Source organism: Leptosomus discolor, chromosome 21 (assembly GCF_034619465.1).
Source record: "Leptosomus discolor isolate bLepDis1 chromosome 21, bLepDis1.hap2, whole genome shotgun sequence".
Classification (NCBI taxonomy): Eukaryota; Metazoa; Chordata; class Aves; order Leptosomiformes; family Leptosomidae; genus Leptosomus; species Leptosomus discolor.
In genome coordinates, this window is record NC_141411.1 from 3,908,919 (window position 1) to 4,048,703 (window position 139,785).

General features: G+C 57.4%; 2 protein-coding genes across 8 annotated transcripts; both read right to left on the bottom strand.

Moving 5' to 3' along the window:
* Positions 1 to 4,643: 4,643 nt before the first annotated feature.
* On the bottom strand, positions 4,644 to 21,469 carry MDFI (MyoD family inhibitor). The gene is made up of 4 exons (XM_086476681.1): positions 21,400 to 21,469; positions 9,590 to 9,784; positions 5,294 to 5,548; positions 4,644 to 4,900 (listed from the first exon to the last, which is right to left on the bottom strand). Exons 1-4 carry the CDS (start codon positions 21,467 to 21,469, stop codon positions 4,644 to 4,646), a joined length of 777 nt encoding a protein of 258 aa, XP_086332807.1.
* A 14,289-nt stretch (positions 21,470 to 35,758) lies between these two features.
* Positions 35,759 to 74,146, bottom strand: FOXP4 (forkhead box P4). 7 transcript variants are annotated; one of them, XM_086476616.1, is made up of 17 exons: positions 73,946 to 74,146; positions 64,861 to 64,950; positions 56,288 to 56,410; positions 54,182 to 54,268; positions 52,012 to 52,014; positions 48,094 to 48,241; positions 47,357 to 47,561; positions 46,985 to 47,089; positions 44,395 to 44,482; positions 42,254 to 42,337; positions 41,500 to 41,701; positions 41,319 to 41,395; positions 41,009 to 41,110; positions 36,594 to 36,715; positions 36,411 to 36,477; positions 36,116 to 36,282; positions 35,759 to 35,903 (listed from the first exon to the last, which is right to left on the bottom strand). In XM_086476616.1, exons 1-17 carry the CDS (start codon positions 74,144 to 74,146, stop codon positions 35,759 to 35,761), a joined length of 2,016 nt encoding a protein of 671 aa, XP_086332742.1. The 7 variants fall into 7 exon arrangements, with proteins under 7 accessions (XP_086332742.1, XP_086332744.1, XP_086332743.1 ...); XM_086476618.1 differs by lacking the exon at positions 52,012 to 52,014 and having other exon boundaries at positions 54,182 to 54,262; XM_086476617.1 differs by lacking the exon at positions 52,012 to 52,014.
* Positions 74,147 to 139,785: the final 65,639 nt, after the last annotated feature.

Below are 139,785 nucleotides of genomic sequence, written 5' to 3' on the forward strand. Positions count from 1 at the left end.
AGCGCTCTCTCTTGTGCAGGAGGCTGAGAGGTGCGAGATGGCTTGAAGCCACCTTGCAGTAGACACCCCACCTCGGTCCCAAATCTCTAGGACACAATGGACCCAAACTGGGTGCTCGTGCTGGCACAGACACCGGGCTTTTTCATTCCGCAGATGCTCACGCTTCTGGCACGTTCAGGATCAAAGGAGAAATCAGCTCGGACCAGATACTGTCGGACGCCAAGGAGTGGGGAAAAAGTGATGCTGCTGGGCCTGCGGCCTCGAGCTGGTTTTTGGGGAAGGGTGAAAGCGAGGAGAGGAGCTGGTGGACCTGAAATGTTAATTCCTTCCAGCTGTTGTCAGTCTGGCAGGTTCTCAAAGGAAGTTTAATAGACTGCAGTTGTCTCCCCTCAGCCCGTCCCCCCGCATCGCCGCGCTGTGCGGAGGCAGCCCAGCAGAACCTGGGATTACATGAGCCGCTGTGTCTTCCAAAGACCTAGTTTCATTTTTTTTCCCTTTGGCTCTGAAAGTGTTTTCTTGTGTCTGTGTGTGTGAGTGTGTGTGAGTGTGTGTGTGCACGCACACACACGTGCAATGCCTCTCTCACACACACTGCCAGCCCCCCCCCCCCCCCCGCCCCAGCCAAACCTGCGATTGCAGTGAATTAGGGGGGACCATTGGGGTTGCCACGGGGCTGGGGCAGCAGCAGGAGTGGGGGACTGCGCTGGCAGCGAGGAGGAGGAGGAGATGGCTTCGTGGGCCCCCTTGCTGGAGCGCACCCCAGTCCGCCGTGTGAACTGGGAGGAAACAGGATGAAGAAAGTATTTGGAGTGGAAAAATAAAAATCCTCTCTCTTGCTTTATTGATTGTGATTGTGGACAGAAATAGCTCGGCCTGTTGAAAGCAGTCCCCCACCGTAGGAGCAGAGGTGCATCCAAGCTGCTTGAATTCAAGGCTCATCCCATACAGCATCCTCCAGCCGCCCAGCAGCACGCAGAGAAAGAGAGGGGGGCCAGAAACCTCGCGGCAATGGGGGGAGCCAGCCCTGAAGCAGAAGGGTTTCTCACCTGCCTGCCACGGCTCCTGCCATAGTTTCCAAGCCTCGTGCTGTAGAGCTCCCTATGCGCTGCCTGCATCTCCAGACACACTCGGCCTGGGAGCCCGGCAGCACGGGTGCAGCCCTGGGAACGTGCAGCCCTGGCTATTAGCAATTAGGCAACAAGCTCTCATCAGTAATACACCAAATACCCTGTCCATAATAAACTGCCAGCGGACAAGCAGCACCGACATTCAGCTGGGATCATGCACTGCCCATCCCAGGAGCTCCTGAGGGGACCCTGCCACTAAGCTGTTATAACCCAGCAACGATAGAGCAATGCTAGTTTAGGTCACTGGACCATTTCATGAATTTTAGCCCATTTTATTGAATTGTTTCACTTGAGACACCAAACGAGGGGCCAGGGAAGGAGGGCAGGAGAGCCCAGGGTGCCCAGCACAGCCCAGGCTGCGGGGCCAGCATCCATGCAGGCACGGCGTGATGGCTCCCAGCTCTGAGAGGCTTCCGAGGGAACAGTAAAAACCAAGTGCTGGCAGGAGAGTAATTAGTTAAAACTGAGCACATCTGTTGTTAATTAATTCCCAGGCAGGAGGGTTTAACTCTTGCCTTCCCCAGTGGGTTGCAAGGTGGATGGCCAGCATCAGCTTGCATCTAGAGGAAGGCTTGAACTTCGCTTTTCAAGCCCTTTCCAGAGTCTTGAGTTGCTCTGCTCCATCATTCCCTGCTCTGGTCCATCGTTCCCTGATCTGGTCCATCGTTCCTGCATCCCAGATGTCCCTGTGGTTTTCAGGAGCACCTAAGACGTGAGCAGAGCAGCCAGCTCTGCTCAGGGCAGTGAATGTGCCCCAGGCTTGGGGCAGGGGCGAAAAAAATCTGGCTTTGTCCCTTCCAATGTTCAGCCCCGAACATCCAGTGAAGAAGGTGGGACCTCTCTGAGGGCGGGTTTGCAGAGCATCACTCTGCAGGGCCAGGCTGCACTTTTGCGTAGCCCTGCACCAGCAACTGCTATTTTATTTGCATTTTTCGAAGGCAGCCGTCACTAAAGTACATTTGTAGGCGTGAGTATCACGTACATCCAGCAGTACATCGTGCTCCACGAAGAGCCCAGCTCTGCTCCCCACCTCCCCGCTCCACCTTGCCCACGAGTTTTGAGCCGCGCTGGGTGGACAGAGCTGCTGTGCAGGGACCTTGTCCCTCGGGAGCAGCATTAAAAGGGCATTTAATACTGGAGCAAAGTCGGGGGGGGGGGGAGACTAAGGGGGGCAGCCGTGTGCTTGGGGCATGTGAGGTGCGTGTGACCCCCTTCCCATGGTGGGACACAAGCACGCACGGCACGGCCAGCCCGCAGGGCCCTCCCGCACTGGGGGAATCTGTTCCCCATTAAGCGATTCTGGCAGCGCCGCTCGTTACTGCGGCTGGTGGGGAGAGCAGCCCTGCCAGCTCCAACCTCCCTAATTAGCACCATAAGTGAGGCCAGGCTGGGGAAGGCCAGCGCTTCTGTCCCTCCTTGCCAAGGATGCAAACAGTTTGGAGCAGAGCCTCGGCCAGAGCCCGGGGAGAAGCTCCCACCAAATGCCCGATGGGGCCCCCTGTCCCGTCCATCCCAGGGTGGGCAGCAACGGGCATCATCTCCCCCAGCCCCCTGCTCTGGGGCTCAGCCCAAAAAGCTGTGCCAGGGCAAGAGCTAAAAGCCTTGATCCACTCCCCCCAAGTCCTCCCCACTGTGCGTGGGATGGAGGAAGGCTGCCTGTACCATCCTCTTCCCCTTCACACACTTGCACTGCGCCGGGCTCCGACCGCCTTTAGCTCACCACTAAAAATAGGTTTCATGGCTGAGCGGCAGCGCCGGAGGGCAGGCAGCCCAGATCCCAAACCAGCCTGTGTCGCCGTGACCAACTGACCCATTTGGCCTTGATTTTTAAGTATTTTTCCCTCCTCATTCAACTTCAGCCCAGGCAGCAGCCTGGCCGGGATGGCCGAAACCCCCGAGGGGCACCGAGGCTCCGGTGGGGGGGCTGTGGTTCTTCACCTGCGTGGCACGGCACGGCATGGCACAGCATGGCATGGCACAGTTGGTGGTGCCACAGCGCTACTGGGAGGTGGTGGGTGGCAGCATGAGCGCCCAGGCCACCCGAATTCGGAGGGCTGCCAGCCCTCACAGCCTTATGCCAACCTTGGGCAGCCAGTGCCCATGCCAGCCCTGGAGCCGGGAATCTGCGGTTATTTTCTCCTTTTGGGAATTCGTGTCCCTGGGGCAGATGAAACAGCTTCCCCCCCCCAGGAAGAGCAGGGGGGAAGAGGCCAGAGTTTGTCCCACGGAGCTGGTGCCAGGCTGCGGCACATCGGGACCTTGATTTGTTCCCCGGAGCGAGGGATAGTGAGTCCTCTTACATTTCCCCTCCTGCCACAGGGACCAAAGCAGGAGCACCCCGGGGCTGTCACTGAGCTGTCCCAAGGCCAAAGGAGCCCTGCAGCCTCTGTGCCAGCTTCCCTGCCTGGTGCCTGCAGCTGGGGGGCACAGGGATGGGGGACGTGGCGTGGCTGCGAGCATCTGTCCCCTGGGAGAGCCCTGCAGAGCATGTGATGGGGCAGCCATGGGTCAGAAACGAAGACAGACCTTTATTTACAGTAACAAACGAAAGGGACAAAAAAAAAAAATTAAAATACCATGACACTTCCCTCCCCATCTCCCCAGCCCTTCAACGGGGCATTTCCCACCCTCACCCAGCCATGAGCCCTGTCCCTGGGCCGGTGGGATGGGGCCAACAACTGCTGGGGGTCATTTGGCACCAACCAAGCCACCCTGCCCCACCGCCCCATGGGACGCACGGGGCTCAGTGACAGCTTGGCACGGCTCTGGGCTCTCCCCAGCCCTGGCTGCCCTGGTCCCCAGCTGCAACCCTGCTGCAGGGACCAGCGAAGGAAAAGCTTCTTTCCAGCTGATGAAAACAGGGAAGGAAGCGGGCTGTGAGTATTGCACTTGGCTGCTGATCTCAGCACCGAGGAGGGGAAGGGGCTGGCAGGATGAGTCCCGCAGCACGGGACCCCGCAGCCTGGCTAAAGGCTTCGGCACTTCCCAGTACCCGGTGGGGAGCGAGGCTCTATGCTGGGCCCAGCCTTGGAGGTGTCCTTGGCAGGAGGGGAGGATGCTCCGTGCCACCCCCATGTAAACCAGAGCACTGTCCTGGGGCAGCCCCGGGTGGTGGCAGCAGGACAGGCTGTCCCCAACGCCAGGACCCTGGGGTGGCACCCGCAGGCTCTGCGGTGTGGGGGGCAGGTGCTCCTGCTCTCGGCTCAGGTGGCAGGAGGCTCCCGCGATCCTCGGTGAACTGGCCCAGTGCGGGGAAGAGGTAGAGCGTGATGGGATGCTGGCCGTCCCCGGAGCGCCCCCACGGCCCTATGGATTCACCCTTCCCCAGGCAGGATCTGAGCCTGGCTCGCCAGCTCCAAGGATGAGGTTTAGCAACGGGGGATATCGCCCTCCTCCTTCGCCAGGCTCCGTCTTTTGGCGTCTCACACCGGCTCAGGGACCAACGGGACCCTCGGCTGCTGCGGGAGAGCCTGGGGAGGACCCTCTCCCGGTCCTCCCCCTGCCGAGTGCGGCCGCTCAGGAGGAGAAGCAGAGCCCGCAGCACTCCATGCAGATCTCCAGGCAGTCGGCCGACTCGCAGCAGGCGTCGATGATGCCGCAGTCCATGTCGCAGGGCAGGTCGCAGTCCGCGCACTCGCCCGAGTTGCAGCAGCAGCAGCAGATGCAGGAGTCCTCGGAGGTGCAGGAGCCGCAGGTGGCACAGTCCAGCACGATGTTGCAGAGGGTCAGGAACTCGCAGAAGAGGCAGGAGAGGATGCAGTGGACGCAGCAGTCTGCAGAGGAAAGGCCAGAGGGTGGGCAAGGGGGACAGCACCCATCGGATGGATGCTCAGCCCCGTAAGGGTGGAAATCCTCCCTTGGGAATTAATGGAAGAGGGGCTGGGAGCCAGGCACTGCTCCAGGGGCCGCCATCAACACCCTGGGACATGCCCAGCTGCCCAGGACATGCCCAGACCCCCAAGACAGACCAATTTGGGAGGACACAAGATGACCCTGCTCAGCACCCACCCTGCAGAAGGCTGCTGGGAAGGGAGCTTGGCTGATGCCCCAGGTCCAGGGGTCCTGATGGGCTGGAAGGATGCTACACGAGAGACCCCAAGGGATGTGGAGGGGCTGGGGGAGAATGGCTGGAAAGGGACCCCTGACCCCTCGGGGAGAGCTGGTACCTTCTTGCGCCTCAATAGGGATGTGGGAAGAGGCTGACTTGGAGCTGCCTTTGCTCTTCTTGCTGCTCTGGCTGTTGATGGAGTGGTGTGACTGCAGCTTTCGGTGAGGCTTCTGGGTGCTGGGGAGGGGGCGGAAGACCCCGTTCGCTGCCTCCCCGTTGGCACCGCCTGGATCCAGCCCCTTCCCGGCACCGTTCTGCAGCAGGTGGGTGCAGGGGCTGGGGGGCTGCGGGGCTGCTCGCACCTGGGGCTGGCCTGGGGGGAGCAAGAACAGCATGTTACCCCCCCTGAGCCCTCCCTGCAGCACTCCCCCAGGGGACAAACACGTGCCTGATCCCCTGCCACCACACGGGAACCTGGTCCCCAGCCGGACCTGGGGTGGCCTCGTGTCTGGGAAGAAGCAATGCTAAAACAGATGCATGGTCCAGGAGGATGGAGACGGAAAATGAGATGTTGATAAGAAGAGATGGCTGGAGGGAAGGAGACAGAGGATGAAAAAAGAGCAAGAAATAGACTCGTTGTGAAGGACACGCTGCAGCTGCCAAAACTCAGCAGAGGACATGGAGGAGGAGGTCTCACGGGGTCCCAGCGCTGCCGGAACAGGCACGAGGGATGAAACCACCGCGGCCAACTGGAGTGGGCACAGAGGCACGGCGGGGCATGCTCGCCTTGTGCCAAGCAGGGCAGAAAGAGCCTGTGACTGAGAGCCAACCCCATGGCCAAGCCACCGTCCTGTGAGCCCTGGGCACAGCGCTGCCGGACAGAGCTCCTGCCCGTCCCCATCGCCCTCCATAAAGCCCGAGAAGATGAAGTGCCACCGGCGAACCGGGCTGCTCATCTCCCCGGGACGGTGTGAATTGGCCACTTAATTAAAGGTCTCCCCAGCCTCTGGCTGAACTCTGCAGGAGGAGGAAAATAACTATCTGCTCTGTCTGCGCCTCCCTCCAGCCCTCGCACGCTGCAGCCGTGAGAGAGGCCGGTGGCCCCGCGCCCTGCCGGGATGCTGCCGGAGCCAGCGGCACGGCTCAGCCCTTCGCTCCTGCCTGGTACCGTGTCCCCACGCTGCCATCCTTCTGCGGTGGGGGAGAGGACTGGGAAGCCAGGACAAGGGAGGGAGGGTTCGAGCATCCATCCCCCCGACTGCAACGCTGATCGAAGCCACAAATAAAATCCCGCCCGACGGTGCTTTGGCCAAACTTTGATTTTCCTCTCTCGTGGCAGTAAACAAGGGATGATTCAGCCGAGAGGCTCGAGGGCAAAGGCACCTCTGGCTGCTGGGGAACAGGAGCTGCTTTCTGTGTGGTGTGGCCATGGGGCACGGGGAGACCGACAGGGTGGAGGGGGCACAGACAGTCTCTGTCCTGCACCCGCCCTCACCGGTGAAAATAAAATAGATGGAGGTTAAAAAAACACGAGTGCACGGACCCAGCGCCCGGCTCTGCCAGACTGAGCTGGGCTCAGACCGCGGAGGAAGGTTTAACCGGGCGCTTGGGTGAAGCGCTGCGTCTTCGACTCGCGCTGGGAAGGGAACTTAAAATAACCGGAGCTGAGCGGGAAGAACGGGCTGGAAGCAGGAGGGGTGGGAGAAGGGTAGAAAGGAGAAATGGAAAACAGGTCTTGGACAAAATGGGATGTGTCTCCCCCCCAGAAAATCCTCCTGAGTTCCTGGCTTCCCATGCACGCTTCTCCAGCACCCTCGAAGTGCCTGTGCCTGAGTGTAGGCACCGAGCCAGCACTGAACTGGGGGGCGACCACGGTGGCCCAGGGGCTGCCCAGAGCTGCAGTGGGCAGGGGCTGAGCCCGCAGGGACCCGTGCAGCCGCCCAGCCTGGCAGTGTCCGATGGCAGCAAATACTCTGCAGCTTCGAGCACGGGGTTTCTCCGGGGGTTTGCAGCAGCATGCAACGCGCTCGCCTTGGCTTTCTCTGTTTCGCCGCATTCCTCAGATTAAACTGTTTGTAAATCAAAATCACGCTCTGGCTCCAGCGAGTGGCAGCGGAAGGCAGCCAGTAATCCCCCCCTCTAAGTCAGGAAAAATAGCTTCCATTTTTTAGGAGAGCCTTCAACTCACAGGAGCCCAAAGCTCTTCTAAAAGGGACATCTTCAACCCAAGGCTTAGGTGGGAGCAGTGCATAACGCTCCCTAAAAACATGGGTGTCAGCACAAAAGCAGGGGGGACCAGCCCACCTGACAGCCCCCACCACACCCACCCACCAGCACCAGGGTGGGAAACCAGGGCTTTGGGGGAAAAGTGCCTGCCTTCGGCTTTTCAGTGACCAAAACCCTCCTGGATGTTCACTTTGTGTTTCACACCCAAGATGATGCTCCCTGGCACCGCCACGGTGCTGGCTCAGCTTAGGTGTCCCCACGGCAGCATCACTAGGGCTCAGTGGACAGACGCCCAGACCACAGCGGTCCTCGCCGTGCTGTGACCACCCCGGCCATCAGCTCTGCCAAAGGTTTTCTTCCTGAGCCGCTAACAGGGCTCGGACAAAACCAGCACGTCGTGGGCTCCTGAGCAGAGCCTGCTGCTCTCACCCGAAATTCAACACCCAGAGCCCCAAACCCACAACTCCCACTTTCCTTGCTCCTCAATGGCCAGAAGACTGGTTTATTTAAGATCTGTGGCAGGATTTGACCAGCAGCGCTGAGCCTATGGGGAGCTGATCCTGGCACCAGTGGCGAAGGACATGACCCCACACCCAACAGCCCCTGGCTGCTTGGTCCCTCCTGACCTTGCATGTCGCGGACTGGCACGAAAATGCCACCATCACCCCCTTTACTTTCTCATGGGGGAGCTTAACTGTGCTCTGCTGAAGGGGTGAAATCTGCCCCCCCCAAGCAATGGTGACCCCCCCCCCCATAACAGCAGCAGGAGGATGCGCTGTCAGGAGTGGGCTGCGAAGCAAGGGATGCTGGAGGCGATGCTCCGCAGGGAGCTGAACCTCATTTCCCAGGGAGGAGAGGGGAAGGACGGGGGGTTTCCCTGCACCCAGCGCCCAGAAAAGCCCAGATGCAGGTGGCCACGTTCCTCCCAGCCTTGAGTCCGTGGGGTGGCTGTCCCCGGGGGGTGGGCTGGGAAGGGGGCTGCGCTGGGGCCGCGCCATGCAGGGTGCAGCAAGCTGCAGCGTGACTCAGAGGTGCAGAATGTCTGTGGGCAGCCGGCCCAGCTCCCAGATGCTTTGCAAGGGCTTGAGCTCTGGTTGAGGAAACGTGCGCTCCCCTCGCTCCATGTACGCCGTCAGGAGCGCCCGGATTTCGCCGTCCCCTCCCCTTCCCACCCTGCCTGCCCGCTCTTCGAAGGTTGCAACCTCGTTCCCACCCTCCCTCTCCCCGTTGGGAAGCATCCATCCACTTTACGCCCCTTGGAAGGGAAAGCTGCACGCTCACATCCAACAAAAAGGGGAATGGCTGTGTGCGTAAGGGGCAGCCTGGGAGCAAAACCCTCGGATCCAGGCCGGGGGCCAAGGAAAGGATGGACGGCGTGAGTCCAGGAGAGCCTGGCCCCCGGTCTCCCACGTCTGCCAGCTCTGCTCTCCCAGCCCTGCAATGGGAACTAGAGCAAGGGCACCCCAGCCCCCACCTCTGCTCCTATCTCACCCCGCTATTTCTCACAGAGAGGGGGACACCGGCAGGTCTGCGGCAGCAGAAACGGGGACGTGCTGCTTGACTTCACCACCGCCTCCAGCAAAACCAGATCCTCAGCGCAGACAGCCCGTCCCGTTCCCTGCTCGTTCAGGCTTTGCACCAGCCTCACCCTTGCCCTGGATACGCCAAGGCAAGAGCTGTCCCAACGGGAGGCATCTCCCTTTGCTCCAGCAAACGGCTGCTGCGCTCCCCTCCTGGGGCTGTGACCACGGAGCCCGTTCTGCCGAGGCTCTCCTCTCTCCCGCTGCGGCTTTGGGAGATGCTCCATACAGCAGCCGGCTCCTTCCCCCAGGGGCTCGTCCCTCTTCCCACCGTGGCACCCCAGCAGGACCCCAACACCCCAAGAGCTCCTCCAGCCACCCGCCCTCCTCCTCCTCTGCTTCCCGCTGGTCCCAAGGACAAGGGCAGGGAGAGGCATCACGGCACTGCCAGATGCTGCCCTTCACTTTCCCCAGCTCCCAGTGACTCACGCCCAGTTAAAGCCTTTTGCTTTGATGTGGGGAAGAGCAGAGCGAGGAGGAGACAGCTTCCCACCACGGCTGCCCACCTTTTTAACGAGCCCTGTTACTGATTAGACGGCAGAAGCCCAAAGCACCGGCACCCGGAGGTGTCCGGAGCTGCACGCGCCACGGCAGAGGGAAACACTCACATGTCACAGCTTCGGGAGCACCTGCAAGCTCAGCCCGGGGGCCTTTCGTCAGGACTTTTCGGGACTCATCATCTTCAGGGGGTTTCTCCTTCTTCGGCACTGCGGGGCCAGCAGCGGGGCGGGCAGGGGGACGGGGCTCTGCCGACGGGGCTGCTGGCGTCTGCCTCGGCGAAGGGTGCGAGGTCTCGCCCGCCTCTGCAAGAGAAATGAGGTTGGAGCTGAGCACCCCAGGGCGCACCGTGCTGCGGGCAGACACCCCGGTCACCCAAAGCCACCGCAACCCCAGCCGCTGCGAACGGCACCCGTCGGTGCTTCGGGACTCTGATTTTGGGCATGAGCCAAATCCAGCCGCCCCTGTGGCTTCTGCAGCCCAGTGGGGGGAAGAGCTGGAGCACTGTGAGGGATTTTCGGGCTGCTCGGGGTGGACATCAGGGCTGCATCACTCTGCAGCTGCTCACCCCGCTGCAACGCCAGCGGTTCGGCAGCACCCTCCCAAAAACCCTCCTGAGGTCCCACATTCCTTCGCTAAAATCCAGGGGATCTGGTTACACTCAGTGGTTCAAGCTGGATTTTTCATCCCCCCTTCCCATGAAAGGGCCACTGTCTTCCCTGCAGGAGCCAGCTGCCACCTCCCCTCGTGTTCCCGCTTGCTCTGGGACAGGAGCAGCCCCTGCAGGACCCCCTCGACGGGGCAAGCAAAACCCGAAACAAGAGATGCGTGATTCCCCGCGGGGCTAAACCCCAACGCCATGCACCCCCTTGCACAAACCCAGCGAGAAGAAGGCACAACCACCTCCCGCAGAGCCAGCACCAGGGGCTGGGGGCCGGCTGCCCCCCAACAGTGGGGTGTCCAGGGGGGGCTGCATGACGCTCAGTGCGATGCTACGCTCCCCCCCCCCCCACCGCGAGCCCCCTCCTCGCCGCCCCATCCCTCTCCCCAGCACCCGGAATAGCAACCGCTTGCACAACAGGGGCTGGACCGCACTTTATATAAAACTAAATTATAGCTTGGGCGAAGGGAGGGAGACCAGAGACCCATAATTTCCCTGGCTATAACAAGAGGTCCTACACGCAGGCAGGCAAGGGTGGGTGGGGGGAAAGAGAGACCTCGGACACTTCATTATACTCAATATAACAAGAGGTCCTACAAGCAGGAGCTGGGGAGGAAGGCGGGCAGACTGCACACGTATAATTATAGAGACTATAACAAGAGGCCCTACAAGGGAGGCGGAGGGCCCCATCCGCACCCCGGGGTCGGCAGAAGCCTGGACATGCTGCAGAGGGGCTGCGACCAGCCTGGAGCGATGCTTGCTCGGCTCCCAGCTCCTCTACAGGCTCATCCACCTGCCTCAGTTTCCCCACGGGACCATCCTCTCTGCCCTCCCCAGGACACTGAGTCAGTCGGAGGTACCGGAGCTCCTGCGACAGGGGGTTTGCTGGGAAGGAACGCTCATCCCAATGCAGAGCCCTGCTGGCGGCTCTCGCAGGTGAGGTGATTTTGGGGCTCAACCAAGGGAGATTCAGCAGCTCCAGCTGATTTTGCACAGCAACGTTGGCTCCAAATCCCAAGCAGAGTGAGAGCACATAAGTCCCAGAAAGGAGAAAACTCATTCCCACGCTCCTGGAAAGCCCAGGACAAGAAAGGGAGGAGGAGAGAGCAGGCTGTCATCTACCTAGAAGTGTTTGCACATAGGCGTGGTGTATAGGTGAATAATAACCACATGGTGCTGCATCCACGTCCTCTGTCATGTCCCAACCTGGACCGGCTTCAATCAGACCTGTAGAGTTTAGTCAGCACCAGATCTAAAGCCTGTTAAAGCCAGATATGAAAACCCCGATGGCTGAGGAGCTCTGGATGAAGTCCTGAGTCAGAGGCGTCCGATGCAGAGCACGGAGGGGGCAGCTCCCACCTGGGCCCCGGGAAGGGATACGAGCCACCAGGCATCGGCATAGCTGTCGAGCTGCTCCTCTTTCTGCCACGAGATGCCCGGAGGTGCTCAGGGCTTAAAAACCAACAGCCAAGACTCTGGGGTCGCCCAGAGCAGCCCCATCACCACCAGATCCCCTGCCTTGCTCCTAACCCCCCCCCCCCCGAGGTCAGCGCTCCTCTCCACAGCAAGTGATTTACCCTGGGGGGAAAAAAGAGCTGGAAAATCAGGTGCTGCAGCAGGAGGAGGGCTGGCAGCTGCCCTGTGCGTGGGGAGAGCTCCAGCTGATCCCTGCCACGACCGCCCTGCACTGCCTCCGTCGCATCCCTCGCCCAACTCGGTGCCTGTTCCCGAGGGGCTGAGGACAAGGATGGCCTGTTTAGCCCCCGAGCTCCGCGAGAAAGCAGCGGCACTGGGCCGTGTGGATGGTGGCCGGTCCGCCGACTATTGAGACAAGGCTCGTTTTTGCCATGTCCACTTCACACATATAATTACCCTGCACAACAAGAGGTCTCACACTCAACCACAGCGATGCAGGGAGGAAGATGGCAATTAAATTAACTCCCACTGGAACAAGCTGGCCAGAAGAGAGACAAAAATAGACAGGAAAGAAATTTGGGGAAGCTGGCCCTTCCCCGCCTTACGCAGCCTCGCTTCCCTGTTGTTGCACGTCCGTGGGGACCGTACGGACAGCGCTGACCCCCAAGTGCCTGTCACCCCCTGGGAGTGAGATGGAGAAGGGCTGTGTCTGCCCTCGTGGTCGCAGCCTGAGCCTGGGGCAGGTCTGGGGGCAGCTGGACACGTGTGGGCTCAGCACAAACCCTGCAAGCTCCTGCCCCACAGCTCCCTGCCTGCACTGCTGGTTTGCTGGGTCTGGGCACTGCCCAGGAACCTTCCGACCCAGAAGGAAAGGCAGTGGGAAGGCACAGGGAAACACTCGTGCACTGGGAAGGCACCCAAGGAAGAGGCATCACCCCTGATGGCACAGGGAGAGACGGACAGACAGACCCCTGGTGCTGGCACAGCCGCTGGGGCACTGGCTCGTCCCGCAGCTGCCCAGCTCTCCCCCCTCCTTTAAATACCCCCTGCCCCTGCTCGCAGGGGTGCTCACGCTGCTCTGCTTGGCACTGCCAGGCACCCCTTACAGACCAGGTAATCCCCCGCCCCCTTGGCTGCGTGCCCTCGTCGCTCCCCTAAACACTCGCTTCGGGGCACCAAGTCCCCACGAGAGGGGTTCCTGCTCCCCAAACCACACTAAGCTGAGCAGAGAGGGTGCATGGGGGAGGAGCAGCTCCATCCCCCCATCACTGGGGTCTGGCAGGGTTCCCCCAGCAAGGTGAGACCCCCCCTTGGGGTCCCCTCTCCCTGCTACCACCAGGGCAGGGACTGGCTTCTTCCCTTCCCTGCTATTACCCCGCTGCCACCAGAACAAGACCAGGCTTGACCTAAATCTGTCAGGTTTAAAACCAACCACAAGCCCGGGCAAAACACAGACAAAGCCCAAAGGAGAGCTGGCCCTGGGGATGGGACAACCCTCCCTTTCCCCACCTGCACCCCCAGCCCCTTCCCGGCCGAGGCAAACGCTCATCACATCACAGAAACAGCCTGGGACGAGAGTCCAGGTCTCCGCTCCCTGATTCTGCACCACCTTTTGTAAAGCACAAGGGAGAAATGAAGGTAACATGGCACAGGGAGAGCGACCCACATGTTTTGTTTAAGAGAACTGAGATAATAAGGCACTTAAAAACAGTAAGTCAGGCTTCAACAAAGCACAGGGCTGCCGTAAGGTACAAAAGATCAGGAAAGTCGATAGACATGGAACTACTTTCTTTGCCTCCTGGTTGCCAAGCCCAGGAGATGCACGCGGGTCAGGTTTTCTGACTGTTCCCCCCATTTCCAAAGTCCAAATCCACCCGTCGTAAAAGGCCCAAGACATCGGCGAGCTCCAAAGTCCACCAAGCATCGCAGGAGTCGAGAAAAAAAAGGAAGGAGGAGAGGTGGGAGGCACGCTTAATTCCCGATGAGCTTGCAGGACTGAGCTAACCCATCCCCAAAAAGCTGGACAAACAAAAGGCAACAGCAGCATGTCAGCAGCTGGTGAGAGCGCTTGGCCGCGCCGAGCCAAGACGGGGCAGAGCTTCTCCGGCAGCACAAACAAAAGCCACGCCGCAGGCAGCAGCATCTTTCGGCTCGCAGGGACCTGCGGGTTTCCTTCTCTGCAGCCAGCTGCGGTGGCCAGACCCCCGGCTGGGAAGGCACAGAGGATGTGGGAAGATGCGAAGCTGGAGCCGTGCTTTTGGGCCAAACCCACCCAGGTTGTCCCATGGTTCCTGCTCAGCTTTGCTGAGCTGTAGCTTCATGCGACAGATGATGTGCCTGGCTGCTTGGGATCTCCGATTTATCTGCTCCCCTTCGATCCAAGCACCTTTGGCTCGAGAGGGAGAAATCTGGTGGCAGGAGACAGGCTGACACCTCACCAGCGTGGCACGTACCCACCACCACTGCCCCGCACGTGGCGGCATGCCAGCAACGGGCACCACGGGGGAGAAAAAGGCCTCCAACACACGGCAGTTAAAGACAGGCTTGGACAGGTGAGCTCAGCAGCAGATCCCACCTCCTTAGCAGGCAGTGTGTTTGCATTAGGTGCCGTCAATCCATTGGAAAAGGGAGGGAGAAGGATCTCGACATGTTTGGATCCATGTCTGGAGCTCTTCTGGACCCAAAGATCACCCAAACCTAACGCCATGGGTCACAACTCCTGCCAATGCGGAGATGCTCAGGGGAGTCTCCTGTCCATCCTTCCCTCTCCCTTTAATCCCTCAGGAATGGCTGGTCAGGGACGAGATAATGTTGGATGGAGACACAAACAGAGACAGCCTAGCGAGGCATTTGCCATTAACAACATGCTACCTTGCAGCAATATTTAGTTTGGGAGCTTTCTAATCTGCTTTATGCAGATAAAATGAGCATGTAATCTCTCTTGGTTTTCCTGTACACGCTGCCTGGCCCAATCAGGTGCCTGTCTGACCTATTCAAGGGATATTTTAGAGCTTGATTAAGTAGTTTCAAGTGCAGAAGAGACGGCACAAGCAAATCCTTCCAATCCCACGAGCCAGGCTGGAGCAGTAGAAAGCAAAATTCTGGGTTGAAAGTTTGCTCAACTGGGAAAAATCCAAATGGCTTATTTACATTCAGTCTGAAATTAATGCACTAAAGCATTTTCAGATTCTGTGATATTCAGGGAAAGGAAAAGGAAGGTAGAAGGGGAAGGAGAAGAAATGCCCAGAGCTCCTGAGCGCACCTGGGGTGGATCCCCCTCAGCTTTGCTTCCCTCCCAGAAAACATTTGCCCCAGTGTCTCTCTGCTCACCTGGGCAATGCTTTGGATAAACAGTTCAGTCCTGGGACAATGAGGAATCCGGTCAAAAAAAATATTGGTTTCTATGAAAAGTTACTTCCTAAATGCAAAAAAGCAAAACAAAGCAAAAAACACCCACAAAACCCCAAATAGCTTGCCAGCCTGGGAGTTGTTATTATTTGTTATTTATAGCCATCGGGTGGGTAGGAAGAGAGGAATTTCAGGCTGGCCAGACAGGCCAGGACCAGTGTCTATCCAGTCCGTCCACGTTCAGCACTGGACCTTGGCCGAAAGCTCCTCCGGTGACCAAACCCTGACGCCAGGTTTGGGGCACAGACCCCATGCCAAGGTGTCCCTACAAATCCCCTCACCCAAAGGTCCTCGTTGACCCAAGCAGCTCCTGCAAAGGAGGCACAAACCAACCCTCATGGAAGAATTGCTCCTACTCGAGAGCAAGGACATTGGGGTGGTGGGGGTAACCCTCGAGAAGGGGGTTCAGGGAAGGTAAGAAATCAGGCCCCTGCAAGAAGCACACACCTCTGTCATTGCAGCACTGGTGAGGAACTGGTCCTTACGCAGTAAGAACATAATTAACATATATATTAAGGCAGCATTCAGGACTGCAGCTGCAGGTACAAGGGAAGAAGCAACCTCTAAGCCTAAACCAGAGACAAGGGACAACGCAACTTGCCCCAGGACACAAACCAGACCCAGCAGGACCAGGTTGCTGTCTCCAGCTGCCAGACCAGCCCATCTCCTGGCGTCAGGCCTGGGCTCTGCCTAAACCAAAGAGCAACATGAAACATCCCAAAGACACTGCGGGGCCACGGAGTGGAGAAAAATGATGGGGAAAAACAAAGGGCCAACGACTCAGCTTGGAGTTGAGTCAACTTTCATTGACTTTGAGGAGCACCGTGCCGGTTCGGCACCCCCCCCGGTGCAACCTAACCCCCCGTGCTGGCCAGAAGGATGTAAACCCCCCGTGCCATGGGAGCCCAGCATGGAGGAAGGATGAAGGAGGAGATCCTGCGACACCCTGGGTGTCCTTAAGGGCAAGCAATTATCCTCGAAGCCTGGAAAGCAGCTAACGCGGTGCCTATCAGATCCAAGGAGATTCTGGGAATTACAGAGCAAGGAGCCACACCGCTGTGCTGGGGAAAATTATGGAGAGTCTAATTAAGGACCATGCCAGTACAGTAATTGCGTAACCTTACGGGGTCAAACCAGCACAGGTTCTGCCCGGGAAAATTTGTGTCTTTCTAACCTGCTAAGGGTCCTCAAAAAAAGTTAATTGAAGAGCAGATAAATGTGAGCTGGTGGACATCATTATTAACAAGAGTAATAATTTGCACTTATGCAGCACCTTTCATCCTGAGATCTACCCAGCGCACAGTTTGAAGCCAGCGCCCATCACACGTGACCCCATCTCCAGGTATTTCACACCAGCACAGCTGCAGCTCTAAGCTGCTGTGAAACGGAACCTTATCACCGCTCAGCCCGGTGGGGAAACTGAGGCCCATAAAAGGGATTTGCCCAAAGCAACATCCTATGGCGACGGAGCCCAAAACTTCACAGTCCTGGTGCTCAACCTCCCGCTGGTGCGGGCGCTCGCTGGGATGGGGTTTCTTCTAAGCACAGACCCCAAAAGGGTTTCAGAGGAGCTGCAGCGTGGCCCGAACGGGGCTGGGGCGAGGTGGAAACGAACTCTTCCGCAAAGGTCAGGGCATGGCTGGCGGGGCAGCAGCGTGCCTGCTCGCTGAGGGCCGGCGGCGAGGCCGGCCAGCGACGAAGGCATTCGGGTGGAGCGAGTAATTGCTCCTGGAGCCAGCCGGTCGACCCGCTTCCTCGCGGGGAACACGCCGCGCCGGCAGCCCAGCCCTGGCACCGAAAGCAGCCGAACCGGGTGAGCACCGGCCTGCCCCAGGCACAGCCGCCTGCTCCAGGGGGGTGAAGGAGCTGGTGCACCCATGGGGAGCACCCCAAAAGAAGATGGGACTGGGGTGAAAGCGCTTCCCGAAAGTACTGCTCATTCCCTGATCCGCCCCATCATAGAGCTGGGGATGCACTGGTGGAAAGACAGTGGGATGGTACTGGAGCGAGGGGGGAACCTTCCCCCCCCAAGTCAAACAAGGCTGCCAAAGCCCGGCTGAAGATCAAGTGGAGACGGGCGAACGCACATGCACGCAGTTCCAGTGGGCAAAGACAAAAAAAGATTGGGATTTGGGGCAAAAAAAAAATCCCAATTACTCCATCCCTGCTGCTATGCAATAGCTCATTTCCACCAGTACAGCCCGAGCATGGAACGCTGCGGGGGGACATGGGAAGGGGCTGCGGGGGGACATGGGAAGGGGCTGCCAACACCAGGAGGGACCGACGTGGCTCCATTCCACACCAAACTCCGCAGATCCAGGAGGCTGCTGGTGCCCGTCCCGCAGGAGGCTGCGCAGGGCACGGCCTGAGCAAGGTGGAGCTCTGGGAAAAAATCAGAAAAAACTACAGAAAATGCCCAGAGGACAGCTTGGGTTTCTGCAACTAATAGACTCCAGCAGGCACTTTCCAAGGAAATTCAATAAGGAGCTGGAGCGGGACCGGGACGCTGGGGCGGCAAGAGGCACAGCCCCGAAGGGCCTGCTTTGTTTTGCTCAAAACCAGAAACATTTGAAAACAGCCAGAAATCTGCGCTTTTTTGGGGGGTTTCTTGGAGTTTTGTTGTTGTTCAAAGAAAAGGAAAAAAAATGAAGCATTTTCATGAGCAGATGAGAAACTTTGAAAGAAAACCAGAAATGAATCTTTCGGTGCAACAAGTCTTTATCTGGGGTAATAAAATAGTCATTCTGTTTCTTTTAGGGCTTTTTTTTTTTGGTTCCTTTGCACTGACAGGATGCCTGCACACAAATCTGCGCCCAGCTGCATTTCCATCAGAGCTAAGACAAGCAAAGACCCTTTTATTTTGACCTTGGAAGGGGTCGCCTTCGTTTCTGCCCCTCTCCCAGGGCAGGACAGAGTCCCAGCAATGGGCCCCTGAGTGATGGTGGCACCGACTCGTGCCCAGCCTGCCCTGCCCGCAGCCCCAGGGGTGCTCAGGACCCTGAGCGGGGTGGCAGCACCCTCATGCAGGCAGCTGGACCCCAGTATTTTGGGCGAGCGGGGCAGAGCCGCTCGCCGTTCTGCAGGCTGCGTTGTTGGGGTGCAGCACACCACAGCTTTCCGCCTTCTGTTACACCTCGGGGCAAACTCCTTGGGAACAGGCAGAAAGAATTAAAGGGGAAAAATACAAAGTGCGTGTGTGCATGAGTGTCCCGTCCCTGCCCAGCTCCAAGTGAAAAGACGCTGAGCTGCCAGTGCCTGCGGCCAAGCGGGGACACAGACACAGAGGGGGGACGCGGTGGTGGCCCCACCGTAGCAGACGTCCTGCTGGGAAGGGAAAGAAGGGAGGTGGGAGTGAGCGGAGTCAAAAACTTGAGGGGAAGGGTTTTCTTCTGGAGATGGATTTGCCTCGAGCATCTTCACATGGGTTTTGCTTCCCATAAGGAAAGCCCCTCTCCTGCTGTCCCTGTTCCCGCTCCTCTTCCTCCCCGTGAAGGGAAGTCAAAAGTAATCTCATCGGCCAAAAGGCTGTTTTTCTCCTGTTTTCTGCTGATCCCCCCTCCAAAATAATTACACCCATGTACTGCACACAGGCAGACAATCGCCTCTTCTCTCTGAGGCTCCTCCGCAAACTACCTGTGGCTATTTCAAGGATTTGGTTCGCAACGTGCCCGTCCCTCCCGGGCAGGAGGAGGCTGCGATGGCAGCAGGCCCATCTCCAGAGATGCCAAGGAACAAACTTCAGGCAACGGGCTTCGTCTCAGCCTGGGAAATAGGACCGAGTACGGCAATGCCAACCCAAACCTGCCCACGACATGCTAACTTGGGCCAAACCACTCTGGCACCTCAGTTTCCCCGTTTCTTTCACCGGCTCGGCATTACCAAATTAGCTGGTCTAATTTGCAAAGCATCGGAAAGGGAGGCGAGCAAAAATTCCCAGGCTCCGCGGTGCGTGACAGAGCCCCTGGCCGCTGCCCAAGCGATAATGGCTCTGCACCGAAACGTCACGAGGCCGAACAAGCTCGAAAGACAAACCGGACCCTGTCCATTCATTGCTCACCAAAAAAACAAGAAGAAAGAAAGAAAGAAGTGACGTGAGCAAGAATTCAAAGCTCAGGACGTGCAACCAGACGGCTGCTCTTGGAGACAGGACAGGGACATTCTCTTGGCATGAGTTTGGCGCCCAGAGCTGGGGCAGATGGAAATCAAGGGTGTCCTGGAGACCCTCCTGCACCCCCCAGCTTTGCACGTTGTGTAAAGGTGGTCTAAAAGCGGCAAATTTGGCCCAGCTCTGGCTTGGGTTTGCACCCTCCCCTCCGAGCGGAGCTGGGGAAGAGAAGGGTGGGTTGGGGCTGGTTTGGGAGGGAGGTGACACCCCTCCACCACGGGCACACCACATGGGGCACTCACGGATGCTCCCAGACGTCGCACGCCTCGGCCAGGTCCCATCGCTTCTGCTCAGGACACCAGCACAAGCGGGAGGCTGAGCCACGCTCTACCTCCACACCGCTCCTGTGCAGCCAGCGGCTGGGAACGCAGAAAAGCTGCAAAGTCTTTTTTTTTTTTTTTTTCCCCCCAACACATTTCACAGGTTTCTAAACTACTTTTTTCTAAACTACTTTTTAAAACAACCCACACACGATCTCACAGCACCTAGCGCACAGCGCTCCTCCTAACCCAGGCTGGTGGCAAGTTCTCGTGCAAAAGCTTTTTTTGCACTAGGTCCGTGCACTAACGGTTCACCATTTCCCTACCTGGAGAGGAAAGCGAATGGAAAGAAATCCAGAGAAATAAGCTCCGCACAGCCCATGCTGCTGCCTCAGCCCCGGGACACGGCTGCAGCACAAAGCAGCGTAAGAGTTCAGCCGGGAAGCAGACCCTGCAGCATCCAGCTGGAAAAGCAGGGGGAAGAGAACAAGAGGATGTATTCTCCGAAACTTCGGCCCAGCCACGCTCCGGGCCAAAGCCAACAAGGGGAGAGATCCAGCTGTGCTAAGCTGGGTTTCTGCGCCTCGCCGTGCCCGCTGCTCCCGTCGCACAGCTCCTGCCCGCTCAGCCCGCTGCCGCTTTCGGAACACGCGGGGAGCTGGTCCCGGGGTGGATTTGGCCCCTTTTGTGTCCAGTCTGATGCTCGCACAATGGGGTGTTTCACCTCTCGCCATCAGCTTCCAGCTCCGGCATTTTTTATTTTTTATTTTTTTCCCCTCGCATCGGGACATTTAACGCTGTTTCCACACATGAAACTTGAAGGGGGAGCGACCACCATGGCACACCACCCCAGCGCAGGTCCTCACGACCCTGGCAGAGCCACCACACTGCCCAGAAAACTGAGGGGCTCAGCTTTGCCCCAAGGAAAAAAGCAAGGATTCCCAAAAGTTTTCCATCCACTTCTCCATGGACCGATCCTGGCCCCCCCCGCCCCCCTCCCCCTCCATCCCACCGGGAGTCGCTGTGGGGGTGGGGAAAGGGCCCCCCCCCCCCCCGTGCACAACAGCCCCCAGCCCCTCGCAGCCGTCCCTCGGGGGTGGTTTTTAACCCCTTCAGCCCGCGCTGGCCCCGCACCCCGCTGCGCTCGGCCGAGTCGCAGAAGCTGCTGCGAAGTTTGGGCTGCGAAAGTCCCCCGGGGCTGCGCCCGCACCGGGCACACGCCCCCCCCCCCCCCCCCATCCGCACTGCCAGGGGCACAAACATACACTCAGCTGTACACAACCCTGCACACACACACACACACTCAGGCCTTCCTGGACACGCACTCAGGCGCACCCCCACCCCCCCCAGCCCTGAACCCCCCCCCCGCAAACACCCCCCTCAGCCACGCACACACTCCACCATCCATCCCCCCTCCCCAAGCCGTGCTTACACGCACCCCCTCCAGCCACGCACCCCATTGCTGTCCACCCTCACCCCCCCCCAGCCACGCACACCCCCCACACACACCCCGCGCACACGCACCATCTCCAGCAATGCACCCCCCAGCCCTCTGCACCCCCCCCCCCGCCCCAGCCGTGCACTCACAGCCCCCCCAGGCGCGCGCAACCCCTCCAGCCGTGCACACCCCCCCCAAACCGTGCACATCCCCCCCACCACCAGCCGCGCACCCACCCCTCCTAGCCGTGCACCCCCAAGCCGTGCACCTCCACCCCCCCGAGCCGCGCACTCACATCCCCCCTAGCCACGCACCCCCAACCCCCCCCCCAGCCGGGCACCCCCCAGCCGGGCACCCCCAAGCAGTGCACCCCCCAGCCAGGCACCCCCGACCCCCCAGCCGGGCACCCCCAAGCCGTGCACACTCCAGCCGGGCACCCCCGACTCCCCAGCCGGGCACTCTCAAGCCGTGCACCCCCCAGCCGGGCACCCCCAAACAGTACACCCACCCCCCACCCCAGCCCCAGCCGCGCAGCCCCCCCCAAGGCAGCACCCCCCCCCCCCCCCAAATACCTGGCGGCGGGGCCGGCTCGGCTCGGCGGGGCTCCGGGCGGCTCGGCCGGTGGTTGCTGAGCTGGGACATGGGGGAGGCGGTGCGGGGGGGGGGAGGGGGGGGTGCGGGGTGCACGGCGGGCAGAGAGGGCTCAGTCCGGCCCCGCCGCCCCGGGCCCCGCGCTCACCTGGGGCCCCGCGGGCCGCCGCGCCTCGGCTCAGCCCCGCGCCCGCCCCCGCCGCGCATCCCCCGGCCCCGCCGCCCGCCGGCAGCGCTCACCGCCCCGCCGCCTCCCGGCCCCGCCGCTCCGGCGACCTATAACGAGCCGGTCCGGGGCGCGGGGTTGGGTTTGGGGTTGGTTTTTTGTTGTTGGGTTTTTTTTTTTCCCTTCCCCCTTTAAAAAAAAAATTTTTTTTTAAAAAAAAAGGAAAAAAAATAGAAAAAAAAAAATCCTGCGAGAACAAACAAACAACCACCCGCGTCCGCCGCGCTCCGCGGAGCTGGAGGGGGAGGAAAAGTTTCTTTTGGGGGATGGAGCAGAGCCGGGGAGGGGAGAAGCGCAGGGCAGGCAGAGGTTGCTTGGCTCCCAGGGCCAGCCTCGAAATTGGGATTTCTCAGCTTTGCTGTGCTTTCGGCTCGGTGTTGGGTTTCCCCCCTCCCAAAAACTGGAGGAAGTGTGTGTGGGGGGGGAGTGGTGGGGATTAGTGGGTCAGGGAAACCCCCACTATGGAGCCCTGCTCGGGACCCTCGGGTGGGTGCTCCAGCAGGTCCACTCTGTGCCCAGGCAGGGAAGCAAAGAGGGTGCTTTTGTTCCTGACTCTGCTGGCATGTCCTGGGGAAAGCCTCTGCCTCCCCCACCCATCCCTGCCTCAGTTTCCCCAACTGGTAAATGAGGTTCGGCTTCTTGGGGCGATGCCTGGAGGTGCTGGGATCAGAGGTGACAGCGTCATTGCCGTCATCAGCCCCGAAAGTGACGGTGTGAAAGTGAGGTTTCAATGAGTATTAACACTTCCCAAGTGGGCCAACCCTTGGTTTGCTACGTTTGCTCCCGCGCTGTGTCCCTGCAGGGTCCCCATGAGGATTCGTCCTCGTGCAGAGCGTCATGTAGGACCCGGTGGGACATTTTCAAAGCTGTTTTTTTAATAACACTGCTGTGTTTTCCTGCATTTAAAAAGCCCAGCGTTGCAAAGCGTACAAAAAGAGGCTGAAATTGCTCTGGAGCTCGGCTGGAGCCACGCTGCTGCCAGCGTGAGCCTGGAGCTGAACCCGCCGGCAGCACGGGGGGCTGCCCTCCCTGCCCTCCCCACAGCATGGGGCCAGGGGGTCACCACGAGCCAGCACTTGCCTTGGTCACCACTTCCCGGACATGTCGGGGGGCTGGGCAACAGCTCGATTTTACAATCCAAAGCCACGGCTCTGGGTTCCCAGAGCGGGGCTGAACCCACGGGACAGCCCCGGGCACCTCCCCACGTCCCACTTCTTTCCTGCCTGGTGGTGCCGTAACCCTGGTGCCATCAGGGCTGTCTCCTACACTGGGTGTGCAGTGTTTAGCGTGGCCAGGGATAAGGGGAATGTGCTGAGATGTCACCACCGTGGCCACATGTAAAAGAAATGGGTCAGGAAGGGGAAATGAGGCAGGCTGGGGCACGAAGCGGGACCAGAGGGACCTGATGTACTCAGGATCCTTCTGAAAGCTCCAGCCTGAAACAAGGGAGGTGGAGAAGGTCGTGCAAGACCTCCAGAACTGGTCTGTTTTAAAGCCGACCTGCCACTATGGTTTGTGCCTTTTAAATAATCCTCCCAGGAGGAGCACTCCTGCCTGCACCCTCCAGCGGCCCTAAAATCCTGCTGCTGGAGCCACGTCCTCCCGAGAGCCAACCAGCACCATCCTGCCCACCCTGCTGTGCCGGGTGCTCCGTGTCACAGAAAACAGGGACCCTGACATGGACAGAGCCCCAAGTGCTCCCTGCCCGGGCAGTGGTGGGTGCATGGGGAGGAGCACAAGGTGCAGGATGGGGAGCAGCGTGGGGTGCAGTGTGGGATGCAGCACCACGCAGGGCCACGCACCCTCCTTCCCGGCCGCAGCGCTCCTGCCTCCGCCAGCCTTTCTCTGCGCATCGTTGTCACGGAGGGTGAAGCGTCGATTGACATCGCGACGCCGCATCGGTGGCGGGGGCCATCCCGGCACAGGTCACCCCACCGTGAGCCAGCGGCTGGATCATTTCCTTCACCTGACCCCGCTCCGCTGGCCGCAGCCCCAGCAGCAGAACCCAGCCAGCTTTCCACAAGGGTTTCATTAAAAGCAGCGTCCGAGCGCGGAGCCGGCCGTGCCGGTGACGGCGAGCGAGGCGGCGGGGTGTGCCGGCATCGCCGGCCTCTGAGGCAGCGTCTGTGAGTCACGCCGGGAACACGCCAGCCCCACGCGCTGCCGCCGCACATTCCTCCCTGTTTACCTGCTCCGGCACCCGTGAGCCAGGCCTCGCCGGGGCGGATGCACCCTCACTCCTCCCGGAGAGCCTCGAGGGACGTGGCCACAAAGGTGCTGGATGCGAGAAGGACCCAGAAGCCCTGGGATTGCCTTGAACCTGGGGCAGGAGGAGGGCGGTTGCCCAGGCGGGTGATGCTCTGCTTGGGGGAGGATGGAGTTGGGAACCTGGGTGCCATGTGCTCGGCTCAGGCCGTGAGGCTGCACAGCCGGGTGGGGGGGTTTGCAGCACTTTTCCTCTGTGCTGACAGCTTGGCCTGATAATCTCCCCACACACAAAAAAATAAAATTAAAGAGTGCTTGTGAAGCTGAGTCACAACGTTGGTGGCCCAGGATCTCCCTCCTGCGCATCCCTGGGTTTGGAGGGGGAAAGGGACTCCCCAGGGTGGCTGCACGGGCTGGCAGACACCCGGTCCCGGTGGGAGCTGTGCCACGCAGGGAAGTGCTTTTGCAGAGAGCAGCAGGGCTTTACCCACGGCAACACCGTGGGTCACCCACGGAGCCTCCCGCACCCTGAGTGGGGACAGTCCCGGCCTCAGAGGCGCAGCACTGCTCCCCCTCCAAATGAAAGGGATCCCACCAGAGCCAAAAGCAGGATCCAGCCTTGCAAAACAACTCTGCGCCCTCCTTGCTTGCACCACTTGCACCACCGTAAGGCGAAACGCCGCCCCTGTACCTGGTCCCGGTGTCCCGGTGCTCTGCCCCCCACCCCGCGAGCCTGGGCAGGATACATCCCATCTCGGCACACAGCGTGACGATGGCTGACGGTGGGCCTGCTTTCTGCCGCCTTAACCCAAAGCTCAGCCTTCCTCCGCTTTCCCCCCCCCCTCACCTCCTCGCTGCCTCCTCCCCCTGGGGTTTCTCTCCTGCAGCGTCCCACGTTCATTCAGAAGCAGGAGGAGAAATTTGGCAAGGGCAAGCCGAGGGCAGCCAGGGCCCAGCCTTTCCTGACCTCTCCTTAGCACGTTGCATTGCAGGGATGCTTCCAGCACGTCACCAGCAGCATCCGTCACGGGCAGCACCCGGCACGACGAGTGGCTCACGCCGCTCTCCCATGAAGGGCCCCGGAAAAAACCAAAAGTGCTGCTGCTTTGCCCCACAGTGAGGGATCAGCCTCCAACACCCTCCCTCCTTGCAGGGCTGCTGGACCCTGGGTGTGATAGTCCTGTGGGGGCTCCAGCCCTGTCCCCGTACCAGAAAGCTCCAGGGATGGAAGTGAGCAGGAAAGTGTGAACGAGTGCGGCGAGGTCTGTCGTGGGGGTTACAAGTTGCTCAGTGGGGCTGAGCACCCAGCACCCTGACAGGAGCATTTTCTGCAAAAACAAGTCAATTTTTTTTCCCCCAAGTGTTGTCCCTGCTAGAGAAACCCCCTCCCAAGTGGTTTCGGCAGGGTGCTGGGGTGGGCAGGAGAGGGGCCGGGGGCACCCTGCAGCGTACAAGCGAGTCCTGCAGTGATTACACCCCGATTAATCCCACGACACACCCGGGAGTGCTGCACCCAGAGGGACGCTGTGGGAGCTGGCTGTATTTTGGAAAACAAGGCCATTTCTGTAGGTGTGTGGCTGCACTGACCCACATTCACAAACCCTGGCATCAGCCACCGCTCCGAGCTCCTCTGCCGCCAAAGTAAATCCACCCAAGTCCTCCCAGCTCCCGGCTGCGTCTCAGGTTCCTCGGGGAGGAGCAGGGTCTGCGCCCCATCACCCCCAGGTCTGCAGCTCCCCCTTTACCCCATAGCTCCCCATCGCCCAGGCTGGGAGCAGCATGGAAGAGAAGACGGGAGCGGGGGCAGAGATTTAAACCTCCCTGACCTTCCCGACTCCGGCGAGGATTTAGCTCTAAAGCCTTGACTTTGCAGTTCAAAGAAGGTTTTGCAACATTCCCGGCATCTATCCCTCGGCGAACCCTTTGCAGTTTCGAAAGAAAAAATAAATAAATAAGAGAAAAGGCGTGCAAATCCGAAAACAACACCCCCACCCCCACCCCCCCAAAAAACCCCAACCCTCAAGCCGCAGCGTGTGGTTAACCTGCCATGAATGGGACTGTAGATTTCGGCTGTGTCTCAGCACAGAGCCGGGCTGTGCAGACTGAGCCGTGTTTGCTTAGGGTCCAAGCCATAACCCCCTGATCTGTCTAGCATAATTACCAGTCGCTGGGCGCACACAAAATCTCTAAACAAAATAACCTCCTCAAACCCTTCTGTGCGAAGCGGGCGGTGGGGAGGGGGGGGGAAGCAGGAGAGGCACTGGGTTCGCAGTGAATGACCCCACTGTTTTAGATTTTCTGCTAAAAGATTTTGATGAGTCACGAGCTATTTCTGTAAATAATAAAAAAATTAAAAAAAAAAAAAAAAAAAGGAGGAGGAAATGGACATTTAAAAAAATAAATTAAAAAAAAAGGGGCCCCACAAACATTCATCTTTTGAAGATGGAAAAATTAAAGATTTCCCCCCCCTCCCCTCTGCGCCACGCTCTGTCCCCGGGGGGGTTGTGCGCAGCGGCTGTTATCGAGGGGGAGGCAGAGGCGTGTGAGCAGCCACGGAGCGTCGTGTTGTGCGCGTTGGAGCAGCCCCACCACTGCCACCCACCTGGGTGACCACTGAGGATCACGGCTTGCGGGGCTTGCTGGTCCCCGCCGGGGCTGGGGGGTGTCCAGCCAGGCAGGGGACTGAGCATCACCGCAGCCTTTTGCAAGGAGGGAAACTGAGGCACGAAGAAGTGCGTCGCTGAGCAGGATGCGGGTGCACTGGGGCTGGGGAGGTGACACTCGGTAGCACCAGCCCCGCACAGGGCCAGGGCCAACATTTCTCGCTGCTGCTGCGCTGGGGCTCACGCTGGGCGTGTTTCTGGGCAGGGGCAGCGAAGCAGATTTGGCTTCGGGGTGGGGGCAGTGCCTGCTTTGGGTGCCCTGCACCGGGGCTCCCCGCCACCCCCCCCAGCGATGCAGCGCGCTCCAATTTGGACAAGGTCCCCTTTGTCCTCCCTCCTCGTCCTGTGCTGGGGGGAGACCTGCAGGCCTGGGGTTGATGTTGCAGATTTCTGCATAGATGGGTACGGACCGAGGGTTTTGGAGAGGTTGGGGTGGCAAAAGTGGGTGCTTACACCCAGCCAGCACCCACTCTCCCCATTCCTGGTCTCTTAATTCCCAGCTACTGAAGCCACAGTTATTCCCACCACTTTTTGACACCCCCTGGTGCAGGGGGCTCGCAGCCCCCGGCTGTAACATCACAGCTTGTGCCTTGCTCCGGCCACGATGCAACGCTGGTGTGAAATCGGCCGCGGTCTCTCTGCAGGGAACACGTCGCTTGTCTGAGTGGTAAGAGAAAAAATAAATCAGCTGCACGCTGTGGAAGTCTGTTCAAGGCCTATTATTGCAGGAACTCATCTCTACCCGCCCAGCAGCCCCCAGGCAGAGGGTGGGCTGGGACCCCCAGGCGCTGCCCCTCCTGCAGCAGCCTCCAGCCCCACGAACAAAGCAGAATGGGCACAAAAGGGAGACTAAAGCAGGGAGCAAACCCACAGCGGGCCTGTGGGTAGGTGGCCATGGCAGAGCCGAGGGCTCTGTGTGTGCCCTCTGCCTGCTCGGGCTGTTTTGGGACCCCCTGTCAGCCCTGGTCCTTGGGAGGAAGGGGGGATACAGCCACATGGACCAGAGAACCCCCGAGACATCAGCGGCTCAGGGAGGGGAACAGATGTCAGAGCAAGAACGCTTTCGCCACATCCCTTCCTGGCCCCAGTTGTTGCAGTTCCTTAATGCTCATCTAAAAAAAAAAAAAAACCAAACCAAAACAATCAAAAGCACTCCCTCTGTTGGTTTTTTTTTCTTTCTTTCTTTCTTTCTTTTTCTTTCTTTCTTTCTTTCTCTCTTTCTCTCTTTCTCTCTTTCTTTCTCTCTCTCTTTCTCTCTTTTTATCTCTCTTTTTATCTCTCTTTTTATCTCTCTTTCTCTCTTTTTCTCTTTCTTTCTTTTTCTCTTTTTTTCTTTCTTTTTCTCTTTCTTTCTTTTTCTCTTTCTTTCTTTTTCTCTTTCTTTCTTTTTCTCTTTCTTTTTCTCTTTCTTTCTTTTTCTCTTTCTTTTTCTCTTTCTTTTTCTCTTTCTTTTTCTCTTTCTTTTTCTCTTTCTTTCTTTCTTTCTTTCTTTCTTTCTTTCTTTCTTTCTTTCTTTCTTTCTTTCTTTCTTTCTTTCTTTCTTTCTTTCTTTCTTTCTTTTTCTTTCTTTCTTTTTCTTACTTTCTTTTTCTTACTTTTTCTTTCTCTCTCTCTCTTTCTTTCTCTCTTTCTTTCTCTCTCTCTCTCTCTCTCCCCTTCTTTCTTTCTTTCTTTCTTACCATTTGAAAGCTGTGCCAGCCCTGTGCATCCAGGGCAGCGACTTGCTCCCAGCAGCAGACCCCATGCTGTGCTTCAGGGGTGTGTGAAAGTCCCACCAATTCGAGGCAAAGCACCGAGCTAGCTGCAGAGAAGGGTGGTATCCTTGTGGATGCAAGCTCTGGAGCACCCAGGAGGGAAGAGGAGGAGAGGGGTGGGTACCTCCTGCCGCTGGGTACATGGAATTGCTCTGCACCCAGGAGCCGAGGGAAGGGGGTGGCTGGTCCCAGTCTCTTCCCCCCATCCACGTACTGGTTTAGCAATCAAAAAAGCTTTCATGTCCACAGCAGAAAAAAAAAAAAAAAACAACCCAAAAGGAAAAAAAAGTTTCTAGTTTAAAAGTTAAAAGCTCTTTCTCCAAGTGTTAAATCAATCAAAGCCACATGCTCCCCCAAGTGATCGACAGCCTGCGCCCAGCCGTGAGCCCCCGCGCCCTCCCCGTGGGAGCTGGTGGAGGATGGGGACACTGTCCCCTCCGCACGCCCCGTGCACCCATGGGTGCTGGCTCAGGCCCCCGGGGTGGGCAGCGAGGGGCTGGCGGAGGCACGTTCAGCGCACCCCGGGAAGCCACCGGCGAGCTGGCCGTGGTTCAAAGCGCCCTGGAAAAGGGCCACTGGAAAAAAGATTAAGCGAGTTTGGCTGAGACGGAGCAGCGGAGGGAAAGGGGATATAACAGTCTATTAATATTGGCAGGGTCTAGACACAGATGGGAGCCAGCCATTCCGCTGGGCTGCGAACCGCGGGGCTGCGAGGCGGCTGGGGGCCGCAGCGGTGGCCAAAATCTGCGCTCTGCTCCGTCCCGTCCTCATCCCCGTCCCCTTTGCTGCTGCAGCTCTGGCAGAGCAAGGATAGTTAGGAAAAAAGATAACGCAGTGGCCAAAAGTTCCTGGTGGCGAAGCCCTGACGCCCCTGGAAGTCAGTTCCCCGAGGGGAGTGCCAAAACCGCGCTTTTTTTGGTTTTAAGGGGCAGATATTGAGGCTGCAAACCTGGCCCTGCTCTCGGAGCTGCGATGAGAACCGAGCGCTTCTGAATAAACCTCCAGTCCTCGGGCTGTGGGTGCTGAGCTGCCGGGAAGCTGCCTCCTCGCTCGCCATCGGGCTGGGGAGAAGCGGGCTGCCCCCGGGGCCGAGCCACCGGCTGGGTGGCACCGTGTGTCCGGCTGCCCCGGGGGGCTCTGCGGTGTGAGGGAGCGGCTGCGTCCGGGCTGGTGATGCTGCTGTTGCTGCTGGATGAAGAGAACTCTGAAGAACAGGAGCATGGATGTGTTAAACATGTGGTGGAAGGGGCTTTGCTGCAGAACTGGTCTTAAAAAATAAGAAAAAGAGAGAGGAGGAAAATTCCCTAAGAGCAGCTGCAAAAAACTCTCTTACCTACTAATTATTAACTTCTTAATAATTGTTATTCTCCATTTGTACAGATCTCCTACTGTGGTAACTCCAGCGAATATCCAGCAACTCACCTTCGTCCCCCAAACCCTCATGTTTTGCTTCAGGAAAACCCTTCCCATCTCAGCAGGGTGGAGCAGGGGCTGTTTGGTGAGGAAGAGGAGGGACACTCCTGTCTGAGCTACCGCTGTGCTTTTCCAGGGGCCACTGCCGCCCCATCCCAACCCATCCCATCCCATCCCATCCCATCCCATCCCATCCCATCCCATCCCATCCCATCCCATCCCATCCCATCCCATCGCAGCTGCAGCAGTCCACCAGCACAAGCCCTGTGCTCCGTGCTGTGGAGGGCTGGCAGGGCTCTGTCCCACAATCAGCACATCCAGGGAAATTCAGGTACTTCCCAGGTTTCTGGGATGCAGGGAGCAGCGTGTCAGTGCCCAGGGATGTTGCGGGCGCTGGGTGGGAGCTGCTGGGTCCTCTCTCCATGTCTCTGCCCCCCAGGGCTTGGAGGGGATTGAACTTGCAGAGAAAAACGAGCATCTCCTGGCTCCCCATCAGCCAATGCAGCTCTATGGTGTCGGCTGGTGCTGGCAACAAGCCCCCTTGGGTTTGGCAGCTTATGGCAACCGTATGGCTCCCAGCACCGTGACCATGCAGCTCCCAGCACCACGACCCTATGGCTCCCAATGCCTGCAGACGTGGGGCTCCGCTGCCACGACACCACCAGCACACACCCTGCAGGCAGGATGCGACCCCAAGGCTGATCAGCTCAGCAAACCCACCCCAAACAGGTATTTCAGCCAGTCAGTCCCCTGGGTTCAGTTGGTGGTGCTGGAAGGAGCAAGCTGGGGAGGGGTAGATACAGGGACCTAAACTACCAGGGCTGCTGCAGCCCCCCCAGCGACCCCAACACCGACAGAGCAGAGCAAGTCACTCCTCTGACGTCTAGGCTGACCATCGCTCCCTCGCTGCTGAAGAGCCCACAAGGATTAAAAAAAGCAGTTTACGGGGTTTTTTTTTTGTATCAATAAGCATAACAAAGCAGCCAGCACAGCAGCATGATAGGTAATTTATTTTATTGCATTTTATAATGCCATTGTCCATACAGATTACATGCAGCTAGATCTACTGTACAAGGGTTTACCGTCTGCCAAAGCAGACACACGGAAGTTCAGAGTACAAATACACAGCAACGCTATTTCCTTTATACAGCACGAGGGGTGCGGCAGCGAAGGCGGCGGCGGGAGAGAAAGGGTCACTTTATACACATCCTCCCTCCCCTCCACCCTCCGGCCCCCTCGGACCTCGTCCCACCTCCCCAGCATCACCTTCCCACCCAGCGCCAAAGAGGATGGGAAAAAAAAAAAAAAAAATTAAGGGAAAAAACCCCCCAAAAAAAACCAAAAAGGAAAAAGGTTGTGGCAGGGCTGGCGCTTCCCCGGAGCAGCCATGGGATGGGGATGCCCCCAGCCCGGGCACCCACCTGGGTTCCCCTGGGGTCACCGCAGGCAGCTCTAGGGAGCGGAGGGTCCTCCAGCCCCTGGGTCTGGCCTGTCCCCACCTTTCCCAACACTTCCAGGGCAAAACCCTAGATCCAGGGAGATCCTTTTGGGTGGTGAGGCTGGCCAGGCGTGTAAACAAAGCAAAGAAACCCTTTGGTTTAACGCAGGTTCAGCTGCTGCTTTCCCTTCGCCTCCACTGGCCTCCCCAGCAGCCCCCCAGTGCTCCCAGCACCCCTTCCCTTCAAGCACTGGTTTCTGACCCCGCCAGTTCTACCCATAATCCAGGGGGGATAAAAAAAATCATTGAAAAAGAAAACATGGGAAACTGAGCAATTCCTTCAGTGAGCGATACCAGAAAAATGCCTTTACTTACAGAGAGGTGCCCACACCTTCCCCTCGCAGAACTGCCCCCAGGCAGAAAGAAACAGGAAATAAAATTAAAAAAAAAAAAAATCCAGAAAAAAAACCCCAAAAGAACAATTCGTGTTGGTAGGTTTAAACCCAGTATATATATATCTCAATATATACAGACATACAATTCTGCCACACATTGCATTTGGTCCTTTATCCTTCCTTCTCCGCACTCCCTGCCTCTGGCAAGTGTTTGAGGTAAGACACGCAGAATTTTGTAAAATTCAAACTAGCAAAAAATAAACCAGAGGGGTGAGAGGGGTGGGCACGGGCAAGGCCGGGAGGGGACACGGTACCTGCATTCAGACGGGACCCTGCAGAGGTGGCCAGGCCAGGCAGGGGGTAAAAGAATGGATTAAATTTACCCCTGAGTATCAAACCGGGCACGTTTCCCATGAAATCACCCACCGTGATTCCCGGTTCAGCAACAGCCGGGGAAGAGGCATCACCTGGAGCCACAGGACTTGCCAAACCTGTGCACGTGTTTAAAGAAAAAAACTCCTTTATATTTATATATTTATTTTTATATATATAATATATATATATATAGTGCTCTTCGGAGCCAGGATGGCGGCTAAAGACCTATAGGAATATACGGTGTGGAGGGGAAGGCGCCAGCTCGTCCTCACGGGGTCTGGGGGTGATGGGCGTGACGGTGTAGGGGGATTTTGGCTGGAACTGTGGGGATCTGGAGGCACATGGCTCGCCCTGGCCCTGGGAGGCATTTTGGGGATGTCTGTACCTCTGGAAAAGCTTTTAAAAAAAAAAAAGTAAATAAATCGCACCCCGAGCAGGAACCGCAGCAGGCGCTGGAGGGCTCGCCAATGCCGGGCACGCTTCGTGCCTGGATTTCGCTGAACCATATGCCGAAACCAGGGGGTTGCAGAGCTGCCCAAAAATTAAATTTGAAGAGGATGAGGAAGGTGAGGGGAAAGACCCCAGGAGGAGCAAACGATGGGGAGCAGCTACTGAAATACACCCCTGGAACAGTGAGGGGGTCTGAACCCACTCAGAGCTCACAGCCCCGTGGATGGGGTGGGGGAAGGACCTGCCAGCAAAACACTCCCAGCAGCGGGTGGGAGCTGGGACCAGCAGCACCCACTGCCCGCCGGTGCGACGGCTCGCAGCCCTCCCCGCACCCCTGCAGGCTCCCCAGCATCTGCCATGCGTCGGGCTGCAAAACCTCCCCCGCCACGGAAAGGACAAACTACACCAGTCCAAGGCCAGGTTGTTCCCAGTCCCAGGCCAGGTCGTTCCCTCCCCAGGGTGTCCCAGACACGCTGGAGCAGCACAAGGGGTGACATCGGGCGCTGGCGCTGCCCTAAGAGGCACAACTACCCGCCACTGGGGAGGTGCAAACCAAAAACCCCAAAGCCTGGATGGAGGCAGGCGATTCCCCGCCAAGGGTGAAAACCACGGCTGAGCAGCAGCGGAGGGCGGCCGGGGGCTGCACCCCGACATCCACCCCCATCCATCCCACCCCGCTCCTTCGTACGCGTAGAGCAGCAGCAAGGCGCGACACCGGCCTCCCTCCGGCAACGCCCGCCCGCCGCAGCTGTAAACTTGTCTAAAACAATAACTTAAAATCAAGAGACTGGGAAAAAAACCAGAAAAAAAGGACAAAAAAAAAAAAAAAAAGGAAAAGCAAGCAGGAGGGGAAAATACACAGCGCCTCTGGCCTCACGGCTGTTTTGGAGGTATGGGATGGGGCTGCACCCATGCTGCAAGAGATGGGGTTCGGTTCGTACCCCCCAGCCTGGGCAGGGTCTTTGGTGTCCGGCAGAGCCCAGGTGGGAGCCGGCGGCGTTGAGGATGAGCCAAGAGAGGCCGGAGGGCGAGGGGAAGCGGGTGGTGGCCTGGCAAAGCTCCTCGCCCGGACATTTCTCCAGCAGCGAGGGAGCGAGCGAGGCTGCGGCGCGGGGAGAAACACGGGTCGAGTGGAGACACCTAGCGAAGGCCGGCACGGCACAGCCAGCACCCCTGCACCCACGCGTGGGGCTGCGGAGGGCAGGTTTTGCAGGATTTTCTGGGGTTTTAGGGAGGGAAAAGGGCCCCTCTGCAATACCAGCCGGGGGAGGGGATGCTGGTGGCTCCCCATTAACAGCCCCACCAGGCTGTGCCTCCCCCCACGGGCGGCTGCTGCTCCCCCAGGGTCCCGGTGCTGAGGTGGCACAGGGGAACAAGGCCAGGGGGGGGTTTTTGCTCAGCCTCACCGATGGCTGCAGGGGGTGGGGAGCCAGGGACACCCCCATCTCTGCAGCCACCTGGGTACCGAGGATGCAACAGGCAGCAAAGAGGACGATGCGAGGTACGGGCTCGCCCTGGGGACACGTGCCACAGGGCCAAGAGCCCCTTGGGGATGTCACAGAGGTGATCGACAGGGACAAACACGCACACCTCCCCCCCCCCCCCCCCAAGACCCACAGCTCTGTGTTGCACTTTCAACGCAGCTCCCGGGGGTGCTGGCGCCAGGACCCCAGCACGGGGCTGGGGGCCATGTGCCAGGGCAGTGACACAGACCCCACCGCCACTGTCTCAACCCGGGGTACCAGGGACGGGGAGGGACAGAGCAGCACTGAGGGTCGCTTTGGGAGAGCCTGGAGCAGGGCTCAAAACCAAGAGCACCTCCATGTCCATCACAGCAAGTCCCTCAAGACCTCACTGCGGGCCAGGACAGCCAGTGCCAGCCCGGCCGCGCCAGGGAAGGGGCTGGTCCCCGAGGAAGATGCTGGTCCCTGAGGCCAGCACGGGGCACCGGGGAGGCCACGGCTGCCTGCCGGGAGAAGCCCAGCGCTGGGTACCCACATCACCACCACAGAAAGAAAGAGCAGGGAGAAGAGGGGTGTTTGGTTGTGTTGTTCTTGTTATTATTAATATTTCTTTTTTTTTTTTTTTTTTTTTTTTTTTTGGCATTAATACCATCTGTTCACCTGAACTACGGACCTTCTGTCTCTAGAAATCTTTTGGTATCTTCCCATCTGGACGCACACAAAAGGATAACGAAAAGAAAAGACGAAAGCGGGAGCCCCGGCGGCACCAGGCTGGTCTCGCTGGCCACGGCCAGGTTTGGCCGCCACGGGGTTTCACCGGGGTCGGCTTTGCTACCAGCAGGGTGGCGGAGCAGCGGCTCACTGCTGGGCTCTGCCCACGCCAGCTCCTCTGTGGGTACCCCCCCAGGAGGAGGCTCGGCAGTGGTGGATGCTGCCTCCCCACGCCATTGCCCCTCCTCGGAGACCCTGCCCCGGCTTCGGAGGAGGATCCGGGCGCGCAGGGGGTTTGGGAGCCTGAAGTTGGAGTTGAGCCACTGGCTGTCCCTGCGTGGGCTGGGAGAGGTGTCACCCGCTGCAGCCGACGTCGAGAAGGAAGCGGGGAGCCACGTCCTCGCCGCCCAGTGCCGGTGGTCGGCCGGGGACGGTCATCACCGCCGGGTGCCACCAGTCCCCCCAACCGTGGGGACTGGGGGGCTCAGGGACGGTGGCCAAGGCGGGGCGGCTGCTCTGCTCGCTGGCAGTTTAGCAACCTGACGGAGGTGACAAGGCAAAGGGGACGCGGTCCCACCGACACGCTGGTCCTTGTCCTCCCTCAGCCACGAGGCAACGGTGCAAGCCCAATATCCAAACCACGGCAGAGGACTTGCCCCGGTTTCTGCTCTTTCTTCCCCCAAAGCTGGGTGGAGGCAGCACACAGGCGGGGTCCACGGTCCCTCCTAGTGCAAAACCCACTGGGGGACGGAGAGACAACCGCAGGTTCCTGCCATCGCCTTCCCTCCCCGAGGCAGTCGCTGGCAGAGGCTCGAGCATCGCCGGGCGGCAGAGCACCGCAGGGGAAGAGGGGACGGAGGTGCCTTCCCTGTGCCCACCGTGCATGGGGAAGGAAGGAGGGACCATTTCGGACAGAAACAACCTACCATCCTCGTTCACCAATCACTAACCAAGAGAGAAGGGGAGAAAAAGTCCAGCTCTTGGGTTTTCGCTTCTTATGTCGCGGGACATCCCCCACGGCAGGGGTCGGTCAGTCACCGGGGCTGCAGCACAGGGCAGTGGGGAGCGTGAGGGACGCGCCGTCAGCAACAGGTTGGTGCACCAAGGAAACCCTTTTGCTTTGTGGAAGTGCCTTTAAAAAACAGGTTAACGCCGAAGGTCACCTTGGGGAGGTGGCAGCCGTCGCTTAGTCTCCGGCTTGGAGGGTGGGAAGGGTTTGCCCCTCGGTGGGGAGGAGGAAGGGGTCCTTAGGACAAGTCTTCCACCGGCAGCTCCTCCTCCAGGTCCCTGTCGTCAGGAATCGTCACATTCTGGTTGGTGGTGGCCATCAGCGAAACAGGTCTGCTGTCGTCCTCCGCCTCGGCTGGCTCCTCCTTCACGTGCACTGGATGGCTGCGGGGAGGGAAGCCTTCAGCCTCGGGGAGCTGGTCCCACCACCCCACAAAGCTCTTGCTCCAACCCCCTCCTCGCCCGGAGGACGGGAGCCACGCGAGGCAACAAGCAGCTCCCAGTGCCTGCAGCTCCACCACCCCTTAGCTCCAAACCCTCCAGCAGCCCAGTAACACCCGTCCCTCGTCCCCTCGCCCCCCCAAGGCCAGGCTGACCTGTACTGCTGCGGGGACAGGCGCGGGCTGTTGCTGCCGTTGCTGTTGACCTGCTCCACGGTGCTGCTCACGTCGTCGTGGCCCACGTGCAGCATGCCGCTGGCGGAGCTGGTGTTGATCATGGTGGGGCTGTTCAACAGCGGGAAGCTGCTCTCCGCCAGCGCAGCCTGCAACAGAAAGCGGCAGCGGCGGCTCGAGGCACGGAGGATGCCAGACCGCGATGGAAAACGGGACGGCAGAGCAGTGAAGGTTTAGTGCCCCCGCACCCCAGCCAGGGATGGGACCCGGTCCTTACCTGGTAACTTGCATTAAGTGCTCCGTAACCGAGTCCTGAAATCATGTTTTTGACTAAAGTTGGACTCCTGCAGAAAGAGAGAAAGCAGAACGATGCACGGCTGAGCGCTCCCGGCGCGGGGACGGGGGGTTTGGCGGCGGAGGCAGGTGCAAGCCCAGCTCCCGGGCTGCAGGGAGGACCCACCCTGTCATCTTTGGTGGCCTCCGCTTTTGGTACTCGTGCTCGTCGACGGTCCAGACGGCTCCCTTGACGTTCTCCACGCGCACGAAGCACTTGTGCAGGCTCAGGTTGTGGCGGACGGCGTTCTGCGGGCAGAGCGGGCAGGAGAGCTCAGCGGCACGGCCCTCGCCCCACTGCCCGGACCCCGCTCCTCTTCCTCCCCAGTCCTCCTCCTCGCCCAGCCCCTGCGCGTCCCCACGGTTCGGGGCTGTCCCGGTCACGCTCGGCTTGTCTGCAGCCAAACGCTCTGCAGAGCCACCCGGGGATGCTGCAAGTGCTCGCTCACCCCATCAGCACCGAGAAGGTTTTAGGGGTTGAGCCCCCGAGCTGCACGTGGGACACGACCCCATTTCGTGGGCCTTGGCCAGGTGCCGAGGAAGACGGGGACAGCGTGGGACAAGTCACACCAGCAAGGACCCAGGAGCAGTGCCACCCTCTCCGCTGCAGGAAGCTGGCTAATCTTTTCCTTTCTTTTTCTTTCCCCCCCCCCCCCCCTCCCTTTTTGGTCCTTTCCCTCCCTTTCTTCTTTACATCGACCATCTTTACATTTCTAAATGTAAAATAAAGAGACACACACGTAGGCAGACAGCGCAGCCCCGAGAGATACCAGCTCCCTTTTCCCCTTCCAACTCCCTGCCATTTGCTACTGCCCCTATTTCATTACCAATTTTAATTTGCCTCTAATTAAATCCTGTGTATTTTTCCGACTCACTTGCTAATCCATGAGGGAGGCAGGAGGCTGGAGTGGAATCTCTCCGAGCTATAATTACAAAGGGCCTAATCATGCCGGGGCTCTGCCTTTGAATAAATTTCCTTGCATTAAGGTTCTCAGATTCTCTGCCTTGCAAATGAGAATGACCCCAATTTCAGGAAGTTGGCCTCAGAGGGTTTTTTTTTTTTATATATATTTTTTTTTTATTTCGAGTCCTGATTCGTGATGAGAGACTAATTCGTTACGCTAAAACATTAACAGCAATTTAAAAGGTCGAACGGGGGCTGTATAAACAAAGGAGCCGGCCAACACAACAAGGCAAAAGGAGACACAAGGACTGAACCCCCCCACGCTGGAAAGTGTCAACGGTTCCCAGAAACTCATCAAATTGCACCGTCGCCCCTTTTTCTTTTTAATTTAAGAACAAAACCAAACAAAGCTGGGCTCCTTCCCTCGTCCTCCATCCACCCATCCATTCATCCATCCTCCGGCCGCTGCCCTCCGCCTGCTGCCCGCCCCAGTGTCCCCGGCCGTGCCACCATGCCCAGTGCTGAGAGAGCCGGGTGGCACAGTGGCAGGGAGGGTGGCAGGGAGGGGGGACGGGCAGGCTCCTGCTCCTCTCGCCATCCGGCAGTGCCAGCCCGCAGGAGAAACTTCCCAACAGCTCCCTGGCTCCCAGGAGCTGGTTCCTGGGCAAGGAGATCCGAGCACAGACGGTGCTGTTTGATGGGACTTTTTGGGGGGGAAACAGGAACCCGTGGGTTGTACCAGGAACCCGCGGGTCAGCAGCCGGCCCTGCTCCTCGGGTGACGCTCAGCGCAGCGCAGAGCTGGGTCCCTGGGTTCCGGGCGGGTGCCATCGCCGCTCGGACCCAAACGGATACGCTCCATTTGGGACATGCCCTGTCCCGGGGGCCAAGGCATCCCTTGTCCTCAAACCTCATGCTGGCATCACCCAGAGAGGAGGGTCTGGCTGCAGACGGATGTCCTGCAGAGCTGGAAATCCAAGGGGGGACCCCAGACACCGCTGTGCTCCCAGGGGAGCAGGATGTGCCCCAGGCCCCTGCTCTGTCATTGCACCATCTCTGCAAATCCCCCACTCCCTGCCTGTGCCTTGGGGTCTGAAGTCCGGCCGGGGCTGGGTGCTGTGGCTGCCCTTGAACCCCTGTCCCCTGGTGAGCAAACACAGGACTTCCTCCCCTCGCCGGGGCCGGATCCTGCCCCACGCTCCCCTTCCTCCTTCCTGTGCACGCAGGCGACTCTTCATCCAAACAAAGCCCCGATTAAAGGCAAGAAGCGTGGCAAAGCCGAAACCTCTCCCGCACGTGGAGATGCGGCCCCAGCCCAGCAGTGCCCAACGTCCCTCCTCTCCTCGCCCCGGTGACCCCCTCCTCCGCTTCGAGGCGCTGGCGGGTATGTGTTTGCAAAGGCAAAAGTGGAGATAAAATACAGCCTGGCACGGGGCAGGATGGCATTCAGCATCACCGGAGCCTGGGATGCCCCGTCCCCGGTGCTGCGCAGGGTGCTGGCCCCAGGACACCAAGGAGGTGCCAGGCAAGACCCCTCCTGACATGGGAATCCTCCTGCCTGGTGCTGTGAGGGGTCCCTGCCTCATCCTAATGTGGCTTTTGTATTTCGACAGAGTGTTTGTTCAGTGCCAGGCTTGGCTGCTCTGTTTGCTTCTCATCTTTGTCTTCTCTAATGATGTTTGCTTTACGCCCCCCCGGCCCCGCTCCCCATGCCGTGCCAGGGGTCTCCCCATGGGCCCCCACACTGCACCACGGCTCTCCTGCGCCATGGGGATGGGGTACCCACCTTAGTCCCAACACCCCTGCCCAATCCCGGAGATGAGGGAGAAGCCGCAGCAGAAATGGTGGTTTTCTGAGGAGGGGAAATATATTAATTTCTCCTGCGTAACCCCCTCCTTCAAAAGAAGCCTGGCCTTGCACACTGAAAGTTGTGAAGGGAATCATCCCCCTCCCCAGCTCTTTTTAATCCCCTGCCATCCCTTTTGGGGGTGGAACAGGAAAAAATAAAGAGCAGCAAAAAGGGAACCAGAAGGGCTGGGGGATGCCCCTCTGAGACATCAACTCTGCTCTTGAATAACATGGGGTTCTGGGGGAGTCGCAAATCAAAAACCCCAAACATTTATTCCTTTCAGCCAGCAAAAGGGCAGGAAAATGCCATTTTCCTGCCATTACCTCACTCCACAGATGGGGAAACTGAGGCACAGAGCAGATAAAGGGCTGCCCTGGACAGCCCCTGCTCTGCCCCCCAGCGAGACGCTGTCCTGGGAGCAGCGACGGCCGCACCGGGCTCTCTGCCCCAACGCTCCCCATCACTTCCCACCCTCTGCCCAAACCTGGGGGTGTCCCCATGGGCCTGGCTGGGGCAGTGATGGGGGCAGCGATGCTCCCGGCGATGCTCCCTGCGCTTGCAGTGCTGCACACATGCCGTGAGGGGGACTCCAGACTGATGCAGGGCCACTGCCAGCACCAAAACTGGCCCAGGCACCTCTGGCCGCTCTTGCCCTGCTCCTTCCCACCGCCAGCCTCCCGCAGGGACGCTCAGGATGGGCTGTGCCAAAGCCAGGAGCCACCCAGAACACCCCAGAGCCAAAATGCCCGTTATTTACCCAAAGTTTGCTGCGGAGAAGCAAACCCCTGCCGCAGCCAGCTCTGATCTGCAGCAGCAACACACGGGGGCCCTGAGCTCCAGAATAACTGATTCCTCCTTAACTGTTTCAAAATGCTTCATCTCACTTGCACCTCGCTTATTCTAATGTTTCGGGGGTTTTTATTATTTAAGTGTTAGTTTCCCCCTGCCCCTTCACTTCTTGCTGCCCTGAGCAGGAGGAAGCTGTGCCTCAGTAAATACATGCAGCAGGGAACAATAAATAAATCTTCCCTGGTTGGGGCAGTAACTGCTCCTTCTCACAACCACCCCGTTCCTCTGAGATGCGTTTTCTCAGTGCTCAGTTGCTAAATAACCCACGCGCTGCACCAAGAAGCTGCCCCAAAATTCACACCCATCAGCTCAGGCCAGCGGCAAACGGCTCCTCGGTGCCAAAATCTTTCAACACCTGCCCGTAGAGCACCGGGGTCGCACAGCGGATCCATGGGTGCTCCAAAGTCCCCTCCAGCCGCCACCTCCATCCCCATGGACCAGCACCCTCATCCCCAGCCACTGCTGAGACCCAGCCACCAGGTCTCACAGCTCGGCTTCGGCACCTCCCGCTCGCAGCGTGCCACCTGCCCCCGGGTTATCATTAACCTTATTTGCTATTTCAAGTGTCTTGCTCTTTTCTCTGCTCTTCTCCCCAGCTCTACTCCAGCCCCAGCTCCGCAGAAAACCACGGATTTCTACAGCACGGGCTTCTGCCATATCCTACCGCGTGGATGATGTGTACCCAGAGACCAGGGACGCGTTTTGAGGGGGAGAAAACATGGCATTTACCCAAAAAATCATTTCCTGCGCCAACTGAGAGCTGTGCAATGAGCTGGTCCTGTACCATAGCTGCCCATATAAGCTGGAGCATCTCCTGCAGCCGGCAGCCCCGGGTGGGATGGGGTGAGTCCTGGGTGGGATGGGGTGAGCCCTGGGTGGGATGGGGTGAGCCCTGGGTGGGATGGGGTGAGCCCCACGGCGCTGAGCAGGGCTGCTCTCACCTTCCAGGTGGCCGTGTTCCTCCGGAAGTAGGCAAACATCCGCGTGAACCAGTTATAGATTTCGTTCAACGTTAGCTGCCTGTCGGGGGTCTCCAGGATGGCCTGGGAAACCAGAGAGGGGACAAGAGCATCACTTACGACGCCCTGGTGGGGTTCGATGCCCGTCCTGCGGCGAGGCACGAGGGGTTCAGTGGGTGCGGGGGCTCCCCCAGGACCAAGAAGGTGAGGGAAGGCGTGGCTTTGCCTGAGGTGCCCCACGGGCAGGTCTCGGGGTACAGAGCTGACCCCCACGGCACAGGGAGCCACTCACCTGCCGGATGAGCGAGGCGTACGTGAAGGGCGGCCGGACGTCCGCGTTTTTGTAAAACTCGTGATTCTGTGCAAGTTCTGGAGAGGGGGACAAGAAATAGGGCGGTGGGGGGGTAAAGGGACCCACTTTGGGACCCAGGGACCGCGCGACGGAGGGTGCTGAGCCCCATCCCGGAGCTCACCTGAAGATATTGGGGTGCAGAACTTCTCCGAGTTTCTCCTGCGGATGGGCCCCACGTTGTGTAAAGTGGAAGAGCTGATGACGGAGGGGCCCTGCCGCAGGGGGGTGATGGGTGCCGTGGCGGAGGTGGGGGGATGAGGTAAGCCATCGGGGAACGTGTCGGAAGTGCTCTTGGAGAGGGTGGCACTGGAGACCAGGTTCAGCTGCACGGACAGGCGGGAGGGAGGATGGGCGGTTGGGAACTGGCATAGGGAAGGCAGGGGCTGGGAAAGCCCCCGGCACACCGGCAGCTCAGCAGGGCTGAGCCAGCTCATGCTGCAAAGTGAAGGGCTTGCCGGGATGAGATGCAACCATGGGATGGGATAAAACTGCAAAAGAGGATGCAGCTGCAGGACAGGATGCGACCACGGGATGGGGATGCAACCACGGGAGAAGATGTACCCACAGAACGGGATGCAACCATGGGATGGGATGCATCCACTACACGTCCGAGCTGGTGGGGCAGCACAACGCGCAGACACAGGCTGTGTTTCACTCCCACCAGATGCCTTGCACCAGCACAAGCGACCAAGCCATCTCTGCTGGAGCATGGTCAGGACATGCCCACCCCGGGGAGCCCATCCAGCCGGGCCACGTAGGGCCGTGGTGACGGTGCAGAGGGCAGGGAGGCGACGGCACCCAGCGGTGAGCGGAAAGGGGAGGAGAGAGGGTGGCTGTGGGGATGTACAAGGGCAGGAGGGGGGACGCACGCTTACAGGTTGGCTGAAAGGCTTTGGCTCTGAAGGTCTCATGTGAAGATGGGCCATCATCGCTTGGAGACGCTCGCTCTCCTTTGCCAGCTGCGGGAGACAAGAAGAAGGGAGACGGTCAGGCAGTGCTGGCAGTCACCGCAGACGTGTCCACGGCCTGGAGGAGCCGTCCACCGAGCCCCCAGCCCTGGCTCTGGGCAGGCAGCGTCCTCCAGCATCCCTGCAGGAGCCACCTCCTCCCTGATGCCAAGCCCTCCCGACAGCCCCAGCGGGACCGTGGCTCTGCAGCGGGGCTGCGGCACCCATCGTGGGGGGCATGGGGGCTGCCGCTGCTCCAGCTCCGTGTGTGCAGCCAGATGAAAAATCTATGGGGAAACGGAGTCATTTCTCACACCTTCAGGCTGCCATCCACCAGTATGGCCCCGTCCTGGCCACCCACCACAGCCCTCGCTCTCCTTCCTGGGCACTCTGGTCCCTGTGCCCTGGTGCCAGTCGTCCCCGTCCCCTTCACCCTCCTCCAGCCTCTGCTGCCTCCTACTCACCAGCAGCTCCCTGTCCATCTACCCACCCCTCCGTCCATCCATCCATCCATCCATCCATCCATCCATCCATCCACCCGGACGGGCAACATCGCTTTAATTGCGCGCTCCCGCCTGTTTACTCCCCAGAGTGCGGAGAAGGGTGAAATATTCACTGTGGCACCAGGAGAGATTTTGAGCCCGGCGGAGACGATGGGATCTGACACCCGCTCTCTTCCCGTCACCTTCCCTTTCCACCGCGACCCCTCAAGCTCAGGGCTTGGCCACGTCCCCACGTGCTGCCGGCTCCTGGCCAGCCAAGCCCCCCTCACCGGGCAGGCGCCGGAGCTGGCAGATGGGCAAGGAAGGAGTTAAAGGCAGGAGCTGGAGCAGAGTTTGCTGCAAGTTTGGAGCAGCTCGGATGCTTTCGTGCTGTCGTGGTGCTCATTAGAGCTGACAGGTCTCCCCTCGTGATGCAGACGCTCTCCGCCGGGCACAGCGGGAGCTCCACGCTGAAAACTTTATAATTGGTAGCTCCGGTGGCAGGTTCTCCTCTCTGCACATGCAGCTCTCTGCTCGCTCTTCAGCTTCCCCCCTCCCCTTCCTTTCCCTCCCCTCTTTAAGCCCCAGTAATTGCTTTCAACCTCTCGCAGTATGCGATCGCACGGCTTCGCCCAGGCGCCTCTGCAGCCTCCCCACCCGGGGAAGGTTTTGCTGCGCCCTCCCCACCCTGCAGCCCCCGTTACTGTAACGCTGGGATGAGGCTGCCGAGGCTGCTGCACACCGTGGCCCGCTGCTCCCTGGGGCTGGTGTCCCCGGCAGTGATACCCACCGCCACGCACAGCAATGGGCACAGACTGCTTTGAGCTCCTGCCAGCCCCTGGCTGAACAGCTGGGCACTGCCATGCCACGGGGGTCTTGGTGACCAACCCTCCGACAGAGACCCCTGCCCTGCCCTGCCTTCCTCCTCGACTGCTTTCAAGTCCCAAGATGGAAACTCTCCGTTTCGTCCCATTTTCCCCCCCTCCCTTCTCTATTAACCGAATTACGCATGACACATCGGGGAGTCGGAGATGCTGGGAAAGGCACTATTTAAAGAACTGGCTTTCCAAAAATAGTACCCCAAAGCCGGGCTCCAAAGACCACGCTCAGCCACCAAAATAAGCGGCCTGATTTCCAAAGAACCCAGCAGCCCTGTGGCTCTGGCTGCAGTGGCGCAGCCGGGCTCAAGGGCTGGGGCACAGCTCATGTCCCGCCTGTGAGCATGCACATCCCTGGGCACCACGTGGCTTCCAAGCCCGTGGCATCCCCTTGCACCCACAGGGACACTTTAGATAGGAGAGATGGCTTGTCCCTTCCTCCAGCTCCATCATAATGGTGCAGGGATGCTGGTATCGGAGGGAGAACCAGTTTTGAGGGTCCCCCAGATCTTGATCTCCACCAGGATGCGGGCAGCACTCCTATTTGGGAATGATGCTTAAAATGAGCCCCCGGGGTGGCTGGTTATTGCCCTATGGTCCCCAACCTCACTAACCACCTCCTGCAGAGAGCGGCCAAGACACTGGGCACAGAGTTGGAAAGGAGATGGCTTTTTAAACCCACGTCCTTGGAGGCTGGAGCGGTACCCACCTGTATTTCCAGCTGCTGTACCACTTGCATCTGGACTCGACACTGGGCCGTGCTTCGGTCATCAAGTGCATGTTCTGTATTGAGGTGTCTGGGGAGGAGAACACGGGGGTTTACGCCTGGACGTGCCCAAAAAGCGGCCCCTCCGCCGGGGCCACACCTGGGATCAGCCCCGACTTGCAAACTGCCTGTACTGCAGCAACGCCCGGGGACGCCCATCAGGTGCTGCCCGCGTACCGGGGATGCCCCGGCACTGCTGCCCAAAGTGTGATGAGCACAAGGGAAACTGAGGCACGAAGGCAGCCAAGCAAACTGGGCTGTGCCTCCTCCCCAAATCCGGGCTGGAGAGCGGCTGTAGACAAACCAGCCCTGCCCACGGCAGCCCCAGGGCAGCCCCGTAGCGTTTAGGAGCAGCTACTGGTTGATGGAAAAGTCCTTGAGAAGGCTGCTGGCAGGAGGCGCCCAGGAGGACCTGAGGAGCAGGTTTCCAGGACAAAGGTGGCATTATGGAGGTTTGCTTACACCCTCTAAGGAAACCCCCGAAGGCAGAAGGTGACACTTCCAGGGTGCTCCTCATCCTACCGCTTTATGTTTATAAAGCACAAGGACCTTTGGTCCTCACTGCCCTCCCTCCTTCTCGGGGAGGGGAAGGGCTCCTGGCAGAACCAAGCAGCCAGCGATGGGGACATCACTTGCTGCAGAGCCACGGAGAGCCCGGCATCGCCTTGTGGGGGTCCTTGTCCCCGGATCCAGCAAAGCAGCAGCCTGGAGATGCACTTGAAGGTGTCACATGGCTGGGCCACGTCCTTGCTGGGGTGGATGCAAAGCTGGGGCGGGGGGGGTGTCCTCATGGAGGAGTGGGGCAGATCGGAGCGGGGATGCTGGGCAGCAGGGCAAACTGTGCCAGGGCCTCGCTGGGAACACCTCGACAGGTGGCATCCGACAGTGGGAAACACACAGGCGTCCCACAGCCAAGAGGGCCAACGCTCTCCAGGGCCAAGACTGAGATATTTCTGCTGAGACATCCCAGGAGAAGGAGCCTCAGGAGTATCTACCGTCGGTCGGGATGAGGAAGACAGCAGGAGTCTCACCCGGCTGCTTGCGAGAGACTTCCAGCCCCAACTTGCAAAAACAAGTTAGGTAAGTGGGACCAGCTGCCAAGCTCCTACGTGAACAAACCCCGCCGGTGTCTCAGCCCTGCTCTGCAGGGCTGCAGCTAGACCAAGCCACCCGCTCCTCTCCCCACACGGCAGACCGAGGGCACGGTTGTTTCTCCAGAGAAAAAGCTATCGAGAGCCCAGGCTGTGCTGAGCGGGAACGGAGACGTTTCCCACCGACCCTCAAAGGATGCGCTGCCCGTTTCCAGCCTCATGTTGAGGCTTTCCAAGCTACTCCATGGAGGAGATGCTCAGAGGAGACTCGAAGCTGGCGCCTGGCCTCAAAAGCAAGGTCCACACTGCAGCTGGGCTCGGCCTTTGGGAGCTGGAAGTTTTCCATCTCTGTCCCACACCCTGACACACGCTCACATGGGCAAAGAGAGGACAGAAACACACCACTGCAGGCTGCTCCTGCAAGGACAAGGTTTCCTTAGGGGGGCGTACGGGATGCAGGATGCAGGGACCCTACAGCCCTGGCTGGCACAGCACCGTGACCCAGCCCCAGCCCTATCCTGCCAACCCCAGTTCCAGCTTCCAAACTGGAGCTTGCTCATCTGCCCCGTGCCATGTAAACATGCCCGGAGAGGCAGGAGGAGATACCTTATCCAGGTTCACCCCGTGAGTCAGAGGCAGTGGAAGAAGGACACAGGAGCCTGACTCATTCACTCACTCAGTCGCCACCAGGCAACGCTCCCCCAGCCTGCCCAGGCTGCCTTCGCACCTCCTCATCCTCCTCTGCCCAGCTCCTTCCCTGGGAATGAGGGGGCCGGTGCCGCCCGAGGGATGCTCCCACCAGAGCTGGCCCTGCGTGCGCGGCAGCTGACGGGATCGGTTTGTAAAAACCCCAAAACCTCGTCGATGGAGAGCAAAGCGCACGCCGGCGCGTCTCGGCCATCGCGCCAAGCAGACAGCCGGAGAGGCGGGGGGGAAGGAGCAAGCCAGCCCGTCAGTTCTTTCTGATGTCTTTGCTAAAAATCCCGGCTACAAAGAGATCTAATTGCAAATGAACTAATTAAGTAAACCTCTGACGAAGCGTGAAAACAATTTGTTTGACCCTGACGCTAGCAGAGGGCTCTTCGACAGCGGAGTTAATCAGTCAGCGCCGGAGCCCACAAGCAGTGTCAGCGGGCTGCCGCGCCGCCATCTGCTTCCTCCCCTCCTCTCGCCCCCCAGGAGGGGAGCTGCGAGCTCTCCTCGCCTGCTGCCTGCGCCTGCCCGCTCCTGCCCGCTGCGCTGGGTCTCTTCTCCTCTAGCAGCAACCTCTGCTGTGTTTTCTCCTTTTGCATGGGGCCCTCCTCAGCTCTGGGCAGACTTTGGGGGTGTCCGGACCCATTTCTAGGGTCTCCCCCTTTGCCGGCCTCATGCTGTGCTGGCCTGAGAGCGCAGGCTCTCCCCTCCCTCCAGGAAAACCACCCCCCAAAATGGGGAGCACTTACTTGACAAACTGTCCCAAGTCCTCACAGAGGGTTTCGCAGCCAGGCCACTTGCACTCTCCGTGGCCGTAGAGCGGGTGGGAGCCGGGGGTCTCTTCGTGGGAAGAGCTGCAGCAGATGGAAAGGGACTGTCAGATGGGGCAGCTCAAGTGTTCCCATGCACGGGGCCAGCTCTCAGGGACCCCCCCGCGATGGCTCCCCACCCTCCATGGGCACATGGGTGCAGCAAAACAGAGACAGGACTTGTTTTAGAGGGTGGGCAGAAACCCCCCAACCCTCCCAACCCCGTTGCCAGCCCCACGGGCGATGGATCCCGGCCCTTTCCAGCTCTCCAGGGCTAAAACCACAAAGTGCCAGGGCCCGACCCGGCTCTACCTGTCCCTTCTCGGCGTGTGCACGGTGCTCTGTCCGTTGGGCAGAGGGTGATGGGAAATGGGAGGCGAGACCTTGGCGGCCGAAAACGAGGTAGAGTTGGAGGTGTTGGTGGTGAGGTCGAGACCTTCTTGCTTAATGCTGTCCTCGACGGGCTGGGTGGCCGTGACCTCCTTCCAGAGCTGCTGGAGGTCCGAGGGGCACACAGCTACGGCACGGGGAGAAAGCGCCCGCCGTCAGCGGGGAGAAGGAGCAGCACCCACTGGCACCCGCACACCAGGCTGGCTCGGGACCCCACAGGCTCCCTCCCTGCCCGGCCAGCGCAGCTCAGGCAGCCCAGCATGGACCGTGAACTGGGAAAACATCGCCTGAAGCCGGGCGCAGCCCTCTGGGCCAGCAGGCGCGAGGGGAGGCTGCACGAAAGCCCGAAACAAACGGCCCGTGGCACCCAGGGAGCCTCGCAGAGCTGCCCCAGGAGGGGAGGAGACCCTGGCTCCCCGCACCCTGGCACCCCCTCCTGCAAGAGGAAGCTGGGGGCCCAATCCTGCACACAACCCAGCTCAAACTCTCCCAAGCTGCTCCGGCCTTTAACGTCATCAAGCCTCAAACTTTGCATTAGGAAACGCAATGCCCCAGCCCCCTCCCCAGCCCTCCCTCGCCAGGAGCAGGGAGAAGCTGCATCCACAGGGGACCCCCCACCCCCCAACACCGTCCTCCCCACCGCAGGCAGGGGTCCTTACCTTGGGGCAGGGTCTGTAGGGGCACAGTGCCCTGCCCCGGTGGGAGGCTCACCAGCCCCTGGCGCTGCAGGTTTAACAGGTGCTGCTGCTGGAGCTGCTGCATCTGCAGGAGCTGCTGCTGGAAGGCCAGCTGCTTGTTCCCTAACGGCTGCCGGGAGACAAAAGGGAGAAATCAAAGCACGTTATTTCCAAGCCTTGCAGCAGAAGCCTCGCAGGGGCCCGGCGGCGGCAGCGAGGGATGCCCGTGGTGGTGGGACCGTGGCCGTTCGTGCCTCCATCCTGCTGCTGGGCCGCTGTGCCTGCTCAGCTTGGGGCTGAGCCGGACGGAGGCTTTGATCTATCGGAAGAGGAGGGGAAGAAAAGGAAAGGGGAAGGGAAAAATAAGGCACTGAAAAGAGAGGGAGCGAGGAGAGCTGAGGGCTTGCTCAGAGCAGAGACCCGGCTCTGCCTGAGAGGTGGGCGAACCCACAAACCCGACCCGCGGGGTCCCACGCGGGGAGGCTCAGCCGCAGGGCCAGCCCCCTCGTGCAAGGAGCAGCACCGAAAGAAAGGGGGCTCCCAGCACCCAAAAGGCATCCTGGATGCACAGGATCCTCCTTTAAGCAGGGAACTGGTCCCTCTTTGCCAAAAATGACCATTATGAGCCCCTTCTTAGCGGGATCCAGAAAACAACCACACGCAGGTGAGCAGGCGCCCAGTGCTCCCAGCACCAGTGCCCCCACCTCAGCCATGAGCATCCCCCGAGCAGGCAACTCTCCTACCCGTCCCCAGGAGCTGGCCACACTCTGACGGGCATAGCCATCCCTAAACTAGTTAGGCAGCACGGGTCCCTGGGGAGGCACCAAGAAATCCATGAGAATTAACTGAAGGGGAGAGAATTCAATTAGGGATGGGGACAGGCAGCTGCTAATCCGAGCCGGCCACGAGAGGGGAGCTGCCCCAGGCCTGCCCGGCCTCATTAGCGGGGCAGGCGTCTCCGTAACCCCTTGAACCCCTCTGTTTGCACAGACGTTGTCTCCAGGTTGCGAGGAGCCGGGCTGGCAGGCAGCGCGAGCCGACTGTGCCGCACTGACCAGCCCCAGGGGCGGCAAGGCCCCCTCCACGGCAGCTCCGTTATCCTCAGCAAGAAAAGGGCTGGGGTCCCTCTCAGCAGGGCAAGCCCCCACCTTGGTGGAGCACACCAGTCAAGCCCACGCTAAGGCGCTTCCCCCTGATCTTGCTGTGAGCTGGGGGCACTTTTCAGCCCCATTGCTTGGCCCCAAAAGAAGTATTTTCACGTCCATGCTCTTACTGATGAGTGCAAGAGCTTTGCAATGTCCCTTTTTTTTATCTCCTGGATGGGCCTGAGCGTTGTGGGGGTTCAGGCACGTGGTACACCAGGGATCCCAGGGACCAGGCACAGCCCCACCTCGCTCTCTCGACGCTCCCCAGGGCTGTATCTTGCTCTCTGCTCCACACGGAACAACGAACAGACTCCCCGTGGCAAACCCAGTTCACGGCTTAGTTTGGAATCGGCACGTGCTGCTGTGCCCGAAGCAGCACCCCAGACCCCGTGGGATACAGCCCGTCCCCTGCAGATGCTGCTCATGCTCGGCCGTGGCTTTGTGAAACGGAGGGTGAGGATGAGCTCCAGGCACTGCCCTGCAAAACCCCTGCGGTCTGCAACGTCAGGCACAACTGCGAGTCCTGTCTAGGGCACAGAGAGTTTAAATCTGGTTTCTCAGCCTCACAGGGATGCGCAGACCTCTGCCCTGTCCTGTCCACCTCTTGGCCACGGCAGAAATGTCCCCCCAGGGTCAGGTGCGGATCCTCTCTGGCTTTGCCTCAGTCCTGCACCTCTGTCCCTTGAAGATAAAGGCACAAATCAAAGCGATGCTCTGCAGAGAAATCCCTGCGCTCGCCCTTTGCTCCTGAGCAAGGTGCTGAGCCACGATGACTTCAGGCCACAGAACCAGAGGAGACCATGGACCGTAGGACCACGACGGGGAGAAAAAGGCAGGACCGGGCTGTGTGCCCGAGGGCCTTAACAGAGGCAGCGCCGGTCCCCCATGGTGTCCCTATCCCCTGCGAGGGGAAGCTCTGCCACGGCATGGGATGGCCACGCATGTCCTCGCCTTGGTTAGAAACGGCAGCTGGGGTGGGACAGGGCAGGATGGGATGGGCTTCTCCTCCTCTTCCCGGCTCCGCAGCCGCCCTCCCCGGGGGCCCAGGGGCAAGCCCGGGTTCTGCACAAACACAGCCTCATTCACGGCACTTCCAGGCTGTGGAGCATGAGGAAATTGGGAGCGGATGAAGTCATGAGGATTCCCCGGGGCGCATCGTCTGCGTCTCACAGCTCGGCTGGGCTCTCCCGACCTGGCGTCACTGAAGCTGCAGCCGGCAGAGTCAGACCCCCCCCGCCCCGAGCCCCTGGGGGACTGGGCAGCTCTGGCCCATGTGTGGTTCTGGCAGGGACAACGCTGTCCATGTCAAACCTGCACCTTCACATGCTTCAAATCCACGTGCGCATCCTTCCAGCTTCACCAGCCCCCAAAGACGGGGACCAGACCCAGGAATACGAGTCTTGGTGCCCAGTTGATGCACAAACGCCTGGACTAAGCCAAAACACGGACCACTTCTCTCTGGGGAAGCCAATTTGCCAGTCCCTAGAAAGCAACCGCTGCACCACAGAGCCAAGAAACTGCATGGGCTGAAAACCACCGAGGGCGACGGGTGAAGAGGTGCACCCACGTGCAGACCCACCCACCAGCCCCCACCAGCCTGGGGACTCTGAGTCATGAGTTTGCCCTGGAGACGGTTGGATTTCAACCCCAGCCTTATTGAAAACCTCTCTCCCCAGCCGTCGCCCCACGAGCTTCGCTCGGCTCCTCTCCCCTCGGCAAGCCCCAGCCTGGCAAATCCCCGCCGAGTCCCTCCCAGAGGGGACCCCCCCGAGCACCCACCGGAGGAGCTCGCTCTGTGTTAGTGCTGGATCCTGCGCTTGGCCCCCGCAGCCCCCATCCCGGTCCCGCCTCCCGTCCCACCGCGGGGGCTCGGGGTCCGGAGCTTCGCCTGCGCTCGGCGTACATTAGACGCAGATGACTGGGTGCAGCTACCGGGGTAAGAGCTGCCGTCACTTTGATTTATGAGCACATCAGGAAGAGTTTCGGCGTGACACGCGGGACTGACAGGAGCAGTTCATTAAGCTGACACGGAGGTTAGGCGGCAGGCAGCGCCCCCCCCCCCCCGGGCCACCCCCCCTCCCCTGGTCCGCCAGACTCGGGAGAGGGACAAAGCCCCCCTGCCCCCAGCAGCTTTGGGGGCACACAGAGACCCACTGGCCTCGCCCCCAGGCGATATTGGGGTCTCTGCACCCAGACGCTGCTTGCAGCAGCTGGGCTTGGAGAGGCAAAGCGGCCAGGGAAAGAGCGGGATGGCAGACACCAGCTTTGCCGCCTCTTGCCTCGAGGGCGAAGGGCTGCCCGGAGCCATCCCAGCCCTCCTCGCTCCCCCGACACATCCTCGCTTCCCCCCATGCCCAGGATGCTGCTGGAAGTTCACCCTTACACGCTAACGCAGGAAAACGCTCCGGGATGGGCTGGGATGTCCTGCAGCTCAGCCCCATCCCAGCGGGATGCATGTACCAGCTGCCTTGCTCGGCCCCTTCCTCACGCCCCTCCACCACGGCGCAGCTCCTCGCAGACCGCGGACACAGAGCACCCCCACATCCTCCGCGACAGGATGCTGCTGACAGGCGCTTCCGACACGTTTCCATCCTCCGCGCTCCCTCTTTATCCTGCTCTCCCCTTCCCCGCGCCAGCGGGGGAACCTCCAGCCGCGCTGCTCCTCCTGGGGAGATCTGAGCCGCTCCTCCACGAGATGCTGCTACCTGCTCCCGGCACCTTCCCCAGCGCGGCGGCGGCACGAAGCCGTTCCCACCTGCTGATCCCCCTCCGCGCTCGCAGACGAGCCGCTGACTTACAACCGCACCGAGGCGAGTCCTCGAGATCAAGCAGAGGGAAAGCAGAAGGCGCTGGGTTTACAAACCTTGCGGCGGGCCCGTAATTAAATACCGCCGTGGATTTCCATGAAGGAGCCGACGCCGGCCAAGAGCGGCTCTGCGGCGGCGTCCCAGACACGCCAGCTCTTCCCTGTGTCGCAGGGGGAAGCAGCGGCATCGCCGTTGCCTGCAGGCACACGCTGCTGCCCAACACAGGCTTTATTAATAGCAGCCGCTCAAATTCACGGAGTGAAGCTGACCCCGCAAAGCCTGCCTGGGGGTTTTGGGGAGGGGAAACACCGTGGCACCCGCTCGCGGGGACCACCTTGCTGCTCTTCCTGGCCATGGGCTGATGATGCTGCCGGGAGCTGGACACACACCCCTTTAGCAGCACCTAATACCTCTTCCCCCCCCCGCTGGCCACTCAGCTGACTTTCTTAGCGGATAAATTTCTCGCCTCCTCTGTACCATTTAATTAAAAGTTAACATGCGCTTTTTAAACCAGGAGCCCTCTAAGCAAGCCCTTTGTTAGAGCTTAATTATATCCCCGTTCGTTGCTGCAATATAACATCGCCACAGCCAAGAGGAAAGTCCTTGAGGAAGCTCAGATTTATGCCTCCCCCTTTCTTGGAGCACGAGCAGCTACTCCAGCTCCTGGAGATGGCTCCGATAAAGCCTGACCCCGTGCACCCTGCGTCAATACGCCAACATCCCGCAATGAAAGCCTGGGTCAAACCGTATTGAAGGCTCGAGTGGGTGCCGGCCCGACCCTGAGCCGCTCGAGCTGCCCTACTCCCCCAGTCCCAGCGTGTGCTTTGCCGTCGAGCCCCCGCTGCAGCCACCCGACTGCACAGTCCGGGCTTAAACGCTTTCTTCCTCAAAAGAAAGGTGAATTTTGAAGTGCTGAGAACTGACGAGCGTAAATCAGGGTGTTGGCTTTCAGGAGGCTGATGGCCATGAACAGCCCCAGCACCCCATGCCTCTGCTTGCTACTGAGGCTTGGCTGGGGACGGGGACCCAGCAGCTCAGCTCCACATGCTGGGAGGATGCCTGATAGAGAGGGCAGTGATGCCAGACATACAGCAGCACGCGCAACGCAACATACCCCCCCATGCGGTACCGTGTGCACTGATCTGGGAAGAGAGAGGGGCAAAAATAAGTAAGAAAAAGGACGAGTGGTGCTGCCTGCCTGCTGCAGGTCGGGGTCGATCCCCTGGCTCCATGTGACCAGCACATCTCCAAAACCTGAGCCTTCCTGATAATAGCCGCAGCGCCTCAGAGTGCGTTGCTACAGTAAAGGACAGTAAAACTTGTTGTGTAAAGGGAGTTATATGAGATTGATGCAACCACACCAGCATAAACACTTCTCCAGCAGGCAACCACATCCCCAGCAAAAAGCTCACCCGCTGCTGAGCTGGTCACAGAGGGGCTGACAGCATCCCCTTCCTGAGCGTCTCCCCTTGGAAAAGCCCTTTGCCAGCATTGCTGCCGTTTCACACAGCGCTTGCGTTTTGCAGAACCACCTTTCCTGGCAGGAAAAGCCCTGGTTTGGGTTCCCACCTGACCAGCCCTGCCTGCCTACGTGCCAGGGTGCTGCCACGCCAGTTCAGTCAGGGCTGGGCTGCCCGACTCGAGCCATGCCGAGCGCCTGGCAGGACCAACGCGCCCGGCCAGGGCTGAGCTGAGCCTCCTCTGCCCCCCGCCCTGTGATTTGGGGAGCCCTTGCTGCGTGCTGAGGAGGGGGCAGCGACCTCCTCCTCCTCCCGCCGGGGAGGGTCCAGCAGCGCTGCCGGCCCACACCCACTGACTCCACCGCTCCCCGCACCCACCCCATAGTTTCTCGATGTGCCGACAAGGACGCGGCGCTGAGAACGATGCAGCTCGGTGCACGTGCCAGATCGCAGATAGGCAGGAGGAGGAACTCCCAGCACCCAGACCAGCCGCCCCAGCACCCCCCGCCCCAAGAGCAGGATGCCCCTATGTCCCATCCCTGCTGGCTCCCAGCTGGCTGCCCTGGGTGCTGGGATTCACACACATCTTGTTTTGTGCTGGTCGCCCTTTTATTTGCTGCCAGATCTGATGGCCCAGAACCCATCTGCGTGAGCTCACCTCTTTGGGTTGCTGCTTTCCGGCTTGCTGCTGTGTCAATAGCTGCAGGTGAAGCTGCTCCTGTTGCTTCTTGTAGTATTCCTGCAACTGGGAGGGAAGGAGGGACGGGAGGGGAGAGAGCAGCCCGGATTAGCAGCAGAAACACCCCATTCGCATCTCCCTGCCTGGCACTACCCCGTGCCCAGCACCGGGCTTTGCCACAGCCATCTCAGCTCCTGGCACCACGCCGTCAGGGCACGCTCTGGGCTGCAGGTTAAGAGGAAAAAACACCCACCAAAGGAGGCATGGCTGCAGAAGAAACCTTGAGCACACGTTCCTAAGGGCTCTGGATCCCCACAGCAAGTAAAATCCCCAAACACCACCGATGCCAAACCTGCCGTTTGTTTTAATGCCAACTGGTTGCTCTGGCTTTCTGCCACCGGCCAGCCCGGGAGCCTCTGCCTTGCCCGGCCCCAGGGAGGAGCATCGCAACCCCTCAGCTCAGTAATTCCTGTGTACCCTGGCGTGGGGGGTTGTTTGGTGGGGGGATAAGAAACACCAGGAGGTGGGTGAGCCCCTTGAGAGAAGAGGGCCCAGGTGCTCTGGCACGTAAAGCAGTGTTTCAGCAGTGGAGAAACCCCATTTTCGGCATGGTGGGACCCCAAAACACCCCTGACAAGCGTTGTGAGAGCTGGGGGGCTCCCAGCTGGGATGGGGCCAGGAGCAGCCATGGCCCCTGGTCTGGCCAGTGCAAACCCACGAGCGCTGGGGGCTCTGACCTGCATCCCCCTTCACGGGCACCACGGGGAAAAGCGCAGGCAACCCACCTCCTCACAGCACCCCAGTCAAACCAGAGGGTTTTGCTGGGCGGGTAAGACAGAGAGAAAAAACCCCAGCCCCACGACAAGCCACCAGAGAGGGTCCCAGTCTGCAGGAGGCAGTGCCAGGACCTGCTGGCGTTGACAGCAGCTCTTGCCCTGGCCCCTAAATAAACTGTTGGTGATGGATTTGCTGCGCGCAAGGGGGGCCAGAGGCACGGGGAGGTCAGCGAGACCCGTCGGCCCCCTCCCACCCAGCCCGTACCCCCACACAGGGGCGACGGCGGCGGCTCAGGAATGCCCCTTTGGATGCCGGGAAGCCTTTATCAGCTCAGGGCTGACAGCGCTGACAGCAGCAACTTTGCTTTTTCTGTCGGCGAACAGGTTTGGAAAGGCTGGGTGTTTACCCGAAAGCCAATCAAAGACAGGTCTCTGCAACATGGTCGAGCGCGGCTGCGGGAACATTGGGTCAGGGGTGAGAGGTGTGATGTTTGGTTTTCTTCTGGTGGAGAATGCGAGCTATTCCGGCCTGGGTTGTTTAATTTGCAGTCAAACGTGTTTCTTTATCCGGCTCCAAAGAGGCTCGGAGAAGGACCCACCCAGGGTAGTGTTTACCCTTTGTTCTTTCCCTGGGGCCAACCTTGAATCCTTATCAGCCTGTTTGGAGTAAACAGGTACTGGAGGCAGGAGGAAGGGTGTGGAGGATGCTTGTGGGATTTCTCCTTCTCTCCCTCCCGCCGGCGGGAGGTGTTTACCCAAGCAGACCTGTTTTGTTTCGGAGTTGAGGTTTGTTTTTTTTTTTTTTTTTTTCCTTCTCCTCCTTTTTCTTCCCTCCCTGTTCGTTCTACACTTGACAAAGCACTCCAGAAAAGCCGAGCGAGGCTGTGAGAAACAAACCCACGCGCTCAGCTCTGGAGCCGGACCCAGGCACCTGCCCCAAAGCCAAAGCAGCAGCCGCGGGGGCTCTGCTTGGGGTCTGTCGAGCCAAAAGCATCCACCCCGGCACCCGCCTCTCCCCATGAGCCAGCTAGCCCCAAACCAGCCCTCGTGTGGGAGCTTTCTGGGCTTGGAGACCCTGACTCAGGGCAGCAGCATCCAGCTTTGCCAGCTCTGTTCGCACCCGCAGCTCCTTTCATCCCTCGGTGCAGACATGCTGGGAATCCCCAAGGAAATATGGGGGGAACGCAGGAGCTGGGGGAGGAGAGGACCCATCTGCCTGCCCCCGAGGAGCTGCAGCATTCATGAGCACCAGCGGGAAACCACTGGGCTGGATCCAGCCCACAAACAGCCAGCCCAGGACCAGCGTTACCTGTTGCAGCATTATTGCCTGCTGCTGCTGCAGGAGGGCCTGGAGCTGAGGCGGCGAGAGGATCTGCTGCATTTGCTGCGGCGTGATCATCTGCGGGGACATCATGGCCACAGACACGGGGACCTGCGGAGAGGAAGGACACGTCACCACTCCCAGTTCCGACACTGGAAAACCCTCTCCAAACGCCGACAGCCTCCAAGTGCCTCCCACCCCCCAGGCTCTTCCAGGGCATCCCCCATGCCCCCCACCCCTGTATCACCTTTGTGTGAAGAAGCCCTTGGCCACCAGCCTGTCCTGGCATGCCAAGGCCACGGCCGGGGACACGGCGATGGCACAGAGGTGCCCTGCAGTGCCGCTGGCACTGGGGCAAAGCTTCTGAAAAGCACCAGCTCCCCACACCCTGCGGGCAGGATGCTCTCTGCCCGCAGGAGCTTCCTGAAGTGCAGTTCAGCTGGGGGAATTAGGCATCGAGAGGAGCCAGCGGCACATGGGCAGCCAGCTCCAAACCACAGCTCCCTCCCCTCCTGCGAGCACCACGGGAAAGGTGCCGGGCACCGCTCCTTCCCTCGGGGTCCTGGAGGATGCAGGGAGGAGGGAAACACCAAGGGAAGCAGGGAAGATACTGATCACCCAAATAACTTTGCAAAGCAAAGCTCTGAGGAAGAGGTTACCAGGTTTTCTATAGGCACATCAAAGCTTTACCTCCAGTTGACACCAGTAACTCACATAATTACCATGCCAAGTAGAGGGAGGGCGAAGAAAACCTGCCAGCCCCTGCCTTTGGTTATCATAACACGGGTCCACAACCCCGCGGCAAAGCGCCGGAGAAGGTGTCGGTGATGGATCCCAGCCCCGTCAGTCCTGCCCAGGTGGAGCAATGCTGCCTTCCCAACCACGGCCATCAGGAGCTGCCTTGTCCCAGCCCTCCGCCGATCCCACCAGCCCAAAGCCCTTCCCAAGGCTCTGGGCAGGGTTACGGCTCTGCTGTAACTTAATAACCCTTCCTGGATGCTCCCTTTTCCTTGGAAAGCAGGTGACCACGGCTAGTCAGGAGCAGGAGAGCCGGGGAGCAACCAGCAGCCTCCTGCCTGCCCCTGCCCTTTGAGGGAACCCCAGGAGGAAGCATCAACTTGGCTATAGGATGTGGCAGAGCCCGAGCCAGGCTCCTGGTACAAGCCAAGGACCAAATTTTGATCTAAAGTAGATGCTTTCTCATCGCCTCACTCCAGAGTCTCAGGACATCAGCGACCAAGTGACAGAGAAACAAAGCAACTGGTTTCAGAGCACGTGGCAAAGTCCAAATGAGAGCCCGGGACCTGCCAGCCCCTCCTGCCCAGGATCCTCAGCAATACCCAGACTCCCTAAACTGGACCTGCTGCCCACGCTGGGGGCTGCCTCTCCGCTCCAGCCACCCCGGTGGGACACAGAGCAGGGGTGGGACCCTGCGGAGCAGCCCCGTGCAATCCCTCCTGTCCGTGGTGGGTGTCCAGCTGGGCTGGAGCACGCTGACCTTCAAGGGAGATTGCAAAGGCTTATCTGTTTACTCAGGCATTTTGCTGGAGGGAGGCGTCACAAACGGGACGAGTTTCATTTGTCGCCAGCAATGTGTGTGTGTGTGTGCGTCCCCCCCAATCTGCCTTCATGTCAGTTATTGATTAATTGCTGCGTGTTCACACCCAAGGGCTGCTGCTGGGCTGCCTTCGACTGCACCGGCTCGGCTGGCGGTGGAGCGCTTGGGAGGTGGCAGGAGCATCCCCAGCACAGCGCTGCAAAGAGGGCTCCGGCACCCGCCGATGCCTGCTGGAGAGCCCCACGCACCCCCTCCCCTCCTGGCAGCCCCAGCACCAGCGAAGAGCTGCCGTTTCGGCGCTCAGGTGCTGGCAGGCAGCTGGGCAAAGCCCTCGGCGAACATCTGGGAAGGAGGGAAGCTCCCGAGGACAGCGAGACGAGAGCGAGCGGGGTGCGCGGCCGCTCGCTGGGAGCTAAGCATCCTGCTAATTTCCCTTCGCCAATTCATCAGCTGGCAACGTGCTCGGAATGAGAGCCCCTAATTAATTGCTCATCCGTATCCCCCATCCGGGCGGCCTCCCCACCCCCACCGCCGCCGTGCGGCCTCTCGTACACGTTTGCTGGCATTTTCAAATCGGAGGCATCCTAATTACCGGAGAGTTATAACACCTTCCATTTCTCGCCCAGCGGACTGACACCCTGTCAAGAGCAAAGAGAATTGCCAGAGGTTTTGACAACACTAATTGCCCCTATAATCTAAAAACACAAAGGAGAGGCGATTAGTCGAGAGGGCCCCAGCTCTCGATCCGACACGAGGTTTTCACAATGTTACAAGAAAACAAAAGCGACGCTTTTTAGAGTTTGATGGCTGCTAACAAAAGCAGAATTATATTTTCATACAACCTTTGTCTGCATTAAATGGCTTTTTTCTTCCGCGCTCGGATGCGGAGCTGACATGGGGAAACAGCAGCGGCTTCGCGAGGGGGTGAGGTGTGAACGGGGCGAACCACTGCCCACATGCAGGCTTCGCCTCCTCCCCAAGCCATGGTGGACACCCAAGCCGCACAAAGAAATTCCACCAGCACGGAAAACATCCCCTTCCCAGCTAAGGTTTCTAGGGAGGGCAGGAACTTTCTTTCCTAAACGGGGAAATTCCCATTTACAGCAAGTTTTGCTCCCGCTGCGGCCATTCCTCACGCGCCCGGGTGCCGAGGAGGCTGCGGCGCTGCTGCTGGCTCGACCCCAGCACAGGGCAGCCAACCGCGGTGCTGCCACTCTCCACCCCGGGCTGCAGTGACAGCCCCCGCTGCCTCTGTCGGGGACGGTGACAGCTGCTGCGCCGGCAAAACGAGACGGGGATGGAAAATGTCCACCCCCAGCCCGGCCGAGAACCCCACGGGGGGAACCCACCGGCAGCTGATCTGCTAACGGGGAGGGGGACAGCACGGCGCAGCCCCCCGGGAGGCTGAGGAGTGAAGTTCAGCCCCGGCACTGGTGACTGCCGCTGTGCAAGCTTCCCCGCGGCAGGGCACGAGGCCAGCCTGGCATCCCTGGATAACAAGGGGGGGCTTTGGGCAACGGTCGCCTCAAAAGCTCAGATCCAGGCGGTCACGGCGGCCAACACCACAAGTGAGAGGCAAAGGGCGTCGAGCAGAGCGGCACGGGGGGTACGAGGCGTTAGCAGCACCCAGCTGCCTCCTCTCCATCCCGTCCACCCGGCAGCAAAGTCAACCAGAGCAGCCGGGGACCGTCCTCGCACCGCACCCAGCAAACCCCTCGGGAAGCAGGTCCCAGCAGCCAGCCCCGCAGCAGCCGCTGGTCCCCGGCCGGCGCGTCACGAGCTGGCATCTGCCAGACACCGAGTCAGGAAGGGTTTGACTCACTCCTTGGCCGGCTGCCACTCCGCAAAACTGCTTACTAACAGCTCCAGCTGCCTCCCAGAAAGCCCCGGCGCTGCGGCTCCGGCCGGCGAGCGGGATCTCGAGGGGGTGATTTTCCAGGCGGTCCCGGTTGTAATCCCTCGGTGCCAGAGGATGGGGCAGACGCGGATCATCAGGCAGCGGGTGGAAAACGAGACGGGTATTACGGGGGAAACTCGGCTCTCGGCGTAAGCGCCGAGCGACTCTGCCAAAGCCGGCTGAGCGAAACAGGATTTGGCCGGGCGTAACGCAGCAGGATGGGGGAGCGATGCTTTTATTTAAATTTTTCTTAGGTTTTTTTTGGTTTTTTGTTTTTTACGGGAAGCAGATTGCAACTCCCAGCCACGAGGCAGAGTGGGGAAAGTCACGGCCCGACAGCCGGTCTTGGCTCTCAGCACTGCGGGGCTGCCATCAGAGGGACGGCCGCCCTCCTGACCCCCAAGACAGCTGGCTTGGCACAGCACGGGAGCCGGGACATCCCCCGTCAGCCCGGGATGTGCGAGCAAGCCCGCGGTTTGCTCAGCCTCCAAGCATCCCTGCACCGACCTTCACCTCCCAGCCGTGCCGTCGCCCGCGCCGGGAGGTTGCCGCAGGAGCCGCCGTGTCCCTGGGGAGCCGGGGGCAGCACGCCACGGCTGCTACGGGAAGGAGCATCTCCGGGTCCACACCTAAAACCACACGTCCAAGTTCCCGTGCCAGGGCAGGCGCAGCCCAGACTTTGTCCCTCCGCCCCGGTCCCTGCTGATCCAGGGGGGGCTCTGGGGCTGCCGGGACGAGCAAACCTCTCACGCCAGCTACCTGGGGTGTTCCAGGCTTCCCACAGAGCCCAAAGGGCTGCACATCCTTGTCTCTGATCGAATCTTGGGCTTTAATTCCCGTTAGAAACAACAGCAAACATGTTTGCACTCTTTTTCTTCTTTTAAACACCCCATTCAAATCCAAAACCAACAGAAACAAGCCGAGGAGGTCAGCAAGGGAGGTCAGGAACAGAAGGGGGGAAACAACCACCACCAGGAGCAGCTTCAGGTCTGCCATTTTTAGGGGCAGGGAGTGAGTAAATCCCCCCCAGAGCACCTGCTTCTCGCTGCTACAGCTGGAACAGAGCAAACCTCTCACTTCGAGCCCAGCCAAAGGGCACAGGCACATCCATGTGTTCCCTCCTGCGCTCGGCGTCCCCGGGCGAGCTCAGAGATTCAACTGCCTGCAAGAGCTTCAGCTTCTAACGCCCGGGGCCAGGCAACGATGCCACTCACACCAGTGTAACCCCAGCCTCAATGTGTGGCACAGGGCCACCCAAACACTGCCCAGCTTCAACCCCCTCTCCGCTCACACCACGCGGTGTCTGCACCTTATCAAGATGGGACAGAGACAACAGACCAAAACCTACCCAGGGTCAGAGGAGAAACCCAACCCAGACCCGCAAGGGAGCTCCAGCTCCGTGTGCCAGGCTGGGTTTTGAGGCTGTGGGGTTATTTCATGAATATTTTCAATGGCCTTAGCGCCAAAGGATTCATCGCCCTGGGTGGAGGTGGCAGGAGGAGGGCAGCAGCATGGGGTGGGCAGGTGAGGGGGCACCAACGTAGCTGCGTGGAGAGACAACCAGCCTCTGCTGCTCAGCTGCAGGCACAGAAAAGGAGGAATCACTCCCCTGCGTGTTCAACCCAACGTGCATCCTCGTTAGCGCGGCGTGCCCCGCCGGGGAGGCACTAATCGCGCCTAATTGGGCCGCGAGTCGCTAAAAGTTGAAAGCGGGCTGGCTGGGGGATGCTGGCGGCAGAGGCGACGGTGGGCTGGAGTGCTTGCTGCCTGGCAGCCCCCTCCTCGGCACGGCTGCCGCCGAGCATCACCCGGGCAGGACCCCCGGGGGGCCACGTCTCCTCCGTGGGAGCAGGGTGCTGGCACGGCTCGGCACGCTGAGGAGATCTGCAGGGATTTAAGTGACTCCTTTGCTCCCCCATCCATGCAAAACGCCGGTGCCACCGCGGGGACGGTGGAGGTGGCGGTGGCAGGGGCTCCAGGCTGGCAGAGCCGAGGGCTCTGGGAAGGAGGAGGGGAGCGACGGGGGGGACCGGGGACGGACAGCGGTGCTGCAAGTTCAAATGGAAAAATCTAGCGCCGTGCAAGCCGAGACGGACAAGCTGCTGTATTTTTTCCTGAAGAGGGAACGCAGAAGGGCTGGTATTGATCTGTCTTCATTACCCATTTCACTCAAGTTTCAAATCAACAAAATACACTTTTCCGCTCCGCTGCCCTCCCCGCCACAGCAGACAAAAGAAAAGCAATTTCCCGCAGTTTGCTCCAAACTCCTCTCCCCTTCCCTCAGCGCCCTTCAGCCCCTCTCCCATTTCAGAGGCTTTTTAACCTCAGCAAGTTGCTCCCGACGGAGGCTGGGAGACCCCCAGCTCCAGGGGCTGAGCTGGGGAAGGGACCCCAAAGAGGGCACCCCGTGATTCAGCAGTGCCTCCAAGCCAGAAACGCCCCAGCCCTGAAAACACGGGGTGCTGCCTTTCCAAACACGCTCCAGCACCTTGTACCGGGGGCTTTACTGGATAAAGTACTTATCCAGTAAATACAGCATGTCCCCATGTTGGCAGGATCCCGGGTGGGATCCACTGCTCCCGAGCAGCCTCGTGCAAGAGAGGAACACCCTGCAGCAAAAAGTCCTCGAATGCAACACTTTGTCGGCATCTGCCAAGTTTCTGATAGTTTTAAAGTTGCAAAGAAACAAAACCATTTAAAAACGTTTCAGGGTGGGTTTTTTTGGCAGCTTTTTTTCAGATGCAGCTGTAATTTGAGTGTCAGCTGTGAGGCTCTCCACACACACCTCCAGGCATCTGGGGGTGGGGGGAGAGAGGGTTCATCCTCCAAAAAAAAAAAACCAACCAAACTAACCCCAAGATCCCTATTGAGCCCAGCAGCTCCTTGTTTGTTTTTAAGAGCACGCTGTCACCGACTGTCATTAATATTCCCGCTGGCTTGGTGCCCCACAGACGCCCTGTCCCCACCAGCAAGGTGGCAGGGAGCTGCTCGCTGCAAACGCCAAGTGCCTGGTGTCGGCGAGCACGGGGAACGTGCGGTGCTCCTGGGTGCGGGGGCTCCTGCTCTCTCTGTCGACACCGGGACCCTCCTGCTCACTTCACCTGGCACTGGGGGCAGGGAGCCGATGGGAGGCCACTGAAACAGTTTCTCCCCCCCCTTAAAATATCCAAGCGATGTGGAAATCCAGCCCTCGGACGTGGGGGGCTGCGGTGCAGCTGCACGTCCACCACAGGCAAAGCCCGCTGGGGGTCCGGCCTGGCACACCGAGGGCTCCCCAGTTCCCAAACACTGCAATGAACCCCCTGGTCCTGCCGTGCTCCCCCCCTCCCTCCTCAGCCAGGGGCTGCTGCACTGGGACCCAGCCTTCCTCCTCCAGCCGTCCTGGCCAGTCTCATCCACACCACTCTGCCGTTAGATAAACTTCCTTTCAAAGGAGTCTGCTTAATCCTCTATCTCCCCTCGGTCAGATCCCGCTCCAGCTGCCGGCTGGGCTTGGGGGGAGGAAGAGGCCGGTCGCTGCTGAGTTATGAGCTATTTCTGACTCACGTCTACAACTTTCACAAGTCCTTTTGCAACACAAAAAGGGAGGAGGGGAGAGGAAGGCAGATCCAGTTCACTCCGGCAAAGCCGCTGGCCAGATGGGCAGGGAGGGGAGGCGAGAGAAAGCAGCAGAGAAGGGGGGAATGGGATGTTAAGCGAGCAGGAGCGAGCGAAGCATGTGTGCGTCGCAGCCGGGGAAAGCGGCGGAGGGAGCAGCAAGGCATAGGCAGGAGAAGAAGTGCAGGCAGGAGAAGGGCAGGCAGAAGCTCGGGTAGGGACACGCACCCACGGAGGGGAGCGAGGCGCCGGTTACCGGAATCTGACTTCACCCTCGCTGCCTTTGTCCTTCGCAGACATTTTCCATGCAGTGACTGCATTTCCTTCCTGCGAGCACCACTGGAAAAAGCCGCCTGTTTGTGCCGCAGAAGCTCTGACTAATTCCCGCTGCTCGTACGCGGCTGTCACTTCCCAACCTGGTGGGGCAGCTGGGGGGGGGGGGGGGGGGGGGGGGGCTCTGGGCTCTCCTGGCCCCTGTGAGCCCACCCCAGCACTGGCAGCACTGGGATGGCACTTGCTGCCGGCTGAGGTTCAGCCGTGCCCCGGCTCGCCAAGCCGGGAGAGGAGTCGGTGGTTGCCTGTCCCAGCCCGGGCTCTTGCCATCCTCCTGCTGCCGTGCCGGCTCAGCCTGGCATAGGCAGGACCTCCAGCTCTGAGAGCGCTTGTGCTAATTACTTTCCTTTGTTAATTAAACCCACGTGGCTCTAATAAGGTAACCTGCTGTTCTCCGATAAATTTAATTAGCCTGAAGGGAGAGCCCCTCCGCACAGCTATTTAAATTGTCACTTTCCATCGCCCAGGCTTTGCTTCTTTCTGCCTCCCCCTCTCTCCAGGTTCACATCCCTCTTCTGCCCCTTTCCTTCCCATTTTCTGCCCCTTTCCTTCGGTGGAGGGGGGCAGCAGGGGAGCAATGGGGAGGTCCCCCCTCCCCTACGGGAGCAGGATGCCGCCCAAGGGTGCTGCGGCCACCCAAAGCCCCGTTTTCCTGCCAGTGCCACAAAAACCCCAGCCCAGATGGGCCTTTATCCCGTCCCAGCAGCTGTCCCACGCTGGAAGACCTGCCTTGGCTCCAGCCCCAAAGGACTGTCCCTTATCCAGCCCCTGCTCCCCGCTCGCAGCACCCGGCACCGATCCCGGGATGCCCTGACCCTGGGAGACTCTGCACCTCCCGACCCGAAATTCCGTCCCAAGGTATGGTGGCACACCGTGACCTCCTCTCCCTGGCTCTTACCCCGCTTGGAGTCAGCCCTTCCCTCGCATCACCCTTTCCCACCACTTCAGCACATCATAGGGACCACAATCCCCCTCCCCAAAGAAAACCCACATAAATTTCTGGAGGTTTACAGGGGATTTAACTCTTTGAGGGGCTCCTGGCGTGCTTCAGCCATCCTGGAGACGGAGGCGATGTGTGTTTGCACGTGCACTTTCCCACAGCATCAGTTTGCAGCCAAGCCCTTCCCGAAAAGGGGGTGATGGGGACACACACACACACGCGTCCTCGGGGCTCACCTGCACCGCCGGCTGCTTGCCCTCGTTGCTGCTGGGGGAGCTCAGCCCCGTGGCCTGCTGCAGCAGGAACTGGCGTGCCACCTGGAGAGCCTGCAAAAGAGACACAGCGGGGTGGGCAGGAGGAAGGGCGCCCTCTTCTTCCTCCCTCCTCCGGGCACGCTCCCCCTCCAGTTCCCCAGAGCAGCGCCCAGACGCGGGGCTGGCCGGACTGGTTCTCCGCGGGGTGCAAGCAATGCACGAGGAGGGCAGCACTCCCCGACGCTCCCTCCTGCTGCACCAACATGACCAGTATATCCCGTTACGGACCACAGTTCTCCCTGCCCTCCAGAGCCAGAGGGACCTGGGGGCAACCCTATTCTCTTCCAAAAAACCCCCACTCCATCTTCAGCAAGTCACCAGGTCCAGCATCTTTCTGCCTCTGGAAGGTTTTCCCGTGGGTCCTCCCCAATCCCCAGCCCCAGCACAGGCGACCCCTGCCCTGGCACAAGCAGCACCCAACGGAAGGCTCAGCAGAGGGGCTGGCTCCCAGCTGGTGTATTCCACCCTTGCACGGAGCCACCAGTACATTTCTGCTGCAGCTGACACCCCTTGTGTCTAAAGCTACTGTGTATATTTAATTTTACATCCGATTGTCATGCTGGAGCACCAAAAAGTCCCAGTCGCTTCCCAGATTCGGGTCAGGCCAAGTGCAGGATTAGACCCTGAATTAATAATCCATGAATGTGCCCACACAGAGTTCATGGTGATGCAGGAGGAGTTTAGCCACCCGCAGAAGAGACCAAGATGAAACCTGCTTATTTTTACGGGTGTTTGCCTACAAAGAGTTATGAGTTTCCTTAACTTGTTTGCAGGGATGAAGGTGTCTCACTGGGAAGTCGCACAACACACAAAAGAGGGAGAAACCAACATAAATTGATAAAAAAAACATTTGCGGAAACACATGTAGGCACAAGGAATCATGAGTGAGCGGTGCACAGCAGTGTCAGCAGCTGGAGAAAGTAGGTGCTATGAAGGAAAATCCTGCAAAGAGACAAGGAGGAGAGAGGAGCAAGGGCAACCCGGGAGATAGAGCCGGCCGGTCACAGGCGAGCATGGCCAAGGGCGAGCACCAGTGAGCGTGCAAGCCGAGAAAAGGAGCTTCATTCAGGAGCTGAGAGCCCGGAGAGGGAATAAAGCCCTACCGAAAACAACCCTGCGGTACCCAGCTGCTGCTCCCGGGCCCGCTCCCTCATACACTCCTTGTTTTTTGCTTTTAAAGAAATTTCCTTTTTTTTTTTTTTTTTTTGGGTACATTTCTGAACAACCAAGCCATTGTAGCCCTGCCTGCAGGACAGGTTTGCATTAGGGCTTGGTGCAGGGTCAGAGCCCGGCTCGGCAGTGCCGCCAGCAGCACGTGGGTTCCCCTGGCTGTCATCACCCCGGCCGTAAATCACCGCCCCGGCTTCCAGGAGGCGGCCGAACGCCCCGAGAAAGGGCTGCTTGTTAATTCTCTGCATTTCCAGCTATAAAGAAGAAAGCCCCCAGCCCGCGTGTGCCGCCTCTCCATCCCGCCCTGCCAAATCCGCTCACAAACCGGAGCGGCGCTGCCCGTGGCGCGGATGCACCTCAGCACGCAGCTCTGCTCCGCTCGCCCCTTCATTTAACTTCTGTGAGCCAAGGAACACCCTGAAACAGAGCACCTCCTTACACAGAGCATCCGTGAAGACTCGTTACCTGAGTTTTAGGTCCCATTTCATGCTCCTCTCTGCAGGGGGCTGCTTGGGAAGAGCGTACGCAACAGATCTAAGGCAAAGGGCGTCCGAGCCGTGCCACGGGGTTTTTTTTGGTGGATAAATCCATCTGACCCACCCCTTGCATGTGGACAGGCATTAGAAGTCCACTTGCAAAATGAGAGATCATTTTAAAGTTGCTGCTGAATCTGGAGGCTTTGAGCAGAGGGTTTAGCAGACGCAGCCTCACTGATTTTATTAAAAGAGCATTATCATTTCCTAGCGAGGGACCCAAACCCAACAGCTGCGCCCCAGACGCAGCGTGGGGCACACTCTGCTCTGCCCTGTTTGTCACCACGTGTGTGAACCAAACGGCCTAAAGAAAGTCAGAAGCCCAGGGGATTCAAAAGCTGACAGGATCCTAACGTTAACGCTCCTATGATGAATCTCCAGGGCTGCACCCCAGGGTGCACCCAGGAGCGGCCAAAGCCCAGAATGCCCAGTGCTGCCCCATGCCCGAGCACCCCCAACCAGCGGCTGGTGATGCTCAAAAACTGCAGGACCACTAACTTGCAAACTCACTCTAGCCAAACGATTAAAAAACAAAATCCTTGTGGACAAACGTGGCAATCTGCTGCTGGGAACCACTGCTGGTGTGAACCCGTGGTCCAAGTCCCAGCGCCGACGCAGCGCCAGCGCAAGGCACGCTTCTCTGCGGGCGCGTTATTTCCCTGTTATTAACAGTAATAGATGTGCATCGGTAATGCGAACACAAAAACCATGTGACAGTTATGACAGCTCAAGGTCTGATATTTTAATTACTTTTTGAAATGAAAACAGTAATTCCAGTTAAAAGCCAAGGGTGGAGGAATTCAATCGACAGCTGCTCAGCACCAGCGTGCAGCAGAGCCAGCAGGTCCGAGGCGCCCACCCAAGGATGGGTGCCAGACCGCTGGCTACACCCCGCATCTGCACACCCGCTGCCTGAGCTTTATCTATTTTTCCACGTGTCCATTTGACAGAGGTTTGCATGGATTTGGTTCCTCTGTGTCAAATTCCTCCGGTGTTTGTAAGGACCATCTCGCAGAGCTGATCTGGCGAGGCAGGTCCCTGCCCCGGCCCAAAAAAACCTCTGCAGCTGGTATGGAAAAGACAGCAAAGAGGGGAAAAACAGAAGAGACATAATGCCAGCGCCCAGGCAAAGCGCTAGGCAGGACTTCTCCCAGAATCTCTCTTTCTAAACCCAAATACTGGCCGGCCCGCGGGTGCCACCGAGTCCCCAGTGCCCTGCTGGCTCAGCCCCGCCGCTGGCCGCCCACCCCGCGCCGCCTCTCAGGGGGGAATTTAATTCACTCCCCGCTGGCTCTCTCACTTTGTTGTGCTCTGAAGCACGAAATTACAAGATTTACAGGAAAAAAAAAAAAAAAAAAAAAAATGACATGGCCTTACAATTGCACACAGGGGCCTCTCCACCAGCGCCCCGGAGCTGCCCCCTCCCTCCCTCCCCACCACCCGGCAGCGGTTTCCACTTAAGCCAAAGTTCAGCTCAGCTTGCAAACGAAGGATGCTCCGGCTGGCAGCGCCCAGGTCTGCAAACCTGTTGCACGGCTGCACAAGGCAGGTGGAGCCCTGAGAATTGTATTTCGGGATGCAGAGCCCCCCACTATCTGCATTTGTCACCCCCACTCCACGGGGCAGGAGCACCAGCCCAGGTGCTGGGGGGATAAAGCCTTTCCGTGGGGCTGAGCAAGGAAGGTGCCGCCCAGAACCATTCCTTAGGGCTGAGGAGACGTGAAAGCTGAAGGAAGAAAGTCTCCCCCAGAGGAGTGGATGGGCTTTCACCTCCTGGTTCTGTGAACTGAAGAAAAAATGATTTTTAAATTTTTTTTTTAAATTGTATCCTGCTGCATGGTGTTATTCAAGAGTCATTAGCATGCTACCCGTAATTAGGAACGAATGGGTTGTGTCAAATTCATCATGCTCCTGGATGCCTCCCTTTGATCAGCAAATTATCCCATAAAAAAAAGTTTGTAATGTTTCAGACACTTACATCGAGAGCTGACGCTGTTTGGCTTTGCCCTCCCCAAGAGCAGCAGCAGCCACAGAGCTGAGGAAGAGGATGGTGATCCGGGCTTTGCTGGGGGTGGCCCACAACTACCCCAGGCTGCGCCGGGGGCATGTAACACACCAGGTTTTTGCAGGGAGACATGAGAGATGCTGGAAGGTGGGTGTTGGGATGGGGAGGGGGTCAATAAATAAACCATGCCTGGGATTAATCTCAGGGGAGGCGAAGGCTCCGTCCAGACAGCGCACACGCTGCCAGGACCTGAGCTGCTCCCACAGAAGGGGGCTCTTGGGGTACCCAGCCCATGGGGATGCTCGCCTCTCCCCGGGGACAACAAATCCTTCCAGTTCGCTGGATAAAACGCAGGCTGCATTCTCCCGCTGACTTCAGGCAAAAGCATCTCATCCTCCAGTGGGGAAACAGCCCGTTATCCCGGCTTCCACCCAGGGAATTATAATTAATTCTAACCCCAAAGGCTCACACTCTGTTTGGTGGGACTCCACACCTCCACCTCCGTACGTGATGGAGGTGTCCCAGGACGGCAGGAGGGCCAGCTTTTGGCTGCCTTCCCCCCGGCAAACACCAGAAACTTCCCATTCTCCCACGGGGAACACCAGGTCTCATCTGGCCCCAGCGACGGAAGAGCCTGGGGAGAGCTGACAGTGGCTCCTATCCCATTTAGAGCGGCTGACTCACACTTCAGCCCTTACATTAACCCCTCATCCCAGCCTGGCTGCCTTTTTCTCCCCAAAACCTGCCTGAGCTGAGCCTCTGCCACTGCCTGGTCAAATTGGAAAGAAACAGGTCAAGAGGTCCAAAAAAGTTTGGGGAGGACTGAGATAACCATGGGTCTTTCTAAAGGCACAAGCCCCAGACTCCCAAAAAATCAAACAGCACAATGGAAAATCTCACCCAGGATGTTTTTAAACTACCTTACTCTACCAGGTATTTCTTTTTGTGAGGGTGTAGTTTTCAATCACGCTCAGTGGTGCCCGGATGCTTCAGCTGCCGGAGCCAAAAGCAGCGTGTCGGCTGCCTGCCGCGCTGGGGGGAACGGGTTCACCCGGCCCGCAACGGGAACCGCCGCCCAAAAATAGCTGAGGGATTTTCCACCTGGATGGGATCAAAGCTTTGCATGGGGTTTTAACCTCCAAGGAGTGAAAAGCCACCCTAAAAATTACATTAAACCAAGAATTCTGCAAGGAAGGGGGCAGAAAGAGGATCTATAAAGAGAGTCTGTATTTTCCCTTTTCCCTCTGTTCCTTTTGGAGGGCAGAAAGAGGTTGGGAAGGGATGAAAAAATGTCAAAAAAAAGAAGATTTTTTACACTAACCTCATAAAAATGACATCGTCACATTCCAGAATTAGAGCTATTAAAACAACACACACACGGATATTTTTAGATGGATATTAACGGTAAATGATGCCATATTGAGAAGCACTTCCACCCAGCCCAGCCCCGGTCTGGCTTAACCAGAACCAAATGGTTCAAAGAGATCAAAATTAACAAAAATGACACAATTCTTCACAGGGGGACAAAAAGAAAAACCCCAAATCCGTCCTTTTTACAACTGGCTCTGTGCCTCTCTCGGCCCCAGCTGTTCTGCCTTGCGCTGCACACACTAATGCTTCTGGACTTTATTCCTCCACTCTTGACTCTTCAATCCTCGCAGGCGAGGGGTTAAACCCATTTCCACTAATGAAGAACACAAGGAACAAGCTCCCGACAATCCCACCCCAAGACAAAAAAAAAAAAAAAGGAAAAAAGAAAAGGAAAAAAAAAAAAAAAAAAAAAAAGACCCCCCTGCATTTGTACTCAGTAAAATATGAAATATAAATCAAGGAACCTAATAGAGAGATGAGTTTCACTTAAGTGCTCCGGTCTCATTTTTATCTTAAATACCCTAATAATAGCAGATTACACAATATATTCGAGATGTGATCACATGTTTTATGGAACGGTATCTTTCCTATGGCAGAGAAGTGCCTCTCCTCCCCCATCCACACCCTTCTGGAACTACCAAAAAAGTCCAGTTTGCTTCTTTTTTTAAAAAAGTCTTATTGTTGTTTAATAACTCAACATTTCTTTGACATGTGTCTGCAATAAACTGCAATATTATTTCTTTTTTTTTTTGCATAATAAAAATATACTGAACAACGCTAGAGCGGCTGGATTTTCCAGATGGCTCCTTTGCCATGGGACTGCAAGTTGGAAGGAGCTACCGTGTGGCCACCAGGCTCAGGGACTTTCCCCACGATTCCCCCAGCACATCCCCGCTCCGAGCACCTCCACGCTTTCACCCCACCACCCCAAAGCTGCAACAACCCCCAAGACCCAGCCTCTCCGCACCCCCTGGCTTTAAACCCTGGCTCTGGGATACGACTTGGAGACCTGGGATATTTTTTTTTTTTTTTTTTTTTGCAGGAACTCAAGGAAACCCTGGAAAGACCCAAATCACCGGAGAGCAGCGCCCGTGTGGCCCTGGGCGATGCCCACCCGTGGGTCCCCCCTGCCCCCCTCGCCCCTCCCGTGGGGTGCAGCCCTGCACCTTGACACCCAAGCCGGAGCATCCCTCATCCTTCTCCCAACGCAGGGATGCGACACCCCCATCACCCCGCTGCCCCCGTTTCCTGCCCAGCCTTCCTCCACCGAGGATTACCAGGGGAGGTGGGGGGGGGGGGGGGGCTGGCATGGCAGGGGGGCGAGGGGCTGGCCCCCACATTAAAAACTCATTAATGCGCAAAGGCGGCGGGGCCCTTTGGAGCCCGGTTAGAGGATGTCAGCGCGCTGGAGGTCTCACCACGTTCCCACAGCAACGGCGGTGGGAGACCCCGGCCGGCGGGCAGCCCTCCCATGCCCCCGGCCGACCTCTCCCCTCCGCCAACCCCGGCACAATGCGGGCGCACCGCTATTCAAGCTTTTCAGCCGAATCCCGCCATTGAAATCCAGGGATTTAACCTGAACGCCATCCCCTGGGCCGGGGGGAGAGGGAGGGAGGGAGGGGAGGGAGATGCTCCAGCACTGTCGGGGAGGGGGATGCCCTTTCCCCACCCCATCTCCTGCTCTCCCCTCCAGACTCTCCGGACCACGGGGTGCTCTGAAGTCGCACGGATCGGGGTGGACAGACGGACCAGGCGCATTGAGGATGGTGACAGAAAGCGGTGGAGCGAAGCCGACGCCGCGGCTGCCAGCCCCTGTCTTGGCAAAGCCGGGCTGGTGCAGCCAGACACCCACGTCCTCTTGCTCCAGGGACTCCCCAGAGGCCACAAAACAGCCTCAGGAGAGCCCTGAGCACCCTATGATACACACCCCTTGCCTCAAGCTCCCACCCAGGGCACTCTCCTCCAGGCTCAGAGAGGAGTTTTAACCTGAGCAGTCCCTGCAAACAAGCCCCAGGGTCGCCTAGGTTCACCCTTTCAAAAGCGTGAAAGCAGAGAGACCTCGGGCACCAAAGAAGGTCAAAACCAGCTCGTTTTGCCAAAAGGGTTTGCACCAAAAGCAGCCAAAACCAAGGGCAGAGTGTGTGCCCCCGGGGAGCTGCATCCCCCAAGCAAACTCCCATGGATACGGAGTTTTAAGCCACCGGCGGCCCTTCAAGCCCACGATGGGTGGTTAAGTGGTGGGTTTCCACATCCCCAGGCTTTCTAACATTTCTTGGGGATTTCATACAGTTAAGTAAGAGTAAGGACTGAGTGCCAACATTTCAGGAGCTGTGGCCGAGCCAGGACGGAGGAGCTGTCAGATGGCAATAGCCCAGTGGTCCGAGAGCCTGCCTGTGACAAGGGGCGAATGCTGGATGCTCCCGAGGATGGTGTAAAGCCTTCATAAAGCACCTAATTGTGCAAAACTCTATATATGGGGACATTTATTCCTGACCCCAGCTGGTGCTCAGCCTGTTCCCTGAAGCATGAAGATTGATAGTCCTCGGGATGGTTTCTTTTTGTCCCCTCAAGATACTGCCATTGCAGATGTCATTTGTTTTTGGAAGTTTACCAAACCCTCTGCCTTAATAATTCCACATGCCGGCGAGTTTCCCAGGGTAACTACACCGGGAACCCAAAAGGAAAAATGCAAAAGAATGAAATTAAACATCGGTCCAGCTTTGGGCAGGATTCACTGGGTGAGCTCAGGGAGCAGCATCCACGGGGATGAGCCAACAGCAGCAGCGCTCCACATTGCAAAAGCCCCTTTTCTTCCTTATTTTCCGGAGCAGAGAACACCGTTTCACAACCACGCTGCCCACCCTCCGATTTACACCGTTTCGGCCGTGCAGGAACAAGCATCTCCTATTCCCCTCTGGCTCCGGCTGCCGCTCGGTGAAATTCGGGGCCGCCCTCGGCGCGGGGAGGGGAGCGAGCGGCGGCTCCTTCGGCAGGGGTGACTCGCAGCAGCATTACACGCATGATTACCCTTCAGATCAGGGGAACAGGGGCTTAACTGCGTGAGAAACGGCTGTTATTCAGGTAATGGATTTACAGCACTCACTACTAAAGTATCAGACACAGCAATTTTTTACAGCTTTCACGCTGGAATTTATGGCTCAGGGAGGCGATCTCCATACGAGGCAGGGATCATTGCCTTATTTAGTATCCGAGGAGGAAAATTTATGTTTTTGCCAAAGTTTGTTTTGAAAGGTAACCTGCAGGCACGCACACATATCCCCCCCCTCCCCACAGCCGCCCAGGCGTGCACAGCGCAGGGGGAGACGTGTGCCACGCACATGGGCTCCCCGAGGTGCACACACGTGTGCTCAAGGACAGAGCTGTTGCACGCACATGTCGCGGTCACACGCGTTTCCAGCCACGTGCGCGAGGTTCCTTCTTCAGCTGAAGGCCCCAAGAGCCCCAGAGAATGGGCGACCACCTCTGGTCACCCACCTGGACCACCAAATACGGCCTCAGAGAAAACTCTGCTCCTTATTTTACAGCCAACAGGCCTCTACTCTGCCCTCACCACCTTTTTCCTGCGCCACTTGCCTCGCACTGATGGGGGACAGAGCAGGCAGACCCCACCAGCGCAGGCAGGACCTCCCCCCAAAACACAGCCATGGGGCTGCACGGACGGATGGGCTCCATCTCCCGAGGGATGCGCACCCCCAAGGACGGGCACCTGCTTTTTTGCGCAGCACCTGCACCTCAGCTTCAACAGGGATGACCAAGTCTGGTGCAACCCATCTCCTGGGCCAGCCCCGGGGACGAGGAGCAGGGTAAAAAAATCAGGTGTTGCCCCCAACCCAAATCCTCGAAGGACTCAGTTCCATGTCGGCTGGTGCAAGGCAGGTAAGAGAAGGAAGCGGGGCGTCCCTCCTACCTGCTGCTGCTGGAAGTGCAGGAGCTCCACGGGGCTCATCTCGCCGTTGGTCTCCCCACTCGTGGCTCCTTCACGCCCTCCGCCCCCTCCGCCGCCGCCTGCGCCGCCCCCGCCGCCATCGGGCTGGTTGCTGAGGCTGCTGACCCCGTTTTGGCTGGAGGGAGCGGAACGTATCGTCTCCGAGGCAGATTCAACCATCATGACTTGCTAGCAGGACCTAAGGAGGAGGAGGAGGAGGAGAGAGTCTGAAATCCCTGGTTGGCATTCTCACCTCTGCCTGCCCCGTGCCCCATCCACGCCCTGCCCTGTCTCCGATCCCTGCAAGGTCTGGCAGGGAGATGCAGGGATGGGATGTCAAACCCTGGCCAGTTTTAGCTGGGTTCAGTTTACTCCAAAAAATAAACATGCAGCAGCGTGAGCTGCCATCAACACGCTGCCAGCCCTGTACGGCACTGGGGCAAAGCAAGTGCAACCCATCCCTTAGGAAAACACCACGTTTTCAGCTTTCTCCCAGCTTGAAGCAAGACATAAAACCCCAGGAATCCAGGCATTTTTCACAGAATCCCAAAATATTTCACTTTGAGACGCTGGAGAAAGCAAAGCTGAAGTTTCAGAGGGGCTGCACACCAAGTATGTGGAGCCTGAGCCACATATTTCACCCTGAAAAGCTCCACAAAGTTGACACGTTTCCACAAAGCACTTCTGCTCCCAGCAAACCAGCACTTCCCAGCAGGAAAAACCACCTGGCAGAAAGTTTGCCACCAGGTCGAGGAAGCCCAAAGGTACCACAGAGCTGCGACACGGCAAAATGAGAGCTCTCCAGAAAACGTCAGCCGGAAAATCCTCCCTTTCTCCCAGACGCCTCCGTGCACCCCCTCCTCTCGCTGCACCCCTTGGATGTCCTCGAAGGACCAAGTCGGGGGCTTCACCCCTCAACGCCACAACACCCGCTGCATTTTCAGCCCCGCACGAGCCCGACAGACGCGTTTTGCTGCTCCTGCACTTCATTTCAGGCAATTCCAGGCTTCCCTCTCGCAAGGCACCAGCGCGACGCTTTGCCTCCACGGATGGAATTTTATCCCTGTAAACTCTCCCTGCCCGTCACCCCGTTACACCCGGGGCATGAGGGCAGAACCGCCCAAAGCCGGCAGCTCCTTCCCAGGGCTCCCGTGGGTGCTGCAGCAATCCCTGGGAGCAGAGCAGCGGGATGCCGGTGACCTCAGGACAGCCGTCCGGAGCTCCGTTTGGCCAATGCAAGCTCCTGAGCCCCCGCACCAGGAAACCACTGAGCACCAGGAGAGCTGCAGGCTGGAAAAGCTGCACCCCAAGGCACAGCCGGCTGCACGAGAGCTGGGTGCTAAGCGCATCCCTTACCCCCCTGGCCCGATCTTAATCGCTGTTTAAATTAAGGCAGATGAGCTAGGGGAGGGACTTGGGCTTGGCTTCAAAGCAGTGAGATGAAGAGTCTTTGCTCAATTGGGTCTGATTAGCGGGCAGGTTGTTAGCCAGGAACCCGAGGGTCCCCATTTCTGGGAGAAACTCCCGGATCTGGGCTGGCACTAGAGGAAACACAACCACCGCATCCAGTGCCAAACCCTGCCGCTCCAGCCAGCGACCGCCGAGACCCCCGGGGCCGCCTCCAGCCCTGACACACGCACAGAGCCATCGGGGGCACGGGAAGCCCCACTGGAGCCGAGGGTCTCTCCCTCCTCCCCAGCACACACTTTGCTCGGTGGAAAAGCAGAGGACACGGTTTTATCTCATTCAATCCAGCTCCTTCCCCACCGGCGTGTGCCGGAGCAGGATCGACGTTCACCCACCGCTGCTCGCAGCCAGTTGGCGAGTTTGAAACAGGAGGGGAATAAAGAAAGAGGGATGGGGAGAAGAAATACTGTTTCTCCCATTTTCTTCTCTTTTTTCCCCCCGTCTTCCCCCGCCCTGCCCCAAAAGACAGAAAGACAAACCACGAACAACATAATTGCTGAAATGTGGCGTGTAATAATAGCTATTCAGAAGCTGATCATTCATATTAAACAGGGTGAAGCAAGCTTCTCATTTGCATGTTTGAGATTATATGCATTTCAAAAGTCATTTCCGCAGGGTATATGACTGACATTAATTCCCATGTGGAGCTGCCGGCTCCTTCCCGCCATCCTGGTGCTACCAAACCCGCGCAGGGTAACGCACTGGTGGCTGCGGGAGAGTTCAAGGTTAACGGGATTACTGGGCTTCGGGTTTGTTTGACGTGCAGGAGCCGGGGTGCCGGGGCGAGAGCGCGGCACAGTCGGAGCAGCTTCCCAAGAAAGGATTGGGAAAGGATGGGATGCTCGCCTATGTCAGGAAGCAAGAAAGCTGGAAGAAAACACCTTTTGCCCTCAAAAACTACATTTGCTCCTTCCCCACCCCCAATGTCAAACAAGAGCCTGCAGAAATATTAAGTTATTGCTGTTCCTTTTCTCATTTTCCTTCTGAAATCCGCCTCCTGCTCCGTGTTTCGACCAGGTGAGCGGCCCCATGGGGAAAGCCGGGCTCTGCCCGTGTCCGGCAGTCACAAGGCATCACCGCGGCCAGAAACTCGGCGGGATTCAAAACGGGATTTGACTTTCATACGGAGAACAAGAATATCCAGAGTTACAACAGGAAGTATTAAAAAAAGAAAAAAAAAAAGTTTTTGGAAAGGATATAAAACTTTCCTGGCTTCGGGGCATAAATTGAAGCTTAACTATTGGGAATTAGGAGGAAATCTCTTCTGGTGGAAGAGATGTAACCATGGGCTTGCTCTGTCGTCCCCGGCCCCTGCCAGGGGCGGGATGCTGGAGCAGATGAACCGGTGCTGGGGTCCAGCCGGGTGATTCCCGGGACGCCAGGCCAGTTGGGTTCCCTCTCCAAGTCTAGTAAAACTCGACTTCCCGTTCGCAAACCCTACTGGGATGCTGGTGTGTCTGGGTTCCCAACACTGCAAGGGAAGTAATAAAAGAAAGTAGTAATAATAATGAAAATATTTCCATTCATATAAAACTTTTACAAAACCTTAAAGAAAAAAAAAAATGAAGCCAGTGTCTGCAACGTTATAAAGTTGATTTAAACGAGGAGCGAGTGCTTTTCCAGCCAGGACTGATCCGGGACGACTGAAGCTGCGTTGGGAAGAGCAAAACCCGGCTGCCTGACCCGCCGCGAGTGCCGAAGCACACGTGCATCCCCGCACACGGACGGGAGGGCTCTGCAGCATCCCAGCTCCCGCTTTTCACCTATTTTAGTTCAAACACATCCAGTATTTTAGAGATTCTCCATACGTTGGTATCCAGAGGGTCTAATCAGGATCAGACCTTCCCCCAGGCATAAAGGCAGGGCCTCTGTCCAGACAGTCATCACAGAAGATACAACACCCAGATAAAGTAGAAAAGGATGGTTTTACTTAAAAGGGGAGGGGAGGAGACCCCTCTAATGGCAACGAGCAACAGAAGCTGAGCAAATGGATTGCTAATTACCATTTCAGACTCAAAATCACTTCACTGAACAGGCACTCTGCCTTTTTTTCTTTCCTCTTTTACTTAAATACGCACCTTTCGCAGGACAAAGAAAAGGAAACAGAGAATTACAAATGGAGTAAAGAATCCCCCTGCCTTTAGCAGTACCATATGGCAATGAGAGTGTATTAATTACCGTTGCTTTTTAATTAACAATTGCTTCATCTGAGCAGTAACATTGCCTTGACATCCCCTGACTTGCCGCTAACCTGTAAAGTGCGCACTCCATGCCAAGTCATCAATTCATTTTTATTGACATCCCCCCCCCAAACAGGCACAATACCAGGGTTTTCCAATTAACACCTCCACACTCTCTAATTAGCGCAATTAACAGACTGATGGATGCCCAGAGCGGCCCTGCGAGGGGAGGGTGCAGATCAGCTGGCCGGGCTGCGGGACAAGGCTCCCGCCACGCGCACGTGTGCCCGCCACGCGTGTGCCACGCTCCCCGGGGTCCCGCGGGAGCGCCACGTGTGCGCCCTGCCGTGGAGCCCGGCATCGCCACGGAGCCCGGCATCGCCACGGAGCCCCAGCAGAAAGGGGAGGACGGACGTGGAGGCGAGTGAGCCGGCAGACTCGAAGCAAAGATTCGCACCAAAGAACGTGGGGTCTTCAGGAGCAAGAGATGAAGCATTTACAGAGTGATTTCTCCCCAAAAGATGGATTTGGGGGCATGCAGACCCACCCGAAGTGATGCTGCTTCTCCACCTGATTCGGCTCCACGGACACGAAAATTAAATAGCGCTTCTCAGCCCCCGGGACCCGCAGAAACAGGTACAGCCAAGACCACGAGCTCCTAAGCAGCAATTGCCTGAACGCCTATTTTAGCCGCTTCTCCTATTTTTAAATATCCCCAATACCACGGTCCTCAGGGGCTCCGTAACTTTGGGCTGCCCTTCGCAGGCTGCCGGCAAGACCCAGGGCCAAGTACGGACCCAGCATCACAGGCGCCTCCTCCCCGCTGCCAGCGGGTCCCTGTCCCCAAGCCCTTGTCCTCATCCCCACGCCGCCGGCGGCGCATGTCCCTCAGCTTCGGTTTCCCCAGATGCAAACCCAAAGAGCACCCCCAGCTCAAAACCACAACCCGGGAGGGATGAGGATGAACAGTGGGAAACAGCAGTGGGAAAACGCTCTCCTCCATGTCCCCGTGAGCCGAGAAGGTCCCCGGTGCCAAACCGCGTTTTGCAAGGGACAGCACAGGTGACACCACGCCATTTACGAGCAGCCCGCTACCGTGATGCTCCAGAGGCTTTTTCCACCCTTCTCCCCACATCCCAGCCCCCAAACGGTTTTCCAGACCCTTCCTCCCAGCTCCAACCTTGCCAGAACCCAGAGGGGAGCAGGGGGCTGCCCTACGGCACGGCGAGGGCTCTCCCTCTGGCAACAAGAGCCAGGCGTATCGGCAGCCTCTCCTGCAGGTACCGGCAGATGATGGAGGAGCATGGAGCGAGCAAATCCCCCCAAAGCCGTTGGAATTCCTGCGGGATGCTCCTCTGCACGGCTGGGGACTCGGGGGAGGCTCAATCCCAGGCACCGGATCTGCTCCGAGCTATGGAAAGTTGAGCAACCTGCCCGTCCGGATCCAGCACCGCTGAGGCTTTAGGAAGTGGCTCGCTAATCTTAAAAGGCTTTGGCTTGAAGAGAAGCAGCAGCCGGGATTGCTCGGAGAGTGGCTTTTTACCCTTTAATTAACACATAAACACATGGAAATGTGGAAAGGGGATTAAAATAAAAGTCTGGGGGAGCTGAAACGAATCTAGAGCATTACTGTAAATTAGAAGAGATTTAAGGAACCAAGGACTGGCTAAGCCTGGGCACCGCTTTAATGGGATCTCACCTCTGGGCACTTTCATCTCCCACTTTCATCTCGCTCCCAGCAAGTTCTTTGGGAAGAACCAACCTCCAGGCACTCGCCCTCGCTGTCGGGCAGACCTTTACCCCCGCGGCTCTCCTCGCCTGCCCGCCACAACGCCATCGCTGCCCCGGCCATGCTCACAGGCACCAGCGACCGTCGGGCAGCGGAGAGCATTTGCCGCTATGCAGAAATCAAGCAAGAACAACCACAGTGAGGTTTTTCTCCCCGATAAAGGTTGGTCACTTCACTCGAAGAGCCGGGAGCGCACCTAGAAGCGTGAGCACCACCACCAGCAGAAGCCCCTGGGACTGTGCCATGCCGGTCGGCGAGACACGCCACTACTCCTGCTCGGGTCCTGGTGAGCCCACGTCTCCAAAACACATCTCCCTCGGAGCATCCTTCGCTCTCTGGAGCTCGCACCCACGCAGCAGCGAGGACACCCTGACCGTAGCCAACCCCACGGGAGATCCTCCACCCGGTGCCCACGCCAGCGAGCCAGCCCACACAGGGACACGGGGCATCCCGGGAGATGCCGACGGCTGGTGGCACGTCTCCCGTTCCGTGCCAAGCTTCAAGGAAAATAAAATCCCTTTTCCATCGTGGATGCAGGGCTGGCTGGACGCGGGCTGGGCCAGTGCCGGGCGGCTGCCGAGGCCGGTGCCGGGCACGTGCCGGGTGCCAGGGCTGCTGCTCCATCCTGCGCTTCCCTCGCTGCGCTCTTGAAAAGATTAAAAAAAAAAAAAAGCCCCACTCCATCTCATTAAGAAAGTAAACACAAGAGCCGTCTAAGTGTCTAATTAAGCTTCTAATTAGTCCCTGCTTGTTACTAATGCAAATTAGATTACGCTGCTTAACTACAGCATGTCCACAACACCCTTGTTAATTGCGGCCTTTTGAAATTAAATTACTCCCTAATTAGCATATCAAAGCCATTGATTCGGAGCCAGGAAAGATGAGGGCAGGAGGAAGCCGAACGCCAAGTTTTGTTAATCAGGGACGTCTAATTAAATAGTGACGTGGTGCACGGGGGCTCCTGCCTCGCTGCTCCGGAGCCGCACGTGTGGGCCCAGGGGGATCCCGCGCCGGGCAGCACCCTCGGTGGGCGCCGGTGGTCTGCACCCAGCATGGTTCACCGCTGCCATGCCAGAGCATCGCCATGGGTCGGGGTGCAGGTCCAGGATCCGCGAGGTTAAAGCGGACCCCAATTTCTCATCCCCCAAAACCCTTGCTTTCCTTCTGCACGATGTGTTCCGAATGGGAATTCAAAGGAAAAACGCCCTGAAGCACAAAGATGCAGCCCTGCAGCCCCCTCCATCCATGGGGGCAGGGTCTCCCTCTGTCCCCAGCCCCCCGCAGAGCACCCCCAAAAGTCCTCGGCAACCCACATGGGAGCAGAAGAGGCACCCAAGCGAGGCTAGGAAGGGCTGGAAACCAGCAACGGCGTCTCTCACCTGTAGGACCCCAAATCCAGCTCGGCACAAAACCCCATCGCCGCGATGGGACAGCGCGTGGCGCGGCAGGGGATGCCCGCGTCGGTGGCCCTGGCACCAAACCACCCCTCGCCCAGGGCACGGGGCCAGGGGGATGCGTCCCCCGACCAGCCATGGGGAGCCCAAGGAGAAAACGCCCCCACCTACAGCCCCCAACCCAGCACCCTGCAGGCATCGACGAGTGCCCAGCACAGGTCTGTTCTGCGGAGAAAACAAAGCCACCTCCCCAGCCCCGAGCTGGGACGCCCTTGGAACTCACTCGAATTATTGCCAAACTCCCCCCAAAACTCCAGCCCCAAATTCACGACAGGACATGAATAATGGAGGCACCAGGGAAGAGTCTCAATCTAAAAGTAACCAGGTAGATGCACTCCAAGGAGAGCAAAAGTGAAGCGAACGCCTAATTTTTAAGTTATTGAAATAACTTCCTGAATGACCCAGTTCTTTACATTTTATAACTTTTCCTCTCTCTTTTCTTTTTTTTTTTTTTTTTGTTTAAAGAGGTGGGAAGGAAAAAAAATAAAGGGACGAAGATTGGAAAAGTTTAATAGAGGGAGAAAAAGTCTATTAAAAAAAAAACGCAGGCAGTCTGTCTCGGGGGAAGAGTTGAAATATTAAAGAAAGCAAAATCGCTTCTCTGGCTGCCGAGACAGAGGAGGAGAATAGAGCGGCTTTAAGAGAAGGAGCTGTGCACTTTTAATTGAAAAGAGGGAGATTCAAATGAAATATCCAATATCCCCCATTAAAGAAAGGAAGAAAGACGGACCCTGGCCGCTTTGCTACGCCGAGAAATTGCTAAAGCCCCAACTTTCTTTCTCTCCCCCTGCCTCGGAAGTTATAGGAAAGAGGGATGAGAGAAAGGAAGGAAAAAAAAAAAAGGGTCTTTCATAGAAGACGAACTCAAGGGAATGGGGGAGGAGGGTGGGAAGAGAGACCAAGTTTTATTCATTTATTTTATGAGATGAGTAAAAATAATATATATATAAAAAAAGGCAGAGTTTTATAATGTCACAGTGTTTGGAAGCAGCAGAAGGGAGAAGAGAGGGGGGAAAGCAACTAAGAACAGAAGGGCCAGCTCCAACCACCCGCCGTACAAGCCTCTCTCCCAACGAGATTCAATTAATTGATAACAAGAGGCATCAAATTAATTTTTCAAGGATGTTAGATTTTGATGAAGGAAAAAATCTCTCTGATTTTAATCGGGGCGGCGTTTAAAAGGCATAAATGAATATCCCTTTCTAATCATCTGAGGCGCCGAGGAAGCACCAAGCGGTTAACGTGAAAATTCAAATCGTTTAATTAGGGGGGGCCGAGGGGAGGTGGCCGTGGTGGGGGAAGGGGACTTGGGTTTTTCTTTTTAAAGAGCTTTATGAAGAAATTATTTTAAAAATGATTTCTTTCAAGCATCTTTGCTCTCTCCCCCCGCCCCGAAACGCACACGCACTTGTAAAAACATATCTCAGAGGTTTTTCTTTTGAATAGAGACCATTCCCCACCACAATCTAATTAAGAAAAATGATAATGAATAAGGTGGGGAAAAAAAAATTCACAGGGAACAAAAAAAAAAAAAAAACCAACTCCAAACTCCCAAGAAAAAAAAAAAAACAACCAACAACCAGGAGGAAGAACGAGTGATTTCCCACCACGCGCACCTCGCTGTCAAGAGCCGCTCTGCACTTCCACGCGGGACGGGGTTATGATATGGGGGATTTTCGGCACAAACACACATCCCCCCCGGCTCCTCCAAATTCTGTTAAAACAATTAAAAGCACCTCCCAACGCTGGTGTGGCTTGGGATGCGTTTGCAGCCAAAGCGCAGCCCGAACCCAAAGGCAGCGACTGCAGCGACCAGCACGGCGGCGGGGACCGACATTTCTGCACACACACACGCTTGTGCACGCCCATGCACACGCAGACGCCACCACCCAGCCTGTGCCCATCGCACCCGCGCCCCGGCGAGGCTCCCCGGCATCGCTCCCCAGCCCAGCGCCAGCAGCCGGGTCCCTCCCCGCCGGCAGCCGGGACACGGCCGGCACCGCACCAGCATTTTGCAAAGGCTCCTCCGGCATCTCCCCGTAAATCCTGGCTCGGGTTTAAGCCTCTGCCCACGTGCCCAGCACCCGGCTCATGCCGTTATTTTTTACCCCGTGAGCGATGCTCGCAGCAGGGGTTTGCACCCGTGGTGAAGGTCTCGCCCGGCCCTTCCGCGGCAGCATCCCTCCCGCGGCACTGCCCCGAGCCCGCCGGCGACACGCAACACGCCTCGCGCACACCAACACGCCCCGCACACGCAAAGTCACCTCCATCCCTTTCGCACGCAGACAGCCTGCACATGGGTCCCACGCCCGCGGGTGTCCCCATCGAGACACCTGCCTACCGAAGCCTTGGGCACGCGAGGAAGAGGAGGGCTCTTCCTCTCGGATAGAGCCACGAAGGGTATCGCCCCATACGAGCCGAGGAAGAGGAGGGCTGCGGGGAAGCGTCCCGACTTGCCCAGGAGAAAGGTGCCCGCTGCCCCATGGCACCAGCACCCGGCAGCCCTGGGAACGGCAAAGGCGGCGCTGGGGTGGAGGAAGGCTCCCAGTAAGGGGGTGTGTGCACGGGGGAAGCTCTTAAATAAAAATAAAAATCAAGCTGCAGTGATTCTCCCCACCCCATCCCTTCAGAGGAGGCTGCAATGGGCGAGGGCAGAGCTGGGGAGGAAGAAAATGACCTGGAGCAGGTGAGGGACAAATCGGACGAGGAGCGATGGCAGGGCCATCGGTGTGAGAGACCCGGCGCTGGGACACACGCTCCCCTGTCAGACCCCGAGCGAAGTTTTCCGGCTGTGTTTGCGTGAAGGCAGACTGGAGGTTGCTAAAAAGTCTCTTCTGGCCTTTAAATAATCCAGAGGGGAGGAAAAAAAGGTCACGGTGCCTATTGAACAGGAGGGAGGAACTCAGATGCCGCAAGTTTTCCCAGACTCCGTCATGTTTGTGCAAAAATTCATCCAGAAAACGCTCTACTTAATGCGCTCCCTGCTGCACATTGATGCTTTCCACTGCAAATCCCATTTCTATGCAGGAAGAGGCCTGGTTTCCATCCCAGAAATTATGCTGCTCACGAGGAGGGAGAAGAAAAAAGGCGGTGGGGGGGAGAACTATCCTTGGGCATTTTCAAACTCCTGGTCTGAAGTTCCATTTTTTTTGCATCCAAATCAGAGGCAAGCATGACCCGAGGCCGGGTCTGTCTCGCAGCCACCGCCAGAGCCTGTCTCGGCACTTTCAAACAACCTTCCTCCTTTTATTTCTGCACAGCTCGGCTCCATCTCGCACGGACTCAACATCTCCTGGTCTGCCTGGGCACCCGGCACCCCCGCGACGGCCTCGGCGCCCGCACAGAGCAAACCCCAGCCCCGCAGACGAACGCGGCTCCTGACAGCCCCGACATCTCCGCTCAGAGCAGCGACTGGAACGACACGAGCAGTTTGTTAAAAGCCGGGAAGCGCCGCGCTCAGCGCGGAGGCTGGGCTGTCCCAGGGTCTTGCACCGGGAACGGCGATGGGCGGCCGCGAGCCCACCACCGCCCGCGGAGGGGATCGGGAAGGTGCATTTAACATTTTGGGTGCTTGGGAAGACAGCGAGGCTCAGCAGAGAGGCACGGAGCATCCCTCCAGCTGGGGGAAGTGTTTCCCCACGCAGACCCTGTGCCGAAGCCAAAAGATTGCCAGGGTCCCCCGTCCTCCGCTTGACCTGGATGAGCCACGTTCAGCCACCACGTCCTCTTCCCGGGGACAGCATCCCCTTCCAGCACTCTTCGACGGGGAGTCCGGGAGGGCGACGCTTTGCCCAGCGCACCCACGGCTGCGGATGCAGCAGGAGCTTCTCCCCTCCGTTCCCGGCGGGATGGCAGCCCACCTCCGCCACCTCAGCATCCCTCCGGACCGCTGCCAGGCCGGCAACACGGGAAGGTGATCTGGTCCCACAGCATCGCTTTGGTGTCACCCACGGCGTTCCCAGGTTGTGCTGATCCATCCAGGTTCCCAAGCCGTGTCCATCCCCAGATCTCAGCCCTGACCAGACTGCACACCGGGACACAGCATCTTCCCAAATCCCGGCAGCACGTTACAGATTGGGACACAGCTACGGAAGGACGAAGCGAATCGAGGTGATCTGCGCCTCCCGCATCCCTGCTCATCCCAGGCAGCGGGGGATGCTTCCTCCTGAGAACAGCGAGATCCCCGGACAAGCCCAGCTTCAGGGCGTGATGACACCCAAGAGCAGCACACGGGTGGCTGCTGATGCTCCAGGCCAGAAGTGGCCGTGCTGCAGTGGCCCAGGAAGCCACCAGCACCTTCCCGCTGGCGTGGGACAGACAGCACTGTGCAAATCCGGGGGTTTATTACTGTTAACGTGGTGTTGGATACACCCTCACCCCAAAGCACACTTGAAAAATTGTGCGTTTTTCTCCTCCCTTCACCCCTCTTAAAAGTAACCCTCATTTTTTAAAACATTACTTTATGATTCACCGATTGCAAGCTGCAACACCCCACACCTCGCCCAGGCCTGCAGCCCTCAGCTGCCAAGTCCCAGGGGCCCTGTGAGCACCCATGGGTGCTGGGGCAGAAAGGGGCTTGAGGTACCCAGTGCCCGGCCAGCTCCTGACGTGCCCCTATGCCCGGGGAGGACTCACTGACGGGAACTGCAGTGAGGCACCCCAGCAGCAGCTTGGGCATCACAACCTGCTTGCTTTAGTGGGGAACCCACAAACCCCCAAGCCCAGGGCACCGCGTAGCTGCGGGTCTGCACGGGCTCTTCCACAGGGGCGCAGGCGAGGGTGCCCACCTCGGGGCTGGGTGCACCCACGGGAAGCTTCGGCGCGAGCCCCGCCGCAGCTGCACCACGGCTCCGGGCTCCCTGCCGGCGCCGCTCCTCCGCAATCAGGTCACATCATCTTTCCACATCTCCCGCTGAGACAGGGTCACAGACAACCCTCTTTCCCCACAACGCATCCCCCGGGCGGGAAGCGAGCGCTCCGCGATCACCAGGCTGCAGGATGTGGTGACACAGGGTCCGTCACCAGCCACCCCAGGCAGGGCACCAACCCAGGGGACGTCTCCCTTTCCTCCCTGAACCAAAAATCATCACATCACGGTGAGGGAAGGCAATGACACTGGGATATCGCATCAGGCGAGTCACAAAGCGGACGCAGTCCGGGTCACCAGCTCCCCCAGGGATACGATGCACCTCCCTGCCCGATCCACAAGCCCCCGCCTGCGCCCCGAGCCAGCCCCAACACAGAGCACGGCTCCTGCCTGCTGCCAGGAATTTAAAACCACCGATTATTAGTTTAAACCTCCAGCTAAAACTAGCAACTCCCTGCTCGTTCCCAGCCCCAGGGCGACTGATGGAGCATTTGTATCTGCAACAGCAAGGACCAGCGGAGATCTCCGCTGCAGTCAGAAAGGACCAATCCTGTAATAAAAGGAGATGCACGTCCCCTGTGAGGGCAGAGGACAGGGTTCTGTCCCTCCGTCCCTCTCCCAGATGGATGGGCATGGCCGCCTCCTCCTCCCGCAGCAGCCCAAATCTACGGCTGGACATTCAGCATCACCAACGCTCCCCACTGCGGCATCCATTGCTCCGATACGGCGGGGACACAAGTGACCAGATGGTACCGACCTTCCCCAAAGCCACAATCAATCCCCAAACGTGTCCCCTCGCCTATTAAAACTTCAGCTCGTCGCGTTTCTAAATGGACTGGCCTTTTCATCAGAGAGTATTTTAAAACCACCAGCTCTATAACCCGTGGGAAATCGCTCCAAGCACTGCTTTTGCCCAGCCACACAGCCAGCGAGGCTCGTGTCAGCACCGGTGCAATACCTGCGTGGTGTGGGAACAAGGCAGCGTCTGATCCGTGGACACAGGCTGCTCCGACAGCCCCATAGTTTGACCCAGATTCAGAGCCGTAGCTCCGCTTCCCAGGGAAAAGGACATTTGTTCAGGGCTCAAGCCTGCCAGCATCAAGGAAAAAGACTTCAAGGGATTTTGAAACAGGCCCTAAAAGCAGATTGCCACGCTAGGTATAAATAAAAACCTAGTTTAAAAGGAAAAGCATGACTAACTCGAACAGAGCTGCGCCGAGGAAGGAACGACTGACCCCGACCTGCCCACTGCATTCGGAGAGCCCCGAGCATCCTTCAGGGCAGGCAGAGACCCGTTAAGAGGGGCTGGGCTGGTCCCTGCAGCACTGGGGTGAGCGGAAGAGCCAGGGAACCTCAGACCCAAATTTCAGCACAAATCTTCCGCCTGTCACCATGGCAAGAGGGATGAAATGAGCCTCCTATCTCTCCACGGGAGCGGAGCTTGGCCAGAAATCCCTTACCGGGGTTTCTCGAGCAAGCTCACGCCCCTATCCCTCGGCCAGGATGGATTTTAGGACATTTTCCTTTACCTGTTTTATGAGCACACTGACTGGGCATCTCCCCTCCCCAACACGCACATCAAACCCCAAATTTGGGCGGATTTTCCCCAAGACTGCACAGATACCTCCGCAGGCTGGACAAGCCCTCGAGGGTCACCTGGGGGCTGACACTTGCTCACCCACCCTGTACGCAGCAGCGATGCCCCACGCTCTGCATCCCCCACGTCCCTGCCCCGGGCAGAAACCCTGCGCAGAGGGGGCAGAAACCCTGCACAGAGGGGGCAGAAAGTGAGGAAAACCAAATCCAGGTCCCCCTGCGCCCAGTGCACATCAGGGAACTTTCCACTCCATCCTTCCACGCCCCCCAATCCTCCCGAGAATCCCCCAGGACTCCATCAGCCGGGTGTGATGTCCAAAACCACAACTTGACCCCCCCTGTTGATGTAACACAGGATCTGCTGGATCTTTGCAGGCACCCAAGAAGGGAGCACCTCATCCCGACCCCCTCCCAGGAGGCGAACGAGCCCAGCTCCGAGGACAGAGGGGACCCCCTGCCGAAGCACCAGCACCCCCCCACGCAGCAGCTCCGGAGCCCTTCCCAGGACACTTCTCCGCACACTTTCGGTGGTTTCACCCCCATCCATCGGGGTGTGCTGGGGAAAGGAGGGCAGCTCCGACCCCCGTCAGGTTCGCACGGGTGCAGGACCCGGCCCCACGCACCCCAGCCTGCCCGTTCCTCTCCTTCGCCGCCTTCTCGCCTCGTACCCAGCAGCAACAGCTCCACTATCAAACCCAGACCCCCCGCCCCGCGCCAGCGGCACCCTACAAACCCACCACCCCCAGCGCCAGGGGGGTCGGAAGGATGGGAATGGGACCCGCTGAGGGGGGCAGAAGCAAGGCACGAGTGCCCTGGACTGGGTGCCGCGAGGCTGAGACAAATAGGGAGCGATGGGACGCACAGCAGCACCCTCCTCCTCCTCCCCCCAGCCCCAGATTTACCCACACAGCAGGGGACAAACACCCCTTTTGTTTTCGAAATGAGAAATCTCGTCGATTTTGAGGTTTTAATTTATTAACGGCAAACATCTGTGCCAGGCGGAGCGGTCACAGCCTGGCTCCCCAAACCCCGCTCCCGGCAGAGCCGAAGCCAAGCACGGGGCGCAGCAGCATGAGCAGGAGATGGGGAGGGGGAGACCCTCCCCTGCCTATAAACCAAACCACATCCCACCGGGACCCTGCTGCAGAAATGCAGAATAAAAACGGCACCGCTCCGGTCGGGAAGCGACTTCACTGCACGGAAAGCGGGTTGGGGAGTCAAAGGGAAATGCCTAAATACTTCGGAAACAACCCCGGAGAAGAGCAAAACTGGAAATGGCACTTTATAAAAGCCCCGGCTTTGCCCCCACCCAAGTCCACCTCAGCAAAATAAGGGGTTTTTGCAGCTACGCCCGGCACAGCACATTTTCAAAATCCACATTTCCTGCCACAAAAGTTACGGGGCACTCTCCGCCCCACCCCACCTTTATTTTCTCTCCTTCTTCCGTTTTTTAATAGGCCCAACGATGCCGTATTTGTATTCCAGATCTGAGTTACCCCGCGCTCTGGGGAATTTCCCTCCCACCACCAGGTCTGGCTGCAGCCAGGAGGGATCGGCCAGGGGAACTTTGGACTCTGGAGGAAGGACCCAGCCTGCTGGGTGACGGCCACCAGCCGGGAAACCCTCTCGGTGGCACAGAGCGCCTCACCACCTCCTCCTGCCCATCGCAGCTGGGAGAGGGATGCGGGACCACAGGATGCTCAGCAGTGCTGGCCCCTTGCTGGGCATGCAGAGCTCCCTTGGGAAAACGGGGAGAGATGTCCAAGGAAAAAAAATAAACTAAAAAAAAAAAATCACAGGTTGTTAAAGGGTGTTTTGGTTTTGTTCAAGGCACCAGGGTCCCGCACTGTTTCTACACTGTGCTCAGAAACAGTGAGTTTTGGGGTGAGCTTTTCCAGTCAGAGAAGCCCTAAAGCCGGTGCAGCCCTTGCAGAAGGGCTCCCGGTGCCACACAGCTCCATGGCAAGGTGGCTGCCAGGACACAGCTGGGCAAGTGGCACCCAGAGGGGACACGACACCACACGGGAAGCCCCAGGCCATGGGAGAGGGTTTTTTCACTCCTCAATACAAGGTCTCTGCCCACCACCCCTGCCCAAACCCTGGTCTAGTTCAGCCAAAAACTCCCGATGCTGAACAATAAACTTCATCTCTGACAGGTGGTTCTTGCTGTAAGTCGTCCCTCTTGCCCAGGGGCCAGGGGTGGCTTCTCCAACCCCCTTGTGACCACCCCAAGCCCCAAACAGCCCCAAGGCTTTTTGCCCAGGACTGCAGTGGGGCATCTTCCCCCTGCCCCAGCAGGCAGCGAGACGTCCCTGCCCTCCCAGCCAGGCATTTCCATCCCCTGGGAGCTGGGGGTGATGCCACTGGACAAGCCGGGAGCCAAGGTGCCCCCAAAGCCCCATGTCCCAGTGGGCTTTGGAGACAGTCCTGCAGCCAGGAGCATCCTCCCAGCAGCACCCAAGACCATGTGGCCAAAGCGAGACGGCCCCTGCCGGGAACTCCATCCCACGGCGGCCAACCCAACCGACGCGCCACGACCCCGGCATGTGACGGGTGGCAGGAACCGAGCCGCGAGCCCAGCACAAGCTCCAGCACACGACTGAGCCACCCATTGGGCCACGAAGTGACTGGGCAAACACATTCCCGCTCATGGGCCACAGCAGACAACGTGCAGGCAGAGATCCAAAGCTGAGGGGCCACCAGAAGGAGGAGATGCTCCTGGGATCCTGGCACATCTTATCCTTTGCTCATGAGCACGAGTCCTAGCCTTCTATTTTGCATTAAGCAACCTACCTCGAGCCTTTCTCCGCCATCCTCCTTTTCTAGGGCTGAAGACATCTTTTACCAAGCCCATGACAGCTTCTCCTAGGTGGTCCCCACGCAGACCTCACTACAGGCCAACAAATAAAGGACAGTCCCCCGTTCACAGATTCACAATGAGCAGGCAAAAAGAAAAAAAAATAAAAATAAAAATAAATCCCTCAAAACCTACAGCTTGTAGAATAAACCAAGACTCGGAGCAAGCAAGTGAACGGCCGGAGGGGTCGGGGTCAGGGGTTCGATGCCTCCCGGCCCCCCAAGGCGACCCTGCGGCGTGACGCTCTGCTCGCCCTGCCCAAGCGCGTGGGAAGCACTCGCTGCCCTGGATGGCACCGTTGGCGTTTTATGCCTTTATTAGCCGCGGCACAGTTAAATCCCACTAGATAAACCCAGCTCCACCAGCGACCTCGCAAAGGTGTGTTGAAATAAGTTGTTTCAACACCGCCCGCTCCCAGCGAGCGGCTCATCCCGGCCACAGCCCCGTGTTTTGTTCAAACGGGAGCATCGGTGCCTGAGCAAAAAACACCCCCGGGGACGGCATCGCCCCGAGCCTTGGGAGCTGCCAAACAGCCCGCACACCACGCACAGAGCACATACCCATCGCGCAGGGGTCCTCCTCCTCCTCCCTGGGGGGGCTGTTGCTCCCCAACCCCATCCGCGGTTTCTCGGCTGGCCGGTGCCAGCTCCCCACCAAAGCTGGTCACGTGGAGGAGGCAGAATAATCTCCACGAGCGAGGCAGAACAAACAGCTTCCAAATCACCTCCAAACCAGGGCCTCCCCATGGGATTTTTTTTCCTCCTCTAGTACCTTAATGTATTTTTTTTGCACCTTTCCATGGTTTCGAAAGCAATCTGCCCCCAAAAAAGTTTTTATTATCACACCTCTCGCTTCCGATAAACACACCCAGGGACCCCCGGCAGAGTCGGGACCGGGTGAAATTTCCTCCCACAGCCACCCTCCGCTCCGTATTTTGCTAAAACAGAAGCATGTTTTTGCTGCTAACCCGGACCCGGCGACGGCGGCGCAGGAGGAGGGTTTCTGCCGGAACACGCCGCAAAAAGACTTTCTGCCAACTTGCCAGGGTACGAGAGCCAGGCGGCCAGTGTCGCCTGGGGCCGGCAAACGCCGACACCAGCTCGCTTTACCCGAGCTAACCGCTCGGCAGAGCAGGTTGCAAGCGTTATTCTTTTTTTCCTCGAGGATCCCAACTCCCCGAGCCAAGCGCTTCGCACACGCAGGGCTTGTTGGCCGGGGTGTCCAGGTGCCGTTACAGCCCCGTGCCCGCGTCTGTGCTGCCGGCGCAAGGCATCGTAATCCCTTAATGACTTCCCTCCAGCTCCGTCCCCAGATCTAATCTCTCCTCCAGCAGGATCTTTTATAAAATAAAAACACGGCGGACGGACGGGTTGCGTTTTCCTCCGCAGCATCGCGTTGACGACCTCCGAAGGGAGCAGCTCTCCTCCGCCGCCGCTTCATTCTTCCCTCTCCCTGACGCCGTTCCACTTGCAGACACGTTTGTGTCACGGGCAGTCTGATTACCAGCAACATGTTTTATCGTAGAGACTTGTCTATGCGATTGCCAAAAGGGGTTTAAATTAGGAAAAGTTAAAAAAAAACCCAACCAACCCTCAAGCAGCGTCTTCACTGTGTTTTACACAACAAACACTTGCAACAGCGGGGGAAAAAAAAAAAATTAGGAAGTTTTTCAAGCTGTGCAAAGCCCCATCTTGATCTACAAGTTATATTTGACTTTAAAAGGTGCAGCACAGCGAGCAGGGGGAGGGGGAAGGTTTTGCAAGATGATAAAATGGGTGCGAGTCCTTCCCCACGCCGCTCTCCCAGCAGCTGGCAGAGGAACGAGCTTTACTGGCCAAAGCCCCCGTGGCCACTTGGAGAGGCGAGCAGGGCCAGCCCGACAGGGTCACAAGCCAGACGGCAACTCGCCGCAAAGCGGATGTCACGGCCCCTGGTTTTATTTCCAAGCGAGAAGCTATCCCCGCGCTTCTCTCGGGCTCATCGGGGTCTCCAGAAGTGGCACGTGGAGGATTTTTTACATCTTCCGAGGCAAACACACGGGTTTCCGAGCTCCAAGCGCATTTGCAGTTTTATTTCCCCCCTTTTTCCTTCCCTCTCCTGCCAACGCAGAGTTCGTCCCACGGAAGATGCCCACGGTGCAGCCCTCCCGGGGCAGGACCGAGACCCCTCACCCCGCATAACCCCCACGGCCGCACCGGAGGAGCTGGAAATCAAAGAGGACGGGACGGGGAATTTCAAGTTCCCACTTCCAGAAGCGGCAGGTGATGCCGAGGCAGTGGCTGGGTCATTTTGGGAGCCCTGGTGCAGAGCGGAGGATAAACCCAGGATGGCCCCCTAGGAGGAGGTGGGAGCCCCCCCGCACACCCGGGGAGATGCTGGGGTGCGAGAAGCGGGGAGCATCCCCCTGAGACCTCCACAAACCACCTGCCAGCCACAACCCTGGGGGCTCTCCCTTGCTTCAAAACCACCATGGGGAAGGGGGACAACGAGGGAAAACCCACCCCAGCTCTCCCTTCCATCAAGAAGAGAATTTCCCCAAATACTCCAGGCTACCAAACCCCACACCGCAGCGGGAAACGCGATGCAAAGAGCCATAAATGCGTTATTATTTTTAAATGAGCAAAAGAAAAGCCGGGGACCTCTGGGCTCTCCCGCCTTTCTCCAGTTGGAAGAACCAGCCCTGGCTGGGGGCACAGCTCGCCCCCCACCTTGCTGCTACAAAGACAAACCCAGCACCGCACCTCTCCTCCTCCGGCCTCGCTCCCCCCTTCCACCCACTCCGCCGGACCAAGGAAAGAGGAAAAAAGGGGCGAGAAAAAAAAAAAAATAAAAGGAGAGAAAAACCTGAAAGCCAGAGCCTTGGCCCCCCCCTTTCCCCCAGCGAGACACAAACATCAGCAGACTCAAAGCATCCCCCTCTCCAGCGGCAGAAAAGAAAAGCTCCCGGGCTCTCCGGGCAGCAACTTCACAACTGAGTGCACTCGCATTCCTGCCGGGTTATTAGGAGAGAAAGGGCGAGGGCCCAGAGTAGATATTTTAGTGTCACTTGATTTTATACATTGCACAGATTTCCCCCCCCCCCCCCCCCACTAAACACCCTGTTCTTCCCTTTCCAGAGGAGGACATAAAACCTACAGTCACCCGACTTTTTAGGGAGGTGACCAGGGCTGGGTGCGGCGTTTACAGATATTTTTATTACTTTATTTTTTTTTTTCAGGGCTGAGTATCAGCCCCCTCCCCGCCTTCCCCCAGCAGCAACTTTAATCCGTTTTATTTCATCTCGCTCTGTTTGCTCCCCCTTCTGCGCCCCCCCCGGCACATCAAGTCCCAGCCCTCCCCTCACCCGGGTGTTCTGCATTGCCTCCCCCTTCCCCAAACCGGCGAGCGGGGGGTACCCGCTCCCCCTGACCCCACCGGGCGACACATCCCCGGGGTGCACAGGTTAAAGGGGGGCGATTTTCCACACCGATCCCGTTCTCCTGCACTTTCCCCCCCTCCCCACGGAGTCCAACTTCGCGCTGCACGACGCAGGGCCGGTTTCCCGGAGCGGTTTTTGGCTTTTATCACGGGAGCGATGCTCGACCCGGCGGCATCCCCATCCCCACACCAAACACCCCGGCAGAAGGGGCTTGGGATTGGGGGGAACCCCCAACAAAAAAGAAAACCACAACAACTAATAAATTGAAATTTTAAAAAAAAACAAACCACCAAAACCCCAGGAAGCATCTCGAAACAGGGGCTCCTGACCATGCCTGGAAGCAGAGGGAGCGGGAGGGCTCGGGAAGGCTCTTCCCTGCCTCGCCCCCAGCCCCGGCACCACAAAGGGCAGGAGAAAAGCAGGAGCCGGAGCCACCGAGAGCTTCGCAGCCCTGACAAAAGCTCCCTGGCTCGGCACAGGGAATTTTGTCCCTTCTCCCCCATGTATCCCCCCCCTTCTCAGTTTGATTTAAGCGATGTGGAAGGGGGGAACAAAAAAAAACAAAACAAAACAAAACACACACAACAAACAAAAAACCCCAAAAGAAAAAGGGGGGAATGCAGTAATTTTTCCAAATCCGATTATTTTCTCCATCCACCCACCCCTGGGGACTAGTTGGATATTTTTTTTTTCCTTTGGACTTTAAGGTGGGGTGGAAATTAAAAAAAAAAATAAAAAAATTAAGAGTTAAGATTTCACAAGAGCCCAAGACTTCGCCACACTTAAACTGGGCACACAGGGAGGGAACACGTCCACGCAAACACACCAGGACTAGGGTCACCCCGCCTGTGCACGACACATGTTGGGTTGATTTAACATCAAATGCCTGTTCTCCAGCATAACACATTTCTCGTGTAAATTTTTAACACACAAGAAGAAATTTGTAAAAGTAAATCCTACTTCTGGTTTGGGTTAAAACCAACCCAACCCTTTAATACAGAAACGAATAACATTTTTATTGTATGCCCCACAGCTTTACAATGGTTGCGGAAAAGTGAGGTCTTAATCTGATGCTAAGTTGGTTCCGAGTGTGGTAAAAGGCAAATCTCTGGGTATCGCGGTCTCCCAGCAAGACTGATGGGGATGGAAGAGCTGCCTGAAGCCGAGGAGTGATCCCGGGGAGGAATTCGGACACAAATTCCTCTAGGACTATATTAAGAAGAGGAAAAAAAAAAAAAATCCCAGCACAAGTTTTCAAAGCGGGCACTTAACCGACCACTGCTCCGAGCAAAGTGCAGTTTGCAGATGCCTGTGAATTATTCCTGCTTTCCCGCATTTTTATTTGTATTAAAAAGTGCAGAGGAGGGGAGAGAGGGAGAGAGACAGCCCTCTGCTTATTTTTTTTTTAAAAAAGGAGAAAGGGAAAAAAAAGGAATCACTCCCAAATGGAAAAAGAAAAACCAATTACGCTCCACTTGTTCTCTCCTCTACACACCTTCGAAACGCGCCTGCCAACTCAAAACAGATTTCCCACCACCAAAAGAAATATTCAGAGCAATCTGCTGCTAACGCAGCACTTTCTGAAGTGCCTTTTTTAGTGGGAAAGAGGGGGAGAGGGGAGAAGAGACAGAGGCGCGTTTGTTTATCACCCAGCCGAGGGAGATGGATCAGGGAAGAATAGAAATATCTGAACTTTGCCAGCGCCAGGGCTGGGAGAGCATCTCGCAACGACGGCGGACACCGGGGTGGGAACGGGATGGAAGAGGCGGATTCGGGGCTCCCAACGACCCACCGCCAGCTTCGCTATTTGCCCGGGAATTTCTGAACGCCCAGCAGAAGACAGCTCCACGATCAAAAAAAAAAACCTCTTTCCAAACGCATTATTATTGCTGGTCTTATTAGCAGCCGCTGCCGGCGGGGTCCCAGCCAGCCCGCCGAGACCTCCCGCAAGCAGCGGGCATCGAGGTTATAAAGACCCCCCCCTAAACCTTTGGGAAAAAAAAAAAAACAAAACAAAGCCAACAAACCCCCAACCTCGCTCCCCTTCCAAACAAAGCCACACCAAAGCCTCTTCAAACTTCGCAGCCGGGTGAAACGCAGGCACGGTGGAAACGCAGGGCAGGGCTCCGCCGCGCAGCCGGTTACCGTAAACCCACCCCCGCCTCCAGAATCCAAACCTGGGGGTATTTCTTGGGAACATTCTCCAGCTCCATCCGAAGCCCTGCATTCGTCCTCCTCGCCCCTCACCTGGCAGTTTGGGGTTATTATTTTTTTTTTTTTTTTTTTTAGACACGGCGGAGGATTTCCCAGGGCGCTGCCGGAGCGACGGCCGGGCTGGCTGCAGGTTGACGGGGACGGCGGCAGCTTCTCCCAGCGATTTCAAAACTTGGGGCTGACTTTACTTATTTATCTCAAAGGAGGCAACGGCACCCGCTGGGCCGCTCCCCGGCACAGAGCTGCGGGGCTGGGGCTGCGTTAAAATGCAGTGGGGGGGGGAACCCACCCAACCCCCCCCCCAAGCAGCCGGAATTAAAACAAAACTGCCAGAGGAAAAAACAAAAAAAAAAAAAAAAGGGGGGGGGGGTGTAGAAATGGGAAGCAGCAACAAAGGGAGCCCAGGGGCGTCTGGCAGGGCAGGGGCTGCCGTGCTCCCCCCAACCCCCCGGCTAAAACCCGCCCGGTACGAAGCGCCGCTCCTGGGGGTGCGGGACCCCAAGGCGCCGGAGCAGAAGCTGATCTGGATCCGGCACCGGCAGCGCAAGTTTCCCGGTGCCCGACCCCCCCACCCCCCCCCAATGAGGAGGGGGGGCTCCGCTCCCCGCCGGCGAAACGCCTCGGGGGGGGGGGGGGGGGGGCGGGGGCGGCGGAGACCCTCGCACCCGCCCGCCGCCGGGGCTGCCCCGGGCGCAGCGAGGACCCCGCAAGCACCGGGACCCCCCCTCCCCGGTGCGCCCTGAGCCCCGACACCCCCCACCCCCCCGCCGCGGGGACCCCGCGCCCCCCCGGCTCACCGAGCCCCCGCTCCCTTTGTCCGGGCGCCGCAACAAACTTCCGAGCGCGGCGCGGCCGAGCGCGGGGGGACGGACCCGCTCCCGGGGCGGGGAGGGACACACGGACACACACACGCACACACACGGACACACACACACACACACGGACACACACACACAGCCGGCGCCCCCCGCCCGCCCCACACCTGCCGGTGGGTACAGAGGGGCCCCGTCCCGAAACCCCCCTCCGCCGGCAACAAGCAGCGGCGGGGCGGGTGGGCAACGCGCACCCCCCCACCCCCCCACCCCCCCGTGGGTGCGGGGACCGGAGACCCGCACGGACCCTCCCGCCCGGTCCCGCTCCGCTCTCACCCACCTGGTCGCTCCGAACGCCGGGATCCACGACGGGCATGCGGCCGCGCCTCCTCTCACCGCCCCCCGCCCGCCCCCCACCCCCCCACCCCCCCCACCACCGCACCCCCCCCCCCTCCTCCTCCTCCTCCTCCTCCTCCTCCTCCTTCCCCAAACTTCGACGGGGCGGCCGCGGCGGGGCTGCGAGTTTAGGAACGGCACGGCATGGCGGGGGGCGGCGGGAGGAGGAGGAGGGGGGGGGGGGTGTGCTCCCGGGCACCGGCGCCGCCGCCGCCGCCCCTGGCGTCCTGCTGCGGCTGCTGGGCGGCGCCGGGCCGAGCGGAGCGCGGGCACCCGGGGCCGGGCCGGGGCCGTGCGCGCCGCGCTCAGGTCCGGCTCGGCGCGGCGGCGGCGGCGGCGGCGCGGGCGCGGCGGCGCGGGGCGGGCGCCGGCCGCCCTACCATAGTTCCTCTAAAGCAGGTGCAGCCGCTTTCCCCGCCCGCCCCCCCCCCTCCTTCCCTCCTCCCCCGGCCGGCGAAGGGGGGGGGCTCAGCCCCTGCCCGCCCTTTTTTTTTTTTTTTTTTTTTTTGGGGGGGGGGGGGGGGGGTGTCCCCACTCCCAGCACAACCCCCCCCCCGCTCCAGTGCGACGCGCCCCAGCGTCTTCCCCTCTCCCCCACCCCCCGCGTTTTGCTCATTAGTGCTTGCGCTAATTGGTTTCTGCTGAGTTTGGTCCCCGGAGCACAGCGATGCCCTGTGGCTGGGGGGGGGGGGGGGGGGAGTGGGGGGGTGGCGGGAGGGAAACTGAGGCACGGGGGAGCGGGCAGCTGTGGGGTGGTGGGACACACACACACACACACACCTCCACCCACAGTGCGCATGGAGGGTCCCTGACCCCATCTTACAGGCAAGGTGCTGAGCCGGTGACCCCAGCAGCCCCCAGCCCGGCTCTGTCACACCCTGCCATCCCACCCCACCCGCACAGAGAGGGTCCCCGGAGGCCTTGGGGGAGCAGAGCCCGTGTCAGGGTGCTGGACCCAAACCAGCAGCCAGCTGCCGGACCCAAACACCTGGACAGAGGCCCCAAACCTCCGCCCCAAACATCGCCCAGGTGCAGGACCCCAAAGCATCGCCCAGGTGCCGGGGCCACCTCCAAGCAGGACAGGGAGATGCCACCAGCTGCAGGGGAGGGCTGGGAGCAGCAGTTTGGGAGGTGACGTTCCCACCTGTGCGGATTGGGGACGGATGTTCTGAATCTCACGTGGAAGGAGCCAACTAAAGTTTTTCGCACAGTGTCGAAGCCAGTTATGTTTCAACAGCACCTAAGCGTGACCATGCTACGTTTTCCTTTTTTTTTTAATTTAAAAGTACCTTTTTTGAAATTTCCATTTTATGGACAGATAAAACAGTTTTAAAAGGTGAAATTGGAATGAAAAATATTTCAACCCACCTGGATTTTTTTTTTTTCCTATAATGTAATTTTTTTACAGGAAAACTGTTTTTTAAAAAAATAATCTCTTCTTGAACGAAAAGTCTGTGCCTGCGAACTTCTGTGCAATGGAAAAGCTGGTTCCCCCCAGCTACAAGCTCTGGTGGCCGCAGCAAAGATCCCAGCAAACCCATCGGTTTCGCTCCCCAAAAAATCCTCCCTTGAGGGGACAGACAGGAGGAGGGCGAGGGCAGGGCCGGCTGCGAGTGCTGGACTGGCTCCTCGGCTGTGCCTGGCCTTACACCCCGGTCTCAACCCAACCCTTTTGCAGGCCTGGGATTTTCCAGAGGGCTCAGCTTGTTTTCAGGCAGCTCCGGGGCTCCCATCGGAGGAGCGTTTGCTGCACACCCACATCTGCAGAATCAGGTCCTGGTGGCGGGAGCCCGACTTTCTTGGAAGAGGCCTCCCAGGACCCGTTTCTCGGAAGTGGGGTGCACCGGCCCCGCCGTGCTGCGGGCAGGGGAGGGCTCTGCATCCTGCCAGCTCGCTTTCCTTCGGGCAGGGACAGCTTTCCCCTCTCCCTTGCGATGAAAAACCAGATGAAAAAACCTCTAGCCAGCCCTCTCCGTGCTCCCCGGCTTCGGCGGCGTTTTCTCCATCGCAGGCGGGGGATTTCCTGCAAGGGTCGGACGCGGCGCAGGCAGCCCCCGGGGTTGGGCAGGAGCCCTCTGTGAGCAGGGCAGCTCGATGCTCCGCACCCCCTGAACACCCAGCCTGGCATCCACGGCGTGGCACAAGCTCTCCCTCCCCTCCCCGCCACCCTCCAGCCTCCAGCGGATGAGCCAAGGGAAGGCGACTGGGTGACCCCTCGGATCCGTGGCCAGGGTGGCCGAGCGGGGCTGGCTCTGCGTCCCGCAGCATCGCCCACCGGACCTCCCAGGACCCCGCAGCCACTGTCGTGAAGGTGTTTTATTTTTTCCTTTATTTAGCTATTTATTCACTCAGAAGGGAAATTTTAAAGAAGGCATTTCAAAAGGGGGGGAAGTGCTCAACACTTTTGCTCAACCCTTTCTGCGCTCAGGATTCGGAGCTACGGGACACCCCAAACCATTTCAGGGCTGGGTACCCCGTGGGGAGCGATACAGCTGCGACTCCCCCCAGCTCAGACCAGATCCCTCCTGGCACATCGCAAACCCGTGAAGTGTCGGCAGCTCCGAGACCCGTGTGATGAGCTTGCAGAGGGGCAGCCCCGCAGAGATTCGCTGCCCTCCCCGGCCCCTCCATCGCTCCCAGAGGTGGCCTTGACCCGCAGCAGCCAAACGTAGGCACCACAAGTCGCTGCCTGCCCCTTGCTCGGCCGAGAGGATTCTCTTCAGGCATTTTTGTGGGTTCAAGGAGTTTTTTTTCCCTCCCAGATACGTAAAAGCTGTTTTCCTGTTCGCCTCCCCAAATTCACACCCTGTTACCCAGTGTTCTGATTTTACGAGTTATTCACCTGAACATCAGCCTATGAAAAACAGAATATATATATATTTTTTTTAATCCCAAACAGCCACTTTTCTGAGTGAAAAATAGCTTTGAGTGACGAGCCTCATCAAACCTGCGCTCGCCCTCCTTTCTCAGCACAAGAATAGCCCCTTTGAAGACATCAAATAGCATCTGAGCGGGAAGGATTTGCACAAAAAGACACGGGCAGCCTTCCGCCAAGGGGAGTTTGTGAATTGAGCGTGGCCCAAAGATCCCTCTTTGTTCGTCTGCGTCAGCCAGGGAAAAAAAAAAATTGGAGTGAGCAGGAATGTGGGTGAGGAGACGTGGCTTGACTGGGCTTCAGTCAGGGTGTCAGCACCTCGCTCGGTGGGGTTTGGTCTCCGAGGGACCACCTCGCTCCTGCCACAGCTGGAAAGCCGACGGCTGTGGGGACATCGGGGACACTGCAGGGATGGCTGGGGTATTCCCAGGGGGGTGACAGCAAGAAAGACCACGGGTGCTTGTGCTACAGCACTAAACCCCCCAAAAAGTGAGCGAGAGAGGGGAAAAAAGGGAAAAACTTCCTTTTGTTCTGCAACAGGCAAAGCTTCGGGCACGTATCACCTCCAAAAGGGTGTAACAGAGGCACAGGATTTAGAGCTCTTGGATTAGACATTTCACATAATGTCTGGTTACAGAGCGCTGAGACACGCAGCTGGAGGACCAGGAGTTAGTGTGGGGTAAGTGACGGGTCCCAAACCCAGCGTCTGTCATCTCTTCTAGGAAAATTACACATTCCAGCTCTTCCAAACTCATCCTCACTCTTATGCCTCTGTGTTCGATCCCCAAACTCTTCTCTGTCAGAAATTGTTTTTCCTGGCAAAGTGTTTTTTTCTCCTCCAGAAAGTATCTGCTTTTCTAACCAGAATATTGAAAATCTTTAAAAAGTTATAATTTTCATCCGAAGGTTTTTGATCCGGTGCTTGCCTGGAATGGAATCGTTCTCAGTTTGCTACAAGACTGACAGCTGAAATCTTCCATGGAAAAGGTCAGTTTAGGTTTGTCCTAAATCCCACTCAAGGCAAAGCAGCGCCGAACCAGGCAGCACCCTCCTTCTTCCAGGAAAGTCCTCTCTGAGCCAAATCCAAAGCCCGTTTGCCACAGATTGGCCATTTCTGGCGTATGGGTGGTGGAGAACATCTCATTTGTTTTTGATTTTTTCTTTTTTCCTAAAGATGCTCGTTTGAAAAATCTGCATTTGATGATGTGAACGAGTTCCCTGAACTCCTCTGCTTCCTGCCTTGTCTCAGATTCTCTCCCTCCTTCTTTCAAGTCAAAGCGAAGAAAAAAACATAAAGAAGAGAAGGAAGAAAGTTGGGAATGGGAAAACAGGAAGAGCAAGGGAAGAAAGTTACTTTTTCCCTTCCAGAGCAGCATTTTGGGGAGGGAACTGTGCATTGACACAGCTAAGCCCCAAATTCCCATCCTTTCCAAGGTGGAAATTTCAACAGATGAGCAGAAAAGCTGTTTTTCCACCCAAAATACACCAACCATTTGCATGCGGTTCTTGCAGTTCACCCTGTGAAGTTTCGGTGCCCGGCAGTGCCCAGACCCCAGCCCTCCACCCGCTCCCTCGCCTCCCCCCCGGGCTCTGGGGCTGAACCACCCCGGGGTTCATCTCGGCAGCGTTCGCACCCGGCCGCTCTCCCGGGCATCGCCGCAGGATGCACCCACCAGCGGGCGAGCGGCGAAGGGCGCAGGACCAGCCCCCGCCCAGGGCAAGCCCCCGGCTCAGGGCGCTGCATCCAGGGCTGGTACGGGGCTGGTGAACCCGGGGGTTCCAAGGAGACCCCCGGAGCCCTCGAGGGAGGACGCCGGCGTGGCCACGTGCCCCGCTCAGCCCACGTTCGTAGGCCGCCGAGCGCCCGGAGGAATCCGGCTTTGCCCGGACGTGCCGGCGGGGCCGTGGCCGACGCCGAGCTCTTGGACCCCGCTCGCCTCTTGCGTAAGGCAAAGAAATGATGCACAGAGTTACTGTAAGTGATGAGAAGCTCCTGGCTCCCTTTTAAAGCGACAGGCTGCTGGCTGCCTGGGGTCCAGCATCACTCCCCCCCCTGCCCCGGCCAGCCTGCCCCCACTGCCCTCGGCCAAAAAGCCCCGTGGCGCTTCCCCAGGCGAGCAGCCCCCTAGGGAGAAGGGATCCCGACCCCCTGGGGGGGGCTGGCAGCGCTGCTTCGGAGCTGCATGAGTAGGGGTGGACGTGGGGGAAAACGTTGCAGGGGGTGCAGCATCTCAAGCACAGCCTCGGAGACCGGGCAGGGGCTTTGCAGCCCTTCTGGCTTGCGGCTGTGCCGTGCCTCAGTTTCCCCGGCTCGCCCAGACAGAGGAGGGTCAGACAGACTGGGCTCAGCTGGGTTTTAGCGAGCTGGAGCTAATGGTTAAAGGAGAAACAGCGGAGAGGCGAAAACACCGGCGCCTGGGTGTGCTGCTCCCACACACAGAGAAAAGGATGTGGCGTGGGGGGTTCTCCAGACAGTGACCAATTTCCCTCCGCGCCTGCACAGCCTCAGCGCAGGGAAGGAAGGAGCCTGCGAGCGGAGGGGCCGCCGATCGCCCTGCTGCGGGGCGCCGTGGCATCCCCAACGGAGCCGTGCCCCCCGCTCGGAAGCCTGCGTGCCGTGCCATGCCACCAGCACACCGCGACGCAGGACGCCTGGCTTCTCTCTCCCTGCCGGCATGTGCCACGGCTTGGGTTTGTTGGGCTTTTTTTTCCCTTTCCCTTCTTCTCTATTTTTTTTTTTTTCCATTTATCTGCTTTTCAAATAACGTTACTCATCCAGAGTAGGACGTCTGCATTCTCCACTCACCGTGTTTGTCTGCATTGTTTCCTTCGGGGAGATGCTTACCCGCACGTGGTGACTACTTGTCTGAGTCGTCACGGTGCCGAGCGGCGGGGATTACTCATGGTGTAAGGTTTGAGAAAGGAGGGGGGAGCCCAGGTTCGGCGCTTTGTCTGCAGTTGTTCATTTCTCACTCTTTGATATTTTTTTTTTCCCTCCTCTCTTTCTTCTTCTGCCAATGCTCTCCATCCTGGCTCTCTGAGCTCCCTCCTCCTCGCGCTTACACCCGGGCCAGCGCATGTGGCCAAATCCCCGTGGGATACAAAGCCCCACGGGTGCAAAGGGCTCCTCCATCTCCTCGCGCCCAGCGGGGAGAATCAGTCCCTCCCCACCTCTGCCCACTCTGCCCACTGCCACCGGCTCTGCCAGCTCCGCAGTTGCCCATTTCCATTCACTCTTGGCTCAACTTTCCCCCCACCTCTGCCACGACGTCCCCACCCGGCACCCGGCCACCGCCGCCGCACAAACCGCTCCGCCCAAGCCAGACCAGAGCCGACTCCGCCATCCCCCCATTTGCTTCCTCCGAAGAAGACCCAAACCTGATGTGTCCAACCTCAGCCACCATTGGGCGTAACAACGTGATAAAGAGGGGGCAGAAATAGCACCCGGAGCGCCCTAGATCCTTGTGTCGGCCCGGGGTCTCGGCCGCGCTGCCCGAAGGGTGCCTGCCAAGGGCCGGCGTGTGAAGGGCCGTGCTTGCGGTGCCGGGGCCCAGCCCGCTGTTCTAAGTGCGTGCTTGGGAAGACTCAACAGAAAAGCATTCGGGACCCGGTCCTTCCCTTTCTCCGCGCAAAACCGCGGCGGATCAATGAATATTTTAACAAAGAAATATTTCATTAAAAGAGTTGATTGCTTAATGAACTGTCCCTGTGAGCCATCAAAATGCGATGGTTTCTTTTTTTTTTTTTTTTTTCTCCTCCCTTTAACGAAGGCGAAGATTCATATCACGAAGAACTGGCTTATCAAATTACCGTAATAGCCTGTGTAGACCAAGCCCGTGGAGCGGCGCGGGGAGTCCGGGGGCTGCCTTGCACCAGGGACACGACTCCACGTACTCCACGGGTGTGTTTAGACGATACCAAACAAGATGGGACCAGACCGGGGTCCCTGGGCACGACTGCAATACGATCCGTAAATAACAGTGGTTGGGATAGCGTAAGGCAGGTCTGTTTTCCTTTGGGCTGCCGATATTTGAAGGTAAAGAAAATTACCCATCTATTTTTTCCCAACCCAAGAATATTGTGATAAAGGAACAGCATCTGGCTCCTTAAAAGCCAGTTCTGATGTCTGAGTCCATGGATTCAGCAAAGCTCTGCCAGATTTGCACCAGGGCTCCAGCCTCGTTTACCTGGCTCTCATCTTGGGTGATTAAAACAGAAAGGCATCCCAAAACCTGGTCGTCTCTCTCTTATGGACACTGTTTGCTTGTGTGCCCTGATGAAAACTGCTTCCCATCGCTCCTGCCGCTTCCCCCAGGGCTGCCGGGCAGGACACCCGCTCATCGTCCTAGCTCCTGGATAAGGTTTCCATTCCATTGCCTTTTGGAAGTTTATTAATGAAAATATTCCTCTTCATCTCAGGTTTCATACAGCTCTGTTTAGGGTGAGATCTGCCGGGGCCGCTCCATGGGGCGGCCGTGATGCTCGCTGGGCTCCCGGGCCGGGCACGGCTGGCAGGAGCGGAGTCATTAGCAGGCGGGAAATGAACAATAACCTGACAAGAAACGACCAATTTTCCATCAATTAGAGCGAAGCCTCTTTTTGTCTTTTCGTAAAATTAAGTTTTGCTGACTGGTGATTACTTTGGTCTGATGACAATTCATTAAAATTTACACGGGAGGATGCTAATGGCACGGCCGGGAGGAGGAGGAGGAGAGGGAAAGGTGGCGAAGCAGCCGGTGTTGGGGTTGCAATGCTCTTCGACAGAGACGTAGGTTTGGAGGAAGGATCTGGAGGTCAGGATCTGGCTCCAGCAGTGGGACAGGACACGGAAGAAGAGGGAAGCAGCCCCCAAAAGCAGGGCAGCAGGAAGCCATCCCCGCTCGCTCTCCGGCGGGAGCACAAAAGCGCTTTGTTTGGGGCCGGAGTTCGGCTTCTCACGCTGCTTCCCCCACCGAGGGCTCCTCCGCTGCCTTGCGCTGGTTTAATGACGCTGCCGCATCCCCGGGTCCGATGCCAGCCCCCACGGGATCCTGACGGGGGCCACAGAGCAGTGAGCGTGGGGACAACGGGGACACGTGTCACGAGTCCTCGTGCAGCCGGTGCTCGTGCTCGCTGCGCCCTTGGGCCAGCTGCCCGGCCCCTGCAGAGGTGCCACGGGTGGGGACGGGATGGCAACCGGGCTCTGAATTCGGCACGTGTGGTGCCAGGGATGGGCAGTGGCAGGAGCGAGCTGGTCCTGCAAGGCCAGATGCGAGTGAGAGCAAACTTCTGTCAAAGAGCGAGAGGAAAACATGCACCGAGTTTGGCATTTGCAGGTACGTGTATATGCGTGTGTGTGTGTGTGTGTGTGTGTGTGCACGCACAAGAGCCTTTAAAACTCAAGTCAAACAACGGATCAGAGCTCTCTCTGTCGCAGGATCAGGCCTCCTTGTCCCCCAGCTCATTCCCGAAACCAAAGACAGAAGTTTCTCAGGCTGCTGCTCCATTTGTGCTCACACCTCGTCTGTGCTTGAGAGGGCATTGGGGGGACCCTAATCCTACAGGAGCCCCCCGTAACTGTCCTTTGCCCTTTGGAAAAGTTTCCTGGGCGAGCCTAACCCTGAGCTTTCACTTTTATTTACTTGTTTGTAAATTTTTTCCAATGATTCCAAACCTGGCACTCATCCATGCTGGTTTTCTGCAGAAAGGTGCTGCCTCTGCAATCCCTTCCCAGGGAACTGGGCAGGGATTAGGTCATCAGATGGCGGTTGTGAAAGCGAAGTGAGTATTTACTGTAAGAGGGCTTTGATTCAGCAAGGCGGGTGTTTAAGTGCTAAGTCAATGGGGTGGGAGTATGTGCTTCTGTGCTGGGCTGAATCAGAGGCACAGCCGAGCTCTCCCTGCCCGCGCTCCTGAGCTCCCAGGTCGCTGGGGACAGACACCCATATCCCCATCCTGCAGCAGAGCAGCAATGGCCAGGTTTGAAGGATGCGAAGATTTAGTAGGAAACAAAAGTCAGGTTCTCTTCTTTTTCTCCCCGAAACTCACTGCAAGTTCAGAAGGGGTGAAATCTGCCGTTGGTTCAAGCTGGATTTTTTAACAGCACCCAACTGGGAACAACGGGTAAATGCAGGGATGGTTTGCTCCATGTACTTTTTTGTCACTCACTCTGTTTATAACTTGGTTTTGGCAGGGGATTTCCACAAAAAGCCATAAAATCTGGGGTTTCCCACTGAAAAGGTTTTCATGTTCTTTCATGACCTTTGTTCAACAATGACCTAATTTCACTCAAACTCTGGCACAGACTATTCCTGAGGTGGGAGGAGAAGTGGCATTCAAAAATGGGTCAGTTTTCATTAAAACTGCTTCCGTTTACTAATAGTTTTTCATTTGCTGGAAGGACTCGGAGCCGCTCAAAACGCCACTCGGCGCAGAGGGGACGGCTGCCGTTCCTGACTTGAGAAATGGGTTAAACTTCATGGGAAATCGCTCATCACCACTGTTGGTGCTCAAGGACTTTCTGGCTCCTCGCTAAGGCCTTTCTCCCCCCAAAAAAGCTCAGATGGAAGCGGTGCCTCGGCGCTATGCGGTGCCTGCGACGACTGCGCCTTCCTGAGGGTCCTGCACTGGGTGCAAGGACCGAGGAGGGACAGGGGCTGCTCGAAGCTGGGCTGCGGTGGTTGTCCCTGTGTCGCGTGTGTCACTCGCCCTTTGGTTCCTGAGCACCAGCTGCGCGTTGGCCGGGGTGGCTCCAGTTCAGCTGTGCCCCAGGAAAGATGCAGGAGGGAAAGACCAAAGCAACTGGGAGGCTGAACGATCCCACAGCCTGACCTAATTCAGAGCCTAATCCAAAGCCTGCCCTAATCAGGGGGATCTGAATCTTAAAGTCTGATCCCACCCCAGCAAAGCAAATGGGAAAATGCAGTGGGATTCGGGAGACCAGGGCCAGCTGCTGCGCATCCTCATCGAGGCTCCTGGGGCTGGAGCAGGGCTCTGGGTGTGGGAAGGGCCCGTGGCCTTGGGTCTGGTGCCCGGAGAGGTGAGAGCTGCAAAACTTCACTTCTTGGAGCCGTTCAAGACGGGACAGGAGGGCTGATGTATTCAGAGAGCGGCCGAGCCCACGGACCCGGCGATGAAACCCTGGGAGAGTCGCGGGGTGGGCGAAAGCTGGCCATAAAAGCGGCGAAAAACCGAGCGAGGCGGAGAAGGAAGCAAAGCAAAGCACCCGGCTCCCAGCCCCGTTCCTGCCGCCGCTTCTCAAATGCGCAAATTATGCAGCCGTTTCACGGGACACTTAGGAGTCAATTTGCAACGCGGCTCAGGGGGGAAATTGGGCACATAATTCCCCTGAACAATAACCGGGAGCAGCCCGCTTAGTTTAACTCCCAGCCTGCGCCTAGTTAGCGCCTGCCAAGGGAAGGATGCAGTGGGTGCCGCGGCCACGTGTCCGCATCCCGCCGGATCCCCGGTGCTGGCGGCGAGGCCACGAGGACCGAGGGCGAGCCCAGGCGCTGGGCTCCTCGGCAAGGCAGCGGCTGGCGTGTCGCACGCTCGCACGCCGGCTCGCACACGCGCCGCGCACCATCGGGCTCCGGCAGCCCGGAGCACAGTGGCAGCAGGCTGTTCTCATTACAGCCCAATGAGGCTGTTTACTCACCCAGCTGGAGACAGTTAGAGAGTGATAAATAATGAAAGAGAAAACATGATTTTCCCCTCTGTGGTTTCTATTTGTGTAACCATATGTCACAGCTCAATACGGCAGCATTTTTTTCTGCTTGATTCAGGAAAGAGTTGATTTTTTCCACAGAACGGCTATTTTTTTTCCCAACTTTTTTTTTTTTTTTTTTTTTTTTTTTCTGCGGCAGTGACAAAAGTATTTCTGTTTGTTTTCCTGTGGAACTCGCTCGTGTTCAGTCTCCTTAAAGTCTGGCTTGTCCCAATAACTGCAAAGGTCTGATAGGACTGTTCTCAGCTTCTTTTCAAATACCTGTCACGGGGCTGCGGGGAGAAGAAACAGCTGAGAACAGGCTGGTGAGGGAACAGCACCCTGAGGGGCGTCTGCGAGGAGAGGAGCCCACGTCTCTCTCAGGCTGCAGCAACTTTATACCAGAGGATAAAACATATCAGAGTTTTCCCTGGCAAGGGAAGGGAGGGTTAGATGAGCGATAACTGGGTCATTTCTCCGGGTGCTTTGCCAGCGTAATGGAGCATCGCTCTTGCCGTTTTGCAAGCAGGGAAACTGAGGCACGGCGCTGTCGAAGCATCACCCAGGCAGTGAACCTGCCGTGGCAGAGCCCAGCGCCCCGCGCTGCCCCAGGCATCTGCACTGCTCCGTCCTGCAGCACAGGAGAGGAGTTTTAACCCGGGGAGAAGGAGCTGGGGGCAAGGAGGCAGCCCGGCAGGCGAAGGAGAACATCTCAGACGAGCGGGGCCCTTTCCCCGAGGAAAAGCACTTGCAGGGCACTGCACAGCCCGGGTCGGCATTGGGGAGAGCTCGGCGTGCGTACCCTGCTCTGCCCGCCCGCCGCGCGTGCCCTGGGGAGGGCAGGTCCCTGCATGGCCCCTCTCCCTTCCCGCCAGGTACGGCACATCTTCCTCCTGCAATTATCCCCCCAGCTTCCCCCAGCGCCGCATCTCGGCTGCCGGTGTCTCTTCTCCTGCCATGCCCCCGGAGCCTGCAGTCTATTGTTCGGAGGTCTTGGCACGCTCTGCCGATGAGTTTCCCCTCGGAGCACTCTCAGCCAGGGGCGTGCGATGTATTTTTTTGCCCTAGCAAGTTCTCCGGCTTCATAACATCCTCTTCCCGCAAGATACATCGTTTTGGGAGAGCAATTATCCGAGTGACCTCATCCATGTCTGCGGCATGAGGTCACCAACGTTCGGGGAGGTGCACACCTAGCCCAGTCCAAACGGGGTGTGCCGGGGAGCTCGGCTCATCCCGATCCGGCATTTGGGCTCGCTCCAGAGCCCGATCCCATCGCTGAGGAAACTGGTAATTAATTGTGGCAGAGTTCCCAGAGGCCAAACCGGGTACCGGAGCGTCGATGCAGCAGTGGTTGGACGGGTGTAAGAGCCCGAGTGGCACTGGTTACCCGTCTCGCTGCCCGTGGGAGCTGGGCCGGGGCTGAATGTGCCCCTTTGTCCTGAAATAGCACCGAGTATCGCATCTCCCTCGCACACACCTCCTGAAACGAGACCCCCTGCCCCATCGCTCCGCCTGCTTTCCACGGGGTCCGGGTCCCGTCACTTTGTGTGTAATCACGGCGCGTACACGGTGTCAGCGACGGTACCTAATCTCTGCAACCACAGCCCCAAAGCCGTCGCCGTGTTTGAGTTACCTCAATTAAATTTAGCAAACACACCTCCTCGTACGGGGGATCACTTTTTAAAACGTACGAAAACCGGTTCTCTGGAGGTTTTGTGTGCAATAATCCCAGCGTGCCTGGAAGGGAGAAGATCATCCCCTGCTCCCGCAGCCCTGCACACACACACGTCCGCGTGCACGCGCGTTGCACAGGCGTTTGCACAGCACTTGGCTTCGCTGGTTCCTACAGCTGCTCTAGGGATATGCAGCAGCGGTGGGTTTGGGGTGAGACTGGCATTTCACTGTCTGCACCAGCATCCTCCAGGTCTCAGGTGAGGTCCCACCAGTGAGACTGTTGTCCAAAATGGGCTCAAATTCACCCAAATGCTGAAAAGCCAGCTGTTACCCAGATTGGAGCCACCATGTCCCAGCAAAAACAGCCCAGCTCCAAGTCTGAGCCATATGCTGAGTGTCTGGACGCTTTTTAGCATTGATGTTGCCCTTTTAAAAAGCCATTTAACTGAGTAAAATCAGTATCTTCTTGCTTCAGGTCACAGCAAGTTCTCATTGTGGGGCTTGAGCTGGAGATTGGGGGAAGATGGACCCTGCTGGTTCCCCTGGCCCCCTTCCTGCCCCAGAAATTTTTACAGCCTTCCACAAGCAGCCCAACTCCGCTCCTCAGACCGCCAGGTCCTGCTCCTCTCTCCCTGCAGGCATCCAAAAATAAGGACTGGGAATTTGTTGCGGGTTAATTGGGGTTATTTCACATTAAAGCCCCTTTGCCTCTGTAAACCGAACCTTTGCTGCACAGCATCGGTGGTTTCAACACGCCTTATTACACCTCTCTGAGCGCAGAGAGGGTTTGTGCTCTACAAAGGAGACGTGGATGCTTCCCCCATCAGCTCCTGAGGCCCCAGGTGGCTCTCGTGGCCAGCGTGGGACATGCCACCTCTTTACCTATGTCACCTCCTGCTATGGGTCACATCATCTAGGAGGTGATGAACCCCAAATCCTCCTGCCTCGTGTCGAACACCGCTGCAGATGCCACCCTGGAGACTGCCTAGATGGCATCTGGAGGCTGTTTGCAGCCTCTGGAGAAGATGTCCCTCACCTGGGGACCGTCTCGAACGCCATTGCATGGGAATATCCAACCAGCTCCCTCCGGGTAACGTTTCTACTCACAGATCTTGTGTCTCCAGGTTTCCAGCCCCCACCTCCGAAACCGCGCCGGCCGGCAGCCGTGCCAGGAAGCGTAAAGGCTCTCCATGGCTTTTTCCACTCCTGGCTGTGCAAACACCCAGCCCTTGCTCCTGCCAGCTGCATTTGCCTCCACACCCCTCTCCACCTCCCCACTGCCCACGCTCCTGCTGCCCGGCCCGGCACCGCCTGGGTTAACGGGAGGCAGTTGGATGGAAAAGGCCCTTTTTTATTGTAACAGCAGATATGGAGAAGAAAAAGCGCTAGAATCATTTATCTGGCTCACAGTTTCGCTAATGCCCTCGGCTTTAGGCCAACGTGAGATATTATGAGGTAAATCGGCCAAGTCATGCTATACAAACATTTCAAAAAAAGAAAGATATTTTCAGGCTCTAGCAGGAATCCAGCCCTCCCCCCTGCCCCGCGTCGGGTTACCACAGGATTCGGCCGCGTTTGTAGCCCACCATCTCCGGGGGTTCAAAAAGCAGGAGAACTTCAGGCAAAAGACAGCGCTGGCAATTGGCACGGGGCTTGCTCGGCGATGCAACCGCCTTGGCACCAGCCGGGCACCTCGCAGAGCCATCCCTGGGGCACCGCGGTGGGCAGCCGCAGCCCGCACGCTCGCCCCGTGTACCCAAACCGGCCGGGATGCTCTGCCCTCGCCCATCTCCCTGCCTGCGGGGAGAAGGGAGGAGAAGGGAGGAAAATGGAGAAGGGAAGAGCAGAGCTGGAGCGGGGCAGCAAGGGGAGTTTCCCACGGAAGAAAATGCCTTTATAGTCCTGGATAGACAGTTCTTTCCTCTTAACATCCCGGGGCTTGCCGTACGCTACTCAAAGATGAACCTCTCCATCCACACCACGCTGCTGGGCTGCTCCAAAGAGCGTGGTGGGCACAGGCAGCCCCTCCACCACCTCCATTCAGCCACAAGGGACAGACCCACGCACTGGGCTGTCCTGCCCCGGGGGTGCAGAAGACCTCAGAGCCTCCTGCATCGTGCATTGGCAACCCTGAAAGCAAAGCTGTTCTTGTCTGGGTAGTGGGCACAGTTAGCTTTTTAGGTTAATAATGTATTTTAACTTCACAGGAACTATGTATGTTCAACAATATATACATATTTTTTGTTGCTTACAACATTTAAATGGATGTGTTCTTTATTATTTATTAAAGGGCCATTGAAAACGTCTTTCCATTCTTGTTCCTGTGTCTCGAGCAGTTCATTAAAATGCCCACCTTTCCTGTCATAAAACCCACGTACGCAGGCTAATAAAATCCAAACATGTACTATTAAAGTCCCCACATATGGAATAAAAAAACCCGCGCCCACGGCCCGTGTTGCAAGTGCCCACATAAAACACAGTAAAAGCTTTATGCCGCTGCACTGACACCCGCTCAGATGTGTGCAACAACGGCAATTAAAGCTTGGCGAGAGGGTGCCAGTGCCTGCGGGTGCCCCAGCTGCCCCCGACGGATTTTGCAGGGGGACAGACCCTCCCTGTAGGTGTTGGCAGTGGGGCAGACCCTACCCATGACCCCATAACTGAGCTTTGCCTTTTTTCCAGCTTGAAGGTCCTAAAGACACCTCTCCTTTCCTTATTGCAATGCACAACGGGGTTGGGTTTGGGGTATCTTGGGGGGTTTACAACATCAGGAGTACCAGGGGCTGCCAGTCTCAGTCCTACTCCACTACTTCCCTGCTGGGAGCTGATGGGGAGCAGAGAAGGGGCCACAGAGCCCAAGGGTGGGTGTGAGAAATCATCATCCCTCCCAAAGCCAAGGGGAATGCCTGCTGGGGAGTTTGCAGTTCAGCTTGGCTGGTTTTCGTTGAAGAATCCTGCCTGAACAGGGAGCCTGTGACTCGCAGTCGTGGAACAATCTTGGTTTTCCACCCGAGCTCCGGAGGTGCTGAGGCAGAAACCCCCAAACCTCGCAGCAATCCGGGCCCTGTGCTGTTGCTGCAACTGGACGTAGCTAAGCAAGAAGATTTCAGCCAACAGACCTTTTTCCCTTTCCTTCCCCCATCTCAGAGGGTCAAAGCAAGACGGGCTTAGCCCAGGTCTCCACACCACCCCCAGCAGCCTCTGCTCCCAACATCTCACAAACGGGGGAGAGCTCATGGCACCTGCCCCCCTGCATGCAGGGCTGGGAGACCCACCCAGGAGAAACCCCTTGGCTCTCCTGTGGTTTATCCCCACTCCAGCCAGGCCGTGGGCTTGCTCACGCCGAGGCCGGCCGTGTGGGTGGGCGAGGGGGAAGGCAGACAGGCTCCTTCAGAGCCACTCTCCCACGGCAGCCCCTGGCCCGGTGATGTGTCTATCACTGAGCATTTACAGCCTCCGATCGATGGCGGGTTGGGCAAAACGCTCCAGCATGTCGTTATTGTAATGACCTGACAGCAAAACCAGTATGTGCTGTCCTGGGGTGATGATTTCATCTCCCCCACTGGGCGCCAGTGCCAGCACTAGCACGAGGCAGCAGCACCCTTTCTTTTGGCTGACCCCCGTGAGATGGCCAGAGCCGCCGCGCACCGGCCCTGAGACTGGAGCCTCCTCCGGCACCGCATCGCAACCCAGTCCCCCCTCTGCCCGCATCCTCCCCCGGGGAGCCCCGGCGCTTTGCTGGAGGGCACGGAGTGAATCATCCAGTAACATAGAAATCTCGGAGTCCTCTTTAGCTGTCCCAGGAGGAGGCAGATCTGAGGGAAAGCAGCGGAGAAGATGCCTGCAGCAATGTCAGTGCTAGAACAGCCGGGCTGACAGGATTCAGAGCGGGGATTAAGGTTGGGATCAGGGATGCGGGGAAAATGAAAAAAAGACTCTGGCTTTCAGGCGCGCCTCCGCTGTGTTTGTCTTCTTGTTTGCTCAGGAGGAGGACGGGCTCCTGGCTTTAAAAGGCCCCGGATCACCTTCCTGAAGAGGCTGGGGTTCACCTCGGTGCTGCATCTGGAGATGTTTGCAAGGGGAATGAGGGTGCAGTGGGCATGTTCTGCTGTCCCTGGGGCAGCTGGGACAGTGGCAGCAGGGAAAGGCTGGGTGGACCGAACGCTGTCCTGTGGGAGGATGCATTCAGCAGCAATGGAGCAGCCGTGGGTGCCTGGGGAATATCTGCCTTTTCATAGGGGTTTCTGAAATGTCACCATTTCACTCCCTGACCAAGCTGTTCCCACTTCCATTCTCTGCGGTGCTTCTCAGCCCAGACCTCTCTGCCTGCCTCCCGGGCAGGGGCAGCAGGCACAGCGGCGTGGTGACAACTTTCTTACCGGCTGCAAATCCCTTTGCTTTAAGGTGGCATTTTATTGCACGTGGGAAAGCAGAGCAGCTGCCTCCCCCCGTGCTCCAGCCCCTGCTAAAAGCAGGACCACGGGTCATGGGAATCTCAAGGAGAGCAAGAGAAGGGGAGGAAAAGCCAGGTCAGTTGTGCAGCTCGCTCGGGTGCAGGGAACCGGGACGCGCTGCAGGCAGGCAGCACCCCACGCGCCACGGCTGCTGCCTGCCCCCTGCTCGCTTTCCACCGTGTCACCGAGAAGAAATCCAGCCACTTGTCACCTGGTATCACCACTTTGCTCTGCTTCCCCTACCGTTTCCCCGGAATCTGACCTGCCTTTGCACCCTGGTAAGCAGAACTGGAGAGTCACCCATCGTAAGGCTGCTCTGGGGTCCTTCTCCCCCCCTTGCGGCCCTGCTGAAGGGCGCAGAGGAGCCCCCAAAGGGCAGGTGCTGCTGCAGTTCCTCTGGGTGAGCTGGGGAAGGGAGGAGACAGCCAAAGTTTGATGCTAGGGAAAGGAACATTTACCTAAAATTGCATTTCCAGGAAGAAAAAGTCCCACCCTCTTCTGACCCAGACGGAGCAGGCTGAGGATCCCTGGGCAGACTCAGGGCTGGGCTCAGCCCTCCTTCTCCCCCAGCCCTCCCTGGAGCTGAGCGATCCCAGGCGCTGGAGTAGGGTCCCCCTGTGTGCCCCCAGCCCGCTCCTCCCGCTCTTATCTCTGGGAAGGGGCTGCAGGGTAGCAGGAGGAGGCAACGGGCCCCAAACACTCTCCAGAGCACCGGCAGGCTCTGCAGCCATCCAGGCAATATTTCCAGTCAAAGCAAATCTGGAGTCTCTTCCCTTCAGCCTGTTTCTCTCCCTCCTTCTTGCCCTTTTCCCCCCTCACTTCTCTCCTATCTCCACGTAGACCATTAACTTTCTCGCCCATGCTGCCCACCCTCCTCTCCCCCCTCCTCGGGGCTCCTTCACGTGCTTTTTTCACGGTTTACACCGACAGCCCCGCGCGCACCCCTTGCTCGCGCAGTGACTCAAGGACGCAGAGCCCCACGCAGCCCCGGAGCTGCTCACGAGACACCCGTATGGTTTATGTACTCAAACAGCCTTCTCCACTTTGCCACTTCAAATCTCTCATTTCGAAGCTCCCTCTTTTTCCCTGTCGAGATACAAAAGGCGCCAAGTTTTTCCTTCACATCCCTCTTTCCCCTTCTCCCCTCCCCTTGATTCGCAGCATCCAACCCTCTGTTTTCAAGGGTTTTGTTTTTTTTTTTTCCTTCTTTCCTACCCTTCTTCCCCCCCCCCCCCCCCCGCTTTTTTTTTTTTTTATTTAAGTTTTTCTTTTAACTTTCAAGGTCAACACGGACAGACAATGCCACCAGTGCCTGTTTGATATGTGAGCGCTATTGGCGTCCATTGCCACGGTTTCCGTGGTAACACAGTAACCATTAATTTTCAATTAAAGTAGACAAAAAGCCCGATGACAGCTCCAGGTCTGCTGAAGATGTCAAGAATCCGTATTAATATACAGCAAGAGAGCATAATTGTGTGTCCATCTTCCCGAGCAACGAAAATGGAGGGATAATTACCAGCTAGAAAGCCACTCTGTAATTTTGTTCTTACTGTCACCACAACCCTACATATTAGCATAAATTAAAAGCAGGGTTTATTGTTACCAAAGTGCATTGATATTTCCAGCCTATTTTCTTCCTTTTAACTGTTTGTTGTTGATGAGTGACTCCTGGACACATGGTGGGTGAGCCCACAGGAGCAATCGAGATGCCAGAGAGTAATGGATGAAGCCTCGCGATGCCACCCAGGTGGAGGGAAGGGAAGAAGAGCACAACGACGTGTGGAGGTGGGCAGAGAAATCCCAGATCGGGTCTGCAGCCCTCTTCCATCCTCGGGATCCACGATGAGCTCCTGTCCCCAGTGTGGTCCATCCCAGCTCAACTCCTCCATGGGTGGTGCGGTGGGGGCTCCGCCATGTGTCCCCATCGCCACCTCCTCGGGCTTCGTCTTGGAGCTGGAAGGGGTGTTAAGTCTCCAACTGCTGCGTGCTTGGTGACAGCCACTGAATTCATGAATTTAAGTGAATGGAAAAAAGCGGATTCCTTGTATCATATCCAGAGAAAGCTGTCCTTCAAAAGGAAATTTAGTGTAATTACCCTTAAGGGAGCGATCCTCACTCAGTCAGTCACAACACTGACCTGCTGCTAGGATCTGACAGGGAAATTACAGGCTGTGTACTCAACAAAAGGGGCTTCCTTCCTTCTTAGAGGAAAGATGAAATGCTGAGGTTTGAAAAGAAAAGTATTGGCTTCTGGGTTTTAAATCAGTATCTCACACAGGGCTTTCCTCTGCGCAGAAATTAGAAGGGGGTGGAGGAAAACCAAGCCAGGGAGGGGAATGGGCGTTTTACGGGTTGGAAGAAGAACCAAGAAACTCCAAATTCCCACCGAGCAAAGAAAGTTGTTTCTCAGGGTTTGCTTTCACGATAGGCAGCGAGGCAACGGGCATGGTGAAGAGCAGAAGTGAGACAGCCTTGCAAAGAGGGCTGCTGCAAGCGAGGCTGGCACCTCTCTGTCCTTCTGCACGAGCGGTGTCATCGCACCGAAGCCAAGACAAGCCCCGTGCCTCCCCAGCTGCCATTGCCCCAGTAGCTAACCTAGTGGCTCTCCATGCAGAGACCCAAGGCTGGGGAGGGTCACAAAATCCCCCTTAGACGCTGCCACCGCTCCAAGTGGGGCGTGCCCAAGTGGGGACGGGCTTGGAGAATCCTCTGTGGTTCCCTCGCGTCCGTAAGGAGGGACTAAAGCACTCTCTGATCCATTGGTTTGCATCTACAGGAGCTCAGATGGTGAATTCCCGGAGGATTGGAAACGACAATCATAACATCTATGATTAAAGGGAGGGGGGATTAGTCAGAATAAATTGATACTCAGAAAAATACACAAATAGATTATTAAGCAATCAATTTGTAAGGAGCTAAAAGATAATGGCGAGGAGATGGGTTTGTCTAGAATACTGCGTCAAGGCAATTTCTCTCCGCGCCGAGGCAGCGCGCCCTGCTGAACTGGGGAGAGCGGCAGACCCGGCACAGGCTGAGGGCTGGAAGGCTTTGGTACAACCTCCCCCACATTCTCATAAGCAAATAAAGGTAACATGGTCTCGAGATGAAATCATCACCCCGCGGAGGCACAGCCGGGTGGGAAACCACACTAGGAGTTATCAGCAGCTTGCTATCAAATCGAAAGGACTTTTTCGGGGCTGGGGCAGGAGGGATTGTGCCCAGCTCCGGCCTGGTTAATATTTTTGGTGGCAAATTAGGCTGCACACAGAGACTACACGTGCAATGTCTGCGAGAGCGCCCTGCAGAGAGGCGGGGACAGGACTGGCACTCAAAGCCATCTCGACAGCAGGACTGAAGGCCCTAACGTGCTGCAGGCAGGCCAAAGGGACAGGGAACGAGAAGCAAAAAAAGCTGAACGATAACTTTTTGGCAAAAGGCTGGTGCCACCGAGAGCGAGATTGATGTTTGGTCGCAAGTTCGGTATGAACCCACCGACCGCCTGGTGCGGGCAGAGCGAGGGAGCCTGCGGCGGGGCGCAGGGGATGCTGCGGGGCTCTGCGACCCAGCCCGTCGCCTGCTGCCTGCGGGGAGGGAGAGCGGCTAACGGGAGGGAGTTCAAAGCCGAGCAGAGAAGCAATGATAAGAGGTTTGGAAAACATGACCCGCGAGGAGAGATTGGAGGAGGGGTGTCTGTTTAGTCTAGCCCAGAGAAGGCCAAGGAGGGCGGATGATAATGGCCTTACGGTATAAAAGGTTGCTGGGATGAGGACAGGGATCAACCGCTCTCCGTATTCCCAGCACGGGAGGAGCAGAAAGGGGCTTCACTTGCAGTTTTAGGATAGGGGAAACTTTGTACAAAGGTTCTGTGATACGTGACCAAGGGAGGTCACCATCTTTTTTTGCAACCAGACTTTAAAGAAGAGATTAGAAGGAGGTGTCGACGCCACCTGCAAGAGAGACCTGACCCTCTGAGCATCCTCTCCCAGGCAGCACTGCCCTGACTGCAGAGAAGTGCAGGCTCCAGATTCTGACAGAGCGGTGTTGGGTGCTCACCCCGAGATGGTCTTGAATATTAATGTTCGCAGTAGGACCAAAACGAGGATTTCCATAACAAACCGCGAGGCACTTCAATAGCCAGGTGATCTGAAGAGGCAGTTCAGTGAGGGTGAACACAACAAAAATCGCTGGGTTTGGCCAAATTGAAACATTTCAAAAGCAGGTCAGCTTTAGCAATCTTTTCAGATTAGAAATATGGAAACAGGAGCAGGCTGAGAGCATCTCATTTGTGCGGTTCAGAAATGGGGGGGCAGCTTTGAACAGATTTGTTTGGAGAACATTTAGTGCCTCTAACACTTAAAAATACAACAACAGTTTTAAAAGCTCAAAACAGGATCATCTGATTTTCTGTAAACAAAACCCTCAGTCAGTTGAAGGTTTTTTTTTTTTCCCTTCCAATCTCCAGTTCACGCTAATTAAGGAAAGTTTCTTTTCTATCTGTAGACAGAATTTTCTTTTTAAATTGTAGGATTTACACTGATTATGAATCTATACGATGCCTGCGAGAGCCTGGGGCCCCAACAGCTTGAGTACTCGAAGCACAGCGGGTTAGGGGAGCAGTCTGTGTACTTTTCTGGCTACAAAACACCGCACACAATCGCACTTGTTACTTAAGTCAAGACTCACCTTCCAAGCTGAATGCTCCTGCGACAGCCACATGAACCTCACCCATCATACAAGGGGTTATGAACCACAGTGCCAACATACTGCCCTGGATGGTGTCAATACCACTGCAGCAAGAGAGGCTCCATCTTTCTGGGGAAACACACCATTAAGACTGAGCCCCTTTTAGCCAGGTGCTCCTGGGCTGCCCGTGGTGGAAGCTGCAAGCATTGGCTGGATTTCAAAACGCTCTGGGCCGAATCAGCCAGTGTAAACTGGTGCTGCTCCACTCCACCAGTGTTAAGATGCTGATTTAAACCAGCTGAGCTCTTAGCTCTCAGCGTTTCATTTCCACCTGACAGAGTCAGCTGTTGGCAGCATTTTCCCTTCACTTTCCACGTCCAGCAGATGTGTAGGACACTCTGATCCTGACCCTAGGATCTGGCCTACAAGTGGCAGAAGGAGCATTAAGTGCACCTGGAAGATTTGTATGTGCTATCAGGATCCCTCAGGAGAAGGGGAGATGCTATAACCATTATTCATGTGCCCAGCTCAGCTGATGGGTATTGCATACCCTCCCGGTCCAGGAAACAGGCCAAATTCTGCTTTTTGTTACACAAGGGTAAATCTAGAGCAAGTCCCTTCTGATTGCACCTCCTTCCCAGAGACAGGCTGCTCAGCATCCCCATTTTGTTTAGTTTAGCGGGGAAAAAGCCATCCAGATGATTTACAGGGGCAGGTCTGAAAGGGAAGGTGACAGAACCGGCTTGTCGCCAGGAAAGTCTCCGCTCCCCTCTTTGCTGGAGTGCTCTCCCGGCCGGGCAGGCACGGGCAGACTGACCCCCCTAAACCTCTCCCGTGCAGGAGGGGCCTCAGCGTGGGACCCCGCAGGCGCTGAGCGACGGTGCTCGGTGGCCTGCGCGGCTAGGACGGACCGCAGGCAAGGCTGGCTCTTGGACCTCGATGGGGCCAGCCACGACCGACAGCAAGAAGGGAGGAAGGCGCCTCCCCAGCCCGGTACGGCGGCTCCTCTGGGGCAGCGCAAGAGCCCTCGGTCCCCTCCGTTCTCCCAGCCCGCCCTGTCTCTGGGATCACTGGGGTGGGGATGTTCCAGCACGCTGCTGACCCCCTCTAGCTCCGTTGCCCTGCAGCCCGTGTCACTTGCAATACAACACACCTTTACTCCACTCGCCTTTCGCCAAGCTGCCGAAAGGCCGTTTCCAGCCGCAGCTGAAGGCTCAGGAGGTGACTTTGAGCTCCCATGTCGGATCCCAGGCTGCTGCACGGCCAAGGGCAATCTGGGCTGAGCTTTATCCGCCTGCTTCCCGGCGCGGTGCATCCTTCCTTCCTCCCCTTCCCTCCGTGGGGCTTATTTAGATTGCAAGCTGTCCAAGGCGGGGAATCCCTCACCAGACATTTATCTACCCAGTGCCTGGCACCGAGATCTCAGCCAGGACCTCTGCACGCCTCTGCACAGCAGAGAAATGCTGACGCTCTCCCAAAGCCCTCGCACACCCTCGCACGCCCTTGCACACCCGCCTTTGTCCCCAGCTGCAGCCCAGGGTCCTGCGTGACACCCAGCCCAGACCCAGCCCGGCCCCTCCAGCTCCCAACACACCCCAGTTCATGCAGCCATAGCGAGCAAAGGGTCAAAAAGATCCTAGCCCTCCTTTCCCCCCCCCTTGATATAAATACCAGCCTACCAGTCGACACAGAGTACATACATCTTAAACAAACACTTGGCTGGGCTGTTTATCTCCACAGCCTTTAAACAAACTCTTTCAAAGGTTTCTGCTGATATGAGAGATTTACTGAAAACCATTCGCCCTTCTTAAAAGCCTCTCAGTTTATGCTGCTATGGGTGAAACGAATAGTGTTTTAGCCTGGAGTTTTCTGTCTTCTGACCGCATGTTTATCCTAGGGGCCACTGCTGGCTTTGATACGAGAGCAGCACGGACACAAATCTTTACGAGGGAAAATATAAAATAAACCCAGAAACTCTGTATGTGCGCGCGTGTGCGCGCGCGCGTGTGTGTGGCACCGACGGAGGGAACCAGGCGGGGAGGGGTGAATGAAAAGTTTCGTCCTTGTTAGTGTCACGCTCAGCATCTCTGGCCTGTGGCTCCACCATCCCACATCGCTATACCATGGCATGCATTATTCCCATGAAATTTTTCACCCCAGCAATTGGTGTGGGGCTCCCTGAGATTATATATTTCTAGCAGCTCTCAGCAGTGACAGACAGCTCAGCACCTCCACGGGGCACGCCGCCGTCACGCCGATCGGTTCGCAGAGAAGGTTTCATTAAACCACTGGCAAAAACCAAGAGACATCAGAGTTCCTGCCAGAGCAGCGAGGGCGTCTGTGCAGCCCGAGGCACTTTGTATTGTCTCGGTGTGTTTTCAGCCCCATTTCACAGGTAGGGAACCTGAGGCAGAGGGAAATGATGTGCTCAAGGACACTTGGGAAGTAAATGTCAGGAATTGGACCTGAGTTTAAATGCTAGGTGATCCTGCTTCGAGTAAGCCTGATTTGCCGCCACTGACCCCAACATATGAAGAAGAAATGGGAGAAGACAGTTTGCAAGTGCTTTTGGAGGAGCTGAACCACGTAGTGGGAAGAGCATTTCTTAGAAATCACACCTCGATTTTAACTGGGGCCTTTTGCCTCTCGCCCATGGCTTTGCAGTGACTGCTCCAGGTTTCAACCGAATCCAGAGGTCCTCACACAAGCTGGGAGGGGTTGTCAAGCTGGTCTTCAATGGGTAGAGCTGAGGCCTCCTGAGACTTGGCAGTGTCAGCCAGGGATCACCCCAGGGATGGTTTCAGACCTGGGAGCCCCTGGTCCTCCTGCCCCCTCTGCAAGCAGCAGAACAGCCCGCGCAGTGCAGGGAGAAGAGCAGCACGTGGGGGCACAGGGCTGTCCCCCCGGGTCCTGCCACTGGGAAGGGCTGGGGGCGTTGGAGCAGGAAGGCTGGATGCAGCAGGATGCGCTTGGAGACGCCTGGGGAAGGGGGGAAGCAGACCTGGCAGCCCGTGTGCTGGCTCCCAGCACCGTAGCCATGGCAGCTGACAAGAGACGGGGCATTTTCTGTCCTCCCTTGTACCTGTGTGTATCCAGGACAGCTGCTTCGGTGAAGCTTTTTCTACAGACGTTGACGGGCTTTCTGCTGGGGCCCAGGCTAGTTTGGCCAAAGCCACGGCTTTGCCTGGCACCCACCGCAGGGTGACTGGGAGATTCTGGCACGGCAGTCATTACCACTGGTTGGATGTAGCGCGGGAGAGGATGCGGTGAGGCATGATCTGGGCTCCTGCCACAGTCCCAGGTATAGGGGGGACCTTGGCCAGATGGCATGCGTGTCCCTGACCACGTGCCCAAGCTACAGCACGGGGACTGCTCCAAGGGGGGGTTGTACAAGATGCCTCTGCCCCAGGGCAGTGCTGTCTGGCCGGGTCCATCGTGCCCACGTGGAGCTTTCTTGGCAGCCCTGCCACAATGTCCCCCTGTGCTGGGCAGACTCTGAGTAAAGACAGTCCCTGCCCCAAAGACCCCGCAATCTAGTGACAGGGTAAAACATGCTTTCTCCTTTTTTTCAAGTAGTTGCATTGTTTTCTCCAGTGTTTCCCAAGGAGATGACCGAGCCTTCGATTTGCTTCTGCTACAACGTGCCATGCAGAGGAGGAACTTTGTTTCCAGCAGCCCCGGGCTTTGCAGCATTACGTGTCATTTCTTATTTACCGTCCTCCCTCGCTTATGACACACTCAGGTAGAGACCTGTTTGTTGTCAGTACGACACCCACATTGGTAAACAAGGCGAGTTTACCCAGCCATCAATCAGGGAGTTATCGATAGCAGGCACTGCTTTCCAACGGCAAGAACAACCTCAGGGTGGGTGAGCGCTCGGAGCCAGCACAGGCGATGCTCTGTCATCCAGTATCCTTGGGGTCTCTGCCACACAGGCAGAGGACGAGGGTCTGCTCTTGCACCACCAAAAATCAACAACCTGCGGTGCAGGCCCTGAAGGGAGAAGGTTGCAATCAGGTCTGGGCTCCTAAAGGTTTTGTTTTATGGCTATATGAATATTTTTTTCTCCTCCGTGGCTCTCTAGCTCCCTGGATCTCCCAGTGTTTTAGCAAGCCGGAATGAACAAAGCCACACGACAGGTTTCAGAGTAAACACTGACTACCATGAGATTCCTGATAAAACTGCAAAAGCTCTGGCCACCCAGCCACACTTGGAGGTATGACCTTGCCACCCTGGCAGGCCTGGAAAGCAGAAGGCAAATGAAGAAAAAACCCCAACAAATTTATCTGGGACAGCCTTTACGGCATCGTGGCATGGGTTTTCAGCCCATTTTGGAATAAACTGGAGGCCTCAAGTGGGATTTGTGAATGCTGGCATTGATGGTGCTGCTTTTCCATCCCTTCTCCGGCCCCTCAGCTCAAGGCAGGAGAAGCTCAGAAGCTTCTGGGTCTCCCATGAGGCCAAGGCCTGAGTCTGAGGGGAGGAAGGAGGATGAAGAAGACAGTTCCCAGATGTGTCTCTGCACCACCATGCACACAGAGGCATGGAGATAGAGTGATTTGGGCTTCTCTGGGGATAAAAGGCAGTTTCGTAGGCTCTGCATTTAGGAGAAACCCGGCAAAAGAGCAAAGGTCAGGAGAGAAATGCTGGTATTTATTTATACAGGAGAGCTTTGCGAACAACATGTATTTGGGAGCCTTTCAAAACAACATAACTCGCCCTACAGAGCTGCTAAACCAGTTTGGTAGCGACACTCCTGCACATACACGAGCAGCACGAGGGACACCCGGGAGAGCGTGCGGAAGGGCAGCCGGGAAAGCAGCCATCCGCCGGAGCACCATAGCTCACCCCAAACCCCGGGGGCTCAGGGGAGCCACCGTTCCCTGGGATCCCCCCAGTCTTGTTTCTAGCGCAGGGGGGGAGCCCTGTTTCTGGGTGCTGGTTCACCGGGGCTGAGCTAAGGCCAAGCAACGTGGCCTAACACTGGGGTGAGGGGCAGGATAAGCTTAGCTCTAGGTGGAAACCAAGGGAAAAAAGCAAAAAGCTGCTTTCCCAGAGGGGAAACCTCGGAGTGTTGCCCCCAGGCTTTTCAGATTTGTGGCATTTGCTTCAGCGGGGTGGGTGGGTGTTTCTCCACGGCAATCCACAAGCCTCAGGGGTGCTGGGATCTCTGCACCAAACCCTGACCCGTGCTCAGTAGCCACTGCTGAAAACTCGTGGCCGTAACACGGAGCACCCTTTGTGCTGCCAGTGGGGGTCGAAGAGCAAAGCCCAGAATGGGTCCAGGTGGCAGGCGGGGGCTCCCCAGCCCATAACAACCCCCTCCCTTCAAATGGAAACTTTCCCTTATTTTATTGCTGTCTTACTGCGTGGACACGGTGCGCGGACACGGTGCGCGGACACGGTGCGCGGACGAGCACCGCAAAGCCCAGCTGGGCAAAGGGAGGGACACAAGCGGGTGCCAAGCGAGGTGCTGCTAGCTCGGTGGTGCTGATGTTTCTGGTAGCTTGGAGGGAGGTCGTTCATTATAAAAAGGGCTTTCTCTGAAGCTCTGTTGGTCCTGGGAGGATGGGACACGCACCCATCCCGATGGGTTCGCCCAGCAGCGTTTTGGCAAGCAGAGTTCACCGCGGCGGCTGGACCATGCCGGCACAGTGCCACCCAGACATCAGCTCCTGGGCCAGCCCCGCTCCGTTTGTTGTTTGCCCTCATTCCTGGGATGGCAAAACCGCAGCGGCGGGGGCTCGGGGTGTTTCTGGGCACTGCGTGAACAAACACAAGCTGGTGGTGGCAGCATCAGTGGCCTTTCCTGAGCTGTGCCTATGAAAGCTCAGGTTTGCCCTCCCCACCCCTTTTTTTGGGGGGGATCCCACCCACCAAATGAATAACCGACACCCCGACATCTCGGCCACAGCCAGGGCTTCCGAGGAAAAGAACAAATGCAGGCAAAAACTTTGGCCAAAACATGCCGAGGCTGACTTGGAAGCGCTCCCGCAGCACCGCTTGCCATCAGTAGCTCGTTTTTTTTTGCAAACCCCTGCCCTCCCTGTCGGGCTGCTCGTCCCAGCGGGCAGCTCAACCCCAAACCCAACCCGGCTCCTATCACCCCACCTTCCGTGGCTCACGGCTGGCTACGAGGGTAGCGGCGAGGTGGCCACGATGGTCCCCACGTGGGGCAGCCACTGCGCGAGCGCGACAGAGCCCCGCTGCCGGCGAAATGTGGGTAGCACAGACGGGCCCTTGAGCATAAACCGAAGAGAAGACTTTTTGTTCACATGTGTTGGCTCAGCTCAAATAACTCATCGGGGACCTGAGCTGCAGGCTGGAAAGGGAAGAAACTCTCTCCAGATGAAAGGATGTCAGAAAATTGTATTTAGTCAACTGTGTGTGTGTGTTAGAAAGGGGCGGAGGGAGGAAGGGGCCGCGGAGGCTGTTACTGTGACTGACTTTCTGACTTCTTAACTTGTCAGCATATCCTAAAGTTAAAAATGCACATGCACACAGGACTGCAGCCAAAGAGGCTGTCTAGCCGCAAATCCAGATGTGGGGGCCACTGCGCAGCCAGCCAGCCCCGCTCTCCCTGAAACGACTTTCAGACTAAACAATTGTGACTTGGCTGTGAGAGGCAGCGCAATTCCAGATGCTGCTTTCCTTTCACGTTGTTTTAATTGGGCTGGCAGGCGCAAGGGCTCTTTCAGTGAGAGGAAAGCTTCCCCACGGGACCGCAATGTTTTGGCAAAGCTCCCACGCTGCTACCTTAAGAGGGAGAGGGAGGGAAGGAGAGGGAGAGGAGGGGAGGCAGGGAGGTGGTGGTGGGGAGAAAAATTGAGAGCGACTTTCCAAGGTGTTTACTGCTGCGAACGGCTGCCGCTTTGCATTTTTATCTCCTGAAATTCTCACCTTTTTTTTTTTTTTTCCCTCTGAGGTTTGGTTTGTTTAACATCACCCTGGAAAAAACAAAACGCGCAAGACACGGGGCCGTGCTGAGGAATGGGGAATTGTCCCGTTGCAGCCTGGGGTGTACCCGGTGGCACGGCCAGCCGGTGCCGGCAGTAATGCCAGGACAGCCCAGCCAACCTGGGAAGGGGGTACCCAGGCTCTGTGCCCCGACCAGGGACAGCATCCGAGAGCCACGGTGGGTTTCTGTGCTGGCCACCCTCACGGCACGGCCCTAGGGATGCTTCCCCATCTCTTCCCAGATGTTTACAGTCACAACAGCCCCGGCAGGGACCAGGGGGAGCCAGCTGGTTCGCCCTACGCCTCGCACTGGCAGAGTGGGAAGCGAGAAGGGCTGTTAAAGTCACTGCAAGTCTAGTCCCTAAGTAATGTAGGTGCTGACATCCAGACCATGCTCCAAGGGGGAAACCCTCGTGTCTGGGTGGTGAACACCCTCGTTTTGTCCTGCCCCCGCTCCCCACGCTGGCTGGTATAAATGGGTTAAACCCACCCGGTTCGGTACCCCCCAGTACCCCCCGTGCTGCTCCCCTATTTAGCTGCCTTTACCCGCAGCACACCCAAGGAAAGGGCTTCACCCCCAGGGCAGCAGGGCTCTGCCCTGGCAGGGTTAAACCAGCGTGGTTCTTCCTCCGTGGGGTGAGACCCCAAATGCTCTTTTAGCTGCCTTGAAGTGGTGTGCCGGCCCCACAGCCCGCTGCCAGCGGGTGAGTCAATAGCACAATTTTAGCCTGGGCCGGGCTCCTCTCCCGAAACCAGGCTGAGCCAAGGGAGGCACAGCCTCTGCCGAGATGGGATTTTAAGGTGGACTCTGGAAAAAAAACCTGGGAGCCCCACAGGGAGCACCGGAGGCAAGAGAGGAGCATGGAGCCAAATGTCACCCCCATTGGAGAAGCTGCGACGATGAGGTGAAGCAGCTCCTGGCAGCACCCACCAGAAACACACGGCAGATGCAAAAATACAGCTTTGCTATTTTGGGGGGGGATGCTAAAATCCCCAGAAATGCTGCTCAGCCATGGGGAAGGGGTTGGTGACCTTATTCCCTTCGGCAGAGCCACCGGGACGGCTGCCCCGCGGCCGCACAGCTCTGCAGGCGTTGCCCTCGCCACCTTCCCCCGGCTTGTTTGCTTAAAATTGAGAGCTCTGAATTCCTGCTGGATGCTGCCTTTTGAGAGTCAGGAAAGGCCGGTCATTGGCCTCCTCCATCCAGCGCTTCCAGGAGCGACAGGTACTTCCGATTCATGAAACGCAAGGCAAAAAAAAATAGTGCTTTTGGGGTCGGGGGGCTCTGACAATGCAAACAGAGTGAGGAACTGAAATTGCTGTCCCAAACCCAGCCTGGCTTCTGGGCCGAGTGCACTGGGAATGTTAAAAAATAATCAGGAAGGTTTTCTAGACAGGAAAAAAGAAAAAAGTCCCAAACACATCCTTAGCCTGCGCCCTTACAAGTCCCTTAACTCGTTTTTTTTTTCCCCTCCCTAAACAGGGAGGGAAATAGTGTGTTTTTTTGCTTTGGTTTGTTTGGGGGGGTTATTTGTTTTGTTTGTTTTAAAACTTTGGCCTCATTAATTTCCAAAAAAAATTTCCCCCCAATAAAAGGAAAACATGGAAAGAAAAACAAACTATTAGAAAAGAGAGGAGGGAGGAAATGTTATTTAAAAGGTTACCAGACCACATCATTTTCCAATGATATTATATACTCCCTGCAGTATCCAAAATATATATGGGCCTTAGGCCAAGAATGTAAAAAAAAAAAAGAAGAAGAAGAAGAAAAAAAAATGAAAAAAAACCCACCCAGTGTAGACACAACATCTGGACAGAGGCTGAACAAAACCTCCATTTATCACACTTAATCCCGCAATGAAGCAGTCAACAGTTTACTTCTGTTTTGCTAATTTAGCTGCTTTCATGCTTCCGAGGTGGAAAAGCCAAAGTAAAAGCTTTGAATTAAGTGTCACTTTGTGAAGCTACTTCTCCTTTTTCTCTTCTTTTTTTCATAAAACTTTCTTCTCCGTTCTCTTTTTAATCCCGTTCTTTTATTAATTCCACCTTCCCTGCCCCCTCCTGGTGGGTTTTTTTTGCCCTTTTTTTTTTTGCTAGGATCACCTAGAAAATCTGGTGGCACAGCCTGTGCAGACAAACCCGTGGGATCCTGCCCCCATTTCCACCCAGACACACAAAATCCCCACGAGCGTCGGTGCCAGCCGGCCCAGAACGGGTCCAGCACTGGTGGGGTTTGTGGCTCTTCAGTTCCTCCGAAAATCAGGGAACTGGTTTAACTGCCCAAGCCCTGACGTGTGTGCCCAGAGCCAGGCCCCCAGGCTGGAAAAGTCTGAGCCATTCGGTTTATATGGCCCAAGAGGTGTGCGCGTATAAACTTGCTCTCAGCTAGAAACCGCCTTGGAGGGGGTTTTCAATGGAAAATTGGGTTTCTCCCACGCCAATATGGGTAGGGAGGGCTTCTGTGTATGAAACGTGTCTTTTTCCTCAGGAATCGTTCAACTTTTCATAGAAAACCAACCCACGCCAGGGCCAGGGCCCTCCTTTCCTTCTAAAAAAGCAGTGGCCATCCTGGGAAATCCAGAGACTGCGGTCCGGGTGCATCTGCTCTCCTCCCGCTGCCGCGTTTCGGGGTAGCTCTGCGACTGATTTGTCTTCCCCCCCTGAAAAAAAGCTCACGTTTTCAGTAGAGAAAAACCCCATTTCCTGACCTACTGTGGCGCAAACATGAGTATGTACATATGTCTGCCTGCTATCTTCCACACCCACAGCTCCTACAATTAATTACAGAGGCTGATTTTGCCATCCTCGGAGAAGAGACTCTTCCTTCCAACTAGCTATAAAGTACCCGACACCCTGTTCGGGGGTTGGTGATGATAACAGAAACCACAACATTAACCACAGCACATCTCCATCCCCCCAGGAGTTACGGACTCCAGAGGGTTCTTGATCAGCTGCTTAAACACAGATTTGTGAGCCCAAATTCAGGCTCTCGTGTTGGAAAAATTTGGGCTGCTGAAGCTGTATTGGCCAAAGGATGAGTGGGCTGGGGCTCCTGAGGAGGAAGCTGGTTTGTCTCATCCCAGTGTTTGATTAAATTTAAGGAGCAAAACCCAGTTTTTGATGGAAATTCAGCCGTTTCCATCACTGGGACGGCATTATGCGGTGTGCAGCCTTTGCAGAAGAGGAGGGCAAAACATCCATGTATATCCAGCTGGGCTGGGGTATTTGCACATATTTAGTAAACACAGTTATTTGCCTGCTCTTGTGGCTTCTTCAGATTATTTTTGTTGTGTCAAGAGCAACAGATACAACAAATATCCATCCTCAGAGGCTTAATTAATATTTGTTAAGACCAAAATAGCCTACATCTCATGAACGCCAGGGTGTCCGGCCTGTTTCGAGCTGCACGTTATCAGGCAACGCTTAAAGCAGCATGGGGAATTAGGTTTATTTTGGGGGCTGTCTGGTTCTCTGCTATTGTTATATGTATGGTATTGCCACCTTTTCCCTTGACTTGATGTGGTTTCATGTGTGTGTCAAAGGCTGGCTTGTCTCTATAGACACTACTTATTGCTGGTTTATAAACGGGAAGAATAATGACCTAACTAACTAACTGAGTGCTTTAAGATTTGCAAAGAAAAAGGCTCGCGTGGTGCGAAAAGCAAAAATATTAATAGCTTATCCAGAGCAGCTTGCTGGTCCTGAATGCTGGTATTCAGAAGTGACACATGCCGCATACCTTGTCTAACAGACACACCAATACAAGATTAGATAAGGAACAGCACATTCAGCCTGTCTAAAGCAAAACAAAAATGTACCTAACTTCGAAAAACAGGAGTGGAAAATTGCTGGCACGCATGATACTGTTACGGCCTCCATCCCTGCTTCAGTGGACTGATTTTATGAAAACATGCATCGGTCTGAAACCAAGCAACAAGTCACCCTTCCATGTCCGACTTAATAGGAACCACGGGATCTTCCGCGCCCTTTTGGGGAAGATGTGCCGTACGCAGAGTCAGTGTCCACAGATATTTAGTACTTAACACATAATAGTGTGGGGCCCATAATATTAATGCGATGAATTTTCTCTGTCTGTAAGAGGGTGAAGTCGCATAACTCTGCTAAGCTCGTTGAAATGGGAGCTACAAGAGGTAACAGCCAGGCCTTTTCTTTTTGGAGGTGTCAATCTCTGTTCCCAGGGTGTCAAGCTGCGGGCTCCCTCCCACATATGGAGTTTAGTCCTCACTTCTTGTTCTGGATCCAAACGGGAGGTAGATCAGCCCGTGCTGGTCGGCGTGCCCTGGCTTCCCTCGGTGCACGGTGTGGTCACGCCGCCAACATCACCCCCTGCATGCAACCTCCCAGGCTCCTGCCTCCTTCAGAGCACAGCTACGTCCATCTACTTTGCGTGCAAAGGGTAAAAAACTGCTCAGAGCCCTTTGGGCTCCTGGAACAGCTTTCTTAAAACCCCCAAAATACTAAAGTGTAACGATGAGCCCTATCCGCTGCTTTCTGGACCTGCCCGTTAGCTGGCAGAACAGGCGTTTCCCATTTTGCTCCATCCTAGCGAACTTTTGCAAGGCTTTGAGCTGTTTCCCTGCAGGTTTTTTTTGCTCTTTCTCTTTCCAGAAGCTTGTCTCAGATGGAAACAAGAAAGCCACGCTGCCGTGCAAAAGTTGTTCGCTTTACGTATCCTGCGCAATTCTGCCAGCTGTAGCTGTTGAGGGACGAGTTGTATTTCGATATAACTCAGCTGACTCATCCCAGCATCCTGCCGCAAGCACAGCGATTGTCCGTTCAATGCATCCTAGCCAGCCGGCGATAATAAATAACCACATTATCTTTTCCTCCTCGCAAAGACAAGCTCTGGCAGCTTGCACGCGTTTGCCGCCCAGGGCACGGCCGGACCAGAGGCACCCCCCCCCCCCCGCCCCAGCCGCCACTCGCGGAGGCCACGGCTGCGCCCGCGGTCCCCGAGGCCACGCCGACTCCCCGCCCTGACGTAACCGCCGCTGCATTCCCACGGCTCTCCAGTGCACAGACAGACTATTCCAACCCTAGCCTGTCGCTCCGGGGTCATCCGTTCATGTTTACTGTAGGGGAAGGAGGCCGCTGCAAACATTCCTCCTTGGTGCCTCACCCGGGCGGGAGCTCTCCCACCGCGTCGGGCAGCGCCGGCGCCCTGGGAAAGGCTGCGGGATGCGGCGCCCAGCTTCGCCCGCCTTGTGCAGGTGCAGCCGGTGGGGAAAGGGCCCCGGACGGCCTTTCAGAGGCCCTTTTGTTGCAAGGAGGTTGGCAGGGTTCGGGATCAGACCCGTGAGCCTTTGGGTGAAGGGCCTGACGGTGCTGGCCCCTTCCTTCGGTGGGGTGGGCGCATTTCCCCAGAGGCACAGCCATGCCAGGCGCTCGGCGCTGATCCTTTTGCATCCGCACACTCAGGGTCCACTGCAACGTCAGCGCGAGGCAGGGGGTTATGGCCCCCAGCTCTCTCCCCAAATCAGTGGGCAAATCTCCTCCTGGGGGCTTTCTGCCCCCTCAGCACCTCCTGCCCCGGCGTGGTTAATAAATGATAGTCCAACAAGCACGGCGAGGTGTGGCACTGCTGCCTGGCCATCGGCATCCCTTCCCCAGGGCGGGGAAGGCCCCCTGAAGCTTTCCGGCAGGGAAACCCCCACACATCTGGCAGGAGCTTCTGTCCATCCCACCGCGCTGTGGAGGAGCTGCCGAGGGAGGGCAGGAGGTGGACAGGAGAGGTCAGAGGGGAGAGCAAACATCCCGACCGTGCCAGCAAAGCTGCCTGCTTGTGTTCCAGCTGCCGCACAAAGAGCCCACCTTGGTCAGCAGGGTTTTGGCAGGAGGGGCCGTGCTCCTTGGGAGCTTTGGGGAGTGAATTAGGCCCTACCTGGGAGAGGAGCTCTGTCCCTGAGCCAGGCTGGGAGCGTTGCTCCTTGGGTTGGTGCAAAAGGGATGCTCAGTTGATGTTTGGTAACCCCCTGGCATGGAGAATAAACAGCCCAGTTCCCAAATCCTCCCGTCCCCCTCCATGCACAAAAAGCATCAGCGCCCCAGAAAGAGGGTATGTTGAATCACAGCAAAAATAAGCCCTCTGCTCGGCTGGGAAGCTCCTTTCTCCGGTGCTGAGAAGGGAATTGCTTCCCATCCTGCTCAGCCAAGACTCCTGGTGGGAGAGGGACCTCCGGAGCTGCCCGGCTGCTGTCTGCGCTGCACGGCTGGTATTTACAGAGGCAGCACGGGGCTGCTGGGGCGAACGCTGTGCAAACAGGCTCCGGGAGGATCCCCCCGCCCTGGAGAGCCTATGGACTAATTGGAACAAAGGAAACCTTCGCAGAGGCGGAAAGGGGACAAAGAGCCACCAAGTGCTTTTCTCAAGGCCACCTGTGGCAGGGATGGAGGTGGGAGGGGGACACTCCGAGACCGAGTCGCAGGCGCTTCACGGTGGGCTCGGGGCCATCTTCCCCCCAGGCAGCCCGGCGGCACGGTGGGGAGTCAGCAGCCCTTGGCTGAGGTGCTGGGTGAGCAGACGGCACATGTAGGGAGGGAAACAGGGAGCGAGTTTCTCCATGTGCCCGGTTTTTCCTGGATCCCCCCCTTCCCTCCACTGTGCTGTGCTGTGCCAGGCTGTGCAGACGCACCGCTCCCTCCTTTCTGGCCTCCCTTACCAAACACCTCAGCTGGGGGAGACGCCACTAAGCCCAGCCACCAACCCCGTGGCCTCATCCACCAGAGCCCCCGCAAAGAGCCCGAGCAAGACATACCCCAGCCTCTGCTCCTCTGCTACCTTACACGCCCCCACGGGTGCCAAGAAACCCCAGTTTTGCTGCTTTCTGCTAAGAGAAGTGAGAAGAGAGCCGCTGGCTCAGATAGTTTTGTTGCGTCAAACGCTTTGGCCCGAAGGGACAACTCGCAGCCAGGCAAACTCCTCCACCGGCAAACGCCGGCTGAGCATCCCCGGAGAAACATCTCCTTCACCCCGGCTGCGAATCTGGCCCAAACCACCAGCTTTACCTCCGCGTCTGCTGATGCTTTAAAGCAGCCTCTTTAAGGTTGTTGTCTCATGCAGTTTTCTTTTTTCGTATTTAATATTAATAGTAATGACTGTGGCAGTAAGATAATAAGCTTCAGTCAGATTAGAAGGGGGTCGGCTCTTATCTGTGACTGCTGAAGACGCATGTCTTTCACCTGCTCCTTTAATATCCCCCATCTTTCATTCCTACCGCCGAGCCCCCTCCCACTGTCCTAGAACAAAAGGGGTATTATTGTCCGGGGTCTTTTCAGGCTGGAGCCAGGAAGACCTCCTCCTCCCCCAGCCGCTCCCCGAATGTGCAGCAGTTTGAAATGAGCCTTTTTCCTTCCCCGGCAGGAGATTAGCTCGGTTTGACAAGGCGGTGAACTTTAGGCAGGGTGAAATAGGGTCTCCTTGGGGAGTGGAGGCAGTTCAGCCCTGACTAATTCTGACAAAGAGAGGCACCAGAAAAAAAAAAAAAAAAATCCCTGAAAAAAAAAAAATTAAAATAAGAAAAACAACCGAGCTGGAGAGGAGGCAGGGAGGGGGGAGGCTCAGGGGGAAGGAGGGAGCGTGGAGGCCGCGGGGAGGACGGAGGGATGGGAGGCCAGAGGGCACGTTCCCGAGCGGGGCTGGGCTGGAGCTCCTGGGTTTGCTTCTTTGGGTCTGGCCTTGGAGGAGGGAATCGCCTCCTCGTGACTCCCCGGCCAGCCCCGACACAGCACGGTGTGAACAGCCGCCAGGATTCACGGGGATCCTGCTGCTCTGGGTTCACTTTCTCCAGAAATCCCCTTTCTTTATCTTTCTAGAAGTTTTTTTGAAACCCTTTGAGATTAACACTGTGGAAGCAGTACCCAAGACTCACAGCTTTCTTTTAAAACACACAATGAAGTGTCAAGCTGCTGTGGCCGAGGTAGATAGTGTAAACAAAAAACCCCCCACGACGTGAAAATCAGGATTTGAATGGAAGAAAACAAAGTGATTTCGTTTCAAAATGCTGTTTGTGTGTCAGAGGCCTGAGTTTGTGCAGAGACTTGTGATCGTGACGTGCCCAGGGTGGAGAGGGTGTGGATGGAGCTGGGGAGTGACGTAGGTGAGGGATTAAAGGAGAGAGATTGGCAGAGGAAAAAGCAAACCGTTTCGTACTGCGGTATCCAGTCCAGGGGTGTCTTCCACCACGAAAAGAATTTAAAGTGGTGCAGAAAAGGGTCACAATAACTGAAAGAAGGGAATGTAACCTGCAGTGTTTAGAGGGTGGCGGAGGCTGGCAGAAGATTGAGGCACTGTGTAACTCAAGTGCTCAGGGAGGAGAAAAGGGAAGCTTTTTCTGTGGCCTTGCAGTAGCACAGCAATGGTGCCCTGTTCAGGTGGCGCCTCCCATAGCGGTTCAGGTAATATGGATGGAGAATCAACTTGGAAATATCCTGGAGTATTTACCTGGGTCAGGGGGCATGGGGAAGGCACCATGTTCATCTGCAGCTGAGGAACTTTTCTATTTAATCAGGCTTTTAAGTTGCAAATGTTTGCAGACGAAAAGTTCTATGTCAGTCTTTCCCCACTCTGCGTATAGCTACACTCAAATATTACATATATATGTACACTCATGTGCACATGTGCACGTACACCTACCCTAACTAAGAAAAGCAGGTGTATGACACGAGGTCTTGGCACTCTGAAATCCCCCATCGAAGAGGAAAAGAGGAGAAAGAGGCTGCGCAGACAAGCCTGTGCACAGGAGAGGTCTGGCCCAGCAGCAGAGACCAGGACAGACCTCAGGTTCTGGGTTAACTCGTCTTTCAGAACGCTTTTTCAGGCCCACGGAAAAGGGACTCTCACGCCAGTTTGTTCCTGAACACACCAGTAAACTGTCACTTGGGATGTTCCCATCTGAGCTCTGAGTTTGGATTCAGGACCCAGGCAGCAAAGCAAGGCTGCCGTCATCAATTCTTGCCGACGTCCTGGCCCGTTTGTGCACAAAGGTGTGTTTTCCTTAGACAGCACCAACCCTCCTCGCAGCCTGGTGCTGGCTCCCTTCACTATCACCCACCTCCGGACCCGCAGCACCCCTGTCCCGTCGCTGTGGGCTGCAGGGCGAGGTAACGACCTCCAGCAACGCATCCCTGCAGGCGTCACCCCTCTGCCCTTCCCTTTGCTCCCGCCGTCCCAGCCCCTGTCCTGCAGGACACGCCGCATTGTGCAGGACATTTCCTGCCAGTGGCTCCGCAAACCCCTGAAATCTCCCTGTCCTGCCAGGAGATTCCTCCCTAATACTCATTAAGCCGCTTGCAAATCCCCGGCTGAACATGGCTGCACAAGTTTAATAAAGCAAAAGACAGATGCCATCAATCATGTGGGCCCGCCACACATCTGGGGGAAATCCAGGGCCATTACTCTCCTTTCTTCTCCCCACCTTTGTGTCCCGGCAGGCAATACCCCAGGAGTTACGCAGGCCAGGTCTGCTCCCCTCCTGGGCTTATTGAACCCTCTCTGCCCCTCCAGCCCCCGGGGTCCTTCTCCTGCCCCTGCTCCCCGTCACCTGAGGCCCCAACCTTGCACAAGTGCTAAAGGGGCTTTAGGCAGTGCATAAGCTCTTTTCCTCTGGGCAGTGGGATTTCCATCTCGCAGTCCAATTTTTCACTCTTTGAAAGGCCCAGGGAGGTCTCCACCAAGGGCCAAGCGTAGAGGCAGGACCTCATCACTCCGTTTTGGTCGTGCAAAGCAGGACAGGGGCCAAGGGGGAGAAGGAGAGAGGGGAAAAGGCACAGGGGGCAGAGGAGGAGAGCAGAGGCTGGCACTTTATCCTTGCACCTTCTCTTTCAGTTTCGGCATTGCCTCCTGCTTGGAAGTGGCAGGAGCGGGGAGGAAGATGATCCCTTCAGCAGGGCTCAATCCGTAGATTTTTGGTTAGATTTCAGACGATGGCACCTACGTTCCCCATCTGGAACAAATCCACACCTTTACTCAACTGCTTCCATCAGGTGGGAGACAACATTTATTGAGCAGATGTTCACTTTGGAGGAGTCAGGACCTCGCTGGTGTGTCTGAGCAACGCACAGCCCGAGTACGCGCTTCATTTAGGAAACGCAGCTTTCTCTTAGCACAGCAATCCTCCGCTCTGCCTCAGACACAGATTTGCTAAGAAGAGCTCCTGCTTATTTGTTTTTCAAGTTCCCGCCTTCCTAAAATCCTTATTTAAGAACACACCGTTGCAGCTAACCAACTCATCACGGTGCAACGGACCTCACCCGCACATTAGTCATCAGATTTTGGTTTCTTTTTGCATTTGCAGCCCTGATAGTGAGGTGAGAGGCAGGTGAGAAAAGCACGGGTGACGGTCTATTGATTGATCCATCTGCCCTACTTTGTTTTTGGGCAATCAGAGATATCTTGTCATCTGAGGGTGACAAGGGCACACGCCCTACGCCCTACAGATGTTGCAGAGTTGGTGTGTGCACATGCGAGGATGAGGTTTTCGTAGGAGGCTTTGTCTCAGTGGTGGAAGATGAGTGAAAAGCCAGTGGTCACTTGACTTTGGATAGGTACTCTCAGCTGTGCTTATGTCTCTAGATCTCTGGTTGAGCTGGTGTTACCAGGAGGACATGGCCTCCTCGAGGTCTTTCCTATTTCCAGGTGTGGGTGGGAGCACAGCTTAGGCAAGGAAAAGGTGCCTGGGGTGGAGAACAGTGGGGCAAAGGGGCATGTAGAGATCCACATTAGCCTAAAATCAGGCCAAGCCACAGGGTCAGACAGACACAACTTCCAGAGAGCCTGGAGGCCACATCGAGGATGGCAATTAGCACTATAGGACAACGGGCACATCCCGCTTCTGCCTCAAACCTACTTGAAAGCGAGGATTACACCTCTCCTCTTGCTGCATCCCTGGGCTGCGATGGGAAATTCCTGTCTATTTGCTCCGTGTTGAGACCACAGGGAAGCCAGGAAAATAGCCCAGCAGGAACCACTGCTTAACTAAAGCTATCTGTTAAATAAAGTGGTCTTTAAAGGTTTAGCCAGGCTCTTTCCCCCCGCCAAGTCTCCAGGGCTCGTGCTGTCAGCCGTCCCCTGGGTGCTGGCGGCGTTGCCTTGACTGGCAGCTCTGAGTGATAGACAAATAGATCTGGCAGGCAGGACGGCGCTTTGGCTCCCGCACAAAGTTCTGCCAACCGCCAAACACGCTTCTCATTTCTGTTTTGCAAAAGCCTCAATATGTATTTATTTAAAAAAAAAAAAAAATAAAAAAAACCCCACTACAGAGAGATGGATGGATTTGATGATCTGATCTTTTTATGCATGCCCGTGCTTAGGAACAAGGATGTGTTATTGACTAATACAGCGTCATGGGACTGGAATAATGCGTGGGGTTTACTTCGTTTTTGTCTCCATCAGCCACAGAGGGATCTAAACATGTTAGAGCTGAACAGTTTAGTGCATCCAGCTGGGATGTCAGGGCTCCTGGATCTCTTGCCCAGCTCACGGAGGGTGAATTCGTGTGTAGTTACAGGGCACGCAAAAGCCAAACTCTTCCCTCAGCTCTGCGAACAGCTCGGGGTGGGATCTGGGACAAGTCACTCCATCGCGTGCAGTGCTGCTTCCCCAGCAGCCGGTGGGGAGGGTGGTACCTGTTTTCCAGCAGGTTGATGTCGAAGCGGAAAGCGTTACCTAAAGGTATCGAGATGAGCAAAGATTGGCTCCACGGCATCATTCAGCTCAGCACAGGGACTTAAGACATTCAGGTGTGCGCACGGCTTGTCCCCTCTTGTCCTCCTCATGGTGCCTCTTCCTCCCCGCAGGCTTCCATCTCGCCCCTTGGGCTCAGACCACACCGTCAAACCGAGTACAAGAGGGCGCAGAGAAGGCCCAGATGGCCCGTTTCACTCCCGGTGCTGCTCTCCGCCGGCACAGGGAGGGAAGCGTCTGGGCCGGAGCCCGTAAAGGGCCGGGCTGATTTCAGCAGGAGCCGCGCAGTCCGGCCGGGCTCCGGCGCGGGACGCCTGCCAAGTCACACATGTGGGATAGATTAGCCACAGTGGCTTAGAGGGGCTTCTCTCGCTGCCACTCACCTATCCGCCCGTGTGGCAGAGGGGATGGCAGAAAGGTTTTCACAGCTGGAATAAATTGCAGGGAGGAGGAGGAGGAGGGGTTTGGGAGAGACAAAAAACAACATTGAACTCAAGATGGAAGAAAGACAGTATTAGCGGAGGTAATGGAGAAAATATGTGTGTGTGTGAGAGAGAGGGTATTTTATTTACAGTCTGTTTGTTTGGTGTTGCCCACACACGGTGAAAGCTGGGCAGTGGCTGGACTCCAAAATCCCAGCAGGCACTTTGGCTTGGAGAGGTAAGGAGAAGCAGAAAGAGGGAAAAAGAAGGGAAGAGGGAGATACAGAAAGGAGAAAGAGGTGGACTTAGGAAAGGAAACAGTTGTGTGGCACTTGTTTGGACAGTGAAGGCATCGCTGGGGCTGCCTTTGCCTCTGCTTGTGGTGGAGATGACTGGACAGGGACATCCCTGGATGTTTGCTTGCCCCCTCCAGCAAACCGTTGCTGTTGGCGAGGCCTTCCTCAAGGGATTTCGGTGCAAAAAAGCACTCTCCATCCTTCCAAAATTGAGCCAGCCATGGTTCCTGGACACAGGGCGCCTCACCCGCGTTGCTGCCTGGCCTGCGAGCCGAGGTCTGGGGCCTCTGAGGTACCCCCAGCCCAGTGCCATGCTTAACACCGGGGCGTCCTGCAGCGCCACGAGCGCTGCCGCAGTCACGCAGAGCCAACCTCCCGGCTCTCAGAGCTTGGATTAGGGGCAGCCAGAGCTAAGCACCAACAAGAAAACTGAGTGCAAGCTTTGCCCTCCCCTGGACATCCCTGGATGCAGCCGCGGCTTCTCCCAATAGAACAAAAGTTGCTCCTTGCCAAGCCCTCTCTGTCTGCTCCCCATTGATGGTGGCACAAGCTTTAAACTGCTGGTCGTTGGTCAGCTTTATCCAGCCTTCCCCTCGAAACCCATCACACTTTAGACACGAAGAGCCACCCCAGGACTGCACCTCCCACCAAGACCCTCGACTGGGACAAGGGGAGGGCAGAGGAGGAGGGGAAGGTGCATTTGGTGACAGTGGCGTTGCTGCCCGAGGAGCCCCAGCAGCCTTCACTGACTGCTCTGCACATCCCTAGGGAGGGATAAGACAACCCAGATCTCCCCAGTGAAAGGTTTTATTTTTCACCCTCTCCCCCCCACCCCATCTCATGAAATATTGGAATTAATATAATAACACACCTTAATAATGTTATCACTTGTCGAGTCCATAAAAGTCCCCTCTTGCATTACGGCATTTGAGAGACTATTAAGTTTTAAGGCCACAAGACCTCCGTGAAGGAGAGAAGTCATTTCCATTTTTTTCCCCTCTTTCGAGGGCACTGGGGTTTATGGGGCAGTCAGCACCGGGGATTGACGAGGCTTCTGCACGTGGGCCACCACGCTCACAGGGGACGACAGGGCCTGGGGCAGCGGTGACGGGATGGGGCTTGCAATAAGGCAGCCTTGGAGTGGCTGATGCCGTTTTTTAGCACTTGGTGCTTCCCAAATCCCAGGCTTTCTCGCAGAGGCAGGTGTTTAGGGGAAAAGTAGGCAATTGCTTTGACATACAACAGCGTGAGGATGTGGGATGGAATAGGCAGTGGGCTTGAGATCCTCTTGTGCATTTGTATCCCCCTACACGTCTGAGTATGCAAATATCCCAGCTGAGCACAAATTGACTGGATAAATGCAGCACTCTTTGCTCCAGAGCAGACCTGTTTATTATTTATTCTATATCTCTCTAGCAGTAGGGACAGAAAAGTGGTAAACACTTTCATTTCTATCCCATAGGAAAACAGCCCACCTGCCCTGTCTGCCTGTGCTGGTTCTGGCCCCATGTGAGAGCAGAAATAACGCCCTGGTCACCTGAACCCTCCTGCACGGGCTGGGCAAAGTGACCTTGTCCTTGGGAAGGCTTAGTGCACACGTAATGATGGCAGGGACAGGCAGAGCTGGGAGAAGGCTTGATTTTTTCCAGAAATCAGTCCAGAAGTAAGCACAACTCAGTCCAGAAGCGATCTGAGCATTCATTCCCCAAAATCCAAAGCTCTAAAGAGTTTGGATATGGTCAAGTCACCGCTGCCGGCTGGGATTTGGGGGCTATTTGGCTCGAATCACGTACTGCTCAGCAATGAGGCGCAGAGCTAAGCAAGACAGAGGCCTGGTTCACAGGGCCGCTCGCAAGCAGGTACTTTGGCGTGTGCACACCCTCGCTGACAAGTGGATACCTCTGTTTATGCAGCCCAGAATTGCATTTGGCTTAGATTTAGCGAAGCACTTTGTCTCAAGTGCTTGGCTAAGCAGGGATGGACTTCACCCCGCTCTCGGAGCTAAGCAGGTGCTCGTGCCCTTTGC

Coding starts and splice junctions, on each gene's coding strand:
- MDFI (XM_086476681.1), bottom strand. CDS start 21,469: ATGTCCCAGCTCAGCAACCACCGGCCGAGCCGCCCGGAGCCCCGCCGA. Junction 9,785..21,399: donor CGAGCCGGCCCCGCCGCCAG/GTATTTGGGGGG, acceptor TTTCTCTTGCAG/AGGCGGGCGAGACCTCGCAC. Junction 4,901..5,293: donor CCCTATTGAGGCGCAAGAAG/GTACCAGCTCTC, acceptor TTTCCTCTGCAG/ACTGCTGCGTCCACTGCATC.
- FOXP4 (XM_086476615.1), bottom strand. CDS start 74,146: ATGATGGTTGAATCTGCCTCGGAGACGATACGTTCCGCTCCCTCCAGC. Junction 47,562..48,093: donor CCTACAGACCCTGCCCCAAG/GTAAGGACCCCT, acceptor CCCGTGCCGTAG/CTGTGTGCCCCTCGGACCTC. Junction 41,702..42,247: donor CTTTCAGCCAACCTGTAAGC/GTGCGTCCCCCC, acceptor CTGTCCGTGCAG/CTGAACCTGGTCTCCAGTGC.